This window comes from Perognathus longimembris, unplaced genomic scaffold (genome assembly GCF_023159225.1).
Source record: "Perognathus longimembris pacificus isolate PPM17 unplaced genomic scaffold, ASM2315922v1 HiC_scaffold_56, whole genome shotgun sequence".
In the NCBI taxonomy this organism is placed as follows: domain Eukaryota; kingdom Metazoa; phylum Chordata; class Mammalia; order Rodentia; family Heteromyidae; genus Perognathus; species Perognathus longimembris.
In genome coordinates this window covers 1,435-137,471 of record NW_025961044.1, presented here as the reverse complement: position 1 = coordinate 137,471, position 136,037 = coordinate 1,435, and the positions used below count along the sequence as shown (strand labels likewise).

Sequence of the window (136,037 nt, the reverse complement as noted above, 5' to 3'; positions counted from 1 at the left end):
GGATTGGAGCCCTAGTTGTGTCAAGGCCTAGTGTCTCAGTTGGTGCCCTAGTTGTGTCAGGGCCTAGTGTCTCAGTTGGAGCCCTAGTTGTGTCAGGGCCTAGTGTCTGGATTGGAGCCCTAGTTGTGTCAGGGCCTAGTGTCTGAATTGGAGCGCTAGGTGTGTCAGGGCCTAGTGTCTGGATTGGAGCCCTAGTTGTGTCAAGGCCTAGTGTCTCAGTTGGAGCCCTAGTTGTGTCAGGGCCTAGTGTCTCAGTTGGAGCCCTAGTTGTGTCAGGGCCTAGTGTCTGGATTGGAGCCCTAGTTGTGTCAGGGCCTTGTGTCTGGATTGGAGCCCTAGTTGTGTGAGGGCCTAGTGTCTGGATTGGAGCCCTAGTTGTGTCAAGGCCTAGTGTCTCAGTTGGAGCCCTAGTTGTGTCAGGGCCTAGTGTATCAGTTGGAGCCCTAGTTGTGTCAGGGCCTAGTGTGTCAGTTGGAGCCCTAGTTGTGTCAGGGCCTAGTGTCTCAGTTGGAGCCCTAGTTGTGTCAGGGCCTAGTGTCTCAGTTGGAGCCCTAGTTGTGTCAGGGCCTAGTGTCTCAGTTGGAGCCCTAGTTGTGTCAGGGCCTAGTGTCTGGATTGGAGCCCTAGTTGTGTCAGGGCCTAGTGTCTGGATTGGAGCCATAGTAGTGTCAGGGCCTAGTGTCTGGATTGGAGCCCTAGTTGTGTCAGGGCCTAGTGTCTCAGTTGGAGCCCTAGTTGTGTCAGGGCCTAGTGTCTCACTTGGAGCCCTAGTTGTGTCAGGGCCTAGTGTCTCAGTTGGAGCCCTAGTTGTGTCAGGGCCTAGTGTCTGGATTGGAGCCCTAGTTGTGTCAGGGCCTAGTGTCTGGGTTGGAGCCCTAGTTGTGTCAGGGCCTAGTGTCTGTATTGGAGCCCTAGTTGTGTAAGGGCCTAGTGTCTGAATTGGAGCCCTAGTTGTGTCAGGGCCTAGTGTCCAGCCTCGAGCCCTAGTTGTGTCAGGGCCTAGTGTCCGGATTGGAGCCCTAGTTGTGTCAGGGCCTAGTGTCTCAGTTGGAGCCCTAGTTGTGCCAGGGCCTAGTGTCTGGCTTGGAGCCCTAGTTGTGTCAGGGCCTAGTGTCTGGATTGGAGCCCTAGTTGTGTCAGGCCTAGTGTCTGGGTTGGAGCCTTAGTTGTGTCAGGGCCTAGTGTCTCAGTTGGAGCCCTAGTTTGTGCAGGGCCTAGTGTCTGGCTTGGAGCCCTAGTTGTGTCAGGGCCTAGTGTCTGGATTGGAGCCCTAGTTGTGTCAGGGCCTAGTGTCTCAGTTGGAGCCCTAGTTGTGTCAGGGCCCTAGTGTCTTGATTGGAGCCCTAGTTGTGTCAGGGCCTAGTGTCTGAATTGGAGCCCTAGTTGTGTCAGGGCCTAGTGTCTCAGTTGGAGCCCTAGTTGTGTCAGGGCCTAGTGTCCTCAGTTGGAGCCCTACTTGTGTCAGGGCCTAGTGTCTTGTTGGGGCCCTAGTTGTGTCAGGGCCTAGTGTCTGGATTGGAGCCCTAGTTGTGTCAGGGCCTAGTGTCTGGATTGGAGCCCTAGTTGTGTCAGGCCTAGTGTCTGGATTGGAGCCCTAGTTGTGTCAGGGCCTAGTGTCTGGCTTGGAGCCCTAGTTCTGTCAGGGCCTAGTGTGTGGATTGGAGCCCTAGTTGTGTCAGGGCCTAGTGTCTGGATTGGAGCCCTAGTTGTGTCAGGGCCTAGTGTCTCAGTTGGAGCCCTAGTTGTGTCAGGGCCTAGTGTCTGGATTGGAGCCCTAGGTGTGTCAGGGCCTAGTGTCTCAGTTGGAGCCCTAGTTGTGTCAGGGCCTAGAGTCTCAGTTGGAGCCCTAGTTGTGTCCGGGCCTCGTGTCTGGATTGGAGCCCTAGTTGTGCGAGGGCCTAGTGTCTCAGTTTGAGGCCTAGTTGTGTCAGGGCCTAGTGTCTGGAATAGAGGCCTAGTTGTGTCAGGGCCTAGTGTCCAGACTGGAGCCTTATTTGTGTCAGGGCCTAGTGTCTGGATTGGAGCCCTAGTTGTGTCAGGGCCTAGTGTCTGGATTGGAGCCCTAGTTGTGTCAGGGCCTAGTGTCTCAATTGGAGCAATAGTTGTGTCAGGGCCTAGTGTCTGGATTGAAGCCCTAGTTTTGTCAGGGCCTAGTGTCTCAGTTGGAGCCCTAGTTGTGTCAGGGCCTAGTGTCTCAGTTGGAGCCCTAGTTGTGTCAGGGCCTAGTGTCTCAGTTGGAGCACTAGTTGTGTCAGGGCCTAATGTCTGGATGGAGCCCTAGTTATGTCAGGGCCTAGTGTCTCAGTTGGAGCCCTAGTTGTGTCAGGGCCTAGTGTCTCAGTTGGAGCCCTAGTTGTGTCAGGGCCTAGTGTCTGGATTGGAACCCTAGTTGTGTCAGGGCCTAGTGTCTGGATTGGAGCCCTAGTTGTGTCAGGGCCTAGTGTCTGGCTTGGAGCCCTAGTTGTGTCAGGGCCTAGTGTCTGGCTTGGAGCCCTAGTTGTGTCAGGGCCTAGTGTCTGGCTTGGAGCCCTAGTTGTGTCAGGGCCTAGTGTCTCAGTTGGAGCCCTAGTTGTGTCAGGGCCTAGTGTCTGCATGGAGCCCTAGTTGTGTCAGGGCCTAGTGTCTCAGTTGGAGCCCTAGTTGTGTCAGGGCCTAGTGTCTGGATTGGAGCCCTAGTTGTGTCAGGGCCTAGTGTCTCATTTGGAGCCCTAGTTGTGTCAGGGCCTAGTGTCTCAGTTGGAGCCCTAGTTGTGTCAGGGCCTAGTGTCTGGATTGGAGCCCTAGGTGTGTCAGGGCCTAGTGTCTCAGTTGGAGCCCTAGTTGTGTCAGGGCCTAGAGTCTCAGTTGGAGCCCTAGTTGTGTCAGGGCCTAGTGTCTCAGTTGGAGCCCTAGTTGTGTCCGGGCCTCGTGTCTGGATTGGAGCCCTAGTTGTGCGAGGGCCTAGTGTCTCAGTTTGAGGCCTAGTTGTGTCAGGGCCTAGTGTCTGGAATAGAGGCCTAGTTGTGTCAGGGCCTAGTGTCCAGACTGGAGCCTTATTGTGTCAGGGCCTAGTGTCTGGATTGGAGCCCTAGTTGTGTCAGGGCCTAGTGTCTGGATTGGAGCCCTAGTTGTGTCAGGGCCTAGTGTCTCAATTGGAGCAATAGTTGTGTCAGGGCCTAGTGTCTGGATTGAAGCCCTAGTTTTGTCAGGGCCTAGTGTCTCAGTTGGAGCCCTAGTTGTGTCAGGGCCTAGTGTCTCAGTTGGAGCCCTAGTTGTGTCAGGGCCTAGTGTCTCAGTTGGAGCACTAGTTGTGTCAGGGCCTAATGTCTGGATGGAGCCCTAGTTATGTCAGGGCCTAGTGTCTCAGTTGGAGCCCTAGTTGTGTCAGGGCCTAGTGTCTCAGTTGGAGCCCTAGTTGTGTCAGGGCCTAGTGTCTGGATTGGAACCCTAGTTGTGTCAGGGCCTAGTGTCTGGATTGGAGCCCTAGTTGTGTCAGGGCCTAGTGTCTGGCTTGGAGCCCTAGTTGTGTCAGGGCCTAGTGTCTGGATTGGAGCCCTAGTTGTGTCAGGGCCTAGTGTCTCAGTTGGAGCCCTAGTTGTGTCAGGGCCTATTGTCTCAGTTGGAGCCCTAGTTGTGTCCGGGCCTAGTGTCTGGATTGGAGCCCTAGTTGTGTCAGGGCCTAGTGTCTGGTAGGAGCCCTAGTTGTGTCAGGGCCTAGTGTCTGGTAGGAGCCCTAGTTGTGTCAGGGCCTAGTGTCTGGATTGGAGCCCTAGTTGTGTCAGGGCCTAGTGTCTCAGTTGGAGCCCTAGTTGTGTCAGGGCCTATTGTCTCAGTTGGAGCCCTAGTTGTGTCCGGGCCTAGTGTCTGGATTGGAGCCCTAGTTGTGTCAGGGCCTAGTGTCTGGTAGGAGCCCTAGTTGTGTCAGGGCCTAGTGTCTGGTAGGAGCCCTAGTTGTGTCAGGGCCTAGTGTCTCAGTTGGAGCCCTAGTTGTGTCAGGGCCTAGTGTCTCAGTTGGAGCCCTAGTTGTGTCAGGGCCTAGTGCCCTGACTGGAGCCCTAGTTGTGTCAGGGCCTAGTGTCTGGATTGGAGCCCTAGTTGTGTCAGGGCCTAGTGTCCAGTCTGGAGCCCTAGTTGTGTCAGGGCCTAGTGTCTGGCTTGGAGCCTTAGTTGTGTCAGGGCCTAGTGTCTCATTGGAGCCCTAGTTGTGTCAGGGCCTAGTGTCTCAGTTGGAGCCCTAGTTGTTTCAGGGCCTAGTGTCTGGATTGGAGCCCTAGTTGTGTCAGGGCCTAGTGTCTGGATTGGAGCCCTAGTTGTGTCAGGGCCTAGTGTCTGGATTGGAGCCCTAGTTGTGTCAGGGCCTAGTGTCTGGATTGGAGCCCTAGTTGTGTCAGGGCCTAGTGTCTCAGTTGGAGCCCTAGTTGTGTCAGGGCCTAGTGTCTCACTTGGAGCCCTAGTTGTGTCAGGGCCTAGTGTCTCAGTTGGAGCCCTAGTTGTGTCAGGGCCTAGTGTCTGGATTGGAGCCCTAGTTGTGTCAGGGCCTAGTGTCTGGGTTGGAGCCCTAGTTGTGTCAGGGCCTAGTGTCTGTATTGGAGCCCTAGTTGTGTAAGGGCCTAGTGTCTGAATTGGAGCCCTAGTTGTGTCAGGGCCTAGTGTCCAGCCTCGAGCCCTAGTTGTGTCAGGGCCTAGTGTCCGGATTGGAGCCCTAGTTGTGTCAGGGCCTAGTGTCTCAGTTGGAGCCCTAGTTGTGCCAGGGCCTAGTGTCTGGCTTGGAGCCCTAGTTGTGTCAGGGCCTAGTGTCTGGATTGGAGCCCTAGTTGTGTCAGGGCCTAGTGTCTGGGTTGGAGCCTTAGTTGTGTCAGGGCCTAGTGTCTCAGTTGGAGCCCTAGTTGTGCCAGGGCCTAGTGTCTGGCTTGGAGCCCTAGTTGTGTCAGGGCCTAGTGTCTGGATTGGAGCCCTAGTTGTGTCAGGGCCTAGTGTCTCAGTTGGAGCCCTAGTTGTGTCAGGGCCTAGTGTCTTGATTGGAGCCCTAGTTGTGTCAGGGCCTAGTGTCTGAATTGGAGCCCTAGTTGTGTCAGGGCCTAGTGTCTCAGTTGGAGCCCTAGTTGTGTCAGGGCCTAGTGTCTCAGTTGGAGCCCTACTTGTGTCAGGGCCTAGTGTCTCAGTTGGAGCCCTAGTTGTGTCAGGGCCTAGTGTCTCAGTTGGAGCCCTAGTTGTGTCCGGGCCTCGTGTCTGGATTGGAGCCCTAGTTGTGTCAGGGCCTAGTGTCTGGATTGGAGCCCTAGTTGTGTCAGGGCCTAGTGTCTGGCTTGGAGCCCTAGTTCTGTCAGGGCCTAGTGTGTGGATTGGAGCCCTAGTTGTGTCAGGGCCTAGTGTCTGGATTGGAGCCCTAGTTGTGTCAGGGCCTAGTGTCTCAGTTGGAGCCCTAGTTGTGTCAGGGCCTAGTGTCTGGATTGGAGCCCTAGTTGTGTCAGGGCCTAGTGTCTGGATTGGAGCCCTAGTTGTGTCAGGGCCTAGTGTCTGGATTGGAGCCCTAGTTGTGTCAGGGCCTAGTGTCTGGCTTGGAGCCCTAGTTCTGTCAGGGCCTAGTGTGTGGATTGGAGCCCTAGTTGTGTCAGGGCCTAGTGTCTGGATTGGAGCCCTAGTTGTGTCAGGGCCTAGTGTCTCAGTTGGAGCCCTAGTTGTGTCAGGGCCTAGTGTCTGGATTGGAGCCCTAGGTGTGTCAGGGCCTAGTGTCTCAGTTGGAGCCCTAGTTGTGTCAGGGCCTAGAGTCTCAGTTGGAGCCCTAGTTGTGTCAGGGCCTAGTGTCTCAGTTGGAGCCCTAGTTGTGTCCGGGCCTCGTGTCTGGATTGGAGCCCTAGTTGTGCGAGGGCCTAGTGTCTCAGTTTGAGGCCTAGTTGTGTCAGGGCCTAGTGTCTGGAATAGAGGCCTAGTTGTGTCAGGGCCTAGTGTCCAGACTGGAGCCTTATTTGTGTCAGGGCCTAGTGTCTGGATTGGAGCCCTAGTTGTGTCAGGGCCTAGTGTCTGGATTGGAGCCCTAGTTGTGTCAGGGCCTAGTGTCTCAATTGGAGCAATAGTTGTGTCAGGGCCTAGTGTCTGGATTGAAGCCCTAGTTTTGTCAGGGCCTAGTGTCTCAGTTGGAGCCCTAGTTGTGTCAGGGCCTAGTGTCTCAGTTGGAGCCCTAGTTGTGTCAGGGCCTAGTGTCTCAGTTGGAGCCCTAGTTGTGTCAGGGCCTAGTGTCTGGATTGGAACCCTAGTTGTGTCAGGGCCTAGTGTCTGGATTGGAGCCCTAGTTGTGTCAGGGCCTAGTGTCTGGCTTGGAGCCCTAGTTGTGTCAGGGCCTAGTGTCTGGCTTGGAGCCCTAGTTGTGTCAGGGCCTAGTGTCTGGCTTGGAGCCCTAGTTGTGTCAGGGCCTAGTGTCTCAGTTGGAGCCCTAGTTGTGTCAGGGCCTAGTGTCTGGATGGAGCCCTAGTTATGTCAGGGCCTAGTGTCTCAGTTGGAGCCCTAGTTGTGTCAGGGCCTAGTGTCTCAGTTGGAGCCCTAGTTGTGTCAGGGCCTAGTGTCTGGATTGGAACCCTAGTTGTGTCAGGGCCTAGTGTCTGGATTGGAGCCCTAGTTGTGTCAGGGCCTAGTGTCTGGCTTGGAGCCCTAGTTGTGTCAGGGCCTAGTGTCTGGCTTGGAGCCCTAGTTGTGTCAGGGCCTAGTGTCTGGCTTGGAGCCCTAGTTGTGTCAGGGCCTAGTGTCTCAGTTGGAGCCCTAGTTGTGTCAGGGCCTAGTGTCTGCATGGAGCCCTAGTTGTGTCAGGGCCTAGTGTCTCAGTTGGAGCCCTAGTTGTGTCAGGGCCTAGTGTCTGGATTGGAGCCCTAGTTGTGTCAGGGCCTAGTGTCTCATTTGGAGCCCTAGTTGTGTCAGGGCCTAGTGTCTCAGTTGGAGCCCTAGTTGTGTCAGGGCCTAGTGTCTGGATTGGAGCCCTAGGTGTGTCAGGGCCTAGTGTCTCAGTTGGAGCCCTAGTTGTGTCAGGGCCTAGAGTCTCAGTTGGAGCCCTAGTTGTGTCAGGGCCTAGTGTCTCAGTTGGAGCCCTAGTTGTGTCCGGGCCTCGTGTCTGGATTGGAGCCCTAGTTGTGCGAGGGCCTAGTGTCTCAGTTTGAGGCCTAGTTGTGTCAGGGCCTAGTGTCTGGAATAGAGGCCTAGTTGTGTCAGGGCCTAGTGTCCAGACTGGAGCCTTATTTGTGTCAGGGCCTAGTGTCTCAATTGGAGCAATAGTTGTGTCAGGGCCTAGTGTCTGGATTGAAGCCCTAGTTTTGTCAGGGCCTAGTGTCTCAGTTGGAGCCCTAGTTGTGTCAGGGCCTAGTGTCTCAGTTGGAGCCCTAGTTGTGTCAGGGCCTAGTGTCTCAGTTGGAGCACTAGTTGTGTCAGGGCCTAATGTCTGGATGGAGCCCTAGTTATGTCAGGGCCTAGTGTCTCAGTTGGAGCCCTAGTTGTGTCAGGGCCTAGTGTCTCAGTTGGAGCCCTAGTTGTGTCAGGGCCTAGTGTCTGGATTGGAACCCTAGTTGTGTCAGGGCCTAGTGTCTGGATTGGAGCCCTAGTTGTGTCAGGGCCTAGTGTCTGGCTTGGAGCCCTAGTTGTGTCAGGGCCTAGTGTCTGGATTGGAGCCCTAGTTGTGTCAGGGCCTAGTGTCTCAGTTGGAGCCCTAGTTGTGTCAGGGCCTATTGTCTCAGTTGGAGCCCTAGTTGTGTCCGGGCCTAGTGTCTGGATTGGAGCCCTAGTTGTGTCAGGGCCTAGTGTCTGGTAGGAGCCCTAGTTGTGTCAGGGCCTAGTGTCTGGTAGGAGCCCTAGTTGTGTCAGGGCCTAGTGTCTGGATTGGAGCCCTAGTTGTGTCAGGGCCTAGTGTCTCAGTTGGAGCCCTAGTTGTGTCAGGGCCTATTGTCTCAGTTGGAGCCCTAGTTGTGTCCGGGCCTAGTGTCTGGATTGGAGCCCTAGTTGTGTCAGGGCCTAGTGTCTGGTAGGAGCCCTAGTTGTGTCAGGGCCTAGTGTCTGGTAGGAGCCCTAGTTGTGTCAGGGCCTAGTGTCTCAGTTGGAGCCCTAGTTGTGTCAGGGCCTAGTGTCTCAGTTGGAGCCCTAGTTGTGTCAGGGCCTAGTGCCCTGACTGGAGCCCTAGTTGTGTCAGGGCCTAGTGTCTGGATTGGAGCCCTAGTTGTGTCAGGGCCTAGTGTCCAGTCTGGAGCCCTAGTTGTGTCAGGGCCTAGTGTCTGGCTTGGAGCCTTAGTTGTGTCAGGGCCTAGTGTCTGGATTGGAGCCCTAGTTGTGTCAGGGCCTAGTGTCTGGATTGGAGCCCTAGTTGTGTCAGGGCCTAGTGTCTGGATTGGAGCCCTAGTTGTGTCAGGGCCTAGTGTCTCAGTTGGAGCCCTAGTTGTGTCAGGGCCTAGTGTCTCAGTTGGAGCCCTAGTTGTGTCAGGGCCTAGTGTCTCAGTTGGAGCCTTAGTTATGTCAGGGCCTAGTGTCCTGACTGAAGCCCTCGTTGCGTCTTCTCCACGGTCCGCCATCTTGGATCGGGGCCAACATGGCGCCAGTTGCCCCCCCGTGGGGCAAATCCGGCCCCATTGTTCCCGACACACCCCGGGGCCGGGACACAAAGCACAGAGCGGGGCAGCGCGCCCGGCCCGGGCGTCCGTCCAGCCATTGTGCGTCCGTCCTTCCGTCCCCCAAGGTCGTTCCCCGGCCCCGCCCACTTCCTCCTCCGCCCCTCTGGGCCTCTGGGGACACAATGGGGCCCGGTGTGCGCGCGTGCGTCACGCCCACGTCACCGGGGCCACGCCCACCCCGCGGGGGGGGGGAGGGCGCGGGGCGGAGGGGTCAAAAGGAGCCGGGCTCTCGCACAACCTCCGCCATTGCGGTGGTGACTCCGACCCGGCGTGGCGGCCATGGCGCTCGCGGCGTTGGTGTTGGTGGTGGCGACGGCCTTGCACGCCCACCGGGCACACGCGGGCGTCGACGTCCGGCCCTCCCAGGTGACCGGGAAGGGGACAGGAAGTGGACAGGGGTGGACAGGAAGTGAATAGGGGTGGACAGGAAGTGGATGGGAGGGGTCCCTGAGGTGGACAGGAAGTGGACATGAGGTGGACAGGAAGTGGATGGGAGGGGTATATGAGGCGGACAGGTGGGTGGACAGGAAGTGGACAGGGGAGGACAGGAAGTGGGCACGGGGGGCGCGCTGGGTGGACACCGGGGAGACAGGAAGTGGACAGGGGAGACAGGAAGTGGGCACAGGGCAGACACTGGGTGGATACTGGGGAGACAGGAAGTGGAGAGGGGAGGACAGGAAGTGGACACGAGGTGGACAGGAAGTGGATGTTGGGGGTATATGAGGTGGACAGGTGGGGTGGACAGGAAGTGGACAGGGAAGGACAGGAAGTGGGCACGGGGTGCACGCTGGGTGGACACCGGGGAGACAGGAAGTGGACAGGGGAGGACAGGAAGTGGGCACAGGGCACACACTGGGTGGATACTGGGGAGACAGGAAGTGGAGAGGGGAGGACAGGAAGTGGACACAAGGTGGACAGGAAGTGGATGGGAGGGGTCCCTGAGGTGGACACGTGGGGTGGACAGGAAGTGGACAGGGGAGGACAGGAAGTGGGCACGGGGTGCATGCTGGGTGGATTCTGGGGAGACAGGAAGTGGACAGGGGAGGGCCGGAAGTGGATGCAAGGTGGACAGGAAGTGGATGGGAGGGGTATATGAGGCGGATAGGTGGGGTGGACAGGAAGTGGACAGGGGAGGACAGGAAGTGGGCACAGGGTGCATGCTGGGTGGACACCGGGGAGACAGGAAGTGGACAGGGGAGGACAGGAAGTGGGCACAGGGCACACACTGGGTGGATACTGGGGAGACAGGAAGTGGAGAGGGGAGGACAGGAAGTGGACACGAGGTGGACAGGAAGTGGATGTTGGGGGTATATGAGGTGGACAGGTGGGGTGGACAGGAAGTGGACAGGGAAGGACAGGAAGTGGGCACGGGGTGCACGCTGGGTGGACACCTGGGAGACAGGAAGTGGACAGGGGTGGACAGGAAGTGGACATGTGGTGGACAGGAAGTGGGCGTGGGGGGTACGAGAGGTGGGCATGTGGGGGTGGACAGGAAGTGGAGACTGGGTGGACTGGTGGGGGGCAGGAAGTGGGCACGGGGGGCGCGCTGGGTGGACACCCGGGAGACAGGAAGTGGATGGAGGGAGGACAGGAAGTGAGTATGAGGTGGACAGGAAGTGGATGGGAGGGGTCCCTGAGGTGGACAGGTGGGGAGGACAGGAAGTGGACACTGGATGCACGCTGGGTGGATACCGGGGAGACAAGAAGTGGAGAGAGGACAGGAAGTGGACACAAGGTGGACAGGAAGTAGATGGGAGGGGTCCCTGAGGTGGACACGTGGGGTGGACAGGAAGTGGGCACGGGGGGCGCGCTGGGTGGACACCGGGGAGACAGGAAGTGGACAGGGGAGGACAGGAAGTGGATGTGAGGTGGACAGGAAGTGGGTGTCTCTCAGATAGGAAGTGGGCGTCCCTCACACAGGAAGTGGGCGTCTCTAAGACAGGAAGTGGCCGCATAACAGACAGGAAGTGGGCGTCTCTCAGACAGGAAGTGGCCTTGTGACGGACAGGAAGTGGGCATCCCTGAGACAGGAAGTGGACGTCTCTCAGACAGGAAGTGGCTGCATGACGGACAGGAAGTGGACGTCCCTCAGACAGGAAGTGGACGTCCCTCAGACAGGAAGTGGCCTTGTGACGGACAGGAAGTGGGCGTCTCAGACAGGAAGTGGCCGCGTGACAGGCAGGAAGTGACCCCCCCCACCACCACCACCCCCCCCCGCCCCGCAGGTGTCCGGGGCCTGGCGCACCGAGGTCATCATGGCGGACGACCCGGAGAAGATCCGGGAGGGCGGGGCCCTGCGCGGCCTCTTCCGCCGCGTGACGATGGCGCCCGACGGGGCCACCGTGGACCTCGAGTTCTTCATCAGGTGAGGACGGGAAACAACCGCGACGGCAATAACAATAATAATAATAATGGAAATAATAACAACAACAATGATAAATAACAATAACAGTAATAATAATAATAATAATAACAATAATAACAATAATAATAACAATAATAACAACAATAAATAATAATAATAATAACAACAATAATAATAATAATGGAAATCCCAGATGATGATAACAACAACAATAACAATAACAGTACCAACCCCGCTCTCCCCCCCCCCCCCCCGTCTCCAGGAACGACTCCGAGTGCGAGCGACACGAGGTCCTGGGCCGGAGGACGGAGGACGGGAAGTTCAGCACCGACTGTGAGCCCCCGCCCCGACCTCTGACCCCCCCGACCCCCCCCACCCCACCCCGGGAACCGCTTCCGGGGTCACCGGGGCCATGAGGATGATTATTATTATTATTTATTTTACTTGTGGAATTAAATCCGATTCTCAATGACAATCGACCCCCGACCCCGACCCCGACCCCTGACCCCTGACCCCCGACCCCTGACCCCTGACCCCGACCCCTGACCCCTGACCCCTGACCCCCGACCCCTGACCCCTGACCCCGACCCCTGACCCCTGACCCCCGACCCCGACCCCGACCCCGACCCCTGACCCCTGACCTTGACTCCCGATCCCGACCCCCGACCCCCCGACCCCTGACCCCGACCCCTGACCCCGACCCCGACCCCTGACCCTGAACCCAGACCCCTGACCCTGACTCCCGACCCTGACCCCCGACACCGACCCCTGACCCCCTGACCCCCGACCCCCGACCCTGACCCCCGACCCCGACCCCTGACCTTGACCCTGACCCCGACCCCTGACCCCTGACCCCCGACCCCGTGGAACGTTCTAGACTCCGGTAAGAACTTCTTCGAGATCGCGGCCGCGGACGGCGGGCGCCTGGTCTTCTACGACGAGAACGTGGACGGCCGGGGTCGCCGCACGCGCCTGGTCCTCGTGGCCGGTGAGCCCCCCGGGGGGGCGGGGGGGGGTGGGAGGGTGGGGTGACTCGGTTTCCCCCATTGGGTTGGGGTTGGGGTTGGGGTTGGGGGTTGGGTGGCCGTGACTCGGTTTCCCCCATTGGGTTCAGGGTTGGGGTTGGGGTTGGGGTTGGGGTTGGGGTTGGGGTCGGGGGTCGGGGGTCAAGCCGTGGCCGTGACTCGGTTTCCCCCCCCCGTCCCCCCCTCCCCACGCAGGGAAAGGCCAGGGGCTGACGGCGGAGGAGGAAGGAAAGTTCCGGGCGCTGGCGGAGGAGAAGGGGATCCCCTCCCCCCACGTGGAGAACGTGCTGGACTCAGGTGGGGGGGGACGAATGAATGAATGAGTGAATGAATGATGCGCATCCAGAACATTCCGGAACCGGGCGTGGTGAACGAATGAATGAATGGATGGACGAGTGAATGAATGAATGAATGGATGGACGAGTGAATGAATGAATGAATGGATGGACGAGTGAATGAATGAATGAATGGATGGATGGACGAATGAATGAATGAATGGATGGATGGACGAATGAATGAATGAATGGATGGACGAGTGAATGAATGAATGAATGGATGGATGGACGAGTGAATGAATGGATGGACGAGTGAATGAATGAATGAATGAATGGATGGACGAGTGAATGAATGAATGGATGGATGAATGAATGATATGTACGCAGAACATCCCGGAATCTGGCGTGGGGGACGAATGAATGAATGAATGAATGATATGCATCCGGAACGTTCCAGAATCGGGCGTGGGGGAATGAATGAATGACATATGCGGTGAAGGAATGAACGATATACACACACACAGAGCGTTCTGGAATCGGGTGGTGAATGAATGAATGAATGAATGAATGATATGTACAGAAGATTCTGGAATCGGGCGTGGTGAATGAATGAATGAGTGAATGAATGATGCGCATCCAGAACATTCTGGATTTGGGTGTGGGGAATGAATGAATGAATGGATGGAAGAACGAATGAATGAATGAATGATATATATACAGAACATTCTGGATTCAGGTGAGGAATGAATGAATGAATGGAAGAATGAATGAATGAATGATGTATACGCAGAACGTCCCGGAATCGGGCGTGGGGGATGAATGAATGAATGAATGAATGAATGATGCGCATCCAGAACATTCTGGATTCTGGTGTCGGGGAATGAATGAATGAATGGATGGACGAACGAATGAATGAATGAATGATGTATATACAGAACATTCTGGATTCAGGTGTGGGGGAATGAATGAATGAATGAATGGACGAGTGAATGAATGAATGAATGAATGAATGACGTATACGCAGAACGTCCCGGAATCGGGTGGGGAATGAATGAATGACGTATGTGGTGAGTGAATGAATGAATGATATACGCATCCAGAGCGTCCCGGAATCGGGCGTGGTGAATGAATGAATGAATGAATGAATGATATATATGGAGAACGTTCTGGAGTCGGGTGGTGAATGAATGAATGAATGATATATGTGGTGAATGAATGAACGAATGAATGAATGAATGAATGATGTATATACAGAACGTTCCGGAATCGGGTGGGGAATGAATGAATGACATATGTGGTGAATGAATGAATGAATGACGTATGTGGTGAATGAATGAATGAATGAATGACGTATGTGGTGAATGAATGAATGAATGAATGACGTATGTGGTGAATGAATGAATGAATGAATGATGTATATACAGAACGTTCCGGAATCAGGTGGGGAATGAATGAACGAATGAATGAACGAATGAATGAATGAACGAATGAATGAACGAATGACGGACTCTCTCGTTCACAGACGACTGCCCCGAGTGACGGACGCCCTCCCTGCCCCCCCTTCCGGGGTCACTTCCGGGTCACTTCCGGGTCACTTCCGGGAAGGAGCGCGGCCCCTCCGGAACCTTCCGCCCACTTCCCCCTCCCCCCCGGGAACGAACGAACGAATGAATGAATGAATGAAGGACTCAATAAACGATTCCCCAGCATCCACTTCCTGTCTCCGGGATTCTGCTTCCTGCTTCCCGCGGGGGGGGGAGGGGGGAGGGGGGCGGACAGGAAGTGGGGGAGGGGCCGGGAGGAAGCGGGCGGGAAGCGACCTCGGGGGCTGAGGAAGTGACCTCTGAGGGGGCGGGAGTGACCTCTGAGAAACAGGAAGTGACCTCGGAGAAACAGGAAGTGACCTCACAGGAACAGGAAGTGACCTCACAGGAACAGGAAGTGACCTCAGAGCCCGGGAGAAACCCTCGGGGACAGGAGACAGGGTGGGGCAGAGCAGGAAGTGACCTCTGAGACACAGGAAGTGACCTCACAGGAACAGGAAGTGACCTCTGAGAAACAGGAAGTGACCTCACAGGAACAGGAAGTGACCTCAGAGCCAGGGGAAACCCATCCGTGAGACACAGGCACGCTGGAACAGAGCAGGAAGTGACCCCGGAGGAAGAGGAAGTGACCCCGGAGGAAGAGGAAGTGACCCCGGAGGAAGAGGAAGTGACCTCTGAACCTGGGGGCGGGACACCCACCCTTCCATTAATTCCATTGGATTTCTTATCTTCATTAAACTCAGTGTCCATTCATTAATTCCTTTGGATTCCATCCCCATTCATTCATTCCGAGACATTAATTCCATCTCATTCATTCATTCCGTTGAATCAATTGAGTCTCATTCATTAATTCCGATAAATTAATTTGATCTCATTCATTAATTCCGTTAATCAATTGAGTCTCAATTCATTAATTCCCTTAAATCAATTCCATGTAAATTCATTAATTCCATTAAATCAATTGAATCTCAATTCATTAATTCCATTGAATTCCATCTCCATTCATTCATTCGGTTAAATCAATTCCATCTCAATTCATTCATTCCGTTAAATTCCATCTAAATTCATTCATTCCGTTAAATCAATTGAATCTCATTCATTAATTCCGTTAAATTCAATCTCCATTCATTAATTCTGTTAAACTCAATCTAATTCATTCATTCCGTTAAACCAATTCAATCTAAATTCATTAATTCCATTGAATCCCATCTCAATTCATTCATTCCGTTGAATCAATTGAGTCTCAATTCATTAATTCCACTGAATTCCATCTCAATTCATTAATTCCGTTGAATCAATTGAATCTCCATTCATTAATTCCATTGAATTCCACCTAACTTCATTAATTCCATTAAATCAATTGAATCTCCATTCATTAATTCCGTTAAATCCCATCTCAATTCATTCATTCCGTTGAATCAATTGAGTCTCAATTCATTCATTCCGCTGAATTCCATCTCAATTCATTAATTCCGTTAAATCAATTCCATCTCCATTCATTAATTCCATTGAATCCCATCTCAATTCATTCATTCCGTTGAATCAATTGAATCACAATTCATTCATTCCGCTGAATTCCATCTCCATTCATTAATTCCGTTAAACTCAATCTAATTCATTACTTCCGTTAAATCAATTCCATCTCCATTCATTCATTCCATTAAATCAATGGAATCTCATCCATTAATTCCGTTAAATTCCATCTCCATTCATTAATTCCATTGAATTCATCTCAATTCATTCATTCCGTTGAATCAATTGAGTCTCATTCATTCATTCCATTAAATCACTTGAACCTTAATTCATTAATTCCATTGAATTCCATCTAAATTCATTCATTCCATTAAATCAATTGAATCTCCATTCATTCATTCCCTTAAATCCCATCTCAATTCATTCATTCCGTTAAATCAATTTAACCTCAATTCATTAATTCCGTTGAATTAATTCCATCTCCATTCATTATTTCCAATAAATTTAATCTCAATTCATTAATTCCGCTGAATTCCATCTCCATTCATTAATTCCATTAAATTCCACCTCAATTCATTAATTCCGTTAAATCAATTCCATCTAAATTCATTAATTCCATTAAATTCCATCTCCATTCATTAATTCATTAAATCAATTGAGTCTCCATTCATTAATTCCATTAAGTTCCACCTAAATTCATTCATTCCGTTAAATCAATTCCATCTCAATTCATTCATTCCGCTGAATTCCATCTAACTTCATTAATTCCATTGAATCAATTGAATCTGAATTCATTCATTCCATTGAATTCCATCTAAATTCACTAATTCCATTAAATTAATTTGATCTCATTCATTAATTCCGTTGAATTAATTCAATCTCCATTCATTATTTCCGATAAATTTAATCTCCATTCATTCATTCCATTAAGTTTCATCTCCATTCATTAATTCCGTTAATCAATTGAGTCTCAATTCATTAATTCCATTCAATCCCATCTAAATTCATTCATTCCGTTAAATCAATTGAATCTGAATTCATTAATTCCGTTAAATCCCATCTCAATTCATTCATTCCGTTGAATCAATTGAGTCTCAATTCATTCATTCCGCTGAATTCCATCTCAATTCATTAATTCCGTTAAATCAATTCCATCTCCATTCATTAATTCCATTGAATCCCATCTCAATTCATTCATTCCGTTGAATCAATTGAATCACAATTCATTCATTCCGCTGAATTCCATCTCCATTCATTAATTCCGTTAAACTCAATCTAATTCATTACTTCCGTTAAATCAATTCCATCTCCATTCATTCATTCCATTAAATCAATGGAATCTCATCCATTAATTCCGTTAAATTCCATCTCCATTCATTAATTCCATTGAATTCATCTCAATTCATTCATTCCGTTGAATCAATTGAGTCTCATTCATTCATTCCATTAAATCACTTGAACCTTAATTCATTAATTCCATTGAATTCCATCTAAATTCATTCATTCCATTAAATCAATTGAATCTCCATTCATTCATTCCCTTAAATCCCATCTCAATTCATTCATTCCGTTAAATCAATTTAACCTCAATTCATTAATTCCGTTGAATTAATTCCATCTCCATTCATTATTTCCAATAAATTTAATCTCAATTCATTAATTCCGCTGAATTCCATCTCCATTCATTAATTCCATTAAATTCCACCTCAATTCATTAATTCCGTTAAATCAATTCCATCTAAATTCATTAATTCCATTGAATTCCATCTCCATTCATTCATTCCCTTAATTCAATTCAATATCAATTCATTAATTCCATTCAATCCCATCTCAATTCATTAATTCCATTGAATTCCACCTAAATTCATTCATTCCATTAAATCAATTGAATCTCCATTCATTCATTCATTCCGTCAAATCCCATCTCCTAATAAATAATAATAATATAAGAATAAATAATAAACAATAATAATGATGGACAATAATAATAATAATAATAAATTAAAATGGAAACGGACGTCCGGGAGGACGACGACGGGGGGGAAAATAAAAACCAGTGATGACAACAATAATAATAATAATAAATAATAAACAATAATAATAATAAATAATAAACAACAACAATAATAATAATAATAAATAATAAACAACAATAATAATAATAAATAATAAACAATAATAATAATAAATAATAAACAATAATAATAATAAATAATAATAAACAATAATAATAAATAATAATAAACAATAATAATAATAAATAATAAATAATAATAAACAACAATAATAATAAATAATAATAAACAATAATAATAATAAATAATAAATAATAATAATAAATAATAAACAATAATAATAATAAATAATAAACAATAATAATAAATAATAATAAATAATAAACAATAATAATAATAAATAATAATAAACAATAATAATAATAATAAATAATAATAAACAATAATAATAATATACAACATCAGCCAAAATTGAGGAGACGATTCACGCAAATGGGGGGGAAAATGGCGATGAGCGATGTCAATAATAATAATAAGCGATAAATAATATAAACGATAATAAATAGCAATCAACAATATAATAGTAATAAATAATATACATAATATAATAATAGTAATAAATAGCAATAAATAATATAAATAATAATAAATAGCAATAAATAATATAATAATAGTGATAAATAATATAAATAATATAAATAATAATAAATAATAAATAGCAATAAATAATGTAATAATAGTAATAAATGGCAATAAATAATATAAATGATAATAAATAGTAATAAATAATAAATAGCAATAAATAATATAATAATAGTAAATAATAAATAATAAATAGTAATAAATAATGGAATAATAGTAATAAAGGTAATGAATAATATAAATGATAATAAATAATAATAGTAATAAATAATATAAATAATAATAAATAGCAATAAATAATAAAAATAATAATAAGCAATAAATAATATAAATGATAATAAATAATAAATAGCAATATATAATATAATAATAGTAATAAATAATATAAATAATATAAATGATAATAAATAATAAATAGCAATAAATAATATAAATGATAATAAATAGTAATAAATAATAAATAGTAATAGTAATAAATGGTAATAAATAATATAAGTAATAATAAATAATATAATAGTAATAAATAATATAATAATAGTAATAAATAATATAAATAATGTAAATGATAATAAATAATAAATAGCAATATATAATATAATAATAGTAATAAATAATATAATAATAGTAATAAATGGTGATAAATAATATAAATAATAATAAATAATAAATAGCAATAAATAATATAATAATATAAATAATATAAATGATAATAAATAATAAACAGTAATAAATAATGTAATAATAGTAATAATAAGCAATAAATAATATAAATGATAATAAATAGTCATAAATAATAAATAGCAATAAATAATATAATAATAGTAATAAATAATATAAATAACAGAAATGGTAATAAATAATAAATAGTAATAAATAATATAATAATAATAGTAATAGATGGTAATGAATAATATAAATAATAATAAATAGTATAATAGCAATAAATAATATGATAGTAATAAATAATATAAATGATAATAAATAATAAATAGCAATAAATAATATAATAATATAAATAATATAAATAATAATAAATAATAAATAGTAATAAATAATGTAATAATAGTAATAAATAATATAAATAAATAATAATAAATAATAAATAATAAATAGCAATAAATAATATAATAATAGTAATAAATGGCAATAAATAATATTAATAATAATAAATAATAAATAGTAATAAATAATGTAATAATAGTAATAAATAATATAAATAATAATAAATAGCAATAAATAATATGATAATAGTAATAAATGGTAATAAATAATATAAATGATAATAAATAATAAATAGCAATCAATAATATGGTAATAATAGTAATAAATTGTAATAAATAATATAAATAATAAATAGCAATAAATAACATAATAATAATAGTAATAAATGGTAATAAATAATATAAATAATAATAAATAGTAATAAATAATATAATAATAATACGGACGATAATGGGGGAAGAATGATGATAAATAATAATGATAATAAACAATAATGATAATAAAATAATAAATGATAAACAAAAATAATAATAATAATGATAACAAATAATAATAAATTAAAATATAGAGACATCCGGGTGAGTAAGGAAAGGAGAATAATCACGAGAATGGGGGGAAAATAATGATAAATAATAATAATAATAATGAATAATAATAATAATGAAGATAATAAATAATAATAATGATAATAAATAATAATAAAAATAAATAATAATGATGATAATACATAATAATAAATAATAATAATGATAATAAATAATAATAATGATAATAAATAATAATGATGATAATACATAATAATAAATAATAATGATGATAATAAATAATAATAATGATAATAAATAATAATGATGATGATAAATAATAATAATGATAATAAATAATAATAATAATGATAAATAATAATAATGATAATAAATAATAATAATAATGATAAATAATAATAATGATGATAATAAATAATAATGATGATGATAAATAATAATAATGATAATAAATAATAATGATGATGATAAATAATAATAATGATAATAAATAATAGTGATAATAAATAATAATAATGATGATAAATAATAATAATGATAATAAATAATAATAATGATGATAAATAATAATAATGATAATAAATAATAATAATGATGATAAATAATAATAATGATAATAAATAACAATAATGATGATAAATAATAATAATGATAATAAATAATAATGATAATAAATAATAATAATGATGATAATAAATAATAATAATGATGATAAATAATAATAATGACGATAATAAATAATATAAATAAAAATAAATATGTATAAAGAGTTGATAAAAAGGAGAATATTCAAGATAATGGGGGAAAAATAATGATAAATAATAATGATGATGAATAATAATAATATAAACAATAAATAATAATAAACAATAATAATAATGAACAATAATAATAATAAATAATATTAATGACAACAAATAATAATAAATTAAAACATAGACATCCGGGTGACTAAGAAGAGGAGAATATTCACGATAATGGGGGAAAAAACAATGATAAATAATAATAATAATAATAATGATAATAAATAATAATAATGATGATAATAAATAATAATGATAATAAATAATAATAATATAAATAATGATAAATAATAATAATAATGATGATGATAAATAATAATAATGATGATAAATAATAATAATGATAACAAATAATAATGATAATAAATAATAATAATAATGATAAATAATAATAATGATGACAATAAATAATAATAATGATGATAAATAACAATAATGATGATAAATAACAATAATGATGATAAATAATAATAATAATGATAAATAATAATAATAATGATAAATAATAATAATAATGATGATAAATAATAATAATGATAAATAATAATAATGATAATAAATAATAATAATGATAAATAATAATAATGATGATAAATAATAATGATGATAAATAATAATAATAATGATAAATAATAATAATAATGATAATAAATAATAATAATGATAATAAATAATAATGACGATAAATAATAATAATGATGATGATAAATAATAATAATGATAATAAATAACAATAATGATAATAAATAATAATAATGATGATAAATAATAATGATGATGATAAATAATAATAATAAACAATAATAATAACAAACAATAATAATAACAAATAATAATAATAATAAATAATGAATAATCCTGTCCCACTGCACGGTCCACGGTGCGCCATCTTGGACCGGGGCCAACATGGCGCCCAGTCGCCCCCCCACTGGGGTATACAGGGACGCGGATTGGGGGACCCATGACCCCCGCGGACCCGGGGCCGAAGAGTTAACCGGATTCTAATTCCGACCTTGAGCCGAGGACGCGGAACAGGAAACGCGTGGAGAACGGGATTAGACACGGGGGGCGGGGGGGGGGGGGGGACGAGGGACAAAGGACAACGGGGTGGGGTGGGGTAGTTGGGGGGGGTGGGGCAATTCCGGGAACCCCAGGGAGGGGGAGCGGCGAGTTGTTCTTGGCCCCGGGGGGGGCGGGGGGGGTGAGAGAACGTTCCGGAACGCGGGCCGAAGGGCGGAGGTCACCGTCCGTGGGGTGGGGGGTGGGGGGAGAGGAGGGTGGGGGGGCAATTGAGGGATTGAGGGAGGGGGTAGGGAGGGCGTGGGGTACGGGGGTAGCCGGATGGGTGGGGGGGGGGGGGAATATGATGGGGTGGGTAGTGGGGCAGTTGGTGGGGCACTCAAGTGGGTAGTGGGGCAGTTGCTGGGGCAGTTGCTGGGGTAGTGGGGTAGGTGGTGGGGCAATTGGGTGGGTAGTGGGGCAGTTGGTGGGGTAGTTGGTAGGGTAATCAGGTGGGTAGTGGAGTAGTTGGGTGGGGTAGTTGGTGGGGCAGTTGCTGGGGCAGTCGGGTGGGTAGTCGGGTAGTTGGTGGGGCAATTGGTGGGGCAGTTGGTGGTTAGTGGGGCAGTTGGTGGGGTAGTCAGCTGGGTAGTGGGGTCATTGGTGGGGCAGTTGCTGGGGTAGTTGGTGGGTAGCAGGGTAGTTAGTGGGGTCATTGGTGGGGCAGTTGGTGGGGCAGTTGTGGTTAGTGGGGCAATTGCTGGGGTAGTTGGTGGGGTACTCGGATGGGTAGTGGGGTAGTTGGGTGGGGTGGTTGGGTGGTTAGTGGGGCAGTTGCTGGGGCAGTTGGTGGGGCAGTTGCTGGGGCAGTTGGTGGGGCAGTTGCTGGGGCAGTTGGTGGGGCAGTTGCTGGGGCAGTTGGTGGGGCAGTTGCTGGGGCAGCCGGGTGGGCCGTGCGGCCGTTGCCCCCGTCCCGTTCGCCCTCCACGGCCCCCCCCGTCCCCCGCCCCCTTCCTTTTGCCCCCCCCGCCCCCCCTTCCTGCCCCGCCCCACCCCTAAAGGTCACCCCGGGAAAGGTCAGGCCTAATCCCATTACCGCCCCGCACGCCGCACAATGGCCCCTTTGATCTGCCCCCTCCTCCCCGGGGGGGGGTATCTGGGGCGGCCCCGGGGTATAAAGGACTCTCGCGGTCGCCATCTTGCTGGCCTTGGCCTGCGCCGGGCCCCGGGTTCGAGCCTCGGAGGTGAGGGGTGGGGCGGGTGGGGCGGGGTAGGTGGGGCGGGTGGGGTGGGGTGGGTGGGGTATCTGGAGGAGAGGGGCATCTGTGAGCTGGACAGGTGCATTCTGGGACATAGCGTGAGGCCTAGTGTGGGGTCTGAAGCCTGAGGCCTAGCATGAACCCCAAACCCTGAGGCCTAGTGGGAACCCCAAAGCCTGAGGCCTAGTGTGGACCCCGAAGCCTGAGGCCTAGTGTGGGGTCTGAAGCCTGAGGCCTAGTGCGAACCCCAAAGCCTGAGGCCTAGTGTGATCCCCAAAGCCTGAGGCCTAGCGTGGACCCCAAAGCCTGAGGCCTAGTGTGGGGTCTGAAGCCTGAGGCCTAGCATGAACCCCAAAGCCTGAGGCCTAGTGTGGACCCCAAAGCCTGAGGCCTAGTGTGATCCCCAAAGCCTGAGGCCTAGTGTGAACCCCGAAGCCTGAGGCCTAGTGTGGACCCCGAAGCCTGAGGCCTAGTGTGGGGTCTGAAGCCTGAGGCCTAGTGCGAACCCCAAAGCCTGAGGCCTAGTGTGATCCCCAAAGCCTGAGGCCTAGCGTGGACCCCAAAGCCTGAGGCCTAGTGTGGGGTCTGAAGCCTGAGGCCTAGCATGAACCCCAAAGCCTGAGGCCTAGTGTGGACCCCAAAGCCTGAGGCCTAGTGTGATCCCCAAAGCCTGAGGCCTAGCGTGGACCCCAAAGCCCGAGGCCTAGTGTGGACCCCAAAGCCTGAGGCCTAGTGTGGGGTCTGAAGCCTGAGGCCTAGTGTAGATTCTGAATCCTGAGGCCTAGTGCGAACCCTGAAGCCTGAGGCCTAGTGTGATCCCCAAAGCCTGAGGCCTAGCGTGGACCCCAAAGCCTGAGGCCTAGTGTGGGGTCTGAAGCCTGAGGCCTAGCATGAACCCCAAAGCCTGAGGCCTAGTGTGGGGTCTGAAGCCTGAGGCCTACTGCGAACCCCAAAGCCTGAGGCCTAGTGTGAACCCCAAAGCCTGAGGCCTAGCGTGGACCCCAAAGCCTGAGGCCTAGTGTGGGGTCTGAAGCCTGAGGCCTAGCATGAACCCCAAAGCCTGAGGCCTAGTGTGGACCCCAAAGCCTGAGGCCTAGTGTGATCCCCAAAGCCTGAGGCCTAGTGTGAACCCCAAAGCCTGAGGCCTAGTGTGGACCCCAAAGCCTGAGGCCTAGTGTGGACCCCGAAGCCTGAGGCCTAGTGTGGGGTCTGAAGCCTGAGGCCTAGTGCGAACCCCAAAGCCTGAGGCCTAGTGTGATCCCCAAAGCCTGAGGCCTAGCGTGGACCCCAAAGCCTGAGGCCTAGTGTGGGGTCTGAAGCCTGAGGCCTAGCTTGAACCCCAAAGCCTGAGGCCTAGTGTGGACCCCAAAGCCTGAGGCCTAGTGTGATCCCCAAAGCCTGAGGCCTAGCGTGGACCCCAAAGCCCGAGGCCTAGTGTGGACCCCAAAGCCTGAGGCCTAGTGTGGGGTCTGAAGCCTGAGGCCTAGTGTAGATTCTGAATCCTGAGGCCTAGTGCGAACCCTGAAGCCTGAGGCCTAGTGTGATCCCCAAAGCCTGAGGCCTAGCGTGGACCCCAAAGCCTGAGGCCTAGTGTGGGGTCTGAAGCCTGAGGCCTAGCATGAACCCCAAAGCCTGAGGCCTAGTGTGGGGTCTGAAGCCTGAGGCCTACTGCGAACCCCAAAGCCTGAGGCCTAGTGTGAACCCCAAAGCCTGAGGCCTAGTGTGGACCCCAAAGCCTGAGGCCTAGTGCGAACCCCAAAGCCTGAGGCCTAGTGAGGACCGCAAAGCCTGAGGCCTAGCGTGGACCCCGAAGCCTGAGGCCTAGTGTGGGGTCTGAAGCCCGAGGCCTAGTGTGAACCCCAAAGCCTGAGGCCTAGCACATGGTCTGAAGCCTGAGGCCTAGCGCGAGCCCCGAAGCCTGAGGCCTAGTGTAGATTCTGAAGCCTGAGGCCTAGTGTAGATTCTGAAGCCTGAGGCCTAGTGCGAACCCCGAAGCCTGAGGCCTAGCGCGAGCCCCGAAGCCTGCGAGCGTGCGAGGCGCGTGCAAACCCCCCCCCCCCCCCGCAGATGGACGAGGCCCTGCGCACCCTGGGCATCGTGGCGGACGCCCCGGCCAAGATCGAGCCCGGGGGGCCCCTGCGCGGCTACTTCCGCCACGTGCGCGCGCCCGCCGACCGCCGGACCATGACCGTCGAGTTCTACAACAAGTGGGTGCCGCACGCGCGCGTGCACACGCGCACTCCCGTCCCCTCACCCGATCGCGTTGTTATTATTATTATTGCCGTCGTTGTTGTTTATTATTATTATTGCCGTCGTTGTTGTTTATTATTATTACTGCCGTCGTTGTTATTGATTATTATTATTGCCATCGTTGTTGTTTATTATTATTGCCGTCGTCGTTGTTTATTATTATTGCCGTCGTTGTTGTTTATTATTGCCGTCGTTGTTATTATTATTGCCATCGTTGTTGTTTATTATTATTGCCGTCGTTGTTGTTGATTGACGATCACCATCGACGATCCTGGCATTATTATTATTATTGCCATCGTTGTTTATTATTATTATTATTATTATTGCCGTCGTTGTTGTTTATTATTATTATTGCCATCGTTGTTATTGATTATTATTGCCATCGTTGTTATTGATTATTATTATTGCCATCGTTGTTGTTTATTATTATTGCCATCGTTATTGTTTATTATTATTATTGCCGTCGTTGTTGTTTATTATTATAGCCGTCGTTGTTGTTTATTATTATTATTGCCGTCGTCGTCGTTGATTGACGGTAATAATAACGATCCACCGTGTTATTGATGATAATAATATCGACGGCGGGGACGGCGTTATTGCCGATCTGTATCGATGATCCTGGGATTACTATTATTATTATTGCCGCCGTCGTTGTTGATTGACGATTACCATCGACGATCATGGCATTATTATTATTGCCGTCGCTGTTGTTTACTATTATTACTATTGCCGTCGTTGTTGTTTATTATTATTATTGCCGTCGTCGTTGTTGATTGGCGACGTTATTGATTATCGACCGCCCGCCCTCCCCCCCCCCCAGGCACAGCGGCGAGTGCAAGAAGTACACCGTGGTCGGCGAGCGGGAGGACGAAGGCGCCTACGTGGGGCGGTGTGAGTCTCCCCGCCCCCCCCCTCGGCTCGGCCCCCCCCCCGCCCCCCCCCCGCCCCGCGCGGGGTGTCGACGCGCGCGCCGGGGCGCGGTGGGAAGGGGGGAGGGGAGGGGGGAGAGGGCGGGTCCGGAACGTTCTACCCCTCTCGGTTCTATTCGATTCCAGAATGTTCCGGAACGTTCTACCCCACTCGGTTCCATTCGATTCTATTCGATTCTAGGATATTCTAGAACGTTCTACCCCACTCGGTTCCGTTCTGTTCTATTCGATTCAATTCTAGAATGTTCTAGAACGTTCTACTCCACTCGGTTTCGTTCGATTTGATTGATTCTAGAATGTTCTAGAACGTTCTTCCCCACTCGGTTCTATTCGATTCCAGAATATTCTAGAACGTTCTACTCCGCTCAGTTCTGTTCGATTTGATTCGATTCTATTCCATTCTAGAATATTCTGGAACGTTCTACCCCACTCGGTTCCATTCGATTCTGTTCTACTCTATTTGATTCGATTCTAGAATATTCTAGAACGTTCTACTCCACTTGGTTTTACTCCACTCGGTTCCGTTCTATTCTATTTGATTGTAGAATATTCTAGAATATTCTAGAACGTTCTACTCCACTCGGTTCCGTTCTACTCTATTCGATTCGATTCTGTTCTGATGCGATCCAATTCCATTCTATTCTGGAACGTTCTACTCCATTCTACTCCATTCTATTCTATTCGATTCTAGAACATTCTACTCCGTCCCCACCCGCTGCGCTTCGTTCCGTTCCACTCGGTTCGATGCGATTCTAGAATATTCTAGAACGTTCTACTCCTTTCCGTTCGATTCTATTCCATTCTATTCTATTCTATTTCATTCCATTCCGTTCTATTCTAGAACATTCTACTCCTTTCCGTTCTTTTCCACTCGATTCTATTCGACTCGATTCCATTCCATTCTAGAACGTTCTACTGCATTCCATTCCATTCTACTCCATTCTATTCCATTCCATTCCATTTGATTCGATTCTAGAATATTCTAGAATGTTCTACTCCATTCTATTCCATTCTATTCTACTCTACTCTATTCTATTCTATCCTGTTTGATTCTAGAACCTTCTACTCCGTCCTCGCCTACCGCGCTTTATTCCGTTCCATTCGATCCGAGGCGATCCCGCCCCGTTCCGGAACGTTCCGCTCCGTTCGATTCCGTTCGACTCGATTCTCCTCTCGTCTGTCCGACGCGATTCGGTTCTAGAACGTTCCACCCCGTTCTACCCCGCCCCACGCGGTTCCGTTCCGTGCGGTTCGGTGCGGTTCCGTTCTTTTCCGGAACGTTCCGCTCCGTTCGATTCCGTCCGATCCCGTTCCGTTCCGGAACGTTCCGCCGCATTCGATCCGATTCGATCCTACGCGACCCGATCCGGTTCTAGAACGTTCCACCCCGCCCGGCGCGACCCCACCCGACCCCGCCGCGTTCTGCCCCCTCCCGCACGGTTCCGGAACGTTCCGGAACGTTCCAGAATGTTCCGCTCCATCTGATTCTGTCGCGTTCCGCCCCCTTCCCCGCGCGGTTCCGCCCCGTCCCGGAACGTTCCGGAAGGTTCCGCTCCATCCCCTCCTCCCCGGTTCTCCCCCCCCCCCCCCCGCTCCATCGTCTTCCACAACCGGAACACGGACGAGGGCGGGGACGTCACCAGCATGATCCTGCTGGCCGGTGAGCGGGGGGGGGGGGGGGGGGGGCAAGATGGCGCCCAACTACCCCCCCATCCACCCATCTACCCCCCCGATGATGCAATAAATGGCTCCCCCACCCCCCCCCCGCCATGTTGGATTGTTCACCAATGGGGATTGGACTGGGGGTTGGTTGGTGGGTGGGGGGGGGGGGCAGTGGGGGCAAATGTGGGGGTGGGGGTGGGGTAGGGGGGGTAGAACACACTCTGGGCTTTGCCCCCAGACACGAGATGTCACCCCAATTGCGCCCCCCCCAATAGTTGCCCCGATGGTGAGGATGAATCGTCCGCCATATGCAATCCCGGGGTTGTTCTGGGGGAAATCGGGGCGAGTTGGGGGCGGAGGGTGGGGGTGTTGGGGTGTTGGGGTCCCCGAGGGTCCCCCCAATGGCCCCCCCAATGGCCGCCCCAATGGCTCCCCCAACAGCCCCCCAAAAGTTGCCCCAATATTTCCCAATGGTAACGATGACCTCGTCCGCCATATGCAATCCCGGGGTGTTCTGGGGGTCCCCAGGGGTCGGGGGTGACCCCGGAAGGTTCTAGAAGGTTCCCTGCTGTGCCCCCCACCCCCCCCGCAGCTGGACCATCACCGCCGCCCTCTACTTCCGGTAAGAACAACAACGATGGCAGTAATAATAATAATAACAACAGTAATAATAATAATAAAAACAACAACAATAATAGTAATAATAAAACAACAACAACAGTAATAATAATAGTAATAATAATAATAAAAACAATAATAATAGTAATAATAATAAACAACAACAACAGTAATAATAGTAATGATAATAAAATCAACAACAATAATAGTAATAATAATAAAAACAACAACTATAGTAATAATAATAATAATAAACAACAACAATAGTTAGGAGAATATTAGTAATAATAATAATAAAACAACAATAATAGTAATAACAACAACAATAATAATAATAATAAAACAACTATTGCGATAATAATAAAAACAATAGTAATAATAATAATACGAATGATAATAAAACAACAACAACAATAATAGTAATAATAATAAAAACAACAACAGTAATAATAATAATAAAACAACAGTAATAATAGTAATAACAATAACAACAACAACAACAGTAATAATAACAAAAATAATAGTAATAATAATAACAACAATAGTAGTAAGAATGATAATAAAATCAACAATAATAATAGTAATAATAATAAAACAACAACAATAGTAATAATAATAATAAACAACAACAACGGCAATAATAGTAACAATAATAAAAACAACAACTATATTAATAATAATAGTAATAATAACAACAACAACAACAGTAATAATAGTAATAGCAACAACAAAAATAATAATAACAGCAACAATAATAGTAATAATGATAATAATAAAAACAACAACGATAATAATAATAGTAATGATCATGAAAGCAACAAGCATAGTGATAATAATAACAAAAACAACAACAATGGTTACAGTAATAATAATAATAAAACGACAACCATAATAGTAATAATAAAACAACAACAAGGAATAGCAATAATAGTAAAAACAATAGCAATAATAGTAATCGATAACCAACAACAGCGATAATAGTAACTGCAATCCTGATAAAAAAACAATATCGATAACAGTAATAATAACGCTACGAACAATAACAATAACAGTAATAATAATAATTAAAACAATAGCAATGATCGTGATCGCAATCGTGATAAACAATAGCGACGGTAGTAATAATAACGGCGGTAATGACAGCAGTGATAAATAATAGCAATGACAATAGCGGTAATGGTAACTGCGACCGTAACGGCAACAATAGCGACGACGGCGATAATAATAATAATCAATAATAGCAGTAATAGTAACTGCGATGAGAAAAGTAATAATAATAACGACCGCGATCAACAACAATAGCGATGGTAATGATAATAGTAATAATAATAACGACCGCAATCAACAACAATAGCGATGGTAATGATAATAGTAATAATAATAATAACCGTAATAAACAATAGCGATGCCAAAAATAAGAGTAATAATAACCGTAATCAACAATAGCGATGATAATAACAATAGTAATAATAATAATAACCGTAATCAACAACAATAGCGATGGTAATGATAATAGTAATAATAATAACGACCGCAATCAACAACAATAGCGATGATAATAATAATAGTAATAATAATAATAACCGTAATAAACAATAGCAATGCCAAAAGTAAGAGTAATAATAACCGTAATCAATAACAATAGCGATGATGATGATAATAGTAATAATAATAACGACGGTAATCAATAACGAGAGCGATGATGATGACAATGAACAATAGCAACAGCCGTCACCGCAATAATAATAATAATAAATAATAGCAGTCGTGATCGTTAACGATATCAGTAATAGTAACTGGAATAAATAATAGGACTGGAAGAGGAATAAATAATAATAATAACAACAACAGCAATAATAATAATAACAACAACAACAATAATAACAATAATAATAATACAGAGGCTCAGGAATGGCGCCCAGGCCCTGAATCCCAAATAATAATAACAACAACAATAATAATAATAATAACAATAACAATAATAATAATAGCGAGGCTCAGGGACAGCGCCCAGGCCCTGAATCCCAAATAATAACAATAACAATAACAACAACAACAATAATAATAATAATAGAGGCTCAGGGATGGCGCCCAGGCCCCGAATCCCAGATACAATAACAATAACAATAACAATAACAATAACAATAATAATAATAATAATAATAGAAGAAGCTCAGGAACGGCGCCCAGGCCCTGAATCCCAGATAATAATAACAACAACAACAACAACAACAACAACAGTAATAATACTAGAGACTCAGGGCCGAGGCCCTCGGTTCCACAATTGATGAATAAATACAATAATTATTATTACGTATTGTGTTACGTTTTGCGTGTTATTGATTATTATTATTGTTACTGTATTATTATTAATTTTTATTACTCTATTATTATTAATTATTATTATTACTGTATTATTAATTATTATTACTGTATTATTATTTATTACTATTACTGCGTTATTATTGATTACTATTACTGCGTTGTTATTATTTATCACTATCATCCCTGTATTATTACGACGTATCGATTATTATTATTATTATTATTATTCCCGCATGAGGACGAATCATCGATCGCTATTATTGATTAACGGATCACATATTATTATTATTATTATTATTATTATTATTATTCCCCCCCCCGCCCCAGGGAGGACGGGGGCCGCGTCGGCTCCACCCCGACCCCCCGGGGGGCGCTGGACCCCCGGCCCGGGGCCTGCGGGGCCGACGGTGACCCCGCGTCCTACGACTCATTTGTGCTCGTGACACCGTTACGTTGTTGTTTATATTTATCGTATTAATAATAATAATAATCCCCCCGCCCCCCCCGCCCCACACACACACCCCGTGGAAGATTCCGGCATCAACTGCTTCCGTGACCTTCGACCCCGGTGACCTCCGACACCTGGTGACCTTCGAACTGGGGTGACCTTGGACACCGGTGACCTTCGACCCCTGGTGACCTTCGACCCATTGTGACCTCCGACCCCTGGTGACCTTCGAACTGGGGTGACCTTCGACCCATGGTGAACTTTGACACTGGTGACCTTCGACCCCGGTTGACCTTCAACCCCCCCCAGGTGACCTTCCATCCCAGGTGTTCTAGGGGTCCAGGTGACCTTCAACCCCAGGTGACCTTCAACCCTGGGCGACCTAGGAGCCCAGGTGAGGTGGGAGCCCAGGTGTGACCTTGAATCCCGGGTGGACCTTGAACAGGAAGTGGGCGGGGAGGAGGCGGGAGACAGGAAGTGAGGGGCAGGAAGTGGGCGGGGAAGGAAGTGGAGGCGGGAGACAGGAAGCGAGGGGCAGGAAGTGGGCGGGGAAGGAAGTGGAGGCGGGAGACAGGAAGCGAGGGGCAGCGAGTGGGCGGGGAGGAGGGGGAGGCGGGAGACAGGAAGCGAGGGGCAGCGAGTGGGCGGGGAGGAGGGGGAGGCGGGAGACAGGAAGCGAGGGGCAGGAAGTGGGCGGGGAGGAGGCGGGAGGCGGGAAGCGAGGGGCAGGAAGTGGGCGGGGAGGAGGCGGGAGACAGGAAGTGAGGGGCAGGAAGTGGGCGGGGAGGAGGGGGAGGCGGAGACAGGAAGCGAGGGACAGGAAGTGGGCGGGGAAGGAGGGAAATAAGAGGAAGTGAGGGGCAGGAAGTGGGCGGGAAGGAGGGAAATAAGAGGAAGTGGAGGACAGGAAGTGGGCGGGAAAGGGTGGAAATAAGAGGAAGTGGAGGACAGGAAGTGGGCGGGAAAGGGTGGAAATAAGAGGAAGTGGCGGACAGGAAGTGAACTGCGAGGAAACGAATGACAGGAAGTGGAGGAAACGAAGGAAACGGAACGAGGAAACGGATGAAATGACAGGAAACGGAGGAAGTTAATGAAACGAACGAGATCGCGGAACAGGAAGTGAGGGGAATACAGGAAGTGAAGGAGAGGAAGTGAGGGAAATGGGAGGAAACGAAGGAAATAAACGGAATCCAATGACGGGAAATGAGGGGAACGAATGGAATCCAGGGAGGAAATGGGGGAAATGGAGGAAATGAACGAAATTAAATAACAGGAAATGAGGGAAACGGATGGAATCCAAACAGGAAATGAAGGAAATAAGGGGAAATAAATGAAATTAAATAACAGGAAACGAGTGGAATGAATGAAATTAAAGAAGAGGAAACGAATGAAATAAATGAAATTAAATGAGAGGAAATAAGGGAAATAAAGGAAAGTAAATGCGATAGATAAATAAAATCGAATGAAATAAATGAAATTAAATGAAATAAATGAAATTGAATGAAATAAATGAAATAAATACAATAGGAAAATTAAATGAGAAGAAATAAATGAAATTAAAGGAGAGGAAATGAGTGGAATAAATGAAATTAAATGCGATACGTGAATAACATTAAATGAAATAAATAAAATTAAATAAAGGAAATAATAAATGAAATTAAATGAGAGGAAATAAATTAAATAAGATGAAACGAATGAAATAAATGAAATTAAAGGAGAGGAAATGAGTGAAATAAATGAAATTAAATACGATCCATGGATAGAATTCAATGAAATGAACGAAATAAATGAAATTAAATGGGAGGAAATAAAGGAAATAAAGGAAATTAAATGAGAGATAAATAAAATCGAATGAAATAAATGAAATTAAATGAAATAAAGGAAATTAAAGGAGAGGAAATGAACGAAACAAATGAAATTAAATGCGATAAGTGAATAGAATTAAATGAAATTAAATAAAGGAAATAAATGAAATTAAATGAGAGGAAATAAATTAAAAGATGAAACGAATAAAATAAATAAAATTAAATAAAGGAAATGAAATTAAATGAGAGGAAATAAAGGAAATAAATTAAATGAGAGGAAACGAATGAAATAAATGAAGTTAAAGGAGAGGAAATAAGGGGAATAAAGGAAATTAAATGAGATAGATAAATAAAATCGAATGAAATAAATGAAATAAATGAAATTAAATGAAATTAAAGGAGAGGAAATGAACGAAATAAATGAAATTAAATGAAATTAAATGAAATAAATGAAATTAATGGGGAGGAAATAAGGGGAACGAATGGAATCCAATGAGGAAATGAAGGAAATGAAATAAATGAGGTGAAATAAATGAAATTAAATAACAGGAAATGAGTGGAATAAATGAAATTAAATGAGAGGAAATAAAGGAAATAAATTAAATCAGATGAAACGAATAAAATAAATGAAATTGAATGAAATAAATGAAATTAAATGAAATAAATGAAATTAAAGGAGAGGAAATAAGGGAAATAAAGGAAATTAAATGAGATACGTGAACGGAATTCAATGAAATAAATGAAATGAATAAAATAAAATAATTAAGGGAGGGGAAATAAGTAAAATGAATTAAACAAGAGGAAATAAAGGAAATTAAACGAGAGGAAATAAAGTCAATTGAATTAAATGAGATGAAACCAGTGAAGTAAATAAAATAAATTAAATTAAATAGCAGGAAATAAAGGAAACGAATGGAATCCGATGAGAGGAAGTGAAGGAAATAAAGGGAAATAAAGGAAGGAAATCAAATGAGAGGAAATAAAATAAATTGAATGAAATAAGGCAAAATAAAGGGAATTAAATGAGAGGAAATAAGGGAAATAAAGGAAATTAAATGAGATAGATAAATAAAATTGAATGAAATAAATGAAATTAAATGAAATTAAAGGAAATAAATGAAATTAAATGAGAGGAAATAAAGGAAATGAATTAAATCAGATGAAACGAATAAAATAAATGGAATTAAATGAGAGGAAACGGATGAAATTGAACGGGATTAAAATAAATGAAATAAGGGAAACGAATGAGACCCAAGAAGGCGAAATAAATAAAATAAATGACATTGAATCAGACGAAACGCACGAAATTAAATGAAATTAAAGGAGGGGAAACGAAGGAAATAAACGAAATTAAAGAAGATAAAGTGAAATACATGAGGCGCAACGACCACTAACCCGCTGACCGGCCTTGTTCGGGGCTGTATACTATTCCACCGGTCGCCCCCGGACGGTCGCAGCGGGATCGTCGTCGCCGGGAGGGCGGGGGGGGGGGGGGGGACGGAAGGTTCTGGGCTTCCCTCTTCCTCCCCCTCCTCCCCCTCCTCCTCCCCTCCTCCCCCTCCTCCTCCTCCCCCCCCACATCCATCCATTGGAGGCGGGACTTCCCTTCTTCCGTGGCCCCTGAGGCCCTGGGAGGCCCAGACGCCCCTTGGCCACGCCCCCTTGACCTCCGTGGGCCACGCCCCCATCAGGCTATGTCCCGCCCACCCCCAGGATGGCCACTTCCTGTGTATCCAGGACGCAGGCTATGTCCCGCCCACCCCCAGGATGGCCACTTCCTGTGTATCCAGGACGCAGGCTATGTCCCGCCCACCCCCAGGATGGCCACTTCCTGTGTATCCAGCTAGCGAATGAGGGGGCGGGTGTTTCCGGCTTGGGACACGCCCACTTCCTGTGTTGGGGGGGCGGGAGACACCCGGATGCCCCTCCGGCGGAAGTCCCGCCCCCTTCCTGCCTTCAAAGCCCGAGGCCTAGTGCAGACCCCGAAGCCTGAGGCCTAGTGTGGGGTCTGAAGCCTGAGGCCTAGCCTGAACCCCAAAGCCTGAGGCCTAGCACAAAGTCTGAAGCCTGAGGCATAGTGTGAACCCCAAAGCCTGAGGCCTAGTGCGAACCCCGAAGCCTGAGGCCTGGAGTGAACCCCAAAGCCTGAGGCCTAGTGCGAACCCAGAAGCCTGAGGCCTAGTGTGGGTTCTGAAGCCTGAGGCCTAGCGCAAAACCCAAAGCCTGAGGCCTAGCATGAACCCCAAAGCCTGAGGCCTAGTGTGGGGTCTGAAGCCTGAGGCCTAGCGTGAACCCCGAAGCCTGAGGCTGCCTGGGGAGAGGGCCGGTGGTCACGGGGTCACGGGGGTCAAGAGGGGGGTCAAGAGTGGGGTCAAGGGTCAGCCCCGGGCCTCCACCACCCCCCCCCCGCCCAGGCCTCCATTTCCCGGCCTCCCCACCCCCCACCCACCGACCGCCTGAGCCTCCAGAGCTGCTGCTTCCGGCGCCTTCTCCACCTGGGAGACAGGACGGGGCGGGGGGCGGGGGGGGATCAGGCTCGGCCTCCACTTCCTGGGCCTCCACCCCCCCCCGGGCCTCCACTTCCTGGGCCCCTGTTGCTAGGGACCCTGGTTGCTAGGGACCCTGGTTGCTAGGGATGCTTGTTGCTAGGGACCCTGGTTGCTAGGGACCCTGGTTGCTAGGGACCCCGGTTGCTAGGGATGCTTGTTGCTAGGGACCCTGGTTGCTAGGGATGCTTGTTGCTAGGGACGCAAATTGCTAGGGTGCCATTGGCTAGGGACCCCGGTTGCTAAGAACGCTGGTTGCTAGGGACCCAGGTTGCTAGGGATGCCGGTTGCTAGGAGGCCTGGTTGCTAGGGGCCTTCCGGGGGGGGGGGGGGGGTTGGGGTCGAGGGGAGGGGCTTCCCGGGGTCGTGGGGGGCGTCGGCGAGGTCAGAGTCTCCCGGTGCTGACACCGAAGCCTGAGGCCTAGTGCGGGGTCTGAAGCCTAAGGCCTAGTGTGAACCCCAAAGCCAGAGGCCTAGTGTGAACCCCAAAGCCTGAGGCCTAGTGTGAACCCCAAAGCCAGAGGCCTAGTGTGAACGCCAAAGCCTGAGGCCTAGTGTGAACCCCAAAGCCTGAGGCCTAGTGTGAACCCCAAAGCCTGAGGCCTAGTGTGAACCCCAAAGCCAGAAGCCTAGTGTGAACGCCAAAGCCTGAGGCCTAGTGTGAACCCCAAAGCCTGAGGCCTGGCAAGAACCCAAAAGCCTGAGGCCTAGTGCGGGGTTTGAAGCCAGGGGCCTAGCGTGAACCCCAAAGCCTGAGGCCCAGTGTGGGGTCTGAAGCCTGAGGCCTAGCATGAACCCCAAAGCCTGAAGCCTAGTGTGAACCCCAAAGCCTGAGGCCTAGCACAGGGTCTGAAGCCTGAGGCCTAGGGTGAACCCCGAAGCCTGAGGCCTAGTGTGCACCCCAAAGCCTGAGGCCTGGTGTGAACCCCAAAGCCTGAGGCCTAGTGTGAACGACAAAGCCTGAGGCCTGGTGTGAACCCCAAAGCCTGAGGCCTGGTGTGAACCCCAAAGCCTGAGGCCTAGTGCAGACTCCAAAGCCTGAGGCCTAGCGCGCAGCCTGAAGCCTGAGGCCTAGTGAGGACCCAGAAGCCTGAGGCCTAGTGTGCACCCCAAAGCCTGAGGCCTAGTGGGAACCCCAAAGCCTGAGGCCTAGTGTGGTGTCTGAAGCCTAAGGCCTAGTGTGAACCCCAAAGCCAGAGGCCTAGTGTGAACCCCAAAGCCTGAGGCCTAGTGTGAACCCCAAAGCCAGAGGCCTAGTGTGAACGCCAAAGCCTGAGGCCTAGTGTGAACCCCAAAGCCTGAGGCCTGGCAAGAACCCAAAAGCCTGAGGCCTAGTGCGGGGTTTGAAGCCAGGGGCCTAGCGTGAACCCCAAAGCCTGAGGCCCAGTGTGGGGTCTGAAGCCTGAGGCCTAGCATGAACCCCAAAGCCTGAAGCCTAGTGTGAACCCCAAAGCCTGAGGCCTAGCACAGGGTCTGAAGCCTGAGGCCTAGGGTGAACCCCGAAGCCTGAGGCCTAGTGTGCACCCCAAAGCCTGAGGCCTGGTGTGAACCCCAAAGCCTGAGGCCTAGTGTGAACGACAAAGCCTGAGGCCTGGTGTGAACCCCAAAGCCTGAGGCCTGGTGTGAACCCCAAAGCCTGAGGCCTAGTGCAGACTCCAAAGCCTGAGGCCTAGCGCGCAGCCTGAAGCCTGAGGCCTAGTGAGGACCCAGAAGCCTGAGGCCTAGTGTGCACCCCAAAGCCTGAGGCCTAGTGGGAACCCCAAAGCCTGAGGCCTAGTGTGGTGTCTGAAGCCTAAGGCCTAGTGTGAACCCCAAAGCCAGAGGCCTAGTGTGAACCCCAAAGCCTGAGGCCTAGTGTGAACCCCAAAGCCAGAGGCCTAGTGTGAACGCCAAAGCCTGAGGCCTAGTGTGAACCCCAAAGCCTGAGGCCTGGCAAGAACCCAAAAGCCTGAGGCCTAGTGCGGGGTTTGAAGCCAGGGGCCTAGCGTGAACCCCAAAGCCTGAGGCCTAGTGTGGGGTCTGAAGCCTGAGGCCTAGCATGAACCCCAAAGCCAGAAGCCTAGTGTGAACCCCGAAGCCTGAGGCCTAGCACAGGGTCTGAAGCCTGAGGCCTAGCGTGAACCCCAAAGCCTGAGGCCTAGCACAGGGTCTGAAGCCTGAGGCCTAGCGTGAACCCCGAAGCCTGAGGCCTAGCACAGGGTCTGAAGCCTGAGGCCTAGCGTGAACCCCGAAGCCTGAGGCCTAGCACAGGGTCTGAAGCCTGAGGCCTAGCGTGAACCCCAAAGCCAGAGGCCTAGGGTGAACCCCAAAGCCAGAGGCCTAGTGTGAACCCCAAAGCCTGAGGCCTAGTGTGAACCCCAAAGCCAGAGGCCTAGTGTGAACCCCAAAGCCTGAGGCCTGGCAAGAACCCAAAAGCCTGAGGCCTAGTGCGGGGTTTGAAGCCAGGGGCCTAGCGTGAACCCCAAAGCCTGAGGCCTAGTGTGGGGTCTGAAGCCTGAGGCCTAGCATGAACCCCAAAGCCTGAAGCCTAGTGTGAACCCCAAAGCCTGAGGCCTAGCACAGGGTCTGAAGCCTGAGGCCTAGGGTGAACCCCGAAGCCTGAGGCCTAGCATGAACCCCGAAGCCTCAGGCCTAGCGCACACCCTAAAGCCTGAGGCCTAGAGTGAACCCCAAACCTGAGGCTGCCTGGGGAGGGGGGTGGGGGTCACGGGGGTCAAGAGCGGGGTCAAGAGTGGGGTCAAGGGTCAGCCCCGGGCCTCCACCACCCCCCCCCCGCCCAGGCCTCCATTTCCCGGCCTCCCCACCCCCCACCCACCGACCGCCTGAGCCTCCAGAGCTGCTGCTTCCGGCGCCTTCTCCACCTGGGGGACAGGACGGGGCGGGGGGCGGGGGGGGGGAATCAGGCTCGGCCTCCACTTCCTGGGCCTCCACCCCCCCCCTGGGCCTCCACTTCCTGGGCCCCGGTTGCTGGGGGGCCTCCGTTGCTAGGGAACCTGGTTGCTAGGGACCCTGCTGCTAGGGACCCTGGTTGCTAGGGACGCTGGTTGCTAGGGAGGACCCCGGTTGCTAGGGACCCTGGTTGCTAGGGACCCCTGTTGCTAGGGACCACGGTTGCTAGGGACCCTGGTTGCTAGGGATGCTTGTTGCTAGGGACGCAAATTGCTAGGGTGCCATTGGCTAGGGACCCCGGTTGCTAAGAACGCTGGTTGCTAGGGACCTCGATAGCTAGGGATGCCGGTTGCTAGGAGGCCTGGTTGCTAGGGGCCTTCCGGAGGGGTGGGGTCGAGGGGAGGGGCTTCCCGGGGTCGTGGGGGGCGTCGGCGAGGTCAGAGTCTCCCAGTGCTGACACCGAAGCCTGAGGCCTAGCGTGAACCCCAGAGCCTGAGGCCTAGTGTGGACCCCAAAGCCTGAGGCCTAGTGAGGACCCAGAAGCCTGAGGCCTAGCGTGGACTCCGAAGCCTGAGGCCTAGCGTGAACCCCAAAGCCTGAGGCCTAGTGTGAACCCCAAAGCCTGAGGCCTAGTGTGAACCCCAAAGCCTGAGGCCTAACGCGGACTCCAAAGCCTGAGGCCTAGCGTGAACCCCAAAGAGAGAGGCCTAGTGTAAATCCCAAAGCCTGACGCCTAGTGTGGATTCTGAAGCCTGAGGCCTAGCATGAACCCCAAAGCCTGAGGCCTAGTGCGGAGTCAAAAGCCTGAGGCCTAGTGTGAACCCCAAAGCCTGAGGCCTAGTGCGGATCCCCAAAGCCTGAGGCCTAGTGTGAACCCCAAAGCCTGAGGCCTAGTGTGAACCCCAAAGCCTGAGACCTAGTGTAACCCCAAAGCCTGAGGCCTAACACGTAGCCTGAGGCCTGAGGCCTAATGTGAACCCCAAACCTGACGCTTAGTGTGGGCCCCAAAGCCTGAGGCCTAGCATGAACCCCGAAGCCTGTGGCCTAGTGCAAGCCCTAAAGCCTGAGGCCTAGTTTGGACCCCAAAGCCTGAGGCCTAGTGTGAACCCCAAAGCCTGAGGCCTAGTACGGGGTCTGAAGCCTGAGGCCTAGTGTGAACCCCATAGCCTGAGGCCTAGTGTGAACCCCAAAGCCTGAGGCCTACTGCGGGGTCTGAAGCCCGAGGCCTAGTGTGGGGTCTGAGGCCTGAGACCTACTGCGAACCCCAAAGCCTGAGGCCTAGCATCCGGCCTGAAGCCTGAGGCCTAGCGCAAACCCCGAAACCTGACGTCTAGCGTGAACCCCAAAGCCTGAGGCCTAGTGCGGGGTCTGAAGCCTGAGGCCTAGTGTGAACCCCAAAGCCTGAGGCCTAGTGTGAACCCCGAAGCCTGAGGCCCAGCGCAGGGTCTGAAGCCTGAGGCCTAGTGTGAACCCCGAAGCCTGAGGCCCAGCGCAGGGTCTGAAGCCTGAGGCCTAGCGCGGAGCCCGGAGCCTCCGTTGTGGCCTGCGACCTTCATCCCGCCTCCCACTTCCGGTTCCATTCTGGGTTCCAGGCATCGTCCAACCCCGGTGGGGGCCACTTCCTGTTTGCCTGTTACCGGGTTCCTGGGGTTCTCCCGCCCCCCACACTGCCACTTCCGGTTTGCTTCGGGGTCACCGGACTCGTCCAGCCCCCAAGATAGCCACTTCCTGTTTGTTTCTGGAATGCAGGACTCGTCCCGCCCCCAAGATGGCCACTTCCTGTTTGTTTCTGGAATGCAGGACTCGTCCCGCCCCCAAGATGTCCACTTCCTGTTTGTTTGGGAGTTGCCCGAGTAGTCCCGCCCTCAGGATGGCCACTTCCTGTTTATTTCAGGGTCGCCGGACTCGTCCCGCCTCCCAAAATGTCCACTTCCTGTTTGTTTCAGGGTCGCCGGACTCGTCCCGCCTCCCAACATGTCCACTTCCTGTTTGTTTCGGGGTCGCCGGACTGCTCCCGCCCCCAAGATGACCACTTCCGGTTTGCTTCTGGATTCCTAGGGTTCTCCCGCCCCCCACACTGCCACTTCCTGTTTGTTTCTGGGTTGCCGGACTCGTCCCGCCTCCCAACATGTCCACTTCCTGTTTGTTTCTGGGTCGCCGGTGTCGTCTCGCCTCCCAAGATGGCCGCTTCCGGGCCCCGCCCCCCAAGCACGGCCACTTCCGGTGGGGGGGAACCCGCCTTTATTTGGGCGCGAGGCTCTGGGGGGGAAGTCAGAGGTCGGCAAGGGGCACGGCGGGGTCGGAGGGGCGGGGCTCCGCGGGGTCGTCGTCGCCGCGGCCCCGCCCCCGCAGGCAGCGCCCGCCCCGCCCCCCCGACCGGAAGTAGCTGACGCCGGCGCCCAGCAGCGCCACGACGACCACGGAGACGATGGGGGAGACGATGCGCGCCACCGCGCTGCCTGCTGGGAAACGGGGGGGGGGCGGGGGGGAAGGTCAGGGGGGCGGGACTTCCTGCCTGGGAGTCCCCTACTTCCGGGTGTCATGGCCGACATCAGGGTATCATGGCCGACTTCTGGGTATCATGGCCGACACCCTGGGTACTGGGGGGGAGGAAGCTAGGGGGCGGGACTTCCTGGTATCATGGATGACATCCTGGGTACTGGGGGAGGAAGCTAGGGGCGGGACTTCCGGGTATCATGGCCGACACCCTGGGCCCTGGGGGAGGAAGCTAGGTGGTGGGACTTCCTGGTATCATGGCCGACATCCTGCGTCTTGGGGGAGGAAGCTAGGGGGCGGGACTTCCGGGTATCATGGATGACATCCTGGGTCCTGGGGGAGGAAGCTAGGGGGCGGGACTTCCCGGCATCTTGGATGACATCCTGGATACTGGGGGAGGAAGCTAGGGGGCGGGACTTCCGGGTATCATGGCCGACACCCTGGGTCCAGGGGGAGGAAGCTAGGGGGCGGGACTTCCTGGTCTCTAGGGGTTCAAAGTATCAAGGTCCCTAGGGCACAGGAAGTTAGGGGTCGGGACATCCGGGCCCCTGGAGGTCAGGAAGCTAGGGATGCCGGACTTCCTGTTCCTCAAGGGGAGGGACTTCCTGTTCCTTAGGAGGTGGGACTTCCTGTTCCCTAGCAGGCTGGACAACCGGGTCCCTAGGGGGCAGGAAGCTAGGGGCCAGGACTTCCTGTACTGTAGGGGGAGGGACTTCCTGTGCCCTAGAGGGCGGGACTTCCGGGTCACCGAGGGGCGTCGGGTGCGGGACGTCCGGGTCCCCGGCTCACCTTGGGGGTCCCCGGCGGTCACGTGCTCGTCGCCGCCGGCGCCTGTCCCAGGGGATGGGAAGGGGTAAACCGAGTCACGCCCGGGCGTCCACTTCCGGTTTCCCACTTCCGGTTTCCCACTTCCTGTCCCGCCCCCCCCCCCCGAGCTGTCACTCACCCCAGGCCCCGTCATGGCCGCCGTCCGTCTGGGGCGGTGGAGGCCGAGGCCGGGGCCGGGGCCGGGGCTGGGGCGGCGGAGGCTGCGGCCTGGGCGGGGGGTAAATGTCTGGAGGGGAGGGGCGGGTGGGGCAAGAGTGCGGGGAGAGGTCAGGGGTCAGGGGAAGGCCTGGCGGAGGCCCGCAGGCCCGGCTCCGCCCCCTGACCCCACCCGGCCTCCGCGTGGCCGTCTCCCCACCCGTGCCTCAGTTTACCCGCAGGCCCCGCCCCCCTCCGGGGCCCCGCCCCCCCCTTACGGCCTCCGCCGGGGTCCTCGGGGGCCTCAGGCCGGGGCGGGTCGGGCAGCCGGGGGTAGAGGCCTAAGGGGCGGGGCGTGAAGGCCGTGACTCAGTTTACCCGCACTGCACCCCCCAACTTCCCGTGACCCCACGACCCCCCTCGCGCCCCGCGCACGCACAGTGCATCACGCCGTCACGTCCCCAAGCATGCACCGGGGCCCGTTCCTGACTCCGCCCACCTCCCCATTGCTCATGCGCGAGGGGGCGGGGCCTGGAAACCGGAAGTCGCCCTTCCCCAGGCCCAGGAGGCTCCCACGCAGGGCGCACGTGCTCAGTGCGTCATGCCGTCACGTCCCCCAGCATGCACCGGGCCCGGCTCCTGGCTCCGCCCACCTCCCCAATGCGCATGCGCGAGGGGGCGGGGCCGGGAAACCGGAAGTCGCCCTCTCCCAGGCCCAGGAGCCTCCCACGCAGGGCGCACGTGCTCAGTGCGTCATGCCGTCACGTCCCCCAGCATGCACCGGGCCCAGGTACAGGCTCCGCCCACCTTCCCAGCGCGCATGCGCGAGGGGGCGGGGCCAGGAAACCAGAAGTGGCCCTTCCCCAGGCCCAGGAGCCTCCCAAGCCTGGCGTACGTGCTCAGTGCGTCATGCCGTCACGTCCCCCAGCATGCACTGGGCCCGGCTCCTGGCTCCGCCCACCTCCCCATTGCGCATGCGCGAAGGGGCGGGGCCTGGAAACCGGAAGTCGCCCTCTCCCAGGCCCAGGAGCCTCCCACGCAGGGCGCACGTGCTCAGTGCGTCATGCCGTCACGTCCCCCAGCATGCACCGGGCCCAGGTACAGGCTCCGCCCACCTTCCCAGCGCGCATGCGCGAGGTGGCGGGGCCAGGAAACCGGTAGTGGCCCTTCCCCAGGCCCAGCTGCCTCCCATGCCTGGCGCACGTGCTCAGTGCGTCATGCCGTCACGTCCCCCAGCATGCACCAGGCCCGGCTCCTGGCTCCGCCCACACCTGCAATGCGCATGCGCAAGGGGGCGGGGCCCGGAAACCGGAAGTCGCCCTTCCCAGGCCCAGGAAGGACCCCACGCACCGGGCGCACGCACAATGCGTCATGCCGTCACGTCCCCCAGCATGCACCGGGCCCGGCTCCTGGCTCCGCCCACCTTGCCAGCGCGCATGCGCGAGGGGCGGGGCCTGGAAACCGGAAGTCGCCCTCTCCCAGGCCCAGGAGCCTCCCACGCAGGGCGCACGTGCTCAGTGCGTCATGCCGTCACGTCCCCCAGCATGCACCGGGCCCGGCTCCTGACTCCGCCCACCCCTGCAATGCGCATGCGCGAGGGGGCGGGGCCCGGAAACCGGAAGTCGCCCTTCCCAGGCCCCGGAAGGACCCCACGCACCGGGCGCATGCACAATGCGTCATGCCGTCAAGTCCCCCAGCATGCACCGGGCCCGGCTCCTGGCTCCGCCCACATTCCCAACGCGCATGCGCGAGAGGGCGGGGCCAGGAAACCGGAAGTCACCCTTCCCAGGCCCCCCGTGATCACTCACCGGAGCCGGGCTTCCTGGTGGGCTCTGCGGACGGAGGGGCGTGACTCAGTTTACCCGCCCGTCCCTCTCCCCCCTCCCCGTCCCTCCCCCTCACCACCCATCCCGGGGCATTGTGGGTGGGGTTTGGGGTGGGGTGGGGTGGGGTCGGTCGGGGCGGGGCGAGGCCTTGGGAGGTGGGAGGTCAAGGGTCACCCGGGGTCATACCGGGGTCGTCGAGGGCGTCGGCCAGGTCGAAGTCTCCTTGGCCTGCCGGGGGTGGGAGGAAGCGGAACAGGAAGTGGAGGCGGAACAGGAAGTCCCGCCCTCCCCCCACCCAACTGTCACCCCAGGATCACCGAGCCCCCAGCACCCAGTGGAACAGGAAGTCCCGCCCTCCGCTCTCCCAGCCGTCACTCACCCCGGGATCACCGAGCCCCCAGCACCCACGGGCACAGGAAGTCCCGCCCTCCCCTCCCCCAGCTGTCACTCACCCCGGGATCACCAAGCCCCCAGCTCCCACCAGAACAGGAAGTCCCGCCCTCCGCTCCCCCAGCCGTCACTAACCCCGGGATCACCGAGCCCCCAGCACCCACGGGCACAGGAAGTCCCGCCCTCCCCTCCCCCTGCTGTCACCCAGGGATCACAGAGCCCCCAGCACCCATGGGAACAGGAAGTCCCGCCCTCCCCCCCAGCAGTCACTCACCCCGGGATCACCAAGCCCCCAGCACCCACAGGCACAGGAAGTCCCGCCCTCCCCTCCCCCTGCTGTCACCCAGGGATCACAGAGCCCCCAGCACCCATGGGAACAGGAAGTCCCGCCCTCCCCCCACCAGCCGTCACTCACCCCGGGACCACCAAGCCCCAGCATCAACCGGCACAGGAAGTCCCGCCCTCCCCTCCCCCAGCCTTCACTCAACCCGGGATCACCAAGCCCCCAGCACCCATGGGCACAGGAAATCCCGCCCTCCCCTCCCCCAGCTGTCACCCAGAGATCACAGAGCCCCCAGCACCCATGGGAACAGGAAGTCCCGCCCTCCCCTCCTCCAGCCGTCACTCACCCCGGGATCACCAAGCCCGCAGCACCCACGGGCACAGGAAGTCCCGCCCTCCCCTCCCCCTGTTGTCACCCAGGGATCACAGAGCCCCCAGCACCCATGGGAACAGGAAGTCCCGCCCTCCCCCCACCAGCCGTCACTCACCCCGGGACCACCAAGCCCCAGCATCAACCGGCACAGGAAGTCCCGCCCTCCCCTCCCCCAGCCTTCACTCAACCCGGGATCACCAAGCCCCCGTCCCCCAGTGGAACAGGAAGTCCCGCCCTCCCCTCCCCCAGCCGTCACTCACCCCAGGGTCCCCGAGCCCCCGGCCCCCACCTGCACAGGAAGTCCCGCCCTCCCTTCCCCCAGCCTTCACTCAACCCGGGATCACCAAGCCCCCGTCCCCCAGTGGAACAGGAAGTCCCGCCCTCCCCTCCCCCAGCCGTCACTCACCCCAGGGTCCCCGAGCCCCCGGCCCCCACCTGCACAGGAAGTCCCGCCCTCCCTTCCCCCAGCCTTCACTCAACCCGGGATCACCAAGCCCCCGTCCCCCAGTGGAACAGGAAGTCCCGCCCTCCCCTCCCCCACCAGCCGTCACTCACCCCGGGGTCCCCGAGCCCCCAGCACCCACGGGCACAGGAAGTCCCGCCCTCCCCTCCCCCAGCCGTCACCCAGGGATCACCGAGCCCCCAGCACCCACGGGCGCAGGAAGTCCCGCCCTTTCTCCCCCCCACCCCAGCCGTCACTCACCCCGGCAGGGCATCCGCGACCCCAGGAGGGCGGCGCCCAGGGCGAGCAGCAGGCCGCGGGGCCCCATGGCCGCCGCCCGTGCCTCGGTTTCCCCCCCCCGCGCTGCACCGGCCGGGGAGACAAGATGGCGCCCGCCCCCCGGCCCCGGGGCATCATGGGGAGGCCCGGCCGGCCCGACCGGTTCCAGGCCCGGGGACGGGGAGAGGCGGGCGGGCCGGGGCAGGCCCGGGGTGCGGCCCGGCGGGTGCTGGGTGCCGAGTCCTCCCGGCCTCCCAGAGTGCATTGCGACACGGGGCCTCGTACAGACGTCTTTATTGATCGTCAAGGCACTGGGGGGTAAACTGAGGCACTGGGGGGTAAACTGAGGCACTGGGGGGTAAACTGAGGCACTGGGGGGTAAACTGAGGCGCTGGGGGGTAAACTGAGGCACGGGGCGTCTTTGGCATCGTGGGAGCTCGGCGGAGGTCGGAGGTCGGAGGGCGGAGGGCGGGACTCGAACCCGGCGCCCCCGGCGCGTCACGTCCTCACTTGGCCAGCAGGGTTTGCTGCGCTGTTTTTTGGGGGGACGGAGGGTGGGGGGCGGGACAGGAAGTCAGTGACTGGGGGTGGGGGCAGACAGGAAGTGGGGGGCCCAGAGGGGGAAGTGGGGGGCCCAGACAGGAAGTGGGGGGCCAGACAGGAAGTGGAGACCCCAGACAGGAGGTGGAGACCCCAGACAGGAAGTGGAGGGCCACAGGAAGTGCAGACCCCAGACAGGAGATGGAGACCCCAGACAGGAAGTGGAGGCGCCAGACAGGAAGTACAGACCCCAGACAGGAAGTGGAGACCCCAGACCAGAAGTGGAGGGCCCTGACCGGAAGTGAAGTCACCAGACAGGAAGTAGAGACCCCAGACAGGAAGTGGAGGGCCCTGACAGGAAGTAAAGGCCCCAGACAGGAAGTAGAGACCCCAGACAGGAAGTGAAGGCCCTACAGGAAGTAGAGACCCCAGACAGGAAGTGGAGGGCCCTGACAGGAAGTGGGGGACCCAGATTAGAACTGAGGGCCCAAGACTGGAAGTGGAGACCCAGACAGGAAGTGGAAGCCCAGACAGGAAGTGGAGACCCATACCGGAAGTGGATGCACCAGACAGGAAGTGGAGGGCCAAGACCAGAAGGGGAGACAGAGACAGGAAGTGGGGCCCCAGACAGGAAGTGGGGGCCCCAGACAGGAAGTGGAAGCCCAGACAGGAAGTGGGGGCCCCAGACCGGAAGCGGAGGCCCCCAGAAGCGGGCGGGGCGAGGGCGGGAGCGCTCACCGGGCCCCGGGTCCCGCGCGCCGATCTCCATCGCCCCCTCTCCTCCTCCGTCCTGGCCTGGAAACCGAGGCACAAGGGGCGGGGGTGGTGGGGTCAGGGGGCGGGGCCTCGCGCAGCCCGCGCGGCACGCGGCCCCGCCCACCGCCCCCGCCGGCGCGCGCTGACCTCCGACCCGGAAGCAGAGCTTCTTCCTCTGGTAGGCGACGAAGCCGGAGACGGCGCCGGCCAGGGCGACCAGCACCGCGCTCACCACGCCGGGGATCACGCCCTGCTGCGCGCCTGCGTGCGTGCGTGCGTGGGGGTCACGCGGGGTCACGCGGGGTCACGGGGGTCAGCCCCCCCGGAAGTCGCCCGTTCCCGGGGCCCGGGAGCCCCCAATGCACCCCGCGCGCCCACAGTGCGTCATGCCGTCACGTCCCCCAGCATGCACCAGGCCTGTGTCCTGACTCCGCCCACATTCTCAGCGCGCATGCGCGAGGGGGCGGGGCCTGGAGACCGGAAGTTGCGCTTCCCTTGACCCCCTGACCCCTCACACATGGCAGGAACGCGTAGTGCGTCATGCCGTCACGTCCCCCAGCATGCACCGGGGCCGGATCCTGACTCCGCCCACCTTCCTAAAGCGCATGCGCGAGGGGGCGGGGCCTGGAAACCGGAAGTTGCGCTTCCCTTGACCCCCTGACCCCTCACACATGGCAGGAACGCGCAGTGCGTCATGCCGTCATGTCCCCCAGCATGCACCAAGCCTAGATCCTGACTCCGCCCACTTTCCCAACACGCATGCGCGAGGGGGCGGGGCCAGGAAACCGGAAGTAGCGCTTCCCCAGGCCCAGGAGCCTCCCATGCACCCAGCACACGCACAGTGCGCCATGCCGTCACGTTCCCCAGCATGCACCAGGCTTGTTTCCTGATTCCGCCCACCCCCCCATCGCGCATGCGCGAGGGGGCGGGGCCTGGAAACCGGAAGTCGCCCTTGCCCAGGCCCCAGAGCCCCCTATGCGGGGCACACGCGCACAGTGCGTCATGCCGTCCTGTCCCCCATCATGCACCGGGCCCGGTTCCTGGCTCCGCCCACCCCCGCAATGCGCATGCGCGAGGGGGCGGCGCCCCGCACCGTCACTCACCGTCCTCTTCCTGGTTCCCAGCCCCTCCTCCTCCTCCACTTCCGGTCCCATCGCCACCTACGGGGGAGGGGAGCGGGGGGCGTCGACATCCGGGACTCTCAGGCCCCGCCCCCTCCCATCCGGGTCCCCCCCAGGGGTAAACTGAGGCACGGCGCACGCACCTGCTCGCCCCGGCACCCCGTCCGCCAGGTCCTGGTCGGAGAAGCCGCCTGGGTGGGGGGGTTGGGGGGGAAAGGGCGGAGGTCACGGCGCGGGTGCTGGGGTGCTCGGTACTCCCCCCTCCCCTCCCCCCTCCACCTCACCTGCGCGGCCGGGTTTGGCGGGGCGGGGCGGGGTCGGGCGCCGCGGGGCGGGGTCGTCTGTGGGGAGGTGGGGGGTGCTGTGCTGAGTACTCCCAACCCACGAGGAGGACTGAGCACCCAGCACCCACCCCGGCCCGGGGGGGACTCAGCACCCAGCACCCAACCAAGGAGGACTCAGCACCCAACCGAGGAGGACTCAGCACCCAGCACCCATCCGAGGAGGACTCAGCACCCAGCACCCAACCAAGGAGGACTCAGCACCCAGCACCCAACCAAGGAGGAGGACTCAGCACCCAGCACCCCGGCCCGGGGGGAGGGGGGGACTCACCGCCGCCTCCGCCCAGCGCGTCCTCCAGGTTGAAGCCGTCCCCGCCCCCACCGCCGCCCCCGCCCCCGCCCCCACCGCCGCCCCCGCCGCCGTCGCCGCCTCCGTCCAGGGCGTCCGAGAGGTCAAAGTCGTCTCCTGCGGAGCGGGGGGGGGGGGGCCACGGGGAGGGGGGGACGGGGGAGAGACGAGGGGGTCACCGAGACGTCACCATGTCGGGGTGACCCCCCCCACCCCCCACGTCCCCCCCTCCGTTCCACGCACTCACCGGCGCCGGGCCTCTTGGGGGCGGCCGTGGGCTTCCGGAACCTTCCCTCTGGGGACGGCAGGGGAGGGAGGAGAGGAGAGGAGTTGGGACCCGGGGTTGCTAAGGGCCTTGGTCGCTAGGGATGCTGGTTGCTAGGGGGAGTCGTTGCTAGGGGCCTTGGTCGCTAGGGATGCTGGTTGCTAGGGGGACTCGTTGCTAGGGCCCTGGTCGCTAGGGATGCTGGTTGCTAGGGGGACTCGTTGCTAGGGGCCTTGGTCGCTAGGGATGCTGGTTGCTAGGGGCCCGGTTGCTAGGGTTCCAGTTGCTAGGGGCCTTGGTTGCTAGGGCCCTGTTTGCTAGGGATGCTGGTTGCTAGGGGGACTCGTTGCTAGGGGCCTTGGTCGCTAGGGATGCTGGTTGCTAGGGGCCCGGTTGCTAGGGTTCCAGTTGCTAGGGGCCTTGGTTGCTAGGGCCCTGTTCGCTAGGGATGCTGGTTGCTAGGGGGACTCGTTGCTCGGGCCCTGGTCGCTAAGGATGCCGGTTGCTAGGGGCCTTGTTTGCTAGGGGCCATGGTTGCTAGGGGCGCCGGTCGCTAGGGATCCTGGTTGCTAGAGACCCTGGCTGCTAGGGGCCATGGTTGCTAGGGACAGTGGTTGCTAGGGGCCTTGGTTACTAGAAGCCGTTGTTGCTAGGGACCTTTGTTGCCTAGGACCCTGGTTGCTAGGGGCTTCGGTTGCTAGGGTCCTTGGTTGCTAGGGCCCTAGTTGCTAGGGATCCTGTTTGCTATGGACCCTGGGTGCCAGGGGCCTTGGATGCTGATAGTGGTTTTAGGGTCCGTGGTTGCTAACGTCCCTCATTGCTAGGGATGACGATTGCTAGAGGTCTTGGTTGTTAGGAGCCCCAGTTGCTAGGGACCCTGGTTGCTAGGGACTCTGGTTGCTAGGGACTCTGGATGCTAGGGGACTCAGTTGCTAGGGGCCCCGGGTTCTAGGGGCCTTGGTTGCTATGGACCTTGGTTGCTAGGGGCCTCGGGTGCTAGGGGCCTTGGTTGCTAGGGGCCTCGGGTGCTAGGGGCCTGGTTTCTAGGGAACTGGTTGCTAGGGGCCCTGTTTGCTATGGGCCCTGGTTGCTAGGGGCCTTTGTTGCTAGGTTCTTTGGTTGCTAGGGGCCTCAGTTGCTAGGGGCCTTGGTTGCTAGGGAGGATGCTGTTTGCTAGGCCCCCTGGTTGCTAGGGACTCTGGTTGCTAGGGTCATTGGTTGCTAGGGGCGCTGGTTGCTAGAGGCCTCGGTTGCTAGGGATGCCTACTGCTAAGGGCCCCGGTTGCTAGGGGCCCAGGATTCCAGGGTCCCCAGTTGCTAGGGGCCTCAGTTATTAGGAGCCCCGGTTGCTAGGGGCCCTGGTTGCTAGGGACTCTGGTTGCTAGGGACTCAGGTTGCTAGAGGCCTCAGGAGCTAGGGGCCTTGGTTGCTAACGTCCCTGCTTGCTAGGGTTGCCGGTTGCTAAGGATGCCCTTCGCTAGGGACCCTGGTTGCTAGGGTCCCCAGTTGCTAGGGGCCTCAGTTATTAGGAGCCCCGGTTGCTAGGGGCCCTGGTTGCTAGGGACTCTGGTTGCTAGGGACTCTGGTTGGTAGAGGCCTCGGGTGCTAGGGGCCTTGGTTGCTAACGTCCCTGCTTGCTAGGGTTGCCGGTTGCTAGGGGCGCTGGTTGCTAGGGAAGATGCCGGTTGCTAAGGATGCCCTTTGCTAGGGACCCTGGTTGCTAGGGGCCCTGTTTGCTAGGGTCCCCAGTTGCTAGGGGCCTCAGTTATTAGGATCCCTGGTTGCTAGGGATGCCGGTTGCTAGGTGTCCCTGTTGCTAGGGATGCTGGTTGCTAGGGGGCCCCGGTTGCTAGGGATGCTGGTTGCTACGTGTCCCTGTTGCTAGGGATGCTGGTTGCTAGGGGCCCTGGTTGCTAGAGGCCTCAGTTGCTAGGTAGGCCCGTTGCTAGGGAGGATGCCGGTTGCTAGGGGACCCGGTTGCTAGGGACTGAGGTTGCTAGCGGGCCCTGGTTGCTAGGGGCCCTGGTTGTTAGGGGCCCCGGTTGCTAGGGGACCCGGTTGCTAGGGACTGAGGTTGCTAGGGGCCTTGTTTGCTAGGGAGGCCCGTTGCTAGGGAGGATGCCAGTTGCTAGGGGCCCCGGTTGCTAGGGAGGATGCCGGTTGCTAGGGGCCCCGGTTGCTAGGGAGGATGCCGGTTGCTAGGGAGGATGCCGGTTGCTAGGGGCCCCGGTTGCTAGGAACTGAGGTTGCTAGGGGCCCTGGTTGCTAGGGACTGAGGTTGCTAGGGGCCTTGTTTGCTAGGGAGGCCCGTTGCTAGGGAGGATGCCGGTTGCTAGGGAGGATGCCGGTTGCTAGGGGCCCCGGTTGCTAGGGGGGAAAACAACAAACCCACCCCGGCCGGCCCCGCCCCTCCCGGGTGATTGACAGCCGCCCCCTCCCCCCTGCGCGGCCTGAGGCCCTGAGGCCCCGCGGGCCCGGCCCCGCCCCTCGCGGGGTTGATTGACAGCGCGGGGCGCGCGGGGGATTCCCGGATGTCAGGGCGGGATCGGAATGCGGGGTCCGGGTGGGGTCTCGGGGGGGGTCACGGGGGGATGGGGGGGGTCGGGGGGGTCGGGGGGTGTCGGGGGGGGTCAGAGGGCGTCTCCCAGCGTGCCCCGCGCTCACCCTGCGCGCCCGCCGCGCCCAGCAGGCCGCCCGCCGTCGCCAGCAGCAGCAGCAGCGGCAGCCGCGACTCCATCATCCGGGGAACTGGAGGGGGCCGGGGGGGGCGGAGCCGGGCCTGGGCGGCGCCCGCGGGGGGGCCTAAGCCACGCCCACCGTCCGCCGGGCCACGCCCACCGCGTCGGGAACGGGCGCCGCGGGGCCTGCGAGGCCCTGGCCACGCCCACCGTCCGCCGGGCCACGCCCCCCGCGTCAATCAAGGCCTAGGAGGCGCCTGCTAGGCCCAGGCCACTCCCCCAAGCGACGCACGCCACGCACGCGGCGTCATTCAAGGCCTAGGAGGCGCCTGCTAGGCCTTGGCCACGCCCCCAAGCGACGCACGCCACGCACGCGGCGTCATTCAAGGCCTAGGAGGCGCCTGCTAGGCCCAGGCCACGCCCCCAAGCGACGCACGCCACGCACGCGGCGTCATTCAAGGCCTAGGAGGCGCCCGCTAGGCCTTGGCCACGCCCCCCGCGTCAATCAAGGCCTAGTAGGCGTCCGGAGGCCCTGGCCACGCCCCCAAGCGACGCACGCCACGCACGCGGCGTCATTCAAGGCTTCGTCGGCGCCCGCTAGGCCCTGGCCACGCCCACCGTGTCATTCAAGGCCTAGGAGGGGCCCGCTAGGCCCTGGCCACGCCCCCCGCGTCAATCAAGGGCTCCGAGGCGCCCTCTAGGCCCTGGCCACGCCCACCACGTCAATCAAGTCCTAGGAGGCGTCCTGAGTCCCTGGCCACGCCCCTCGGTGACGCACGCCACGCACGCGGCGTCATTCAAGGCCTAGGAGGCGCTCGCTAGGCCCTGGCCACGCCCCCCGCGTCAATCAAGGCTTCGTCGGCGCCTGCTAGGCCCAGGCCACGCCCCCCAGGTGACGCACGCCACGCACGCAGCGTCATTCAAGGCCTAGGAGGCGCCCGCTAGGCCCTGGCCACGCCCCCCGCGTCAATCAAGGCCTGGCAGGCCCTGGCCACGCCCCCCACGTCAATCAAACCCCCCATCCCCAATGCAACCCAATGCGCGCGGCATTGCCCCGGCCTTGCACGCTAACTGCCCCGGCCCTGCACCCCCGAACCCCACCCGATGCACCCCGGGGACCCTCCCCTTGCCCCCCAGACGCCCCCGGACCCCGTCGCAGTTGCCCCCGGGTTGCAATCTAATTGCCCCACGTTGCACCTAATTGCCCCGGTTGCATGCTAATTGTCCCGGCATTGCAAGCCAATTGCACCGGGGTTGCACGCCCCTTGCACCCGGCTTCCCGGGTGCACCCCGCTCCCTCCCCCCCCCCCGGCTCCCAGCATCCCCCGCGCCCCCCCCGGCCCCCCCTCCCAGATGTTGCGGCAGCCGTGCGGGTTTCCCGGTGCATTCTGGGGGACCCCGGGGCGAGGTGGCGGCGTCCGGGGCTTCGCGGGGACCCCCGGGGCGGTCCCCGTGTCGCCCCTCCTGCCCCCCGCCCCCCCCCACCCCACCCCGGCCATGCAGGCCCTGATCTCGCCCGTGAGCAAGGCCCTGCTGGTCGCCCTCTTCATCTTCGCCATCCTCCTCATCCTCTACGTCATCCTCTGGTACATCTGCCGCGACGTGGACTGCGACCACGGCCTCTGACGCGGGGCGGGGGGAAACTGAGGCACGCGGGGGGGGGGTGAGTACCGCGACCCCCGACCCCGAAAACCCCGAAAAACCCGGGAAAATGGGAGAAAATGCGGCTTGGGTGCTGTGCACGGTGCTCCCGGGTGCTGTGCACGGTCCTCCTGGGGGTAAACTGAGGCAGGGCAGAGGGTGCAATGACCCCCGACCCCCACGACCCCGGAAACCCCGGAAAAATGGGAGAAAATGCGGCTTGGGTGCTGTGCACGGTGCTCCCGGGGTGCTGTGCATGGTCCTCCTGGGGGTAAACTGAGGCAGGGCGGTGAGTACCGCGACCCCCGACCCCAAAAACCCCGAAAACCCCGGGAAAATGGGAGAAAATGGGGCTTGGGTGCTGTGCACGGTGCTCCCGGGGTGCTGTGCACGGTCCTCCTGGGGGTAAACTGAGGCAGGGCGGTGGGTGCAATGACCCCTGACCCCCCTGACCCTGGAAACCCCGGGAAAATGCGAGAATACGGGGCTTGGGTGCTGTGCACGGTGCTCCCGGGGTGCTGTGCACGGTCCTCCTGGGGGTAAACTGAGGCAGGGCGGTGGGGACCGCGACCCCCGACCCCCCAGACTGACCTGAACCCCACCAGAGTGACCCCTGACCCCATCAGGGTGACCCTTGACCCCACCAGGGTGACTCCTGACCCCACCAGTGACCCCTGACCCCACCAGGCTGACCCCTGACCCCACCAGGCTGACCCCTGACCCCACCCGGGCGACCCCCGACCCCGACCCCTAGTCCCGCCCCCCCCCCATGACACGACTTCCTGTCCCGCAGGGTCACTGGGAGCCACGGATGACCCCAGGATGACCCCCCGGATGACCTCCGACCTCTGACCCCGGCGACCGGAAAGAGGAGCCCCAGAGCCCGGACGCCCGGGTGCGCGCGTCCCGCGGGGGTCATGGGTCGACCCCGCCCGACCCCCCCCTGACCCCTGACCCCCGTCCGTCCGTCCGTCCGTCCGCAGAGATGAATAAATGAAGCCTATTTTTTTGACTCCGTGGTTGTGCGGCTCGAACTCGGGGCCCGGGGCGTCGGGGGCGGGACTCGAACCCGGGGCCTCGGACTCAGGCCTCGAACTCAGGGCCTCGAACTCAGGGCCTGGGCCTCGAACTCAGGCCTCGAACTCAGGGCCTGGGCCTCGAACTCAGGCCTCGAACTCAGGCCTCGAACTCAGGGCCTCGAACTCAGGCCTCGAACTCAGGGCCTGGGACTCAGGGCCTGGGACTCAGGACCTCGAACTCAGGGACTCGAACTCAGGGCCTGGGCCTCGGACTCAGGCCTCGAACTCAGGGCCTCGGACTCAGGCCTCGAACTCAGGCCTCGAACTCAGGGCCTGGGCCTCGAACTCAGAGCCTGGGCCTCGAACTCAGAGCCTGGGCCTCGAACTCAGGCCTCGAACTCAGGCCTCGAACTCAGGCCTCAAACTCAGGGCCTCGGACTCAGGGCCTCGGACTCAGGGCCTCGAACTCAGGCCTCGAACTCAGGCCTCGAACTCAGGGCCTCGAACTCAGGGCCTGGGCCTCGAACTCAGGGCCTGGGCCTCGAACTCAGGCCTCGAACTCAGGCCTCAAACTCAGGGCCTGGGCCTCGAACTCAGGCCTCAAACTCAGGGCCTGGGCCTCGAACTCAGGCCTCGGACTCAGGGCCTCGAACTCAGGCCTCGAACTCAGGGCCTCGAACTCAGGCCTCGAACTCAGGGCCTGGGCCTCGAACTCAGAGCCTGGGCCTCGAACTCAGAGCCTGGGCCTCGAACTCAGGCCTCGAACTCAGGCCTCGAACTCAGGCCTCAAACTCAGGGCCTCGGACTCAGGGCCTCGGACTCAGGGCCTCGAACTCAGGCCTCGAACTCAGGGCCTCGAACTCAGGGCCTCGGACTCAGGGCCTGGGCCTCGAACTCAGGCCTCGAACTCAGGCCTCAAACTCAGGCCTCAAACTCAGGGCCTGGGCCTCGAACTCAGGCCTCAAACTCAGGGCCTGGGCCTCGAACTCAGGCCTCGGACTCAGGGCCTCGAACTCAGGCCTCGAACTCAGGCCTCGAACTCAGGGCCTCGAACTCAGATCCTGGGCCTCGGACTCAGGGCCTCGAACTCAGGGCCTGGGCCTCGGACTCAGGGCCTGGGACTCAGGGCCTCGAACTCAGGGCCTCGAACTCAGGCCTCGAACTCAGGGCCTCGAACTCAGGCGTTGAACTCAGGCCTCGAACTCAGGGCCTCGGACTCAGGGTCTGGGCCTGAGCCTCACATCCGGGGCCTGGGCCTCAGCCTAGGGGGCGTGGCCAGAGCCTGGGGAGGCGTGGCCACGCTAGGGGCGTGGCTACGGGGACGAACGTCCTGGTGGCGGGCTGGGGGGCGTGGCCAAGCGTCCGAGAGCCAATGCGGAGGCCTGGGGGGCGAGGCCAAGCCGCGGAGCGCCGCACGAGAGGCCTAGGGAGTCCGGGGGGCGTGGCTAAGCAGCGGGGCGCCATGGCAACCGCCTGGTGGGCGTGGCTACGGGGAGAAGCGACGTGACGGCGGCCTGGGGGGCGTGGCCAGGCGGCGAGGAGCCAATGCGGAGCCCTCAGGGGCGTGGCCGGGCTGCTGAGCGACGTGTCAACGGCCTAGGGGCGTGGCTACGCGGCAGGGCGCCCTGGCAACGGGCTGGGGGCGTGGCCAGGCGGCGAGGAGCCAATGCGGAGGCCCGGGGAAGGCGCTCTCCGCCTCAAGAAGGCGGCTGGGGGCGTGGCTACGAGGCAGAGCGCCATGGCAACGAGCTGGGGGCGTGGCCAGGCGGCGAGGAGCGAATGCGGAGGCCCAGGGGCGGTGCCACGCGCCAAGATGGCGGCCGGGGGCGTGGCCAGGCGGCGAGGAGCCAATGCGGGGGCCCGGGGAGCCGTGCTCCGCGCCAAGATGGCGGCCGGGGGCGTGGCCAGGCGGCAGAGCGCCATGGCAACGGCCTGGGGGCGTGGCCAGGCGGCGAGGAGCCAATGCGGAGGCCCGGGGGGCCGTGCTCCGCGCCAAGATGGCGGCCGGGGGCGTGGCCAGGCGGCAGAGCGCCATGGCAACGGCCTGGGGGCGTGGCCAGGCGGCGAGGAGCCAATGCGGAGGCCCGGGGGGCCGTGCTCCGCGCCAAGATGGCGGCCGGGGGCGTGGCCAGGCGGCGAGGAGCCATGGCAACGGCCTGGGGGCGTGGCCAGGCGGCGAGGAGCCAATGCGGAGGCCCGGGGGGCCGTGCTCCGCGCCAAGATGGCGGCCGGGGGCGTGGCCAGGCGGCGAGGAGCCAATGCGGAGGCCCGGGAGACCGTGCTCAGCGCCAAGATGGCGGCCGGGGGCGTGGCCAGGCGGCAGAGCGCCATGGCAACGGCATGGGGGCGTGGCCAGGCGGCGAGGAGCCAATGCGGAGGCCCGGGGGGCCGTGCTCCGCGCCAAGATGGCGGCGGGGGGCGTGGCCCGGCCGCGGAGGCCGCCGGGAGCGGGGGGCGTGGCCCGGCGCGGCGATGGCGGCCGCGTGGCTGCGCGGCTGGGCGGCGGCGCTGCGCGTCTACCTCCTCGGGCTCGCGGTGATGGCGTCACAGCTGCTGCGCCGCTGCCGCGGCGGCTTCCGGGAGCCAGGTCGGGGGTCGGCGTGGGGTCGGCGCGGGGTCGGCGGGACGGGGGGCAGCGCGGCGGGGTCGCGACCTTGGCGCGCGGCGGGGCACGGGGACGGGCGGCGGAGGCGGGACTTCCGGTTCCCCGCGTTGCCATGGGCGCCGCGGGGGGCGGGCGGCCCGGCGCCGGCTGGGACTTCCGGTTTCCCCCTCGCGTTGCCGTGGGAGCCGCGGAGAGGGCGGGACCAGCGTCGGAGCGCTGACGGGGACTTCCGGTTTCCGTGTTTTGTTGCCATGGGAGCCGGGCGGGCTCTGGGGCCTCGGTCCGCGCGCCCGCGGGCACTTCCGGTTTTCCTTTTCCGTGGCTACGGGAGCCACGCAGGGCGCGGGGCCCCGGTCTCCGCGTTCCCTGACACTTCCGGTTTTCCCCTCCCTGTTGCCATGGGAACTGGTAGGTGGGCGGGTCCTGGGCCAGGTACTCAGTGGCACTTCCGGGTTTTCCCTCGCTGTTGCCATGGGAACCGGGCGGCGGGCGGGGCCTGCATCCCGCCTTTGCAGTCACTTCCGGTTTCCCCCTCCCTCGTTGCCACGGGACCCCGGGGGTGGGCGGGGCTTAGGCCAGTTGCTCAGTGGGACTTCCGGTTTCCAGCTATTGTTGCCATGGGACCCGGGAGGTGGGCGGGGCCTGCCTCATCTTGTTCCCAGGTTATTCCGGTTTCCCCTTCTCTGTTGCCATGGGACCCGGGAAGTGGGCGGGCCTAGAACTGATTGCTCAGTGGGACTTCCGGTTTCCCCCTCCCTGTTGCCATGGGACCCGGGAGGTGGGCGGGGCCTAGAACTGGTTGCCCAGTGGGACTTCCGGTTTCCTCCTCCCTGTTGCCATGGGTCCCGGGCAGAGGGCGGGACAGCATCACCGCGTTCCCAGGCACTTCCGGTTTCCCCCTCCTCCGTTGCCATGGGAGTCCGGCGGTGGGCGGGGCCTCGCTCACCGCCCTCTCGGTGACTTCCGGTTTCCTTTCCTTCCCCCTTCCGGCCGGGATTCGAACTCGCGTCCCCGACTCGTTCGTGAGAGTGTCACTCACCGTGACTGTCTTTCCGTTTCCGGTTCCTGTCCCGCCCCCCCCCCCCCCCGCAGCGCTGCCCCCCCAGCCCGGCCGCGTCGCCCTGGTCACCGGCGGCACCGAGGGCATCGGCCTGGCCACCGCCCGCCAGCTCGCGCGCCTGCGCATGCGCGTCCTGCTCGGTGAGTCCCGGGGCCCCGCCCCCTCGCGCATGCGCGTTGGGAATGTGGGCGGAGTCAAGAGCCGGGCCGGGGCATGCTGGGGGAGGTGACGGCATGACGCACTGTGGGTGCCCTGGGTGTGTGGGGGGCTCCCGGGCCTGGGGAAGGGCGACTTCCGGTTTCCTGGCCCCGCCCCCTCGCGCATGCTCCCTGGGGGGGTGGGCGGAGTCAGGAGCCGGGCCCGAGGCATGCTGGGGGACGTGACGGCATGACGCACTGCAGGTGCCCTGGATGCGTGGGGGGCTCCCGGGCCTGGGGAAGGGTGACTTCCGGTCTGCTGGCCACGCCCCTCGCGCATGCGCGTTGGGCAGTTGTGCGGAGTCAGGAGGTGGCCCTGGTGCATGCTGGGGGAGGTGATGGCGTGACGCACTGTGGGTGCCCTGGGTGCGTGGGGGGCTCCCGGGCCTGGGGAAGGGCGACTTCCGGTTTCCTGGCTCCCCCGACTCCCCGCGCATGCGCGTTGGGCAGGTGGGCGGAGTCAGGAGCCGGGCCCGGGGCATGCTGGGGAGGTGACGGCATGACGCACTGAGCGTGTCCTGGGTGCTTATGGGTCATCCCGCGCCTGGGAAAGGGGACTTCCGGTGTGCTGACCCTGTCCCCACCGCGCATGCGCGAGGCCCTGGTGTCGACTGAGCAGGCGCGGGTCTCCCCGGTGTCTACTGAGCATGTGCGAGGCCGTCCTGTCTTCTGAGCATGCTCGGATCTCCCCGGTGTCTACTGAGCATGCTCCAATCTCCCAGGCGTCTACTGAGCTTGTGCGAGGCCGTCCTATCTACTGAGCATGCTCGGATCTCCCCGGTGTCTACTGAGCATGCTCCAATCTCCCAGGCGTCTACTGAGCTTGTGCGAGGCCGTCCTATCTACTGAGCATGCTCGGATCTCCCCGGTGTCTACTGAGCACGCTCCAATCTCCCAGGCGTCTACTGAGCTTGTGCGAGGCCGTCCTATCTACTGAGCATGCTCGGATCTCCCCGGCGTCTACTGAGCATGCTCGGTTCTCCCCGGTGTCTACTGAGCATGCTCGGTTCTCCCCGGTGTCTACTGAGCATGCTCGGTTCTCCCCGTGTCTACTGAGCATGCTCGGTTCTCCCCGGCGTCTACTGAGCATGCTCGGATCTCCCCGGCGTCTACTGAGCACGCTCGGTTCTCCCCGGTGTGTACTGAGCATGCTCGGATCTCCCCGGTGTCTACTGAGCATGCTCGGATCTCCCCGGCGTCTACTGAGCATGCTCGGTTCTCCCCGGTGTCTACTGAGCATGCTCGGTTCTCCCCGGCGTCTACTGAGCATGCTCGGTTCTCCCCGGCGTCTACTGAGCATGTGCAAGGCCGTCCTGTCTACTGAGCATGCTCGGATCTCCCCGGTGTGTACTGAGCATGCTCGGTTCTCCCCGGCGTCTACTGAGCATGCTCGGATCTCCCCGGTGTCTACTGAGCATGCTCGGTTCCCCCCGGCGTCTACTGAGCATGTGCAAGGCCGTCCTGTCTACTGAGCATGCTCGGATCTCCCCGGTGTCTACTGAGCATGCTCGGATCTCCCCGGTGTCTACTGAGCATGCTCGGTTCTCCCCGGTGTGTACTGAGCATGCTCGGTTCTCCCCGGTGTCTACTGAGCATGCGCGAGGCGACGTGTCTACTGAGCATGTGCGTGGCTGTCCTGTCTTCTGAGCATGCTCGGTTCTCCCCGGCGTCTACTGAGCATGCTCGGTTCTCCCCGGTGTCTACTGAGCATGCTCGGTTCTCCCCGGTGTCTACTGAGCATGCTCGGTTCTCCCCGTGTCTACTGAGCATGCTCGGTTCTCCCCGTGTCTACTGAGCATGCTCGGTTCTCCCCGGTGTCTACTGAGCATGCTCGGATCTCCCCGGTGTCTACTGAGCATGCTCGGTTCTCCCCGGCGTCTACTGAGCATGCTCGGATCTCCCCGGCGTCTACTGAGCATGCTCGGTTCTCCCCGGTGTCTACTGAGCATGCTCGGTTCTCCCCGGCGTCTACTGAGCATGCTCGGTTCTCCCCGGTGTCTACTGAGCATGCTCGGTTCTCCCCGGTGTCTACTGAGCATGCTCGGTTCCCCCCGGTGTCTACTGAGCATGCTCGGTTCTCCCCGGCGTCTACTGAGCATGCTCGGTTCTCCCCGGTGTCTACTGAGCATGCTCGGTTCTCCCCGGCGTCTACTGAGCATGCTCGGTTCTCCCCGGTGTCTACTGAGCATGCTCGGTTCTCCCCGGCGTCTACTGAGCATGTGTGTGGCCGTCCTGTCTACTGAGCATGCTCGGTTCTCCCCGGTGTCTACTGAGCATGCTCGGTTCCCCCCGGTGTCTACTGAGCATGCTCGGTTCTCCCCGGCGTCTACTGAGCATGCTCGGTTCTCCCCGGTGTCTACTGAGCATGCTCGGTTCTCCCCGGTGTCTACTGAGCATGCTCGGATCTCCCCGGTGTCTACTGAGCATGCTCGGTTCTCCCCGGTGTCTACTGAGCATGCTCGGTTCTCCCCGGTGTCTACTGAGCATGCTCGGTTCTCCCCGGTGTCTACTGAGCATGCTCGGTTCTCCCCGGCGTCTACTGAGCATGCTCGGGTCTCCCCGGTGTGTACTGAGCATGCTCGGATCTCCCCGGTGTCTACTGAGCATGCTCGGTTCTCCCCGGTGTCTACTGAGCATGCTCGGTTCTCCCCGTGTCTACTGAGCATGCTCGGTTCCCCCCGGTGTCTACTGAGCATGCTCGGTTCTCCCCGGCGTCTACTGAGCATGCTCGGTTCTCCCCGGTGTCTACTGAGCATGCTCGGTTCTCCCCGGTGTCTACTGAGCATGCTCGGTTCTCCCCGGTGTCTACTGAGCATGCTCGGTTCTCCCCGGTGTCTACTGAGCATGCTCGGTTCTCCCCGGTGTCTACTGAGCATGCTCGGTTCTCCCCGGCGTCTACTGAGCATGCTCGGTTCTCCCCGTGTCTACTGAGCATGCTCGGTTCTCCCCGGCGTCTACTGAGCATGCTCGGTTCTCCCCGTGTCTACTGAGCATGCTCGGTTCTCCCCGGTGTCTACTGAGCATGCTCGGTTCTCCCCGGTGTGTACTGAGCATGCTCGGTTCTCCCCGGTGTCTACTGAGCATGCTCGGGTCTCCCCGGCGTCTACTGAGCATGTGTGTGGCCGTCCTGTCTTCTGAGCATGCTCGGTTCTCCCCGGTGTCTACTGAGCATGCTCGGTTCTCCCCGGTGTCTACTGAGCATGCTCGGTTCTCCCCGGCGTCTACTGAGCATGCTCGGTTCTCCCCGTGTCTACTGAGCATGCTCGGTTCTCCGCGGTGTCTACTGAGCATGCTCGGTTCTCCCCGGCGTCTACTGAGCATGCTCGGATCTCCCCGGTGTCTACTGAGCATGCTCGGTTCTCCCCGGCGTCTACTGAGCATGCCCGGTTCTCCCCGGTGTCTACTGAGCATGCTCGGTTCTCCCCGGCGTCTACTGAGCATGCTCGGTTCTCCCCGTGTCTACAGAGCATGCTGGGTTCCCCCCGGCGTCTACTGAGCATGCTCGGTTCTCCCCGGCGTCTACTGAGCATGCCCGGTTCTCCCCGGTGTCTACTGAGCATGCTCGGTTCTCCCCGGCGTCTACTGAGCATGCTCGGTTCTCCCCGTGTCTACAGAGCATGCTCGGTTCTCCCCGGTGTCTACTGAGCATGCTCGGTTCTCCCCGTGTCTACTGAGCATGCTCGGTTCTCCGCGGTGTCTACTGAGCATGCTCGGTTCTCCCCGGTGTCTACTGAGCATGCTCGGTTCTCCCCGTGTCTACTGAGCATGCTCGGTTCTCCCCGGTGTCTACTGAGCATGCTCGGTTCTCCCCGGCGTCTACTGAGCATGCCCGGTTCTCCCCGGTGTCTACTGAGCATGCTCGGTTCTCCCCGGCGTCTACTGAGCATGCTCGGTTCTCCCCGTGTCTACAGAGCATGCTGGGTTCCCCCCGGCGTCTACTGAGCATGCTCGGTTCTCCCCGGTGTCTACTGAGCATGCTCGGTTCTCCCCGGCGTCTACTGAGCATGCTCGGTTCTCCCCGTGTCTACTGAGCATGCTCGGGTCTCCCCGGCGTCTACTGAGCATGCTCGGTTCTCTCCGGTGTGTACTGAGCATGCTCGGTTCTCCCCGGTGTCTACTGAGCATGCTCGGTTCTCCCCGGTGTCTACTGAGCATGCCCGGTGGGAGGGGGCGGGGCCTGTCCGTCTCCCTTTCCTTCCCTTGCCTGTCATTCACGTCCACTTCCTTTATATTTACGTTTATTTTATTTACGTTCGTTTGTATTTATTCCATTTATATTTATTCTCTTATTTTATTTCCATTTATCTTATTTAATTCACGTTTATCTTATTGTATTGATGGTTATTTCATCTTATTTCCATTTATTTTATTTAGATTTATTCTATTTTATTTGTATTTATTTTATTTTATTTACGTTTACTCTATTTATATTCATTTTATTTCTATTTTATTTTATTTCTATTTTATTTATACTTATTTTATTTTATTTACGTTTACTCTATTTTATTTTATTTATATTTATTTTATGTTCATTTTATTTATTCTATTTTATTTATTTTTATTTTATTTACGTTTACTCTATTTTATTTATATTTATTATTTTATCTATTTACTCTATCTTATTTATATCCATTTTATTTCTATTTTATTTTATTTACGTTTATCTTAGGTTTATTTACATTTATTTCACTTATGTTTACATTTCTCTTATTGAGTTCACGTTTATCTTATTGTATTGATGGTTATTTCATTTCATTTCCATTTATCTCATTTTATTTATATTCACTTTATTTATATTTATTTTATTTTACTTATATTTATTCTATTTTATTTACACTCATTTTATTTATTTTATTTATATTTTACTTACATTTATCTTATTTATGTTCATTTATATTTATTTTATTTATATTTCTCTTATTTTATTTCCATTTATCTCATTTTATTTATATTTATTTTATTTTGCTTATATTATTCTATTTTATTTACACTCATTTTATTTATATTTATTTTATTTATATTTCTCTTATTTTATTTCCATTTATCTCATTTTATTTCCGTTTATTTTATTTCCATTTATCTCATTTCCTTTCTATTTATTTTATGTATATTTATCTTATTTCATTTATATTTATTTTATATCCGTTTTATTTATATTTACTTTATTCTATTTCATTTGTATTTACGTTTATCTTATTTATGTTCATTTATATTTATTTCATTTATATTTACATTTCCCTTATTTTATTCACGTTTATCTTATTTTATTTATGTGAATCTTATTTTATTTAGTTATTTCATTTTTTTACATTTATCTCATTTTATTTCCATTTATTTTATTTATATTTATCTCATTTTCTTTCTATTTATTATATTTATATTTATCTTATTTTATTTATTTTACATTCATTTTATTTATATTTATTTTATTTCATTTATGTTTACGTTTATCTTATTTATTTTCATTTACATTTATTTCATTTATATTTACATTTCTCTTATTTTATTCACGTTTATCTTATTTTACTTATGTGAATCTTATTTTATTCATAGTTATTTTCATTTTATTTCCATTTATCTCATTTTATTTGTATTTATTTTATTTATGTTCATTTTATTTTACTTACATTTGCTCTATTTTATTTATATTCATTATATTTATATTTTATTTTATTTCTATCTTATTTACAGTTATTTCATTTTATTTCCATTTATCTCATTTTATTTCTGTTTATTTTGTTTCCATTTATCTCATTTTATTTATATCTATTTTATTTATATTTATGTTATGTTATTTATATTTATTTTATTTATATTTATGTTATGTTATTTCACTTTACTTCCGTTTATTTTATTTACGTTCATTTACATTTATTTCATTTATATTTACATTTGGCTTATCTTATTAATCTCTATTCCATTTAAGTTCACATTTATTTACATTCACCTTATTCCATTTATGCTTATTTTATTCCACGTATATTCATATTTACCTATATTTATTTCACCTACGCTTATTTTACTTGACTCCTGTTTTGTTTTATTCCTCTTTGTTTCACTTTGCTGGCGTTTGTTATGTCTTATTTCACCGATTTGTCTCATTTTATTCCTGTGTATTTCGCCTACATGTCATTTTATTTACATTTATTTTTCATTTTACTTGTATTCATGTTGTCGATTCTCATTTTATTCATATTTTATTTTTATTTATACTTATTTCCATATCTTATTCTGCTCATATTTATCTTTATTTATGCTTATTTTATTTCATTTATGTTTTAATTTATTTGTTTATTTTATTTATGTTTATTTCATTTATGTTTATTTCATTTATGTATTTTATTTATATTTCATTCTGCTCATATTTATCTTTATTTATGCTTATTTTATTTCATTTATGTTTTATTTTATTTGTTTATTTTATTTATGTTTATTTTATTTACGTTCATTTCATTTCTTATTTTATTTATATTTTATTCTGCTCATATTTATCTTTATTTATGCTTATTTTATTTCATTTATTTTTTATTTTATTTATTTTATTTATGTTTATTTCATTTCTTATTTTATTTATATTTTATTCTGCTCATATTTATCTTTATTTATACTTATTTTATTTCATTTATGTTTTATTTTATTTATGTTTCTTTATTTATGTTTATTTTATTTGTTTACTTTATTTATGTTTATTTCATTTATGTTTATTTTATGTTTATTTCATTTATGTATTTTATTTATATTTTATTCTGCTCATATTTATCTTTATTTATGCTTATTTTATTTCGTTTATGTTTTATTTTATGTTTATTTTATTTATGTTTATTTTATTTGTGTTTATTTCATTTATATATTTTATTTATATTTCATTCTGCTCATATTTATCTTTATTTATACTTATTTTATTTCATTTATGTTTTATTTTATTTGTTTATTTTATTTATGTTTTCTTTTTGTTTATTTCACTTTATGTTTACTTTATTTATGTTTATTTCATTTATGTTCCTCTTATTTACATCTCATTCATTTTTATTCCATTTTGTTTCTATTTATTGTATTTATATTCACCTCATTTTCCCTAACTTTGTTTTATTTACATTTTATTCTCTTTATGCTCCTCTTATTCTACCCGTATTTCTTATTTCATTTGCATTTATCTCATTTTATCCCTATTTGTTTTATTCCTATTTATTTTATCTCATTTTATTTATATTCATTTTATTTATATTTATCTCATTTTATTTATATTCATCTCATTTTATCCCTATTTATTTTATTTCCATTTATCTCATTTTATTTATATTTATCTCATCTTATCCCTATTTATTTTACTTCTACTTATTTTATTTATGTTCATCTTACTTATATTTATTTCATTTTATTTATATTTATTTTTTTATATTTATCTCATTTGTATTTATTTTATTTCCATTCATTTTATTTCTACTCATTTTATTTATATTTATCTCATTTTATCTCTATTTGTTTTATTCCTATTTGTTTTATCTCATTTTATTTATATTCATTTTATTTATATTTATCTCATTTTATTTATATTCATATTATTTTATTCCTATTTATTTTATTTCCATTTATCTCATTTTTTCCCTATTTGTTTTATTCCTATTTATTTTAATCTCATTTTATTTATCTCATTTTATTTATATTTATCTCATTTTATTTATATTCATCTCATTTTATTCCTATTTATTTTATTTCCATTTATCTCATTTTATCCCTATTTGTTTTATTCCTATTTGTTTTGTCTCATTTTATTTATATTCATTTTATTTATATTTATCTCATTTTATTCATATTTACTTTTTTATGTTTATCCCATTTATATTTATTTTATTTCTGTTCATTTTATTTCTACTCATTTTATTTCCATTTATCTCATTTTATTTATATTTATCTCATTTTATCCCTATTTGTTTTATTCCTATTTGTTTTATCTCATTTTATTTGTATTTATCTCATTTTATTTATATTTATCTCATTTTATCCCTATTTGTTTTATCCCTGTTTATCTTATTTCTTTTTATTTATACTTATTTTGCGTGTGTTTATTTATATTTATTTCATTTATGTCTGTCTTATTCTTTCGTGTCTTCTATTTCGTTTATATTCATTTGCGTTTATCTTATTTACGTTTATTTACGTTTATTTCGCTTTATTTATTTTTATTTCTTTATTTTTTGTTTTATCCTTTATTTTATTTTATTCTCTAGTTTTTATTTCTTTGATTCTTTATGTTCATCTTGTTTTATTCCTATTTATTTTATTCCTATTGATCTCATTTCGTTTCTATTTACTTTATTTCCGTTTATCTCGTTTTATTTCTGTTTATTTTATTTCCATTTATCTCATTTTATTTATATTTATTTAATTTCATTTTATTTATATTCATTTTATTTACATTCATTTTATTTATATTTACCTCATTTATATTTATATTTCTCTTATTTTATTCCTACTTGTTGTATTTCTATTTGTCTTGTTTTATTTCTATTTATTTCATTTCCATTTATCTCGTTTTATTTATATTTATTTTATCTCATTTTATTTATATTTATTTTATTTCCATTCGTTTTATTTATATTTATTTTGTTTCTATTGATCTCATTTATTTATATTTATTTTATTTCCATTTATCTCATTTTATTCATATTTATTTTATTTATGTTTGTTATTTTTTTGTTATCTTTATTCTATGTGTTTTATTCTACTTCATTCCCCTCCACTTCCTGTCCCGCCTTCCTGGGTCTCATTCCACCTCCACTTCCTGTCCCGCCTTCCTGTCTTTCTACTCCCTTCAACTTCCTGTCCCGCCTCCCTGGGTCTCACTTCCTGTCATTCAATCCCCCTCCACTTCCTGTCCCGCCTCCCTGGGTTTCATTCCCCTCCACTTCCTGTCCCGCCTTTCTGTCATTCTATTCCCTTCTACTTCCTGTCCCGCCTCCCCGGGTCTCGTTCCCCTCCACTTCCTGTCCCGCCTTCCTGTCATTCTATTCCCTTCCACTTCCTGTCCCGCCTCCCCAGGTCTCATTCCCCTCCACTTCCTGTCCCGCCTCCCTGGGTCTCACTTCCTGTCATTCAATCCCCCTCCACTTCCTGTCCCGCCTCCCTGGGTGTCATTCCCTTCAACTTCCTGTCCCGCCTCCCTGGGTCTCACTTCCTGTCATTCAATCCCCCTCCACTTCCTGTCCCGCCTCCCTGGGTTTCATTCCCCTCCACTTCCTGTCCCGCCTTTCTGTCATTCTATTCCCTTCTACTTCCTGTCCCGCCTCCCCGGGTCTCGTTCCCCTCCACTTCCTGTCCCGCCTTCCTGTCATTCTATTCCCTTCCACTTCCTGTCCCGCCTCCCCAGGTCTCATTCCCCTCCACTTCCTGTCCCGCCTCCCTGGGTCTCACTTCCTGTCATTCAATCCCCCTCCACTTCCTGTCCCGCCTCCCTGGGTGTCATTCCCTTCAACTTCCTGTCCCGCCTCCCTGGGTCTCACTTCCTGTCATTCAATCCCCCTCCACTTCCTGTCCCGCCTCCCTGGGTTTCATTCCCCTCCACTTCCTGTCCCGCCTTTCTGTCATTCTACTCCCTTCCACTTCCTGTCCCGCCTCCCCGGGTCTCATTCCCCTCCACTTCCTGTCCCGCCTTCCTGTCATTCTATTCCCTTCCACTTCCTGTCCCGCCTCCCCGGTCTCGTTCCCCTCCACTTCCTGTCCCGCCTCCCCCGGGTCTCATTCCCCTCCACTTCCTGTCCCGCCTTCCTGTCATTCTATTCCCTTCCACTTCCTGTCCCGCCTCCCCAGGTCTCATTCCCCTCCACTTCCTGTCCCACCCCCCTGGGTCTCACTTCCTGTCATTCAATCCCGCTCCACTTCCTGTCCCGCCTTCCTGGGTCTCATTCCCCTCCACAACCTGTCCCACCTCCCTGGGTCTCACTTCCTGTCATTCAATCCCCCTCCACTTCCTGTCCTGCCTCCCTGGGTCTCACTTCCTGTCATTCAATCCCCCTCCACTTCCTGTCCCACCTCCCTGGGTTTCATTCCCCTCCACTTCCTGTTCATCCTTTCTGTCATTCTATTCCCTTCCACTTCCTGTCCCGCCTCCCCGGGTCTCGTTCCCCTCCACTTCCTGACCCGCCTCCCCCGGGTCTCATTCCCCTCCACTTCCTGTCCCGCCTTCCTGTCATTCTATTCCCTTCCACTTCCTGTCCCGCCTCCCCGGGTCTCGTTCCCCTCCACTTCCTGTCCCGCCTTCCTGTCATTCTATTCCCTTCCACTTCCTGTCCCGCCTCCCCAGGTCTCATTCCCCTCCACTTCCTGTCCCACCCCCCTGGGTCTCACTTCCTGTCATTCAATCCCCCTCCACTTCCTGTCCCGCCTTCCTGGGTCTCATTCCCCTCCACTTCCTGTCCCACCTCCCTGGGTCTCACTTCCTGTCATTCAATCCCCCTCCACTTCCTGTCCCGCCTCCCCGGGTCTCATTCCCCTCCACTTCCTGTCCCACCTCCCTAGGTCTCACTTCCTGTCATTCTGTTCTCTTCCACTTCCTGTCCCGCCTTCCTGTACTAAATTCCCTTCAACTTCCTGTCCCACCTTCCTGTATTTCACTTCCTGTCATTTCATTCCGATCCACTTCCTGCCCCACCCTCCTGTCATTGTCTTCCCTACCACTTCCTGTCTCGCCGGGCTGTGTGTCGCTTCCTGTCATTCAATTCCCTTCCACTTCCTGTCCCGCCTCCCTGTATTTCATTTCCTGTCTTTTATTTCTCTCCACTTCCTGTCCCGCCTCCCTGAGTCTCACTTCCTGTTATTCTGTCCTCTTCCACTTCCTGTCCCGCCTCCCTGGGTCTCACTTCCTGTCATTCTGTTCTCTTCCACTTCCTGTCCCACCTTCCTGTCATTCTATTCCCCTCCACTTCCTGTACCGCCTCCCTGTGTTTCATTTCCATCCACTTCCTGTCCCGCCTTCCTGTCATATGCCCTTCCCCTTCCTGTCCCGCCTCCCTGGGTCTCACTTCCTGTCATTCTGTTCCCTTCCCCTTCCTGTCCCGCCTCCCTGGGTCTCACTTCCTGTCATTCTGTTCCCTTCCCCTTCCTGTCCCGCCTCCCTGGGTTGCATTCCCTCCCACTTCCTGTTTCGCCTCTCTCTGTGTCACTTCCTGTCATTCTGTTCCCCTCCACGTCCTGTCCCGCCTCCCTGGGCCTCACTTCCTGTCACTCTGTCCCCCTCCCCTTCCTGTCCCGCCCCCTCCCCGCACGTCCCTCCCCGTTGTGTCCCGCCCACCCGCTTCCCGCGTTTCACTTCCTGTCGTCTCTCTCTTCCCCTCCCGCTTCCTGTCCCGCCCCCCACCCGCCCTCCCCGCCCCCCCACAGCCGGAAACGACGCGGCCCGGGGGGAGGCGGCCGCCCAGGCCCTCCGGGAGCAGACGCTGAACGACCAGGGTGAGCCGCCCGCGACTCGGTTTCCCCCCCGTGACTCGGTTTCCCCCCCGCGACTCGGTTTCCCCCCCGTGACTCGGTTTCCCCCCTGCGACTCGGTTTCCCCCCCGCGACTCGGTTTCCCCCCCGCGACTCGGTTTCCCCCCCGCGACTCGGTTTCCCCCCCGTGACTCGGTTTCCCCCCGTTCCTCAGTTTCTCCCCCCCCGAGACCCCCGGGGTGCTGGGTGCTGAGTCCTTCCGGGTGCTGGGTGCTCAGTACCCCCGCGTGACCCCCGACCTCGACCCCGCCCCCCCCCCCAGTGGAGTTCCTGTACCTGGACCTCGCCTCCCAGCATTCCGTGCGGCGGTTCGCGCGCGACTTCCGGGCCCGGGGGACGCGGCTGGACGTCCTGGTCAACAACGGTCAGTTCCGGAACCTTCTCCCGACCCCTGACCCCGCCCGGGGGGACCCGGCACCCAGCACCCGGGAGTACTAAGCACCCAGCACCCGGGAGTACTAAGCACCCAGCACCCGGGAGGACTCACCATCCCGGGAGTACTAAGCACCCAGCACCCAGGGGACTCAGCACCCGGGGGACTCAGCACCCAGCACCCCCGGGAGGACTCAGTCCAGCACCCCCGGCCCCCCCCCCGCAGCCGGGGTGATGATGGTGCCCCGCAGGACGACCCCCGACGGGCTGGAGGAGCACTTCGGCCTCAACTACCTGGGCCACTTCCTGCTGACGCGGCTGCTGCTGGGGCCCCTGCGGGCGTCGGGGAGGCCGGGCCGGGCGGCGCGCGTGGTCACCGTGGCCTCCGCCACCCACCGCCTGGGCTACGTGCGCCTGGACGACCTGCAGGGCCGGTGAGTGCCGCGACGCGGACGCTTCCGGTCCAAATCCCGCCCCCTGGAGGGCCTCGGGACCAACTTCCGGTCCAAATCCCGCCCCCTGGGGGGCCTCGGGACCCACTTCCGGTCCAAATCCCGCCCCCTGGGGGGCCTCCGGACCCACTTCCGGTCCAAATCCCGCCCCTGGGGGGCCTCCGGACCCACTTCTGGTCCAAATCCCGCCCCCTGGGGGGCCTCCGGACCCACTTCCGGTCCAAATCCCGCCCCTGGGGGGCCTCCGGACCCACTTCCGGTGCGGATCCGGCCACTTCCCGTTTAAGTCCCCCGCCCCCCTAGGAGGCCTAGGGGCCCACTTACTGTGCGGATCCGGCCACTTCCGGTTTAAGCCCCGCCCCCGGGAGACTTGGCAACCCACTTCCGGTGCGGTTTGAGGCACTTCCGGTTTAGGCCCCGCCCCTTGAGGGCACACGACCACTTTTGGTGCGGATCCATCCACTTCCGGTTTAGGTCCCGCCCCTTGGAGGTCCTGGCAACCCACTTCCTGTCTGTCCTTTGATGAGACCCAGGTCCCACCCACTTCCTGTCTGTCCCCTGATGAGGCCCAGGCCCCTCCCACTTCCTGTCTGGCCCCTGATGAGGCCCAGGCCCCACCCACTTCCTATCTGTCCCCAGATGAGGCCCAGGCCCCACCCACTTCCTGTCTCCTGGTGAGGCACAGGCCCCACCCACCTCCTGTCTGTCCCCTGATGAGGCCCTGGCCCCACCCACTTCCTTTCTGTCTCCAGATGAGGCCCAGGCCCATCCACTTCCTGTCTGTGACTTGATGACGCCCAGGCCCCACCCACTTCCTTTCTGTCTCCAGATGAGGCCCAGGCCCATCCACTTCCTGTCTGTGACTTGATGACGCCCAGGCCCCACCCACTTCCTGTCTGTCCCCTGATGAGGCCTAGGCCCCACCCACTTCCTGTCTGTCTCCTGATGAGGCCCAGGCCCCACCCACTTCCTGTCTGTCCCCTGATGAGGCCCAGGCCCCACCCACTTCCTGTCTGTCCCCTGATGAGGCCCAGGCCCCTCCCACTTCCTGTCTGTCCCCTGATGAGGCCCAGGACCCACCCACTTTCTGTCTCCAGATGAGACCCAGGTCCCACCCACTTCCTGTCTCCTGGTAAGGCCCAGGCCCCACCCACTTCCTGTCTGTCTCCTGGTGAGGCACAGGCCCCACCCACTTCCTGTCTGTCCTCCAAGGAGGCCTAGGCCCCACCCATTTCCTGTCTGTCCCCTGATGAGGCCCAGGCCCCTCCCACTTCCTGTCTGTCCTCTGATGAGACCCAGGCCCCACCCACTTCCTGTCTGTCTCCTGATGAGGCCCAGGCCCCACCCACTTCCTGTCTGTCCTCTGATGAGCCCCAGGCCCCACCCACTTCCTGTCTGTGACTTGATGAGACCGAGGCCCCACCCACTTCCTGTCTGTCCCCTGATGAGGCCCAGGCCCCTCCCACTTCCTGTCTGTCCTCTGATGAGACCCAGGCCCCACCCACTTCCTGTCTCCTGGTAAGGCCCAGGCCCCACCCACTTCCTGTCTGTCTCCTGGTGAGGCACAGGCCCCACCCACTTCCTGTCTGTCCTCCAAGGAGGCCTAGGCCCCACCCATTTCCTGTCTGTCCCCTGATGAGGCCCAGGCCCCTCCCACTTCCTGTCTGTCCTCTGATGAGGCCCAGGCCCCACCCACTTCCTGTCTGTCCTCTGATGAGCCCCAGGCCCCACCCACTTCCTGTCTGTGACTTGATGAGACCGAGGCCCCACCCACTTCCTGTCTGTCCCCAGATGAGGCCCAGTCCCCACCCACTTCCTGTCTGTCCTCTGATGAGACCCAGGCCCCACACACTTCCTGTCTGTGACTTGATGAGACCGAGGCCCCTCCCACTTCCTGTCTGTCCTCTGATGAGACCCAGGCCCCACTCACTTCCTGTCTGTCTCCTGGTGAGACCCAGGCCCCACCCACTTCCTGTCTGTCCCCAGATGAGACCCAGGTCCAACCCACTTCCTGTCTGTCCTCTGATGAGGGCCAGGCCCCACCCACTTCCTGTCTGTCCCCTGAGGAGGCCCAGGCCCCACCCACTTCCTGTCTGTCCCCAGATGAGGCCCAGGCCCCACCCACTTCCTGTCTGTCCAGGTGAGGTCCAGGCCCCACCCACTTCCTGTCTGTCTCCTGGTGACGCCCAGGCCCCACCCACTTCCTGTCTGTCCTCTGATAAGGGCCAGGCCCCACCCACTTCCTGTCTGTCTCTTGATGAGGCCCAGGCCCCACCCACTTCCTGTCTGTGACTTGATGAGACCCAGGCCCCACCCACTTCCTGTCTTTCTCCTGATAAGGCCCAGGCCCCACCCACTTCCTGTCTGTCTACTGGTGAGGCCTAGGCCCCCCCCACTTCCTGTCCCTTGGTGAGGCCCAGGCCCCACCCACTTCCTGTCTGTCTCCAGATGAGACCCAGGCCCCACCCACTTCCTGTCTCCTGGTGAGGCCCATGCCCCACCCACTTCCTGTCTGTCTCCTGGTGAGACCCAGGCCCCACCCACTTCCTGTCTGTCTCCAGATGAGACCCAGGCCCCACCCACTTCCTGTCTCCTGGTGAGGCCCATGCCCCACCCACTTCCTGTCTGTCTCCTGGTGAGACCCAGGCCCCACCCACTTCCTGTCTGTCTCCAGATGAGACCCAGGCCCCACCCACTTCCTGTCTCCTGGTGAGGCCCATGCCCCACCCACTTCCTGTCTGTCTCCTGGTGAGACCCAGGCCCCACCCACTTCCTGTCTGTCCCCTGAAGAGGCCCTGGTCCCACCCACTTCCTTCCTGTGCCCAGATGAGACCCAGGCCACACCCACTTCCTGTTTGTCTCCTGGTGAGATCCAAGCCCCACCCACTTCCTGTCTGTCCCCTGAGGAGGCCCAGGCCCCACCCACTTCCTGTCTGTCCCCTGAGGAGGCCCAGGCCCCACCCACTTCCTGTCTGTCCTCTGATGAGGCCTAGGCCCCACCCACTTCCTGTCTGTCCCCTGAGGAGGCCCAGGCCCCACCCACTTCCTGTCTGTCCCCTGAGGAGGCCCAGGCCCCACCCACTTCCTGTCTGTCCTCTGATGAGGCCTAGGCCCCACCCACTTCCTGTCTGTCCCCTGAGGAGGCCCAGGCCCCACCCACTTCCTGTCTGTCCCCTGAGGAGGCCCACGCCCCACCCACTTCCTATCTGTCCCCAGATGAGGCCCAGGCCCCACCCACTTCCTGTCTGTCCCCAGATGAGGCCTAGGCCCCACCCACTTCCTGTCTGTCCCCAGGTGAGGCCTAGGCCCCACCCACTTCCTGTCTGTCCCCACATGAGGCCCAGGCCCAACCCACTTCCTGTCTGTCCCCTGAGGAGGCCCAGGCCCCACCCACTTCCTGTCTGTCCCCTGAGGAGGCCCAGGCCCCACCCACTTCCTGTCTTTCTCCTGAAGGCCCAGGCCCCACCCACTTCCTGTCTGTCTACTGGTGAGGCCTAGGCCCCCCCACTTCCTGTCCCTTGGTGAGGCCCAGGCCCCACCCACTTCCTGTCCCCTGAAGAGGCCCAGGCCCCACCCACGTCCCATCTGTCCCCTCCGACAGTCCCGGGTTACCCACTTCCTGTCCATCCCCTTATGAGGTCCCACTGGACACCACTTCCGGTCCGTCCCCCAATGGCTCCCGGGTGCACCCATGCCCGGTCCGTCCCCTAATCACTTCCATCTGGAGGGAGGGGTGGGACTTCCTGTCTGAAGAAACTCAGGCATGCCCATCATCTTGGGGGGCGGGACTTCCTGCCTGTAGGATTCCAGACACCACCACCACCTGGGATGGGGGGGGCGGGACTTCCTGTCTGTAGTTGCACAGGCATGCCCATCCCCTAGGGGGCGGAACTTCCTATCAGTAGGGACCCGGGAGTGGGACTTCCTGTTTGTACGAATTTGGGCACATCCCTCCCCCTGGGGGCGGGACTTACTGGCAGTTGGCATCCAGGTCCGTTCCCTGATCGCTTCCCCTGCGCACCCGCTTCCTGTCTGCTCCGCAATGTGTTCCGTGTGCACCTACTTCCTGTCCGTCTCATAATCTCTTCCCCAGCGCACTCCTTGTCCATCCCGTAATGGCTTCCCCGGTGCACCCACTTCCTCTGGGTCTCCTAGTCTGTTCTCTGGTACCCCCCACTTCCTGTCCATCCTGTAATGGGTTCCCCAGTGCACTCACTTCCTGTCTGTCCTACAAAGGGTTTCCCAGTGCACACACTTCCTGTACATCCCATAACCACTTCCCTGGCGCACCCACTTCCTGTCCATCCTGTAATGGGTTCCCCAGCGCACCCACTTCCTGTCCGTCCTGTAATGCGTCCCCAGGCACCCCCCACTTCCTCTCCATCCCGAACTGGGTTCCTCGGCACCTCCCGCTTCCTATCCATCCCATAACCTCTTCCCTGGCACACCCACTTCCTGTCCACCCTACAAAGGGTTCCCTGGCACCCCCACTTTCTGTCCGTCCAGTAATGGGTTCCCCAGCGCACCCACTTCCTGTCCATCCAGTAATGCGTCCCCCGGCACGCCCCACTTCCTGTCCATCCCATAACCTCTTCCACACAACCACTTCCTGTCCGTCCCATAACCTCTTCCCTGGCACCCCCCACTTCCTGCCCATCCCGTAATATGTTCCCCAGCGCAACCACTTCCTGTCCGTCCCGTAATGGGTTCCCCAGCGCACACACTTCCTGTCCATCCCATAAACTCTTCCCCCGCACACCCACTTCCTGTCCGTCCCATAACCTCTTCCATTGGCACCCCCCACTTCCTGTCCATCCCGTAATATGTTCCCCAGCGCAACCACTTCCTGTCCGTCCCGCAATGGGTTCCCCAGCGCAACCACTTCCTGCCCGTCCTATAAAGGGTTCCCCAGCGCACCCACTTCCTGTCCACCCAGTAATGTGTCCCCTGTCACACCCACTTCCTGTCCGTCCCATAAACTCTTCCCCCGCACACCCACTTCCTGTCCGTCCCATAACCTCCTCCCCGGCACCCCCACTTCCTGTCCGTCCCGTAATGGGTTCCCCAGCGCACCCACTTCCTGTCCGTCCCATGACGTGTCCCCCGGCACCGCCCCCCCCCCCCCCCCCCGCAGGCTGGGGTACTCGGCGCACGCGGCCTACGCGCAGAGCAAGCTGGCCCTGGTGCTGTTCACCTACCGGCTGCAGCGGCTGCTGGAGGCCGAGGGCGGCGCCGTCACCGCCAACGCCGTGGACCCCGGGGTGGTGGACACCGCGCTCTTCCGCCACGTCTGGTGGGGGCCGCGCCTGGCCCAGAGGCTGCTGGGACGCTGGGCCTTCAAGGTGGGGCTCGCGGGGCTGGGGGGGGTGGGACTTCCTGTGTGGAGGTGTTACGGGCATGCCAATCTCCTGGGGGCGGGACTTCCTGTGGGGGGGTTGGGGCCTGCCCATCACCTGGTGGGGGGAGGAGGGACTTCCTGTCTGGAGTTTTTAAGGGCATGCCCATTTCCTGGAGGCGGGACTTCCTGTAGGAATCCACTCATGCCCATCTCCTGGGGGCGGGACTTCCTGTGGGGGGGTTGGGGCCTGCCCATCACCTGGAGGCGGGAGGCGGGGCTTCCTGGGTGGACGGTTCACAGGTGAGCCCGTCACCTGGGGGCGGGACTTCCTGTAGGAATCCGGTCATGCCCATCTGTGGGGCGGGACTTCCTGTAGGAATCCAGTCTATGCCCATCTGTGGGGCGGGACTTCCTGGGGCGGGACTTCCTGTACGAATCCAGTCTATGCCTACCTGTGGGGCGGGACTTCCTGACTGTAGGATTTTTCGGCATGCCCATCACCGGGTGGGTGGGACTTCCTGTCTGGAGGTTTTACGGGCATGCCCATCTCCTGGGGGCGGGACTTCCTGTAGGAATCCATTTATGCCCAACTCTGAGGCAGGACTTCCTGTCTGCCGGGTTTCCGGCACGCCCGTCATCTCCAGGAGGCGGGACTTCCTGTCTGGTGGGTTTTCCGGCCGGAGGGGGGGCGGGACTTCCCGTGTGAGGCCCCCTGACCCCGCCCCCCCCCCCCGCAGACCCCGGACGAGGGCGCGTGGACGTCGGTGGTGGCGGCGGCGTCGCCGGCCCTGGAGGGCGTGGGCGGGCGTTACCTGCGGGACGAGGCGGAGGCCGCGTCCCACCCGCTGACCTACGACCCCGCGCTGCAGCGACGCCTCTGGGACGCCAGCTGCCGCCTGGCCGGGCTGCCCGAGGCCCTGGCGCCGTGACCCGCGGGGGGGGGGGGGGCGGGACTTCCGGGCCGCACTTCCTGTCCGGGGTCCGGTGATTAAAGTCATTGTTTCCTCCCGTCCGTCCGTCCGTCCGTCCGTCTTGTCGGTCCGGCCTCCGGGGTCACGCGAGGTCGCGCCCGTCACCCGTGGGGCGGGGGGGCGGGACTTCCTCTCTGTCGGGATTCCGGCATGCCCATCAGTTGGCGGAGGCGGGACTTCCTGTCTGTAGGAATCCAGGCATGCCCATCACCTGCAGTGGGGGCGGGACTTCCTGTCTCTAGGGATTTATTCACGTCCATCACGTGGTGGGCGGGACTTCCTGTCTGTAGGGATTTATTCACGCCCATCACGTGGTGGGCGGGACTTCCTGTCTGTAGGGACTCAGGCATGCCCATCCCCTCAGGAGGCGGGACTTCCTGTCTGTAGGGATTTACCCACGTTCAGCAGGTAGGGGCGGGACTTCCTGCCTGTAGGAGCTCGGGCAAACCCACCCCGCGGGAGGCGGGACTTCCTGGCCGCCATGGGTGTGTGGGGGCGGGGGGAGGTCACGGGGAGGGGTTGGGGGGCGGGGTGCGCGGTGACGTCACGGCCCGGGAGCGATGTCACGCCGGGACGCGAGAGACAGTGAAGCGGCGGCTTTACTGGGGCTCGGTGGGGGTCATAGGGAGTCATGGGGGTCATAGGGGTCATTGGGGTCATGTGGAGGTCATTGGGGTCATCAGGGGTCATGGGAGGTCATTGGGGTCATCAGGGGTCATGGGAGGTCATTGGGGTCATCAGGGGTCATGGGAGGTCATTGGGGTCATCAGGGGGTCACTGGGGTCACGCGGGGGTCACGGGGTCAGGGGTCAATGGGGGTCGCGGGCGGTCCCGGGGGTCACTTGAGGGCGAGCACGGCCCCGTAGGCCCCGCCCCCCGGCGCGTCGCGGGCGCGGCGGAAGCCGGCGCGGGCGCAGAGGGCGCGGAGGTCGGAGGCCGGGCGCTCGCGGCCCTCGGTCTGCAGCAGCATCGTCAGCGAGGCCAGCAGCGCGGGGAGGGGGCCGCGCCCGCCCTCGTCCAGCCGCGCCTCCACCACCAGCGCCCCGCCGCCTGCGGGGGGGCAGGGAGTGAGGGCGGGGAGACAGGAAGTGAGGGCAGGGAGACAGGAAGTGAGGGCGGGGTCGGGGAGGGAGGGCGGGGGGCGGGAGGGATGGCGGGGGGACAGGAAGTGAGGGAGGGGGGACAGGAAATGAGGGAGGGGGGACAGGAAGTGAGGGAGGGGGGACAGGAAGTGAGGGCAGGGAGACAGGAAGTGAGGGCGGGGGGCGGGGAGTGAGGGCGGGGGGACGGGAAGTGAGGGCGAGGGGCGGGGAGGTAGGGCGGGGGGACAGGAAGTGAGGGAGGGGGGACAGGAAGTGAGCACGGGGGGACAGGAAGTGGGGCAGGGCCGGGTCCTGCGACCGGAAGTGTGGATGGGGGCGAGTCGTGGGACAGGAAGTGGGTTCCTGGGACCGGAACTGGGGTCAGGGGCAGGTCCTGGGACAGGAAGTGGAGTCGTGGGCGGGTCCTGGGACCAGAAGTCATGTCTAGTGTGTGTCTGGGGACAGGAAGTGGGGGGTCCTGGGACAGGAAGTGGTGTCGTAGGCAGGTGTTGGGACAGGAAGTGGAGTGGTGGGCGGGTCCTGGGACAGGAAGTGGGGTCCTGGGACCGGCAACGGGCTCGGGGGCGGGTCCTGGGACAGGAAGTGGTGTTGTGGGCAGGTCCTGGCACAGGAAGTGGGGTCGTGGGCAGGTCCTGGGACAGGAAGTGGGGTCGTGGGCGGGTCCTGGGACAGGAAGTGGGGTCGTGGGCGGGTCCTGGGACCAGAAGTCATGTCCAGTGTGTGTCTTGGGACAGGAAGTGGGGGTCCTGGGACAGGAAGTGGGGTCCTGGGACCGGCAACGTGCTCGGGGGCGGGTCCTGGGACAGGAAGTGGTGTTGTGGGCAGGTCCTGGGACAGGAAGTGGGGTCGTGGGCAGGTCCTGGGACAGGAAGTGGGGTCGTGGGCAGGTCCTGGGACAGGAAGTGGAGTCGTGGGCAGGTCCTGGGACAGGAAGTGGGGTCGTGGGTGGGTCCTGGGACCGGAAGTCATGTCCAGTGTGGGTCCTGGGTCAGGAAGTGGGGTCCACGGACAGGAAGTGGGGTCCTGGGACAGGAAGTGGTGTCGTGGGCAGGTTCTGGGACACGAAGTGCAGTGGTGGGCGGGTCCTGGGACAGGAAGTGGGGTCCTGGGACCGGCAACGGGCTCGGGGGGCGGGTCCTGGGACAGGAAGTGGGGTCGTGGGCGGGTCCTGGGACCAGAAGTCATGTCCAGTGTGTGTCTGGGGACAGGAAGTGGGGGTCCTGGGACAGGAAGTGGTGTCGTAGGCAGGTGTTGGGACAGGAAGTGGAGTGGTGGGCGGGTCCTGGGACAGGAAGTGGGGTCCTGGGACCGGCAACGGGCTCGGGGGCGGGTCCTGGGACAGGAAGTGGTGTTGTGGGCAGGTCCTGGCACAGGAAGTGGGGTCGTGGGCAGGTCCTGGGACAGGAAGTGGGGTCGTGGGCGGGTCCTGGGACAGGAAGTGGGGTCGTGGGCGGGTCCTGGGACCAAAAGTCATGTCCAGTGTGTGTCTTGGGACAGGAAGTGGGGGTCCTGGGACAGGAAGTGGGGTCCTGGGACCGGCAACGTGCTCGGGGGCGGGTCCTGGGACAGGAAGTGGTGTTGTGGGCAGGTCCTGGGACAGGAAGTGGGGTCGTGGGCAGGTCCTGGGACAGGAAGTGGGGTCGTGGGCAGGTCCTGGGACAGGAAGTGGAGTCGTGGGCAGGTCCTGGGACAGGAAGTGGGGTCGTGGGTGGGTCCTGGGACCGGAAGTCATGTCCAGTGTGGGTCCTGGGACAGGAAGTGGGGTCCACGGACAGGAAGTGGGGTCCTGGGACAGGAAGTGGTGTCGTGGGCAGGTTCTGGGACAGGAAGTGCAGTGGTGGGCGGGTCCTGGGACAGGAAGTGGGGTCCTGGGACCGGCAACGGGCTCGGGGGGGCGGGTCCTGGGACAGGAAGTGGGGTCGTGGGCAGGTCCTGGGACCGGAAGCGGGATCAGGGGCGGGTTCTGTGACAGGAAGTGGGGTCCTAAGACCAGAAGTCATGTCCAGTGTGGGTCCTGGGACAGGAAGTGGGTTCCACGGACAGGAAGTGGGGTCCAGGGACAGGAAGTGTGGTCCTGGGACAGGAAGTGGGGTCGTGGGTGGGTCCTGGGACAGGAAGTGGGGTCCTGGGACCGGCAGCGGGGTCGGGGGCGGGTCCGGGGTCCCCCGCCGCGGCCCCGCCTCGCCCCCTCACCCGGCCGGCACGCCCGCCGCACGCGCGTGAGCAGCCGCAGGCACCGCGCGTCGTCCCAGTCGTGCAGCACGCGCGCCAGGACGTAGAGGTCGGCCTCGGGCAGGGGGTCGCGGAAGAAGTCGCCTGGGGGTGGGCGGGGTCGGGGGTCACGCCGGGGGGTCGGGGGTCACGCCCGGGTCGGGGGTCACGCCGGGGTCGGGGGTCACACCGGGGGGTCAGGGGTCACGCCGGGGTCGGGGGTCACGCCGGGAGGTCGGGGGTCACGCCGGGGTCGGGGGTCACGCGCTCACCCTCCCGGAAGGCCACGCGGCGCTCGACGTCCTCGGCCTCGGCCTCCTCGGCCCGCAGCGCCCGGGCCGCGCGCACCACGCCGGGGGCCTCGAACACGGTGACCGTGCAGCCGGGGTAAACCGAGGCGCAGGCCCGCGCCAGCGCGCCCGACCCGCCTGGGGGGGAGGGGGAGGGGGAGGGGAGGAGCTGCGGCCCCGCCCACCAGGCCCGACCCCGCCCACCAGGCCCGACCCCGCCCACCAGGCCTGACTCCTCCCACCAGGCCGGACTCCGCGCACCAGGCCTGACTCCGCCCACCAGGCCTGACTCCGCCCACCAGGCCTGACTCCGCCCACCAGGCCTGACTCCGCCCACCAGGCCGGACTCCGCGCACCAGGCCTGACTCCGCCCACCAGGCCTGACTCCTCCCACCAGGCCTGACTCCACCCACCAGGCCTGACTCCTCCCACCAGGCCTGACTCCACCCACCAGGCCCGACCCCGCCCACCAGGCCCGACCCCGCCCACCAGGCCTGACTCCGCCCACCAGGCCGGACTCCGCCCACCAGGCCCGACTCCGCCCACCAGGCCTGACCACGCTCTCTAGGTCTGGCTCCGCCCACCAGGCCTGACTCCTCCCACCAGGCCCGACTCCTCCCAGCAGGCCTGACTCCTCCCACCAGGCCTGACTCCGTCCACCAGGCCTGACTCCGCCTACCAGGCCTAACCACATCCATAAGGCCTGACTCCACCCACCAGGCCTGGCCCCGCCCACCAGGCCTGATGCCTCCCACCAGGCCTGACTCCTCCCACCAGGCCTGACTCCTCCCTCCAGGCCTGACCCCTCCCACCAGGCCTGACTCCGCCCACCAGGCCTGACTCCACCCACCAGGCCTGACTCCGCCCATCAGGCCCTGCCCCGCCCACCAGGCCTGACTCCACCCACCAGGCCTGACTCCACCCACCAGGCCTGACCCCACCCACCAGCCCATCATGGCTACAAGCCCTGCCCACCAGGCCTGACTCCTCCCTCCAGGCCTGACTCCACCCGCCAGTCCTGACTCCGCCCATCAGGCCCTGCCCCGCCCACCAGGCCTGACTCCTCCCTCCAGGCCTGACTCCACCCGCCAGTCCTGACTCCGACCATCATGGCTGCAAGCCCCGCCCACCACGACCTCCCACCCGGGCCCCGCCCCCCCCCCCCCCCCCCCCCCCCCCCCGCTCACCGCCCAGGTCGCAGACGACGCGGAAGGGCGAGAGGTCGAAGGCCGTGAGCACCGCGCGCCCCTCCAGCCGCCACGTGGCCCGCAGGGCGCGCAGGAAGGACAGGCGCTCGTCCTCCGCCCTGCGGGGGGGGAAGGGGCGGGGCCGCACACAGGAAGTCACCCTGGGGGGCGGGGCCGCACACAGGAAGTCGCCCTGACCGCGACCCCCCTGACCCCCCACGCGCATGGGATACGCGCAGTGCGTCACGCCGTCATCCCTCCCAGCATGCACCGGGCCCGGCTCCTGACTCCGCCCAACTGCCCATCGCGCATGCGCGAGGGGGCGGGGCCTGAAAACCGGAAGTCGACCTTCCCCAGGCCCTGGAGCCTCCCAGACACCCAGCACGCCCACATTGCGTCATGCTGTCACGTCCCCCAGCATGCACCGGGCCCCGTTCCTGACTCCGCCCACCCCGCCCATTGCGCATGCGCGAGGGGGCGGGGTCAGCACACCGGAAGTCGCCCTTCCCCAGGCCCTGGAGCCTCCCAGGCACCAGGCACACGCACAGTGCGTCATGCCGTCACCTCCCCCAGCATGCACCGGGCCCCGTTCCTGACTCCGCCCACCCCGCCCATCGCGCATGCGCGAGGGGGCGGGGTCAGCACACCGGAAGTCGCCCTTCCCCAGGCCCAGGAGCCTTCCAGGCACCCAGCGCACGCACAGTGCGTCACGCCGTCACCTCCCCCAGCATGCACCGGGCCCGGCTGCTGACTCCGCCCACCGCCCCAATGCGCATGCGCGAGGGGGCGGGGCCTGGAAACCGGAAGTGGCCCTTCCCCAGGCCCAGGAGCCTCCCAAGCCCCCAGCACACGCATAGTGCGTCACGCCGTCATGTCCCCCAGCATGCACTGGGCTTCGTTCCTGACTCCGCCCACCCTCCCAATGCGCATGCGCGAGGGGCGGGGCCAGAAAACCGGAAGTCGCCCTTCCCCAGGCCCTGGAGCCTCCCAGGCACCCAGGGCACCCACAGTGCGTCATGCCGTCACCTCCCCCAGCATGCACTGGGCTTCGTTCCTGACTCCGCCCACCCTCCCAATGCGCATGCGCGAGGGGGCGGGGCCATCAAACCGGAAGTCGCCCTCCCCGCCCCCTCACCCACCGGTAGATGGCGGCGAAGAGGTCGTGGGCCGGCGTCCCGAAGGCCCGCAGGTGCTGGTTGCGGCCTTCCCTGGGCGGGGTTCGCGGGGGGTCGGAGGTCAGGCCCGGGGCCACGGGTTCGAATCCACCCTCCGACTGTCTGACCCAGGGCTTGGGTAGGAGGTTTGGGCTTGGGGCGGGAGAGGAGGCCCTGGGGCAGGAGAGGAGGCCCTGGGGCAGGAGAGGAGGCCCTGGGGCAGCTCTGGGGCAGGAGAGGAGGCCCTGAGGCGGGAGAGGAGGCCCTGGGGCAGGTCTGGGGCAGGAGAGGAGGCCCTGGGGCAGGAGAGGAGGCCCTGGGGCAGGTGTGGGGCAGGAGAGGAGGCCCTGGGGCAGGTCTGGGGCAGGAGAGGAGGCCCTGGGGCAGGAGAGGAGGCCCTGGGGCAGGTCTGGGGCAGGAGGTGAGGCCCTGGGGCAGGTCTGGGGCAGGAGAGGAGGCCCTGGGGCAGGTCTGGGGCAGGAGAGGAGGCCCTGGGGCAGGAGAGGAGGCCCTGGGGCAGGAGAGGAGGCCCTGGGGCAGGTCTGGGGCAGGAGAGGAGGCCCTGGGGCAGGAGAGGAGGCCCTGGGGCAGGAGAGGAGGCCCTGGGGCAGGTGTGGGGCAGGAGAGGAGGCCCTGGGGCAGGAGAGGAGGCCCTGGGGCAGGTCTGGGGCAGGAGAGGAGGCCCTGGGGCAGGTGTGGGGCAGGAGAGGAGGCCCTGGGGCAGGTCTGGGGCAGGAGAGGAGGCCCTGGGGCAGGTGTGGGGCAGGAGAGGAGGCCCTGGGGCAGGTCTGGGGCAGGAGAGGAGGCCCTGGGGCAGGTCTGGGGCAGTTCTCTTTCATCTTGGGGTTGGATGTTGGGCGCAGGCCGGGCCCCCCCGTTGCCCCCGTCCCCCCCCCCGTTGCCCCGGGGGTGGGGGGGGGCGTCTGACCTGACGGCGTGGGGCAGCTGGGCCCAGAGGGCGTAGGGGCTGCGGCTCAGGTAGAGCAGCATCGGGCGCTGGGAGCGGGGCGACCCCGACGTCAGGTACGCGGCCGACAGCGGGGTGCACGCGAACGCGCCTGGGGGCGGGGGGCGGGGGTCGGGAGGTCGGGGGGTCAGGGAGGGGGGATGGGGGTCATTGGGTTCATCGGGGGTCAGTGGGGTTCGCGGGTTCATGGGGTCACGGGTCGGCGGGGTCGTGAGGTTGTCGGGTCAGGGGGAAGTGGGCTAGTGAGGTCGCGAGGTCACAGGGTTGGGGGGTCGGCGGCTCGTGGGGTTGCAGAGTTGCGGGGTTGGGGGGCTCACAGGGTGGCAGGGTCATGGGTTGCGGGGTCATGGGTTCATGGGCTCACGGGGTCAGGGGTCACAGGGTCCGGGGTCACGAGGTCAGGTGTCGCGGGGTCATGGGTCACAGGGTGGCAGGGTCAGGGGTCGCGGGGTCACTTCATGGAGTCGCGGGGTCAGGGGTCAGGGGTGGCAGGGTCACGGGTTCATGGGGTCGCCTGGTCAGGGGTTACAGGGTCCGGGGTCACAAGGTCAGGTGTCGCGGGGTCATGGGTCACAGGGTGGCAGGGTCAGGGGTCGCGGGGTCACTTCATGGGGTCGCATGGTCAGGGGTCACAGGTCGCGGGGTCATGGGTTCATGGTGTCGCGGGGTCAGGGGTTACAGTATCCAGGGTCACGAGGTTAGGTGTCACGGGGTCAGGGGTCACGGGGTCCTGGGTCACAGGGTCACGAGGTCAGAGGTCACAGTGTCACGGGGTCAGGGGTCACGGGTTGACGGGGTCAGGGGTCACAGGTCGGGGGCCTCACCGGCGTCCGGGTCCCAGTCCAGGAGCCCCAGGGCCGCGCAGGCCGCCAGCAGCCGCCCGGTGCCCGACGCGCTGCAGCCCAGCCGGGCGGCCAGGGCCTCGGCCGACAGGGGCCCCGGGGCGGCGGCCAGCGCGTCGAACACGCCCAGCTCGCACGCCGCGAACAGCACCTGCTGGGCGGGGGGCGGGGTCGCCGCGGGGTCACCGGGGGGTCGGGGGTCGCCGCGGGGTCACCGGGGGGTCGGGACGCAGGGTCGGGCGGCGCGCTGGGGGGCGGCTGGAGTCGAACCCGAGATCCCCCTCCCACCCGGGCCGGGCGGATCCCTGACCTCCATGGTGACCCCTGACCTGTCTGGGTGACCCCTGACGTCCCCGGGTGACCCCTGACCTCCCCGCGTGATCCCTGACCTCCCCGGGTGACCCTTGACCTTTGACCCTCCCCATCTGACTTCTGATTCCCCCTGATGACCCGTGGGTGACCCCCTGAACCCTTCTGGATGAACCCTGATGACCCCTGACCCCCTTGATCTCCAAGGCCAACCTTGAACCAACCCCCCCTTTCTGGGCCTTGGAGACCCCTGGCTGATCCCTGACCCCCCCCCCCCAGGTTGACCCCTGAACCGCCTGGCTGACCCTTGAACCCCACCGGCAGACCTCTAACTCCTCCGATGACCCGTGTGTGAACCTTGACCCCTCCTTGGATGACCCCAGAGCTCTCCCGGATGAACCCTCGAGGACCCCGACCCCCCCCCAGCTGGTCCTTGGTGACCCCTGACCCCCCAGGTTGACCCCTGACCCCTCCGGCTGACCTCTGACTCCCCCTGGATGACCCCTGACCCCCCCAGTTGACCCCTGAACCGCTTGGCCGACCCTTGACACCTCTGATGTCCAACCCTGACCCCTGGTGCTTCCTGAATTACCCTTGATCCTCCTCTGGCTCATCTCTGCCTCCCCCTGGATGACCTGTGACCTCCCTGGATGACCCCTGACCTCCCTGAATGACCTGTGACCTCCCTGGATGACCCCTGACCTCTGAGGGTGACCCGTGACCTCCCCCCCGAGCACATGAGAATCTCCCTGCATGGACCCGGGACCCCAAGGTCGACCCTGGACGCCCCTTTCCTGACCCCTGACCCCCCTGGCTGACCCTTGAACCCCACCGGCAGACCTCTAACCCCTCCGATGGCCCGTGGGTGAACCCTGACCCCTCCTTGGATGACCCCAGAGCTCTCCCGGATGAACCCTCGAGGACCCCGACACCCCCCAGCTGGTCCTTGTGACCCCCTGACCCCTCCGGCTGACCTCTGACTCCCTCTGGATGAGCCCTGACCCCCCCAGTTGACCCCCGAACGCCTGTGGCTGACCACTGACCCCCCTGATGTCCAAACCTGACCCCTGATGCCCCCCGGCCAACCCCTCACCGTCTCCTCGCCGACCCCTGACCCCGGCTGACCCCTGACCCCCCGCCTGCCCCCCCCCCCGCGGACCTGGGAGACCATGAAGCCCCGGGCGTAGCCGTCGATGACGCGCGCGGCCTCCGCGTCCTGCGGGTCCATGGCGGCGGCCGGGACGGACGGGCGGACGGATGGAGACGGACGGGCGGGCGACTGAGCCCGGCCGACTGAGCCCCGCGGCCGGGGATAATCCGCCCCACGCGCGGCCCTGAGCCGGGATCAGCCCCGGCACGCGGCCCCGGCGGGAGGGAGGGGGGGAGGGGGGCGGCTTCCGGTGCCCGGGCCCAGCCGGGGCCTGACTTCCTGTCCCGGGATCTCCCAGGCCTCCACTTCCTGTCACAGGATAACACACCCGGGCTCCACTTCCTGTCCCAGGCCTCCACTTCCTGTCTCAGGCCTCCACTTCCTGTCCCGGGGCCTCCCAGGCCTCCACATCCTGTCCGAGGATAACACGTGCGCTCCACTTCCTGTCCCGGGGCCTCCCATGACTCCACTTCCTGTCCTGGGATGACCCACCAGGCCTCTACTTCCTGTTCCAGGGCCTCCCAGGCCTCCACTTCCTGTCCCAGGGTCTCCCAGGCCTCCACTTCCTGTCCCGGGATCTCCCAGGCCTCCACTTCCTGCCCCAGGATAACACACCTAGGCTCCACTTCCTGTCCCGGGCCCACCAGCCTCCACTTCCTGTCCCGGGGTCTCCCAGGCATCCAGGATCTCCCAGGCCTCCACTTCCTGTCCCGGGGTCTCCACTTCCTGTCCCAGGGTCTCCCAGTGCTCCATTTCCTGTCCCAGGCCCCAGCTTCCTGTCCCGGGCCCTCCCAGGCCTCCACTTCCTGTCCCAGGATAACCCACCAGGTCTGCACTTCCTGTCCCGGGGTCTCCCGGGCCTCCACTTCCTGTCCCAGGGCCTCCCAGGCCTCCCCTTCCTGTCCCAGGATCTGCCAAGGCTCCACTTCCTGTCCCGGGATAACCTACCAGGCCTCCACTTCCTGTCCCAGGCCTCCACTTCCTGTCCCGGGGTCTCCCATGACTACACTTCCTGTCTCGGGACCTCCCGGGCCTCCACTTCTTGTCCCAGGGTCTACCAGGGCTCCATTTCCTGTCCCTGGCCCCAGCTTCCTGTCCCGGGCCCTCCTGTGCCTCCAGTTCCTGTCCCGGGATATCCCAGGCCTCCATTTCCTGTCCCAGGATAACACACCAGGGCTCCACTTCCTGTCCTGGGCCCACCAGCCTCCACTTCCTGTCCCGGGATCTCCCAGGCCTCCACTTTCTGTCCCAGGATAACACGAGGGCTGCACTTCCTGTCCTGGGCCCACCAGGCCTCCACTTCCTGTCCCGGGATAACCTGCCAGGCCTCCACTTCCTGCCCTAGGGTCTCTTGAGCCTCCACTTCCTGCCCCAGGATAACCTGGCAGGCCTCCACTTCCTGTCCCAGGCCCCAGCTTCCTGTCTCGGGATTTCCCGGGCCTCCACTTCCTGTCCCAGGCCCCAGCTTCCTGTCTCGGGATCTCCCGGGCCTCCACTTCCTGTCCCAGGCCTTCCAGGTCTCCACTTCCTGTCCTGGGCCCTCCCAGGCCTCCACTTCCTGTCCCAGGGCCCACCAGGCCTCCATTTCCTGTCCTGGGATAACCCACCAGGCCTCCACTTCCTGTCCCGGGGTCTCCCAGGCCTCCACTTCCTGTCCTGGGCCCTCCCAGGCCTCCACTTCCTGTCCCAGGGCCCACCAGGCCTCCACTTCCTGTCCTGGGCCCACCAGGCCTCCACTTCCTGTCCTGGGATCTCCCAGGCCTCCACTTCCTGTCCCGGGGTCTCCCGGGCCTCCACTTCCTGTCCCAGGCCCTCCCAGGTCTCCACTTCCTGTCCCAGGCCCCAGCTTCCTGTCCCGGGGTCTCCCGGGCCTCCACTTCCTGTCCCATGGTCTCCCAGGCCTCCACTTCCTGTCCCAGGCCCTCCCAGGTCTCCACTTCCTGTCCCAGGCCCCAGCTTCCTGTCCCGGGGTCTCCCGGGCCTCCACTTCCTGTCCCAGGCCCTCCCACGACCCCGCGTCCGGCCCCGCCCCCGCACTTCCGGAACAGACGCGCACGCGGCACAGCGGACCCGCCCCCCTCGCCTCGTGGGGGGGGACGAACGCGTGTTTTATTGGTGGGGAGGGAGGAGGAGGAGGACACACGGCCGGGGGGGCGGGGCCTGGCGTGACTTCCGGTCGGGCCGGAAGTGGGCGTGTCCCGGGCGGGGCGGGGTCACCGGGCGCCGCGGCGGTGGCGGGCGGGCGAGCGGGGAGCGGGAGCGCGAGCGGGAGCGGCGGTGGCGGCCGCCCCGCCCCCCGGGGTCGCGCTGGCGGCGGTGGTGGCGGCGGCGTCGCCGGTCGTCGTCGTCCTCGTCGCCGTGGCGCCGGCCTCTGGGCGGGGACGGCGGCCTGGGCGCCTCCGCTTCCTGCCGGGCGGGGGGGCGGGACTTCCGGTTCCAAGATGGCCGCCTCAACGGGGGGCGGAGTCGTCGTGGTGGGCGGATCCGGGTCGCCAGGGGGCGGGGTCGGCGCGCGGGGGGCGGGGTCGGCGTCGGTGACGTCATCGCGCAGCGCGGCGCGGTGGACGCGGGCGGCCTGGACGGAGCGGAGGAGGCGGAGCACGGGCCGCAGCAGCAGGGCTTCGGGGTCGGGGGTCGCGGGGGCGGGGTCGCCGTCTCCGTCGTCGCCGTGGCCGCGGGGGGCGTGGCCGGGCGCGGGGGGCGGGGCCGGGGGCGGGGCCAGCAGCAGGCCCAGCAGGCGCTGGCGGAGGGCGCGCTCCCGGCGCTGCAGGCCCAGCGCGCGCCGCTTCTCCTCCTCCACCCGGCGCAGCGCCGCCTCCTGCTCCCGCCGCCGCGCCGCCTGCTCCCGGCGCCGCCGCCGCTCCTCCGCGCGCTCGCGCTGCGCCAGCCGGGCCGCCTGCGGGGGACAGGAAGTGAGGCCGCGCGGGACAGGAAGTGGGGGGCGGGACGGGATGCGAGGGGCGGGGAGGGGGGAACCACCGCAGTGCACCATGCCGTGCGTGGGGGGTCACGATGGGTCCCGTGTTAGGACATAATGGGGGACAGGAAGTAAGGGGGCGGGACCGGAAGTGAGGGGCGGGACGGGATGCGAGGGCCGGGAAGGGGGAAAACCGGGACAGTGCACCATGCCGTGCGTGGGGGGTCACTATGGGGTGCGTGTTAGGACATAATGGGGGACAGGAAGTGAGGGGGCGGGACAGGAAGTGAGGGCCGGGGAGGGGGGAAATCGGCACAGTGCACCATGCCGTGCGTGCGGGATTACTAAGGGGCACATGGTCGCCAAGGAATGGGGACAGGAAGTGAGAGGGCGGGACCGGAAGTGGGGTGGGAACCGGAAGTGGGGCCGGGACAGGAATCGAGAGGCACTGTGAGGGTGTAGATCAGCACAGTGCACCATGCCGTGCGTGGGGGGTCACTATGGGGCACATGGTAGCCCAGAATGGGGGGCCGGAAGTGAGGGGGCGGGACTGGAAGTGAAAGGCGGGGAGGGTGGGAATCAGCACAGTGCACCATGCCGTGCATGGGGGGTTACTATGGAGCAGATGCTATCACAGAATGGGGGACAGGAAGTGAGGGGGCGGGACAGGAAGTGAGGGTCTGGGAGAGTGGGAACCAGCACAGTGCACCATGCCGTGCGTGGGGGGTTACTATGGGGCACATGGTGGCCAAGAAAGGGGGACAGGAAGTGAGGGGGCGGGACAGGAAGTGAGGGCCCAGGATGGTGGAAACTAGCACAGTGCACCATGCCGTGCGTGGGGGGTTACTATGGGGTACTACGTAACCAAGAATGGGGGACAGGAAGTGAGGGGGCGGGACGGGAAGTGAAAGGCGGGGAGGGTGGGAACCAGCACAGTGCACCATGCCGTGCATGGGGGGTTACTATGGGGCACATTGTAACCCAGAATGGGGGACCGGAAGTGAGGGGGCGGGACAGGAAGTGAAAGGCGGGGAGGGTGGGAACCAGCACAGTGCACCTTGACGTGCATGGGGGGTTACTATGGAGCAGATGCTATCACAGAATGGGGGACCGGAAGTGAGAGGGCGGAACAGGAAGTGAGGGTCTGGGAGAGTGGGAACCAGCACAGTGCACCATGCCGTGCGTGGGGGGTTACTATGGGGCACATTGTAACCCAGAATGGGGGACCGGAAGTGAGGGGGCGGGACAGGAAGTGAAAGGCGGGGAGGGTGGGAACCAGCACAGTGCACCTTGACGTGCATGGGGGGCTACTGTGGGGCAGATGCTATCACAGAATGGGGGACAGGAAGTGAGGGGGCGGGACAGGAAGTGAGGGCTAGGGAGAGTGGGAACCAGCACAGTGCACCATGCTGTGCGTGGGGGGTTACTATGGAGCAGATGCTATCACAGAATGGGGGACAGGAAGTGAGGGGGCGGGACAGGAAGTGAGGGCTAGGGAGAGTGGGAACCAGCACAGTGCACCATGCTGTGCGTGGGGGGTTACTATGGAGCAGATGCTATCACAGAATGGGGGACAGGAAGTGAGGGGGCGGGACAGGAAGTGAGGGTCTGGGAGAGTGGGAACCAGCACAGTGCACCATGCCGTGCGTGGGGGGTTACTATGGGGCACATGGTGGCCAAGAAAGGGGGACAGGAAGTGAGGGGGCGGGACAGGAAGTGAGGGCCCAGGATGGTGGAAACTAGCACAGTGCACCATGCCGTGCGTGGGGGGTTACTATGGGGTACTACGTAACCAAGAATGGGGGACAGGAAGTGAGGGGGCGGGACGGGAAGTGAAAGGCGGGGAGGGTGGGAACCAGCACAGTGCACCATGCCGTGCATGGGGGGTTACTATGGGGCACATTGTAACCCAGAATGGGGGACCGGAAGTGAGGGGGCGGGACAGGAAGTGAAAGGCGGGGAGGGTGGGAACCAGCACAGTGCACCTTGACGTGCATGGGGGGTTACTATGGAGCAGATGCTATCACAGAATGGGGGACCGGAAGTGAGAGGGCGGAACAGGAAGTGAGGGTCTGGGAGAGTGGGAACCAGCACAGTGCACCATGCCGTGCGTGGGGGGTTACTATGGGGCACATTGTAACCCAGAATGGGGGACCGGAAGTGAGGGGGCGGGACAGGAAGTGAAAGGCGGGGAGGGTGGGAACCAGCACAGTGCACCTTGACGTGCATGGGGGGCTACTGTGGGGCAGATGCTATCACAGAATGGGGGACAGGAAGTGAGGGGGCGGGACAGGAAGTGAGGGCCAGGGAGACTGGAAACTAGCACAGTGCACCATGCTGTGCGTGGGGGGTTACTATGGGGCACATGGTGGCCAAGAAAGGGGGACAGGAAGTGAGGGGCGGGACAGGAAGCGAGGGTCTGGGAGAGTGGAAACTAGCACAGTGCACCATGCCGTGCATGGGGGTATACTATGGGGCACACGCTAGCTCCGAATGGGGGGACCGGAAGTGAGGGGGCGGGACAGGAAGTGAGGGTCTGGGAGGGTGGAGACCAGCACAGTGCACCATGCCGTGCGTGGGGGGTTACTATGGGGCACAAGGACGCCAAGAATGGGGAAACCGGAAGTGAGGGGGCGGGACCGGAAGTGGGGTGAGAACCGGAAGTGGGGCCGGGACAGGAAGACAGAGGCACCCTGAGGGTGTAGATTAGCACGGTGCACCATGCCGTGCGTGGGGGGTTAGTATGGGGCGCACGATAACCCGGAATGGGGGACCGGAAGTGAGGGGGCGGGACCGGAAGCGGGGGCCCCCCCTCACCTGGGCGCGCGCCAGCAGCGCGGCGACGAGGCGCACGGAGTGCAGGTCGCGCTGGGCCAGCAGCAGCCGCCGCTCCTCGGCGCGCACCTCGTCCCGCAGCCGCCGCTGCTCCTCCGCCTGCAGCCGCTGCTCCTCCCGCCGCCGCCGCCGCCGCTGCCGCCGCGCCCGCTGACGCTGCTCCCGCCGCCGCCGCCGCTCCTCCCGTCGCCGCGCCCGCGCCGCCGCCGCCGCCTCCTGCTGCCGCCTGCGGGGGGGGGGGGGGGGTGAGGGGCGGGGCTTAGGGCGCGCCGTGACGTCACCGCGCACGCCCACGCACCCCCACGCACCGCCACGCACACCATCCCATTGAATACACCCATCAATCGCGCGTCATGACGTCATCACGCACGCAATGACGTCATGACGTCAGCACGCACCGCTCCTCGGCGCGGCGCTGCTCCTCGGCCTCGCGCTCGCGCCGCTTCTGCTCCTCGCGCTGGCGCTCGAGCTCCTGCAGCTTCTGCCGCTCCTGCTGCCGCCTGCGGATCGACGCCTCGCTCAGGTGCTGCGTCAGGTCGAAGGTCACCTGCAGGCGGGGGGGCGGGGCGGGGCGGGGCGGGGGGCGGAGGGGGAGAGAGAGAGGGGCGGGGGGCGTCAGGGCCGTGAGGGACAGGGAGGGTGGGGGAGGGATCATGGGAGAAGGGGAGGGATCATGGGAAGGATCATGGGAGGGAACATGGGAAGGGAGGGATCATGGGAGGGATCATGGGAGGGATCATGGGAAGGATCATGGGAGGGAAGGGAGGGATCATGGGAGGGATCATGGGAGGGAACATGGGAAGGATCACGGGAGGGAAGGGAGGGATCATGGGAGGGATCAAGGGAGGCATGGGAGGGAAGAGAAGGATCATGGGAAGTATGATGGGAGGGATCATGGGAGGGGACATGGGAGGGAGAAGAGAGGGATCAAGGGAGGGATCATGGGAGGGATCATGGGAGGAGGGGAGGGATCATGGGAAGGATCATGGGAGGGAACATGGGAAGGATCATGGGAGGGAAGGGAGGGATCATGGGAGGGATCATGGGAGGGAACATGGGAAGGATCACGGGAGGGAAGGGAGGGATCATGGGAGGGATCAAGGGAGGCATGGGAGGGAAGAGAAGGATCATGGGAAGTATGATGGGAGGGATCATGGGAGGGGACATGGGAGGGAGAAGAGAGGGATCAAGGGAGGGATCATGGGAGGGAAGGGAGGGATCATGGGAAGGATGATGGGAGGGATCATGGGAGGGAGAAGGGAGGGATCATGGGAAGGATGATGGGAGGGATCAAGGGAGGGATCATGGGAGGGATTGTGGAAGGGAAGGGAGCGATCATGGGAAGGATCATGGGAGGGATCAGGGAGGGAAGGGAGTGGGAGGGATCATGAAAAGGATGATGGGAGGGATCATGGGAGGGAGAAGGGAGGGATCATGGGAGGGATCATGGGAGGGATCAAGGGAGGCATGGGAGGGAAGAGAGGGATCATGGGAGGGATCAAGGGAGGGAGAAGGGAGGGATCATGGGAAGTATGATGGGAGGGATCATGGGAAGGATCATGGGAAGGATCATGGGAGGGATCAAGGGAGGCATGGGAGGGAAGAGAGGGATCATGGGAGGGATCAAGGGAGGGAGAAAGGAGGGATCATGGCAGGGAAGGGAGAGATCATGGGAAGGATGATGGGAGGGATTATGGGAGGGATCATGGGAGGGAAGTGAGGGATCATGGGAAGTACGATGGGAGGGAGAAGGGAGGGATCATGGGAAGGATCATGGGAAGGATCAAGGGAGGGATCAAAGGAGGCATCATGGGAAGGATGATGGGAGGGATGATGGGAGGGAAAGGAGGGATCAAGGGAGGGATCATGGGAGGGAAGGGAGTGGGAGGGATCAAGGGAGGGATCATGGGACGGAAGGGAGTGGGAGGGATCAAGGGAGGGATCAAGGGAGGGATCACGGGAGGGATGGACAGGCGGGCGGAGCCCCGTCCCCCGCCCCGCCCCCGGCCCCGCCCCCGGCCCCGCCCACCTTGACGTTGCAGGCCACGGCCTTGCCGTCCTCGCCCTTGTACATGAGCTTCACGCCCCGCATGGCGGCCACGGCCCTGCGCGACGCCGCGCGCTCCCGGTACCGCACGAAGGCCTCGAAGCTGGCGTCCACCCCGGGGGCCGGGAACGCCCCGGAGGCCGCGCCCACCACCCCCACCCCCACCCCCACCCCCCCGACCCCCACCCCCACCCCCGCCGTCACCCCCGAGTCCCCCCGGTACGGGTCCAGCATGGGGATGTCCACGTGGCGGATGGCGCCGAACTTCCGGAAGACGGCGGCCAGCACGGCCTCGGAGGGGCGGTCGGAGGGGGGGCCCCCCGCGCCCCCCGGGCCCCCCCCGACCCCGGGGTCCGAGAACCACTTGCACGGCAGGCCCTGCAGGTGGACGGTGTCGGGTTGATCCGCGTCCGGTAAGTCCGCCGCCTCCGTCGGATCCGGTTGATCTTTGTCCGGTGAGTCCGCCGCCTCCGTCGATGACGGTCGATCTGCGTCCGGTGAGTCCGCCGCCATCCAGGACACCGAGGCCTCCGGGGGGAACTCGACGGCGCGGACCCGCAGGGCGTCGCGCAGGCCCGGCAGGCGCAGCGCGTGGCCGTCCAGCCGGGCCAGGCAGGCGCGCACCCAGGCGCGGTTCTCCACCTCCGCCTCGAACCGCACGAAGTCCAGCGCGCTCTTGGCGATGCGCAGCGCCCCCAGGGGGTGCGCGGGGGCCGCCAGGGCCCGCAGCCGCTCCATCACCTCCCAGTTGGACACGGCGCGGGGCGCCCGCCGCGGGGGGGGGTCGGCGGCGGCGCCCTCCGGGGTCGCGGGGTCGGAGGTCGCGGGGGCGGAGGGCGGGGGCAGCGCCACCACGATGGCCACCTTGGCGATGGGCTTCAGGTAGAGGCCGCGGGCCGCGCACAGCTCCACCGCCCCCGACGGGTCGTGCACGATGGTGGCCGACATGGCCGCGGGGTCGCGGGGTCACCGGAGGTCACGGGGTCACCGGAGGTCACGGGGTCACCGGAGGTCGCGGGGTCACCGGAGAGGTCGCGGCGATGTCGTCCGGACGAGGATGGAGGTCACCTGGGGGGGGGGTCGGGGGGTCAGGGGTCAGCAAGAAGAACGGGGTTACTAAAGGTCAGCAGGGAGGACGGGGTTACTACAGGTCAGCAGGGAGGACGGGGTTACTAGAGGTCAGCAGGAAGGACGGGGTTACTAAAGGTCAGCAGGGAGGACAGGGTTACTACAGGTCAGCAGGATACGGAATGGGGTTACTTGAGGTCAGCAGGGAGGACAGGGTTACTACAGGTCAGCAGGGAGAATGGGGTTACTACAGGTCAGCAGGGAGGACGGGGTTACTAGAGGTCAGCAGGGAGGACGGGGTTACTACAGGTCAGCAGGGAGGACGGGGTTACTACAGGTCAGCAGGGAGAATGGGGTTACTACAGGTCAGCAGGGAGGACGGGGTTACTACAGGTCAGCAGGGAGAATGGGGTTACTACAGGTCAGCAGGGAGGACGGGGTTACTAGAGGTCAGCAGGGAGGACGGGGTTACTACAGGTCAGCAGGGAGGACGGGGTTACTAGAGGTCAGCAGGGAGGACGGGGTTACTACAGGTCAGCAGGGAGGACGGGGTTACTAGAGGTCAGCAGGGAGAATAGGGTTACTAGAGGTCAGCAGGGAGGACAGGGTTACTACAGGTCAGCAGGGAGAATGGGGTTACTACAGGTCAGCAGGGAGGACGGGGTTACTACAGGTCAGCAGGGAGAATGGGGTTACTACAGGTCAGCAGGGAGGACGGGGTTACTAGAGGTCAGCAGGGAGGACGGGGTTACTAGAGGTCAGCAGGGAGGACGGGGTTACTAGAGGTCAGCAGGATACGGAATGGGGTTACTTGAGGTCAGCAGGGAGGCGGACGGGGTTACTAAAGGTCAGAGAGCAAGATGGGGTTACTTGAGGTCAGCAGGGAGGACGGGGTTACTAGAGGTCAGCAGGATGCGGAATGGGGTTACTTGAGGTCAGCAGGGAGGCGGACGGGGTTACTAAAGGTCAGAGAGCAAGATGGGGTTACTTGAGGTCAGCAGGGAGGACGGGGTTACTAGAGGTCAGCAGGATGCGGAATGGGGTTACTTGAGGTCAGCAGGGAGGCGGACGGGGTTACTAAAGGTCAGCAGGAAGGACGGCACCCCAATGCGTCACGGGACACCCCCTAACCTCCCCCAAGACCCCCTGGGCCCCAGGGTGACCCCGCCTGACCCCACCGGGACCCCCCAAGACCGCCTGAACCCCAATATCACTCCCACAGGAAGCAACCAGGACACCCCAAGGCCTCCTGAACCCCTAACTAGCCCTGCAGGAACGCGCCAGGGCCCCCCAAAATCCCATGTACCCCAACATCAGCCCCCAGAAAACAACCAGGGCACCCCAAGACCCCATGAACCCCAATATAACACCAAAGGACCCCCACAAGTCACACCAAGACCCCATGAACCCCATTATGACAACACAGATCCCCACCAGGATACCCCAAGACACTCTGAACCCCAATCTCACCCCACTGGGACCCCACCAGGGCACCCCAACACCTCCTGAACCCCAATCTCACCTCAAAGGAAGCAACCAGGACCCCCCCAAGATACCCTGGACACCAACCTAACCCTGCAAGAACCCAACTGGGCTCCCCAAGATCCCCTGTACCCCAATCGCAACCCCTCCGGAATCCACCAGAGGCCCCCGAGACACCCATGAACCCCAAGATGACCCCGCGTGACCCCCCAAAGACCCCTCATATGACACCACAGACCCCAGCTTGGCCACCCAAGTACCCCAGACCCCAATATCACCCCACAGGGATCCACCTGGACACCCCAAGACCCTCTGAACCCCAATATCACCACAAAGGGTAGCAACCAAGACACCTAATATGACACCACAGAACCCCAACAGGCCTCCCCAGGACTCCTGAACCCCAATATCACCCCACCAGGACCCAACAGAGCACTCCAAGACCCTCTGAACCCCAAAATAACAAGACAGGGAACCCACCAGGACACGCCAAGACCCTGGGAACCCCGGTATCACCCAATAGGAAGCTACCAGGAACCCCCAAGGCCTACTGAACCCCAATACAACCCCACCGAAAGCAACCGGGTCTCCCCGAGAACCACTGAACCCCCATATAACACCACAGGACCCCCCAAGACACCCCCAGGAACCCCGGAACCCCAGTATCAACCCACAGGGACCCCACCAGGGCACCCCTACACCTCCTGAACCCCAGTCTCGCCCCACAGGAAGCATCCAGGACACCCCAAATCCCCCTGAACCCCAATCTATCCATGCAAGAACCCAACAGGGAACCCCAAGACCCCATGTACCCCAATATAACACCACTGGAAGCTCCCAGGACACCCTGGACCCCAACATCACCCCACAGGAAGCTAACAGGACCCCCCCAAAACCGCATGAACCCCAATCTCACCCCACAGAAAGAAACCAGGGCACCCCAAGACCCGCTGAACCCCAATCTCACACCACAGGTCCCCACCAGGACACCCCAACACCTCCTGAACCCCAATCTCACTCCTCAGGAAGCAACCAGGACCCCCCAGGACACCTTGGACCCCAACCTTACCCTGCAAGACCCCAACAGGACTCCCCAAGTTCCCTTGTACCCCAATCTCAACCCCTCCGGAATCCACCAGGGCACCCCGAGACCCCCATGAACCCAACGATGACCACGCTTGACCCCCAAAGACCCCTCATATGACACCACAGACCCCAGCTGGGCCACCCAAGTACCCCTGAACCCCAATATCACCCACAGGGACCCACCTGCACACCCCAAGACCCTCTGAACACCAATATCACCCCACAGCGATCTACATGGACACCCCAAGACCCTCTGAACCCCAATATCACCCCATAGGGTAGCAACCAAGACACCTAATATGACACCACCGAACCCAACCAGGCCTCCCCAGGACTCCTGAACCCCAATATCACCCCACCAGGACCCAACAGAGCACCCCAAGTCCCTCTGAACCCCAATATAACATGACAGGGAATCCATCAGGACACCCCAAGACCCTGGGACCCCAGTATCACCCCACAGGAATCTACAAGGAACCCCCAAGGACTACTGAACCCCAATATAACACCACAGGACCCCTCAAGACTCCCCAAGAACCCCGGAACCCCAGTATCAACCCACAGGGACCCCACCAGGGCACCCCAACACCTCCTGAACCCCAATCTCACCCGACAGGAAGCAACCAGGACACCACAAATCCCCCTGAACCCCAATATATCCCTGAAAGAATCCAAAAGGGCACCCCAAGACCCCCTGTACCCCAATATAACACCACAGGGAACCCTCCAGGGCTCCCCAACACTTCCTGAACCCCAATCTCGCCCCATAAGAAGCTCCCAAGACCCCCTGAACCCCAAAATGACAATGCAGAGCCCCAACAGGACACCCCAAGAACTCCCTAACCCCAATTTCACCACATAGGAAGCAGCCAGGGCACCCCAAGACCATCTGAACCCCAATCTCACAACACAGGTCCCCACCTGGACACCCCAAGACCCCCTGAACCCCAATATCATCCTGCCTGACCCCACCAGGACTCCCCAAGACCCTCTGAGCACCAATATCACCGCACAAGAAGCTGCCAGGACACCCCAAGACCCCCCTGAACCCCAATATGACAACACAGAGCCCCACCAGGACACCCCAAGACTCCCTGAACCCAAATATGACAACACAGAGCCCCACCAGGACACCCCAAGACCCCCAGAACCCCAATATGACAACACAGAGCCCCACCAGGACCCCCCAAGACTCCCTGAACCCCAATATGACAACACAGAGCCCCACCAGGACACCCAAGACCCCCTGAACCCCAATATGACAACACAGAGCCCCACCAGGACACCCCAAGACTCCCTGAACCCCAATATGACAACACAGAGCCCCACCAGGACACCCCAAGACCCCCTGAACCCCAATATAACTCAGAGCACCACCAGGACCCCCCAAGACCCCCTGAAACCCAATATGACAACACAGAGCCCCACCAGGACCCCCCAAGACTCCCTGAACCCCAATATGACAACACAGAGCCCCACCAGGACACCCCAAGACCCCCTGAACCCCAATATGACAATACAGAGCCCCACCAGGACACCCCAAGAACCCCCGAGCCCCAATTTCACCCCACAGGAAGCAACCAGGGTACCCCAAGACACCCTGGACCATAACCAACCCTGCAAGAACCCAACAGGGCACCCCAAAACCCCATTTACCGCAAAATCAGCCCGCCTGACCCCACCAAGTCCCCCCAAGACCCACTGAACCCCAATATAACGGCACAGGACCGAACAGGACACCCTAAGACCCCCTGAACCTCAAGCTCAACCCCTCCGGAGTCCCCCAGGGCCCCCAGACCCCCATGAACCCGAAGATGACCCCGCTTGACCCCCCAAAGACCCCTCATATGACACCACAGACCCCCAGCAGGGCCCCCCAGGACCCCAGAACCCCAATATCATCCCACAGGGAACCACCAGGTCACCCCAAGACCTCCTGAACCCCAATATCACCCCACAGGAAGCCCACAGGACCCCCCAGGACACCCTGGACCCCAACCTAACCCTGCAAGAACCCAACAGGGCTCCCCAAGACCCCCTGAACCCCAATCTCAACCAATCTGGAACCCCCAGGGCCCCCCGAGACCCCATGAACCCCAAGATGACCCCGCCTGACCCCCAAAGACACCTCATATGACACCACAGACCCCAGCTGGGCCATCCAAGTACCCCTGAACCCCAATATCAACCCACAGGGACCAACCTGGACACCCCAAGACCTCTGAACCCCAATATCACCCCACTGGGATCTACCTGGACACCCCAAGACCCTCTGAACCCCAATATCACCCCATAGGAAGCAACCAAGACACCTAATATGACACCACAGAACCCCACCAGGCCTCCCCAGGACTCCTGAACCCCAATATCACCCCACCAGGACCCAACAGAGCACCCCAAGTCCCTCTGAACCCCAATATAACATGACAGGGAATCCATCAGGACACCCAAAGACCCTGGGAACCCCAGGGTCACCCCACAGGAATCTACCAGGAACCCCCAAGAACTACTGAACCCCAATATGACACCACAGAAAGCAACAATGGCTCCCTGAGAACCACTGAACCCCAATATTATACCACAGGACCCCCCAAGACACCCCCAAGAACATATAAACCCCAATATCATCCCACAGGAACCCCACCAGGGCACCCCAACACCTCCTGAACCCCAATCTCGCCCCACAGAAAGCAACCAGGGCACCCCAAGACCCTCTGAACCCCAATCTCACACCACAGGTCCCCACCAGGACACACCAAGACCCCCTGAACCCCAATATCATCCCGCCTGACCCCACCAGGACTCCCCAAGACCCTCTGAGCACCAATATCACCGCACAAGAAGCTGCCAGGACAGCCCAAGACCCCCCTGAACCCCAATATGACAACACAGAGCCCACCAGGACATCCCAAGACGCCTGAACCCCAATATGACAACACAGAGCCACACCAGGACATCCCAAGACGCCTGAACCCCAATATGACAACACAGAGCCCCACCAGGACACCCCAAGAACCCCCGAGCCCCAATTTCACCCCACAGGAAGCAACCAGGGTACCCCAAGACACCCTGGACCATAACCAACCCTGCAAGAACCCAACAGGGCACCCCAAAACCCCATTTACCGCAAAATCAGCCCGCCTGACCCCACCAAGACCCCCCAAGACCCACTGAACCCCAATATAACGGCACAGGACCGAACAGGACACCCCAAGACCCCCTGAACCTCAAGCTCAACCCCTCCGGAGTCCCCCAGGGCCCCCCAGACCCCCATGAACCCCAAGATGACCCCGCGTGACCCCCAGAGACCCCTCAAATGACACCACAGACCTGGAACAGGGCCCCCCAGGACTCCTAAACCCCAATATCACCACACAGGGAACCACCAGGTCACCCCAAGACCTCCTGAACCCCAATATCACCTCACATGAAGCCGCCAGGAACCCCCAAGACCCCATGTACCCCAAAATCAGCCCGCCTGTCCCCACAAGGACACCCCAAGACCCACTGAACCCCAATATAACAGCACAGGGAACCCACCAGAACACCGTAAGAACCCCCGAACCCCAATTTCACCCCACAGGAAGCAGCCAGGGCACCGCAACACCTCCTGAACCCCAATATCAACCCATAGGAAGCAACCAGGACCCCCCCCCAGACACTCTGAACCCCAACCTATGCCTGCAAGAACTCAACAGGGCTTCCCAAGACCCCCTGAACCCCAATCTCGCCCCACAAAAAGCAACCAGGGCACCCCAAGACCCTCTGAACCCCAATCTCACACCACAGGTCCCCACCAGGACACACCAAGACCCCCTGAACCCCAATATCATCCCGCCTGACCCCACCAGGACTCCCCAAGACCCTCTGAGCACCAGTATCACCGCACAAGAAGCTGCCAGGACACCCCAAGACCCCCCTGAACCCCAATATGACAACACAGAGCCCCACCAGGACACCCAAAGACCCACTGAACCCCAATATGATAACACAGAGCCCCACCAAGACACCCCAAGACCCCCTGTACCCCAATACAACACCACAGGGAACCCACCAGGGCTCCCCAACACCGCCTGAAGCCCAATCTCGCCCCACAGGAAACTCCCAGGACACCCTAGACCCCAATATCCCCCCACAAGAAGCTATCAGGACCCTCCCAAGACCCCATGAACCCCTATATCACCCCACAGAGAGCAACCAGGGCACCCCAAGACACTCTGAACTCCAATATAACACCACAAGTCCCCACCAGACTCCTCAAGAACCCCTGAACCCCAATATGACTGCACAGAGCTCCACCAGGACTCCTCGAGACCCCCTGAACCCCAATATGACAACACAGAGCCCCACCAGGACACCCCAAGAACCCCTGAACCCCAGTTTCACACCACAGGAAGCAGCCAGGGCACCGCAACCCCTCCTGAACCCCAATATCAACCCACAGGAAGCAACCAGGACCCCCTCAAGACACCCTGAACCCCAACCTAACCCTGCAAGAACTCAACAGGGCTCACCAAGACCCCCTGAACCCCAATCTCAGCCCACAGGAAGCAACCAGGGCCCCCCGAGACCGCCAAGAACCCCAAGATGACCCCGTGTGACCCCCAAAGACCCCTCATATGACACCACAGACCCCCAGCAGGGCCCCCCAGGACTCCTGAACCCCAATATCACCCTCAGGGACCCACCAGGACACCCCCAGACCTCCTGAACCCCAATATCACCACACAGGGACCCACCAGGACACCCCCAGACCTCCTGAACCCCAATATCACCACACAGGGACCCACCAGGACACCCCCAGACCTCCTGAACCCCAATATCACCACACAGGGAACCCCGAGGACCCGCCCAGGACCCAGGAGCCCCCATATCCACCCCCAGGGCGCCCCAGGCCCCCTCCAGGCCTCCGCCATCCGGGTCCCCGTGAGCCTCTCCCCCCCCCCCCCCGACCCGCCAACGCCCCGGATGAGGCGCCGCCCCCCCCGCCCCCCCCAAGGCTTTAGGCCTCGCTCACCTCCGCTCCGCCCCCGGGTTCGAATCCCCGCGGGGCCCGGGCGCCGCCTCAGCCGCCGCCGCCGCCTCCGCCGCCCGCCAGCCACCGACTGACGCCCGCGGCCGCCGCCAAGGACGCCCGCCCACCGCCCGCTACGCACTTCCGGTTCCGGCTCGGCGGCGGAGAGGCGGGACTTCCTGCCGGGCACCGGAAGCCAGGCCCCGGAGGCCCCGGTGGCCTCGGGACGGGACGCGGCGGCCGCTGCGGGTTCCCCGGGACCCGCCGCGGTGGGGCGGGACTTCCTGCCGCGTTCCCGGGAAGCGGGACTTCCTGCCCGGCGCCGGAAAGACGGACCGGGAGGCCCCGAGAAGGGGTGAGGAGGCCGCTGCGCGATACCCGGGCCCCGCCGCGGTAGGCGGGACTTCCTGCTCGGTGGCCGGGAGGCGGGACTTCCTGCCCGGCAACGGAAGCCAGGCCCCGGAGGCCCCGGAGGCCTCGGGACGGGACGCGGCGGCCTCTCCGGGTTCCCCGGGACCCGCCGCGGTGGGGCGGGACTTCCTGCCGCGTTCCCGGGAGGCGGGACTTCCTGCCCGGCGCCGGAAAGATGGCCCGGGAGGCCCGGAGAAGGGGCGAGGAGGCCGCTGCGCGATACCCGGGCCCCGCCGCGATAGGCGGGACTTCCTGCTCGGTGGCCGGGAGGCGGGACTTCCTGCCCGGCAACGGAACCCAGGCCCCGGAAGCCCGGGAGGCCTCGGGACGGGACGCGGCGGGCGCTGCGCGTTCCCCGGCCCCGCCGCGGTTAGGCGGGACTTCTTGCTCGGGGGCCGGGAGGCGGGACTTCCTGCCCGGCACCGGAAACGCGGCCCGGGAGGGCCGGATAGGGGACGAGGAGCCCGCTGCGCGTTCCCCGGGCCCCGCCGCGGTGGGGCGGGACTTCCTGCCGCCTTCCCGGGAGGCGGGACTTCCTGCCCGGCACCGGAAGCCAGGCCTCGGAGGCCCGGAGAGGGGACGCGGCGGACGCTGCGGGTTGCCCGGGCCCCGCCGCGGTAAGGCGGGACTTCCTGTCCCGGTCTCTGTGGGCGGGACTTCCTTCCCGGCACCGGAAACGCGGCCCGGGAGGCCCGGAGAGGGGACGAGGAGGCCGCTGCGCGTTCCCCGGACCAGCCGAGGGGAGGCGGGACTTCCTGCCGCGTCCCCTGTAGGCGGGACTTCCTGCCCGGCACCGGAAGTCAGGCCCCGGAGCCGCCGAGAGGGGACGCGGCGGCCGCTGCGCTTACCTGAGGCTCCGTTCCTGCTGCGCGGGGAGGCGGGACTTCCTGCCTTGCTCGCCGGGGGGGCGGGACTTCCTGCCCGGTACCGGAAGTGCCCGCGAACGGCGACGCTGCGCGGCCTGGGCCCCGCCCTCCGTGAGGCGGGACTTCCTGCTTGTTGGCCGGCGAGGGCGGGACTTCCGTCCGGGCACCGGAAGTGCGCGTGGGGGCCGCACCCCGCGGGTCGCGGCGGTTTCTAGGGGCTCCCGGCTGCAGGGCTGCGGGGCGGGGGCCGCGAGGCGGGACTTCCGGTCGGCGATGGCGGAGCTTCCGGCGGCGGCGCGGCTGCTGCGCGGGCGGCGCGTGGTGCTGGCGAGCGGCTCCCCGCGGCGCCGGGAGATCCTGGGCCGCGCGGTAAACTGAGGCACGCGGGGGGGAGGAGGGGAAGCGGAGTCACGTGGCCCTGGGCTCGGGTGGGGGTTAACTGAGTCACGGGGGCGGGGAAACTGAGTCACGGGGTGGGGGGCCCGTTGGGTAAACTGAGGCACGTCGTCTCCACCCCCGAACCGGGCTCCTTCCGGTGACGCGGACCCACTTCCGGTCTCCCTCCGCCACTCCCGGGCACCCCGCCGGCCCCACCTTCCGTTTCGGGGGCACCACATCCGGTTTGGGGGCACCACTTCCGGTTTGGGGGTCCACTTCCGGTTTTGGGGGCCACTTCCGGTGGTTTGGGGTGGTCCGGGTCCGTTTTGGGGAGCTATTTCCGGTTGTTTCACGGCCACTTCCGGTTGTTTCGGGGCCACTTCCGGTTGGGGGCGGGTCCCGCCAGTGGTTTTGGGGCCTACTTCCGGTTTTGGGGCTACTTCCGGTGGTGCGGGAGGGGCCCGCTTCCGGTTTGGGGGCCCCACTTCCGGCCTCCCTGCCGCCCCGGGGCCTGGGTGCGAGGCCCTGGGGCTTGGGCTGAGGGTAAACCGAGGCACGGCGGGGTAAACTGAGGCACGGAGGGGTAAACTGAGGCCCGGCGGGGTAAACTGAGGCCCGGCGGGGTAAACTGAGGCCCGGCCCCCCACCCCCCCCGCAGGGCCTGGGGTTCGAGGTCGTCCCGTCGCGGTTCCCCGAGGCCTCGCTGGACCCCGGCGCCTTCCCGGGCCGCCCGGCCGCCTTCGCCGAGGAGACCGCGGCCCGCAAGGCCCTGGAGGTGGCGGCGCGGCTGCGCGGGGTGAGCGCGACCCCCCGCGTGACCCCTCACCTCCCCCACCCCTAACGTGACCCCTCACGTGACCCCTGACCCCTCCCTCCCTCCCTCCCTCCCTCCACAGGATGTCCCGCCTCCCGACCTGGTCATCGGCGCAGACACCGTGGTGGTGAGCGACACGAACCGCCCCGCCCCCCCGTCCCCCGGCCCCGCCCACCTGCCCGTGACCTCCGACCCGCCCGTGACCCCCGACCCCCATCCCCCCCACCCCCCCCCCCCCCCCCGCAGGCGGTGGACGACGTCATCCTGGGGAAGCCGGCGGACGAGGACGACGCCCGCCGCATGCTCTCCAGGCGAGGCCCGCGACCCCATGACCCCGTGACCCCCGACCTCGTGACCCCGTGACCCCCGACCTCGTGACCCCCGACCCTGGGGTCTGGAGAAGGCTGGGTGGGATTCGGGAGGCCCGTGACCCCCCCACACCCTTGACCCCGGGGTGGGTGGGGGGGCCCGGGGTCAGGGGTCACAGGGTCGGGGGTCACGGCGCCCGCAGGCTGAGCGGCCGGACGCACAGCGTGTTCACGGGCGTGGCACTGGTGTGGCGCTCGGACTCAGGTGGGTTCCGCCCCCCTCCTCCCCCGGGTCGAAGGTCGGGGGGTCACGGGGGGTCACGGGAGGTCAGGGGTCACGCCCCCCCCCCCGACCCCGCAGAGGAGGCGACGCGGTTCCACGAGGAGACGCGGGTGACGTTCTCGGCGCTGCCGGAGGAGCTGGTGGCCCAGTACGTCGAGAGCGGGGAGCCCATGTAAGGGGGCGCGGGGGGTCGGGGGGCGCGGGGTCGGGGGTCACGGGGGTCACGGGGGGCCTAGGGGGAAGCCTGGGGCCCGGAGGAGGTCAGGAGCCTGGGCGTTGGGGCGCGGGTGTGGGACTGGGTGCTGCGCTGAGTCCTCCCGGGTGCTGCGCTGAGTCCTCCCGGGTGCTGCGCTTAGGCCTTGGGCCTGGATGAGATCAGGAGCCTGGGTGCTGGGCTGAGTCCTCCTGGGTGCTGGGCTGAGTCCTTGGGCCTGGGTTTCCTCAGGAGCCTGGGTGCTGGACTGAGTCCTCCTGGGTGCTGCGCTGAGTGTTGGGCCTGGATGAGATCAGGAGCCTGGGTGCTGGACTGAGTCCTCCTGGGTGCTGTGCTGAGTCCTCCCGGGTACTGCGCTGAGTCCTTGGGCCTGGACTCCATCAGGAGCCTGAGTGCTGGGCTTAGTCCTGGGCCTGGGTGTTGGGCTGAGTCCTCCTAGGTGCTGGGCTTAGTCTTGGGCCTGGATGAGATCAGGAGCCTGGGTGCTGGGCTGAGTCCTCCTGGGTGCTGCGCTGAGTCCTCCTGGGTGCTGCGCTCAGTCCTCGTCCCGGGTGCTGCGCTCAGTCCTCGTCCCGGGTGCTGCGCTCAGTCCTCCCGGGTGCTGCGCTCAGTACCCCTCCTCCCCCCGCCCCGCAGGGACAAGGCCGGGGGGTACGGCCTGCAGGCGCAGGGCGCGGCGCTGGTGGAGTCCGTGCAGGGCGACGTGCTCAGCGCCGTGGGCTTCCCGCTGCGCCGCTTCTGCCGGGTGCTGGCCGCCCGCGCGCTCAGTCCTCCTCCTCCTCCTCCTCCGACATCGGCCGCCACCTCGAACCCGGGACCCGGGGCCGCCACGGCCACGACGACCTCGGCCTCCGCCCTGCTCCACGGCGTCAAGGCCTCCGAGGTGGGGGGGGGGGTCAGGGGTCACCCGGGGCGGGGCGGGGGGTCAGGGGGGCCGGGCCCCGCCCCGTAGGGCGTCAGGGATCGGACGAGGCCTCCCCATTGGCCACGCTCCGTGTCAATCCCGCTCGGCCCCGCCCCCTAGGGCTTCAGGGCTGTCACTAGGCCTCCTGAATGGCCACGCCCCTTGTCAATCCCACTAGGCCACGCCCCCTAAGGCTTCAGGGCTCTCACTAGGCCTCCCCATTGGCCACGCTCCCTGTCAGTCCCGCTAGGCCCCGCTCCCTAGGGCTTCAGGCCTCCCGCTAGGCCGCAGTGCACCCAGGCCCCGCCCCCTAAGGCTTCAAGGCCTACACTAGGCCGTCCTGGGCCGAGGCCCCACCCACTAGGGCTTCAGGGATCACACTAGGCCTCCCCATTGTCCACGCTCCGTGTCAATCCCGCTAGGCCCCGCCCCCTAGGGCTTCAGGGATCACACTAGGCCACAGTGGGCTCAGGCCACGCCCCTAGGGCTTCATGGGTTCCAAGGCCTCTAATGTGGCTACGCCCCCTGTCAATCCCGCTCGGCCCCGCCCCCTAGGGCTTCATAGGTTTCACTGGGCCTCCAGTGTGGCCACGCCCCCTGTCAATCCCACCCGGCCCCGCTCCCTAAGGCTTCAGGGCTGTTGCTAGGCCACACTGTGACCAGGCCCCGCCCCCTAAGGCTTTAGGGCTGTAGCTAGGCCACACTGTGACCAGGCCCCGCCCCCTAGGGCTTCAGGGCTCTCACTAGGCCTCCCCATTGGCCACGCTCCCTGTCAGTCCCGCTAGGCCCCGCTCCCTAGGGCTTCAGGCCTCCCGCTAGGCCGCAGTGCACCCAGGCCCCGCCCCCTAAGGCTTCAAGGCCTACACTAGGCCGTACTGGGCCGAAGCCCCACCCCCTAGGGCTTCAGGGACCAAACTAGGCCTCCCCATTGTCCACGCTCCGTGTCAATCCCGCTAGGCCACGCCAACTAAGGCTTCAGGGCTGTCACTAGGCCTCCCGAATGGCCACGCCCCTTGTCAATCCCACTAGGCCACGCCCCCTAAGGCTTCAGGGCTCTCACTAGGCCTCCCCATTGTCCACGCTCCGTGTCAATCCCGCTAGGCCCCGCCCCCTAGGGCTTCAGGGATCACACTAGGCCTCCCCATTGTCCACGCTCCGTGTCAATCCCGCTAGGCCCCGCCCCCTAGGGCTTCAGGGATCACACTAGGCCACAGTGGGCTCAGGCCACGCCCCTAGGGCTTCATGGGTTCCAAGGCCTCTAATGTGGCTACGCCCCCTGTCAATCCCGCTCGGCCCCGCCCCCTAGGGCTTCATAGGTTTCACTGGGCCTCCAGTGTGGCCACGCCCCCTGTCAATCCCACCCGGCCCCGCCCCCTAAGGCTTCAGGGCTGTTGCTAGGCCACACTGTGACCAGGCCCCGCCCCCTAAGGCTTTAGGGCTGTAGCTAGGCCACACTGTGACCAGGCCCCGCCCCCTAGGGCTTCAGGGCTCTCACTAGGCCTCCCCATTGGCCACGCTCCCTGTCAGTCCCGCTAGGCCCCGCTCCCTAGGGCTTCAGGCCTCCCGCTAGGCCGCAGTGCACCCAGGCCCCGCCCCTTAAGGCTTCAAGGCCTACACTAGGCCGTCCTGGGCCGAGGCCCCACCCACTAGGGCTTCAGGGACCAAACTAGGCCTCCCCATTGGCCACGCTCCGTGTCAATCCCGCTAGGCCACGCCCCCTAGGGCTTCAGGGATCACACTAGGCCACAGTGGGCTCAGGCCACGCCCCTAGGGCTTCAGGAGTCTGACTAGGCCTACCATGTAGCCACACCTCCTAAGGCTTCAGGGCCGTCACTAGGCCGCACTGGGCCCAGGCCCCGCCCCCTAGGGCTTCATCACTTCCACTAGGCCTCTGTGGCCACGCCCCCTGTCAATCCCACTAGGCCCCGCCCCCTAGGGCTTCAGGGCTCTGACTAGGCCTCATTGACCGCAACCCCTGTCAGTCCCACTAGGCCCAACCTCCTAGGGCTTCAGACCTCCCACTAGGCCATACTGGGCCCAGGGCTTCATGGGTTCCACTAGGCCTCTAATGTGGCCACGCCCCTTGCCAATCCCGCTCAGCCACGCCCCCTAGGGCTTCATGGGTTTCACTGGGCCTCTAGTGTGGCCACGCCCGCTGTCAATCCCACCCGGCCCCGCCCCCTAAGGCTTCTGGGCTTTCACTAGGCCACACTGGGCCCAGGCCCTGCACCCTAGGGCTTCAGGGCTGTCACTAGGCCGCATTGGACCAGGCCCTGCACCCTAGGGCTTCAAGGCCTACACTAGGCCATACTGGGCCTAGGCCCCACGACCTAGGGCTTCTTGTGTTCCACTAGGCCTCTAATGTGGCCACAACCCCCTGTCAATCCCGCTAGGCCACACCCCCTAGGGCTTCAGGGATCACACTAGGCCGCCCCATTGGCCACACCACCTGTCAATCCCGCTAGGCCCCACCCCCTAGGGCTTCAGATCACACTAGGCCACACTGGGCCCAGGCCCCGCCCCCTAAGGCTTCAGGGCCGTCACTAGGCCCCACTGGGACCAGGCCCCACCCCCTAGGGTTTCATGGATCGAACTGGGCCACCCCATTGGCCACGCTCCATGTTAATCCCGCTAGGCCCCGCGTCCTAGGGCTTCAGGGATCGGACTAGGCCTCCCCATTGGCCATACCACCTGTCAATCCCCCTAGTCCCCGCCCCCTAGGGCTTCGGGGCTGTCACTAGGCCTCAGTGGACCCAGGCCACGCCCCCTAGGGCTTGAAGGCTGTCACTAGGCCGCACTGGGCCCAGGCCCCACCCACTAAGGCTTCAAGGCCTACACTAGGCCATACTGGGCCTAGGCCCCACCACCTAGGGCCTCATGGGTTCCACTAGGCTTCTAATGTGGCCACACCACCTGTCAATCCCGCTAGGCCCCACCCCCTAGGGCTTCAGATCACACTAGGCCACAGTGGGCCCAGGCCCCACCCCCTAAGGCTTCAGGGCCGTCACTAGGCCTCTCCAATGGCCACGCCCCCTGTCAATCCCACTAGGACCCACCCTGTAGGGCTTCGGAGATCCCACTAGGCCCCACTGGGCCCAGGCCACGCCCCCTAGGGCTTCAGGGCTGTCACTAGGCCACACTGCAAGTAGGCCATGTCCACTAAGGCTTCAAGGCTGTCACTAGGCCACAGTGGGCCCAGGCCCCGCCCCCTAGGGCTTCAGGGCTGTCACTAGGCCTCCCGAATGGCCACGCCCCCTGTCAATCCCACTAGGCCCCGCCCCCTAGGGCTTCAGGGATCCCACTAGGCCTCCCTATTAGCCACGCTCCTTGTCAATCCTGCTAGGCCCCACCCCCCAGGGCTTCAGGGCTGTCGCTAGGCCACCTGGATTTGCACTCGCTCCCCCCCCCCCCCCCCCGTGTTCCTAACCCACTTCCGGTCACCGGGAGCCCCACTTCCGGCGGTACGGAAGCCGGACCCTCCATCTTCGCAGGGCCACGCCCCCCCCAGCCCGCCGCCTTGGCGTGGCCCCGCCCCTCACCTCGTGCCTCCCCCCCCCTCCCCGTCTCCAGTCCCCGTGTGACCCGGAAGAGGACTCCCAGGATGCCCTGCGGTGGCTGACGGCGGCCGGCCTGGCCTCCGCCTTCGACCTGACCCGCTTCCGCCGCGCCTGCGCCCTGGGAGGTGAGGCCACGCCCCCGCCGTGACGTCACAGCCATGACCACGCCCCCGCGACCTGCCCAGCGCCGGTGGCCACGCCCCCGGGGCGTCATGGCAGCCAGGCCACGCCCCCACGTGTCCTTAGACCCTCTGGCCACGCCCCCAGAGCATCATGGCGGCCAAGCCACGCCCCCAAATGTACTTAGAGCCTCTGGCCACGCCCCCAGGGTGTCATGGCGGCCAGGCCACGCCCCCCACCTTTTCCCCCAGCCCCGGCTTCCCCACCCACAGGAAGCCCCGCCCCCTGCGGCGACCTCACTTCCTCCCTCCCCCTCTTCAGGCGGCGCCATCGCCGTGGCGGCCGAGCTGCAGCTGCGGTTCCCGCGCCTGGGGGTGACGGCGCTCGAGGCCCCGCCCCCGGGACGCCCGCTTCCGGGAGCCGACCTCTACGTCCTGCCCGGCTTCCCCCCGCGGCCGCCCCGACGCCCCGACGGGGGACCCGGGGCCTGGGCGCGGCTGCTCGACGGGGCGGCGGACGCCTGCGGGCCCGGTGAGCGCGCGGGGCGGCCGCTTCCGGTCCCTGGGACTCCCCTAGTCTCCGGGATGGGCTACTTCCGGTTGTCTCGGGGCCACTTCCGGTCATTTCGTGCCACTTCCGGTCGTCTTGGGCCAACTTCCTGTCATTCCAAGACACTTCCGGTCGTTTGGGGCCCACTTCCGGTCATTCCAAGCCACTTCCGGTTGTTTTGGGGCCCACTTCCGGTCATTACAAACCACTTCCGGTCGTTTTGGGCCCACTTCCGGCCATTCCAAGCCACTTCCGGTTGCTTTGCGGTGCGCTTCCGGTTTGGGGGGCCACTTCCGGTTGGAAGCCCGAGGCCTCGGTCGAGGCTTCGGGCCCGAGGCCCCGGGTCCGAGTTCGAGTCCTGACCCCCGCGCCTCCCCCCACCCCCTTCCAGGAGCCGCCGTGTTGGTGACGCAGCGCGCGCTGGACCTGCTGGACGAGGAGGAGGAGGAGGAAGATGGCGGCCATGGCGACGGCGACCCCAGCCCGGCCCTGCGGCGGCTGCTACAGCGACGGGGCTTCCGGGACATCCAGGTGGTGGCGGCGCCGTCGGCCGGCGGAGCGACGCACGCCGCGTTGGGCGTCCGGGGTGGGGGGGAGCGGTGAGGGTGGGGGCGGGCCCGGCCTGAGGCCTCCGGGACCCGCGGGGGGGCCCCGATCCCCGACATTAAAGCCGCTTCCTCTGTCCTTGAGCCGCTTCCTGCCTCCTTCAGTCCCCCCGGGTCCAGTCGCGAGGCCATTTCAGGTTACTTGGGGCCACTTCCGGTGTCCTGGACCGACTTCCGGTCCCCGGGAGCCTCGCTTCCGGTTTCCTGGACCCGTTTCCGGCCTCCTGGACTCCCCCGTGCCCAAACACGGGGTCACTTCCGGTTAGTTTGGGCCACTTCCGGTTGTTTGGAGCCACTTCCGGTTGTTTGGGGCCACTTCCGGTGTTCTGGCGCCCCACTTCCGGTGGTTCCGACCCACTTCCGCTCATTTCTGGGGTCACTTCCGGTGTGCCTGACCCGCTCGTTTCGGTGGTCACTTCCGGTGTGTCCGACCCACTTCCTGTCATTTACAGGCAACTTCCGGTGGTTGTGACCCACTTCTGGTCGTTTCTGGGGTCACTTCCGGTGGGACCGACCCACTTCCGGTCGTTTCTGGGGTCACTTCCGGTGGGTCCGACCCACTTCCGGTCGCTTCGGGGGCCACTTCCTGTGTCTGTGACCCCACCCCCACCCCTAGAACCGCCCCACCAGGGCAACTTCCTGCGTTTCCCAGCAGCTTCCTGTCCCCCTGACCCCCCCCTCCCGGGGTCGACCCGCCCCTTCCTGCTGCTCCCCACCACAGAGTTCCGGACACTTCCGGGGCGGAAGCCGATGGTTTTATTTGCGGATGCAGCGTCATGGGGTCGGCCGTGCTGTTGCTATGGTGATGGGGGTCAGGGGGCGGGGCCGCGTCGTCGGCCGGGGAGGACTTAACACTCAGCACCCAAAGGATGCTGGGGCCTCGGAGAGCACGTGCAGCGGCGTCACGGGACAGTCGTCCTCCCGGGGCGCCTGGGGTGGAGTGGGGGGGGGGTGAGGAGGAACAGGAAGTGGGTGGGCGGGGCCCCTCAGCACCGGGATGTGGGGCGTGGCGGGTAAACCGAGGCACGCACCAGGTCCGGGTCCGGCAGCGCGGCGCCTCCCGTGGGGTCCTTGAGGCCCGGGATGCGCGGGCAGAGCCTGCGTCGGGGGGGGGGGGGGGGGGGGGAACCGTTTACGGGGAGCACCACCGGAAGTGGGCGCCCCAAGCGCCGCCCACACACGATCCCCTTCCCAAAACAGGAAGTCCCGCCCATCCCGGAACAGGAAGGCCTACCTGGGGCCCAGAACCTGCAAAGTGGTGGTGGGGGGGTGGGAAGAACCCTTTGGAGGGAGCGCCCCCAACAGGAAGTCCCGCCCCCAACAGGAAGTCCCGCCCCAAACAGGAAGTTCCGCCCCCAACAGGAAGTCCCGCCCCCAATGGGAAGTCCCGCCCCCCAACAGGAAGTCCTACCTGGAGGTCAGCAGTAGCAGTGCAGCCAGCCCGGCGCCCAGGGCCCCCAGCGCCGCCAGCGCCACCGCGGGGCCCGGCGGGGGTCGCGGGGTCACGACCCCGCCGCACTCTGCGCGACCCGGAAGTCAGGGGGCGGGGCCTATCCGCATGCCCGCCCCCCCCCCCCGCAACTTCCTGTCCCCGTCTCACCGAAGCGCCGGGCGCCGCCCCACGGGCTCCACAGCCCCCCCGGCGGGCGGCGGGCGGCGAGCTGGGCCCAGAAGGTTCCGGGGTTGGGGATGCGGTGGGAGGCGGCGTCCAGGTCCTCCTGGGGCGCGAGGCGGGGGGGTAAACCGAGTCGCGGGTGCCGGGTGCGGGTCTCGCACGCCCCCCCCCGGCCCCCCCCACCCCCCGCCGGGCGCGCTCACCTCCACGGTCTCCTGGAAGAGAAGACGGGGCACAGGAAGTGGCGGGGGAGGGGGACAGGAAGTGGAGGCGGGACAGGAAGTGGGGCGGGGGCGGGGCCGGCGCTACCTGCGCAGGCGACGACGGCGTCGCTTCCTGCCGGCGGGGGGGAAACCGAGGCGTCAGAGGCGGGCGGCCGCGGGGGGGGGGGCGGGGCCCGCACGCAGGAAGTGCAGGCTGAGGGGCAGACAGGAAGTGGAGGCGGCGACCGGACGTGGAGACCTGGACAGGAAGTGGAGGCCCGGGAGGGGCCTAGACAGGAAGTGGAGGCCCGGGAGGGGAGCCGGACAGGAAGTGGAGGCCCGGGAGGGGAGCCGGACAGGAAGTGGAGGCCCGGGACGGGAGCCGGACAGGAAGTGGAGGCCAAGGAGGGGCCTAGACAGGAAGTGGAGGTGCAGCAAGGGCACAGACAGGAAGTGGAGGCCCGGGTGGGATCCAGACAGACAGGAAGTGGAGGCCCAGGAGGGGCCCAGACAGGAAGTGGAGGCCCGGGTGGGATCCAGACAGACAGGAAGTGGAGGCCCAGGAAGGGACCCAGACAGGAAATGGAGGCCAAGGAGGGGCCTAGACAGGAAGTGGAGGCCCAAAGGGACCCAGACAGGAAGTGGAGGTGCAGCAAGGACCCAGACAGGAAGTGGAGGCCCGGGAGGGATCCACACAGACAGGAAGTGGAGGCCCAGGAGGGGCCTAGACAGGAAGTGGAGGCCCGGGAGGGGCCTAGACAGAAGTGGAGGTGCAGCAAGGACCCAGACAGACAGGAAGTGGAGGCCCAGATGGAACCCAGACAGGAAGTGGAGGCCCAAAGGGACCCAGACAGGAAGTGGAGGTGCAGCAAGGACCCAGACAGGAAGTGGAGGCCCAGGAGGGATCCACACAGACAGGAAGTGGAGGCCCGGGAGGGGCCTAGACAGGAAGTGGAGGTGCAGCAAGGACCCAGACAGGAAGTGGAGGCCCAGGAGGGATCCACACAGACAGGAAGTGGAGGCCCGGGAGGGGCCTAGACAGAAGTGGAGGTGCAGCAAGGACACAGACAGACAGGAAGTGGAGGCCCGGGAGGGGCCTAGACAGGAAGTGGAGGCCCGGGAGGGGCCTAGACAGGAAGTGGAGATGCAGCAAGGGCACAGACAGACAGGAAGTGGAGGCCCGGGTGGGATCCAGACAGACAGGACGTGGAGGCCCAGGTGGATCACAGACAGGAAGTGGAGGCCCAGGAAGCGACTCAGACAGGAAGTGGAGGCCCGGGAGGGGCCTAGACAGGAAGTGGAGGCCTGTGAGGATCCCAGAGAGGAAGTGGAGCCCCAGGAAGGGACCCAGACAGGAAGTGGAGACCCGGGAGGGGCCTAGACAGGAAGTGGAGGTGCAGCAAGGACCCAGACAGAGAGGAAGTGGAGGCCCGGGAGGGATCCAAACAGACAGGAAGTGGAGGGCCAGGAGGATCCCAGACAGGAAGTGGAGGCCCAAAGGGACCCAGACAGGAAGTGGAGGTGCACCAAGGACACAGACAGGAAGTGGAGGCCCGGGAGGGATCCACACAGACAGGAAGTGGAGGCCAAGGAGGGGCCTAGACAGGAAGTGGAGGTCCGGGAGGGGCATAGACAGGAAGTGGAGGTGCAGCAAGGACACAGACAGACAGGAAGTGGAGGTCCGGGAGGGGCATAGACAGGAAGTGGAGATGCAGCAAGGGCACAGACAGACAGGAAGTGGAGGCCCGGGAGGGATCCAAACAGACAGGAAGTGGAGGGCCAGGAGGATCCCAGACAGGAAGTGGAGGCCCGGGAGGGGCCTAGACAGGAAGTGGAGGCCCAGGAGGGACCCAGACAGGAAGTGGAGGCCTGGGAGGGCCCTAAACCGGAAGTGGAGGCCCAAACCGGAACTGGAGGCCCAAACCGGAAGTGGAGGCCCAAACCGGAAGTGGAGGCCCAAATTGGAAGTGGAGGCCCGGGAGGGCCCCAGACAGGAAGTGGAGGCCGGCCACCGGCCCCCCCCCCGCCCGTCCCACCCGCCCGTCACCTTGCGCAGGCGCAGCCGGTACTTGAGGGCGGGGCTGAAGCGGGTGGGCGGGGCCCAGGCCAGGGCGGCCACGCTGGCGTTGCAGGCGCCGGTGACGTTGGGGGGGCTCAGCCGCTCTGAGGGTGGGGAAACCGAGGCACGGGGGTGAGCGCGCGTCCCCGCGGCCGATTCCCCCCGGCCGGGTAGGGGGCGGGACTTCCCGCCGGGCTGACCTACGACCTCGGGGATGACGGCGAGGTCGGCGCAGGGCGCGGGGCCCGGGGCGTCGCCGTCCGCCGTCACCGTGGCGCGGAAGGGGCTGGGCAGCGCGGAGACGTCGGGGAAGAGGCAGCCCGTGCGGCGGCCATGACGGTCCCGCGCGTACTCGGGGCAGGGGCGGAGCCGCCCGGACCTGCGGGGTCGGGGGGAACAGGAAGTGGAGGCTCAGGTGAGGCCCAGACAGGAAGTGGAGCCTCAGGTGAGGCTCAGACAGGAAGTGGAGCCTCAGGTGAGGCCCAGACAGGAAGTGGAGCCTCAGGTGAGGCCCAGACAGGACGTGGAGCCTCCGATAAGGCCCAGACAGGAAGTGGAGCCCCAGGTGAGGCCTAGGCAGGAAGTGGAGCCTCAGGTGAGGCCCAGACAGGAAGTGGAGCCCCCGGTGAGGCCCAGGCAGGAAGTGGAGCCCCAGGTGAGGCCCAGACAGGAAGTGGAGGCCGCACGAGGGTGCAGACAGGAAGTGGAGCCCCAGGTGAGGTCCAGGCAGGAAGTGGAGCCTCAGGTGAGGCCCAGACAGGAAGTGGAGCCTCAGGTGAGGCCCAGACAGGAAGTTGAGCCTCAGGTGAGGCCCAGACAGGAAGTGGAGCCTCCGATAAGGCCCAGACAGGAAGTGGAGCCCCAGGTGAGGCCTAGGCAGGAAGTGGAGCCCCAGGTGAGGCCTAGACAGGAAGTGGAGCCTCAGACCAGGCCCAGACAGGAAGTGGGGCCTTAGTTGAGGCCCAGACAGGAAGTGGAGCCTTAGGTGAGGAGGCCCAGACAGGAAGTGGAGCCTCAGGTGAGGCCCAGACAGTAAGTGGAGCCTCAGGTGAGGCCCAGACAGGAAGTGGAGCCTCCGATAAGGCCCAGACAGGAAGTGGAGCCCCAGGTGAGGCCTAGGCAGGAAGTGGAGCCTCAGACCAGGCCCAGACAGGAAGTGGAGCCTCAGGTGAGGCCCAGGCAGGAAGTGGGGCCTCAGTTGAGGTGCAGACCGGAAGTGGGCACCCAAACCGGAAGTGGCGGTCCCCGGAGGCCCCAGACAGGAAGTGGATGATGCGGGGGGGGGGGGTGGCCGCGACCCCGGGGGGGGCGGGTCCGGGACAGGAAGTGGGGGGGCGGGCGCCGTACCCGTCCGTCCAGTGCAGCGCGTACCGCAGGCCGGCGGGGGCGGCGGGGCCCGGGGCCCAGGCGCAGCTCAGCCGCCCCACGTCGTGCACCCAGCAGCTCAGGTTCCGCGGCGCCGCCCCGGGGTTCAAGGCTGTGGCGGGGGGGACAGGAAGTGGGGGCGGGGCGGGACTCAGACAGGAAGTGGGGGCGGGGCGGGACTCAGACAGGAAGTGGGGGCCAGGGCGGGACTCGGACAGGAAGTGGGGGACGGGGAAGGATCCGACAGGAAGTGGGGGCCGGGGCGGGACTCAGACAGGAAGTTGGGGTGGGGCAGGATCGGGCAGGAAGTAGAGACTGGGGTGGGACTCAGACAGGAAGTGGGGGCAGGGCGGGACTCAGACAGGAAGTGGGGGATGGGGCAGGAATCAGACAGGAAGTGGGGTCGGGGCGGGACTCAGACAGGAAATGGGGCCTAGGGAGGGACTCAGACAGGAAGTGGGGGCAGGGCGGGACTCAGACAGGAAGTGGGGGCCAGGGCGGGACTCGGACAGGAAGTAGAGGCCCGGGTGGGACTCAGACAGGAAATGTGGCCTAGGGAGGGGCTCAGACAGGAAGTGGGGCCTAGCGTGGGGCTCAGGAAGTGGAGACTGGGGTGGGACTCAGACAGGAAGTGGGGGCGGGGTGGGACTCAGACAGGAAGTGGAGACTGGGGTGGGACTCAGACAGGAAGTGGGGCCCTGTGGACGTTCCCAGACCACAAGCGGAGACCGGAACTGGTGACGAGGGGTGGGGGCGGGACACAGACCGGCAGTGAGGCCTGTGATTGGTGTGCAGACAGGAAGTGGGGGTCCCGGGCGGGTCTATAGAGCGGACATGGGGTCCAGAGTCAGTTCTGGGACCGGAAGTGGGGGCCTGGGAGGGGCAGGGGACAGGAAGTGGGGTCCAGAGTGGGTCAGGGAACAGGAAGTGGGGTCATGGGAAGGGCAGGGGACAGGAAGTGGGGTCCAGAGTGGGTCAGGGAACAGGAAGTGGGGTCCAGAGTGGGTCAGGGAACAGGAAGTGGGGTCCAGAGTGGGTCAGGGAACAGGAAGTGGGGTCATGGGAAGGGCAGGGGACAGGAAGTGGGGTCATGGGAGGCGCAGGGGACAGGAAGTGGGGTCCAGAGTGGGTCAGGGAACAGGAAGTGGGGTCGTGGGTGGGTCCAGGGAGAGGAAGTGGGGTCGTAAGCCATTTCTGGGACCGGAAGTGGGGTGCTGAGCTGGTCGGGGGACCAGAAGTGTGGTCGGGGGCGGGTCAATAGACCGGAAGTGGGGTCCTGGGCGGGTCCTGGGGCCTGAAGTGGGGTCGGGTGCGGGCCTGAGGACCGGAAGTGGGGTCGTGGGAGGGTCCGGAGGCCGGAAGTTGGGTCCTTGGTGCGTTCTGGGGACCGGAAGTGGGGTCGGGGGCGGGTCCAGGGACCGGAAGTGGGGTCCTAAGCCGGTCCTGGGTCCTGAAGTGGGGTCGGGGGCGGGTCCTGGGACCGGAAGTTGGGTCCGGGGACGGATCTGGGGACCGGAAGTAGGGTCCTAGATGGGTCTAGGGACCGGAAGTGGGGTCCTGGGCCGGTCCTGGGTCCTGAAGTGGGGTCGTGGGCCGTCCAGGGACCGGAAGTGGGGTCGTGGGCGGGTCCAGGGGCCGGAAGTGGGGTCGTGGGCGGGTCCAGGGGCCGGAAATGGGGTCGTGGGCGGGTCCAGGGGCCGGAAGTTGGGTCCGGGGACGGATCTGGGGACCGGAAGTAGGGTCCTAGATGGGTCTAGGGACCGGAAGTGTGGTGGTGGGCGGGTCCAGGGACCGGAAGCGGGGGCGGGGGGCGGGTCCCGGGCGCTCACGCGGCGGCGGGTAGAGCAGCGAGGCGGCGGCCGGCGGGTCCTCGACCGTCACGGTGTAGTTGCTGACGGCGCAGCGCGACATCGTGAAGAACTCGCACAGCCGCTGCTCGTGCGCCTGCGTCGCGGGGTCACGGGGGGTCACGGGGGAGTCACGGGGGGTCATGGGGGTCACGGGAGGGGTCACGCGGGGGCGGGGGGGACTCACCAGCCTGGCCGAACCCCCATCCCGCGCGCACCGCACGCCCGACGCCGGAACACGCAGCTCCCACAGCAGCCGCCGCCGCTCGGGGTCCACGCGGAGGTTGCGGATCACGGGGCCTGCGCGGCACAGGAAGTGGAGCCCCAGGTGAGGCCCAGACAGGAAGTGGAGCCCCAGGTGAGGCCCAGGCAGGAAGTGGAGCCCCAGGTGAGGCCCAGGCAGGAAGTGGAGCCCCCTGTGAGGCCCAGACAGGAAGTGGAGCCCCAGGTGAGGCCCAGACAGGAAGTGGAGCCCCAGGTGAGGCCCAGACAGGAAGTGGAGCCTCAGGTGAGGCCCACACAGGAAGTGGAGCCCCAGGTGAGGCCCAGACAGGAAGTGGAGCCCCAGGTGAGGCCCAGGCAGGAAGTGGAGCCACAGGTGAGGCCCAGGCAGGAAGTGGAGCCTCAGGTGAGGCCCAGACAGGAAGTGGAGCCCCAGGTGAGGCCCAGACAGGAAGTGGAGCCCGAGGTGAGGCCCAGACAGGAAGTGGAGGCTCAGGTGAGGCCCAGACAGGAAGTGGAGCCTCAGGTGAGGCCCAGACAGGAAGTGGAGCCCCAGGTGAGGCCCAGACAGGAAGTGGAGCCTCAGGTGAGGAGGCCCAGACAGGAAGTGGAGCCTCAGGTGAGGCCCAGACAGGAAGTGGAGCCTCAGGTGAGGCCCAGACAGGAAGTGGAGCCCCAGGTGAGGCCCAGACAGGAAGTGGAGGCTCAGGTGAGGCCCAGACAGGAAGTGGAGCGTCAGGTGAGGCCCAGACAGGAAGTGGAGCCCCAGGTGAGGCCCAGACAGGAAGTGGAGCCCCAGGTGAGGCCCAGACAGGAAGTGGAGCCTCAGGTGAGGCCCACACAGGAAGTGGAGCCCCAGGTGAGGCCCAGACAGGAAGTGGGGCCTCAGCACCCAGCACCCAGCACCCGGGAGGACTCAGCACCCAGCACTCACCCTGGTCGGGGCAGGAAGCCCGGATCAGCAGCAGCAGGAGGAGGAGGAGGCCGAGGCCGGGCATGGCGGCCCCCGCCTGCCTCAGTTTCCCCCCCGGGGCCCCGCGCGGCAGCTCAGCCCGGCCCCAGAGGCCTCTCCCGGCTCCCGGGCCCCCGGCCAGGGGCGACTTCCGGTGCCACTTCCGGTGCCGCCCTGCGGCTGCCCGGCCTGGGGCAACGGGGCTCTATATACCCGCCCCGGGCCACGCCCACCCTGTGGGGTGACGTCACGACGTCCGGGTCGGGCCACGCCCCCCCAAGGCTTCCCGGTTCCCGCCAGGCCCAGGCCACGCCCCCTAGGGCTTCCTGGCCTGGCCTGGGCCCTGGCCACGCCCCCTAGGGCTTCCTGGCCTGGCCTGGGCCCTGGCCACGCCCCCTAGGGCTTCCTGGCCTGCAGTAGGCCCTGGCCACGCCCCCTAGGGCTTCCTGGCTGTCACTAGGCCGCGCTGAGCCCAGGCCACGCCCCCCCTAGGGCTTCCTGGCCTGCACTGGGCCCAGGCCACGCCCCCTAGGGCTTCCTGGCCTGCACTTGGCCCTGGCCACGCCCCTTAGGGCTTCCTGGCCTGCACTGGGCCCAGGCCACGCCCCCTAGGGCTTCCTGGCCTGCACTAGGCCCAGGCCACGCCCCCTAGGGCTTCCTGGCCTGCACTGGGCCCAGGCCACGCCCCCTAGGGCTTCCTGGCTGTCACTAGGCCGCATTGAGCCCAGGCCACGCCCCCTAGGGCTTCCTGGCCTGCACTGGGCCCGGGCCACGCCCCCTAGGGCTTCCTGGCTGTCACTAGGCCGCACTGAACCCAGGCCACGCCCCCTAAGGGCCTCACCGCTTCCACTAGGCCGCAGTGGGGGTAGACCACGCCCCCTAAGGCTTCATGGCCTGTCCTGGGCCCAGGCCACGCCCCCTTAGGCTTCCTGGGCCTACACCACGCCCCTGAAGGCTTCCTGGGCCCAGGCCACGCCCCCCTAAGGCTTCAAGGCTCCCATTAGGCCCCAGTGGGACCAGGCCACGCCCACTTGAAGGCTTTAGGGCCTGCCCTGGGCCCAGGCCACGCCCCCCGAAGGCTTCCCGGGCCTAGGCCACGCCCCCAAAGGCTTCCCGGGCCTAGGCCACGCCCCCGAAGGCTTCCCCGCGGCCCCTAGGCCTCTCCCTTCCCCCAGGCCTCGCACACAGTGGGGGGGGGGGGGGCGGGGGGCCGGGCGGGTCGGGGGTGCTGGGTGCTGAGTACTCCTTATCGGGCCAGGGCTTCCGGGCCTGGGGGTGGGGGTGGGGACTCGAACTCAGGGCCTGGGCCTCGAACTCAGGGCCTCGAACCCAGGCCTCGAACTCAGGGCCTCGAACTCAGGCCCCGAACTCAGGGCCTCGAACTCAGGCCTCGAACTCAGGGCCCAGGCCCGGCTTCCACCCCCCCCCCCCGGGGTGGACTCGGGGTGACTTCTCTTTCGAAACCGCCGCCCCCCGGGGGGAAACCGTCGCTCTCCTCCTCGGCCGCCCGCCCCGCCCCGGCGGTTTCCTGTTGTTTGTCCTCGGGGCCGGGGGGGGGGTGGGGGGGCAGGAAGGGGGACGGACGGACCGGGGGGGGGGGGGACGGGTGGGGCGCAGGCAGTGGAGACGACACGGGGCGAATTGAGGTACACGGGCGTGTAATCGGGAAGCCGGGGTGCTGGGTGCTGGGTAGTTGGGTAGCTGGGTGCTGCTGGGTGCTCGGTGCTGGGTGCTGAGTAGCTTGGTCCTGGGTAGCTGGGTGCTGGGTGCTGATTGGCTGGGGTGGTTGGGTACTGGATGCTGGGTACTCGGTGGCTGGATGCTGGGTGCTGAGTGGTTGGATGTCTCAGTGCTGGGTGCTGATTGGCTGAGTAGCTGGGTGGCTGGGTGCTGGGTGCTTGGTGCTGAGTAGCTGGGTGCTGAGTACTGGATGGTGATTGGCTGGGGTGGTTGGGTACTGGATGCTGGGTACTCGGTGGCTGGGTGCTGGGTGCTGATTGGCTGGTTGGCTGGGTACTTGGTGCTGGGTGCTCGGTGCTGAGTAGTTGGACGCTGAGTACCTGGGTGCTGGGTACTGGATGCTGATTGGCTGGGTGCTGGGTGCTGAGTACCTGGTTGGCTGAGTGCTGGGTGCTGGGTACTGGGTGCTGAGTAGTTGGGTGCTGGGTGGTTGGGTACTGGATGCTGGGTGCTGAGGGCTTGGTGGCTGGGTGCTGAGTACTGGATGGTGATTGGCTGGGTGCTGGGTGCTGGGTGCTGAGTACCTGCCTGTCCTCCCCCCGTCCGTCCGTCCGTCCCTCCCTTGCTCTCCCCCGGAGAGCGACTGAGCACCCAGCACCCGGGAGGACTCAGCGCCCAGCACCCGGGAGGACTCAGCGCCCAGCACCCGGGAGGACTCAGCGCCCAGCACCCGCGCGGGAGGACCGAGCACCCAGCACCCCGTGTGGACACACGGGAAGGAGGACTCGGCCCCCAGCACCCGGGGTTCGTGGCTCAGGGCCCGGGCCGCGCGCTCAGCTCCTCCACGGGCGACGCCGCCTCCTCCTCCGCCTCCTCCCGGGCCTCCGCCGCCGCCGCCGAGGCGAAGTCCTCCCAGCGGACCTGCGGGGAGGGGGGGGGGACTTGAAACCGCCCTCCCGCCCCCGGACGCCTCCTCCTCCCCTACCCGGGGACGCTTGAAACCGCCCTGGGGACCCTGGAAACCGCCCTGGGGACACAAAACCGCCCTGGGGATACTTGAAACTGCCCTGGGGACCCTTGAAACCGCCCTGGGGACGCTTGAAACCGCCCCCCATCCACCCACACGCACAGGGTTGTCCTGGGGACCCTGGAAACCGCCCTGGGGACACGAAACCACCCTGGGGACACTTGAAACTGCCCTGGGGACCCTGGAAACCGCCCTGGGGACACAAAACCGCCCTGGGGATACTTGAAACTGCCCTGGGGACCCTTGAAACCGCCCTGGGGACACTTGAAACCGCCCTGGGGACCCTTGAAACTGCCCCGCACTCACAGCCCCTCCCCCTGGGGACGCTTGACACCGCCCTGGGGACAAGAAACCGCCCTGGGGACACTTGAAACCACCATGGGGACGCTTGAAACCGCCCTGCACTCACAGCCCCTCCCCCTGGGGATGCTTGACACTGCCCAGGAGATGCTTGAAACCGCCCTGGGGACGCTTGAAACTGCACTGGGGACACAAAACCGCCCTGGGGACTCTTGACACTAGCCTGGGGACACGAAACCGCCCTGGGGACCCTGGAAACCACCATGGGGACGCTTGACACCGCCCTGGCGACGCTTGACACCGCCCCCCACTCACAGCCCCTCCCCCTGGGGACGCTTGACACCGCCCAGGGAATGCTTGAAACCGCCCTGGGGACACAAAACCGCCCTGGGGACACTTGACACCGCCCTGGGGACACTTGAAACCACCATGGGGACGCTTGAAACTGCCCCGCACTCACAGCCCCTCCCCCTGGGGACGCTTGACACTGCCCTGGGGATGCTTGAAACTGCCCTGGGGATGCTTGAAACCGCCCTGGGGACGCTTGACACCACCCTGGGGACAAGAAACCGCCCTGGGGACACTTGAAACCACCATGGGGACGCTTGACACGGCCCTGGCGACGCTTGAAACCGCCCCCCATCTACCCACACGCACAGGGTGGTCCTGGGGACGCTTGACACCGCCCCCCACTCACAGCCCCTCCCCCTGGGGACCCTGGAAACCGCCCTGGGGACACAAAACCGCCCTGGGGACACTTGAAACCACCCTGGGGAACGCTTGAAACCGCCCAGGGGACACTTGAAACTGCACTGGGGACACAAAACCGCCCTGGGGACGCTTGAAACCACCCCGCACTCACAGCCCCTCCCCTTGGGGACGCTTGACACCGCCCTGGGGACGCTTGAAACCGCCCTGGGGACTCTTGACACTAGCCTGGGGACAAGAAACTGCCCTGGGGACCCTAGAAACCACCATGGGGACGCTTGACACCGCCCCCCACTCACAGCCCCTCCCCCTGGGGACCCTGGAAACCGCCCTGGGGACACTTGAAACCACCACGGGGATGCTTGACACCGCCCATGGGACGCTTGAAACCGCTCTCCACTCTCAGCCCCTCCCCCTGGGGACCCTTGAAACCGCCCTGGGGACCCTGGAAACCGCCCGAGGGACACAAAACCGCCCTGGGGACAAGAATCCGCCCTGGGGACCCTAGAAACCACCATGGGGACGCTTGACACCGCCCTGGTGACGCTTGAAACCGCTCTCCACTCTCAGCCCCTCCCCCTGGGGCCCCTTGACACCGCCCCGCCCGTCCTCACCTGGTCGGGGCCGCCGGTGACCTTGTCGCGGACGCGGGGGACGCGGGCGCCCAGGAGCCTGCGGGGCGGGGCGGGGGGGGGGGGACGCGGGTTCGAATCCCGGCCTCCCGCGCGGCCCACAATGCCTTGCGCCGCCCCCCCGCCCCCCCCCGGCCCCGGGTTCGAGTCCCCGCTCACCTCCGGCAGCCCCAGCCCAGGCCCAGCGACGCCAGCAGCGACCCCAGCGCCGCCGCCGCCAGCAGCGGGGGCAGCGCGGCCCGGCCCGCGGGGACCCTCGAAACCGCCGACCCTGCGGGAGGGAGGGGGGGGCTGGAGACCGCCCCCCACGGACGGCCCCCGCCCCTGGGGACGCTTGACACCGCCCTGGGGACACTTGAAACCGCCCTCCATCCACCCACAGGCCCACGGTTGCCTTGGGGACCCTTGAAACCGCCACCCACAGTCTCCCTCCCCCCCAGGGGACACTTGAAACCGCCCTGGGGACGCTTGAAACCGCCCTGGGGACACTGGAAACCGCCCTCCATCCACCCACAGACCCACGGTTGCCTTGGGGACCCTTGAAACCGCCACCCACAGTCTCCCTCCCCCCCAGGGGACACTTGAAACCGCCCTGGGGACACTGGAAACCGCCCCCCATCCACTCACAGGCGCAAAGGGGTCCTGGGGACGCTTGAAACCGCCCCCCATGGAACCCCCCACCACCCGGGGACACTTGAAACCGCCCACACACACACAGCCCTTCCCGATGGGGGCACTTGAAACCGCCCTCCATCCACCCACAGGCCCACGGTTGCCTTGGGGACGCTTGAAACCGCCCCCCGCAGAACCCCCGCTACCCGGGGACACTTGAAACCGCCCCTGGGGAGACCGGAAACCGCCCTCCCTCGCCCCACAGGCCCAGGGTGGTCCTGGGGTCACTCGAAACCGCCACCCACCCCCCCCAGGCTCACCGAACTCCACGGCGCGGCTCCAGGCGCCCCAGGCCAGGGTGCGGGCGTCGCCGGCCCGGATGCGCAGGGCGCGGCGGGGCCCGGGTTCGAGGCCCGGCAGCGCGTAGGAGTTGCCCGAGCCTCCCGGGACCTCGATCTGGGGCGGGGGGGGGGGAAACTGAGGCCCGGGGCGGATGCGGGGGCCGGGGGGCGGGGGTCGCGGGGTCGCGGGGTCAGGGGTCACACTCACCGGGGGGTCCCGGGACGCCGGCTGGGCGCCGAGCTGGGGGGGGGACAGAGCGCGGGTCAGCACCGCGGGGCGGGGTGCTGGGTGCTGAGTCCCCCGGGTGCTGGGTGCTGGGTGCTGAGTCCTCCCGGGTGCTGGGTGCTGAGTCCCCCCGGGTGCTGGGTGCTGAGTCCCCCCCGGGTCCTGGGTGCTGAGTCCCCCTGGGTGCTGGGTGCTGGGTCCCCCTGGGTGCTGGGTGCTCGGTACCCCCGGGTGCTGGGTGCTGGGTCCCCCTGGGTGCTGGGTGCTCGGTACCCCCGGGTGCTGGGCGCTGAGTCCCCCTGGGTGCTGGGCGCTGAGTCCCCCGGGTGCTGGGTGCTGGGTCCCCCGGGTGCTGAGTCCCCCGGGTGCTGGGTGCTGAGTCCCCCGGGTGCTGGGTGCTGAGTCCCCCGGGTGCTGGGTGCTGAGTCCCCCCGGGTGCTGGGTGCTGAGTCCTCCCGGGTGCTGGGTGCTGAGTCCTCCCGGGTGCTGGGTGCTCGGTACCCCCCGGGTGCTGGGTGCTCGGTACTCCCCCCCCCCCGCGACCCACCCGCACGCTCAGGTCCAGCTGGTACTGGAAGTCGCGGTCGCTCAGCCGCCTCCAGGTCCGGGGCGGCGCCCACGACGCCCGGCAGCCCGGGGGCCGCAGGCCACGCTCACGTTGCGCGGGGGGTCGAAGCGCTCTGGAAACCGCCAGAAGGAGGGGCGCGGGGTGGAGTGGGGTGGGGGTGCGGGAGGGCGGGGGGGGCTCGAAACCGCCGTGGGTGGGTCCTGGGGATACTCGAAACCGCCCTGGTGGGTCGTGGGGACACTCGAAACCGCCCTCCATCCACCAAGGTGCTTATGGGGACACTCGAAACCGCCCTGGTGTGTCCTGGGGACACTTGAAACTGCCCAGGTGGGTCGTGGGGACAATGGAAACCGCCCTGGGTGGTCCTCGGGGCCCTCCATCCACCAAGGGGTTCGTGGGGACACTTGAAACTGCCCTCGGTGGTCCCCAGGGACACTCGAAACCGCCCTGGTGGGTCCTGGGGACACTCGAAACTGCCCTGGTGGGTCATGGGGACACTCGAAACTGCCCTGGTGGGTCATGGGGACACTCGAAACTGCCCTGGTGGGTCATGGGGACACTCGAAACTGCCCTGGTGGGTCATGGAAATACTTGAAACTGCCCTGGGTGGGCCTGGGGACACTCGAAACTGCCCTGGTGGGTCCTGGGGTACTTGAAACCGCCCTGGTGGGTCGTGGGGACAATGGAAACCGCCCTGGTGGGTCGTGGGGGCACTCGAAACCGTCCTGGGTGGTCCTGGGGACACTTGAAACCACCCTGGTGGGTCCTGGGGACACTCGAAACTGCCCTGGTGGGTCGTGCGGGCACTTGAAACCGCCTTGGGTGGGCCTGGGGACACTTGAAACTGCCCTGGTGGGTCCTGGGGACACTCGAAACCGCCCTGGGTGGTCCTGGGGACACTCGAAACCGCCCACAGTGGTCCTGGGGGACACCTCGAAAACCGCCCTGGTGGGTCCTGGGGACACTCGAAACCGCCCACAGTGGTCCTGGGGACACTCGAAAAACCGCCCTCCATCCACCAAGGTGCTCGTGGGGGACCCTCGAAACCGGCCGGGTGGTCCCCGGCGGGGGGGGGGGGGGCGGGGCTACTCGAAACCGCCCTCACCGATGTCGCGGGCGTAGAGCCAGGCGTCCAGGAAGCGGATGGGGCCCGCGGGGCTCGAGCCGGTGACCAGGGCGTAGGTCCGGGCGCGGAGGCCGGCGAGGGTCGGGCAGGGCGCAGCCCAGCCGGGGGCCGGGGGGGCCGGCGGCGGCGGCGGCGTCGGCCCGGCACTCGCGGTACAGGCCGGTCTGGGGGGCGTTAGAAACCGACAAGGTGGAGATGGGGGCACTAGAAACCGACAAAGGTGCAGATGGGGGAGCTAGGAAACCGACAATGGTGGAGATGGGGGAGCTAGAAACCGACAATGGTGGGGAGGGGGGCGCTAGAAACCGCCGGCGCGGCCCCACCTGGCGTCCCGGATCCCCAGCTGTACCGAGTCCCCGGCGGCGCCCGAGGCCCCGGGGCCCACGAGCAGTTCAGGGTCCGGGCCTCGAACACGTGACACGCGAGGCCCACGGCCGCCGAGCCTTCGGGGCCTGGGGGGGGGACGACATGGAGGATGGGGGGGGGGTGAGGGGGGGTGGGGGGGAGATGTGACCCCTGACCCTTGAACCCCACGACCCCTGACCCTTCAACCCCAGGACCCGACCTTTCGCCCCATGACCTCTGAACCTTCAACCCCCTCGACCCCTGACCCCTCAAACCACAAATGCTGACCTTCAACCCCAGGAACCCCTGACCCCTTCAACCCACGACCCTTGACCCATCAACCCCAAGACCCCTGACCCTCAAACCCCACGACTTCTGACCTTTCAACCTAAGGACCCCGGAAGCCTTCAACCCCACGACCCATCAACCCCACGACCCCTGACCCTTCAACCCACGACCCCTGACCCTTCAACCCCACCACCCATGACCCTTCAAACTCCAGGACCAAACCCAAACACCTTTGAACCCAAAGACTCCTGACCCTTCAACCCAATGACCCCTGACCCTTCAACCAAAGGAGCCCAGGACCCTGCAACCCACGACTTCTGACCCTTCAACCCCACGACACCGCACCCTTGAGCCCCAGGACCCCTTGACCCTTGAACCCCAGGACCCCTGACCCCTGAACCCCACGACCCCAGGACCCCTGACCCCTGAACCCCACGACCCCAGGACCCCTGACCCTTCCACCCCACGACCCCTGACCCCTGACCCTTCCACCCCATGATCCCTGACCCCTGACCCTCGAACCCTGACCCTTGAACCCCACGACCCGTGACCCCTTGAACCCCCCGCCCCCCCCCCGCAGGGCCTCACCCGGGTTGCCGAACACCAGGCCCCGGCTGAGGTTCCCCCCCGGGCAGGGCGAGCGTGACCTCGAACTCGGCTCCCCGGTGCCACTCGAGGCCCTGAAGTCGCAGCTGCAGCGGCGGGCGGGGGCCTCGGAGAGCTGGGGGGGGGGGGGGGTGGGGTGGGGAGAGGCCGTGCCTCGATTTACCCCCCCCCACCCACCACCCGCCCCACCCGTGCCTCGGTTTCCCCCCCAGCCCCGCCGTGCCTCAGTTTCCCCTCCCAGCCCCACCGTGCCTCAGTTTCCCCCCCGACTGACCGGCAGCCTGACCCGACCCCCGCCGGGGGTCACGACCCCGCACCCGACCCCGACGGCGCCGCCCCCCCCCCCCCCGCCGGGCAGCGCCAGCTCAGCCGGTGGCTCCTGGGGTCGAAGGTCAGGCCCAGGTCGGGGGGTCGCGGCGGGGTCGGGGGTCGCCGGGCGGCCGCGGGAGCTTCCGGAAGGCGCCCGCGGGGGCCTCTGGGAGGGGACGGGGGGGGGTGGGGGGGGAGGGAGGGGGGAGGTCAGAGGTCGCCGGCGCCCGGGTGGCGAGTTCGAATCCTGCCCCCGGGCGGGGGAGATGGCGGGGGGGGGGGGGGGGAGGGGGGGAGGGCGTTACCTGGACGAGCCACGGGGGGGAGGAGGAGGAGGAGGAAGATGGCGGCCCGTGGAGCGGGGGGCCCCTGGGGAGAGAGCGACGGGGGGTGGGGGGTGGGTGGGGGGTAGTTGGGTGAGTAGTGGGGTGGATGGGTGGGTGGGGTAGTCAGGTGGGGCAGTTGGATGGGTGGTGGGGCAGTTGGGTGGGGTAGGTGGGTGGGTGGATGGGTGGGGTGGTGGGTGGGGCAGTTGGGTGAGTAGTGGGGTAATTGGGTAGTGGGGTAGTCGGGTGGGGGTAGTTGGTGGGTGCTGGGGCAGTTGGTGGGGTAGTTGGTGGGGTGGTTGGTGGGGTGGTTGGTGGGGTAGTGGGGTAATTGGGTAGTGGGGTAGTCGGGTGGGGCAGTTGGTGGGTGGTGGGGCAGTTGGGTGGGGTCATTGGTGGGGCAGTTGGATGGGTAGTGGGGTAATTGGGTAGTGGGGTAGTCAGGTGGGGTAGTTCAGTGGGGTATTTGGGTGGGTAGTGGGGCAATTAGTGGGGTAATTGGGTGGGGTAGTTGTTGGGGGCAGTTGGTGGGGTAGTTGGGTGGGGTAGCTGGGTGGGTGGTGGGGCAATTAGTGGGGTCATTGGTGCAGCCGTTGGTGGGGTAGTTGGGGTGGGGTAGCTGGGTGGGTGGTGGGGTGGATGGGTGGGGTAGTTGGGTGGTGGGGCAGTTGGTGGGGCGGTTGGTGGGGTAGTCGGGGTTCCCTCCTGCCCCCCCGCCCCCCTCCCTCCCCCCGTTGCCCCCGTGCCTCCCCCACTCACACCCAGGCCATGGCCCCGTCTGTCCGGTCGGCTCGGTTCCGTCAGGTCGGGTGGGGGTCGGGGGTCAGGGGTCAGGTAGGGTCAGGGGTCGGGGGTCGGGGGTCGGGGGGTCGGGGGTCGGAGGCCCAGCGTCGGCCGCCTCGCCTTCCTCGCCGCCCGCTCCCGCCCGGGGGTTTCCAGGCTCCCCGCGGGGGGCCCCGTCGGTTCCTCCTTCCAAGGGGGGAGGGGTCAGGGATCAGGGGTCAGGGGTCACCCCTCCCCCTCAGCCTCCACCCCACCCACCCCCACCCCACCACCCCGGGCGGCTTCGACTTCCGCTTTCCTGTGCGGTTTCCAGGCCCCCCCCCCTCAGGACGGGGCAGACGCGGGCGGTTTCCAGGCTCCCCCCCTGGGGTGCGGAGGTGTCGGTTTCCAGGCTCCCCCCGGGGGGTGCGGAGGTGTCGGTTTCCAGGCTCCCCCCGGGTTGGCAAAGGACCCCCCAGAACCCCCCCCCCCATGACCCCCTGTGGCCCCCGTGACCCCCCCGCCCGTCCGCCCCGTCTCTGTTATTATAATTAAATTGTTATTATTATTGTTATTGTTATTGTGTGGTTGTTGTTATTGTCATCATCACCACCAGCAGGGGGCGCCGTGACATCATCGCCGACGGTCACCATCCTGGAAGGGGCAGGCGGGGACGGGCGGGGCGGGGGCACCGAGCACCCCAGCACCCCAGCACCCCGGGGTGATAAACAACACCGACGGCAGTAATAATAACAAACGATAAACAACACCGACGGCAATGATAATAATAAACAATACAGACGGCAATAATAATAACAACAGTGATAAACAATATCGATGCCAATAATAATAACGACAACAATGCCAATGATAAACAACACCGACGGCAGTAATAATAAACAATACAGACGGCAATATAATGATAATAACAAGAACAATAATAAATAACATCGATGCCAATAATAATAACGACAACAACGCCAATGATAAACAACACCGACGGCGATAATAATGACACCGACGATGACAATGAGAACAACAAAACAATAACAGTAATAATAATACCGACGGCGATAATAATAACCAGATAATAAAAATAAATAATAACGACGTCAATAATAATAATAAATAATACAGACGGCAATAGCGACCACAATAATAATAATGATTCCAATAACAACACCAATAACAATAACGGCGCGGCGATAATGATAACAGTAACGATAATCAACAACGACGGCTATAACAATAATAGTAACAATAACAACAGCAATAATAATAACAGCGTTAACAGTGCGGGGTGCGGGGTTGGGGGATTCTGGGTAATCGGAGTGACGTCTGGCTTCCGGGTAAACTGAGTCACAGAGGCTGGGGGGGGGGCCTGGGATGCGCGCTGTGCATTCTGGGTACACTGAGGCCTAAGGACTGGGTGGAAGCCTGAGGCCTGAGGCCTAGATTGAGGCCTAGGGCTTGAGGCCTGGGTTGAAGCCTGAGGCCTGGGCCAGGGTTGAGGCCTAAGGCTTGAGGCCTGGGCCTGGGTGGAGGCCTGAGGCTTGAGGCCTAGATTCAGGCCTAGGGCTTGAGGCCTAGGTTGAAGCCTGAGGCCTGGGCCTGGACTGAGGCCTTAGGCTTGAGGCCTGGCGTGAGGCTTGAGGCCTGGGCCTGGTGGAGGCCTAAGGCTTGAGGCCTGGCCTGGGTGGAGGCCTTAGGCTTGAGGCCTGGGGTTAGGCCTGGGTGGGAGGCCTAAGGCTTGAGGCCTAGATTGAGGCCTAGGGCTTGAGGCCTAGGTTGAACCCTGAGGCCTGGGCCAAGGTTGAGACCTTAGGCTTGAGGCCTGGGCCTGGGTGGAGGCCTGAGGCTTGAGGCCTAGATTCAGGCCTAGGGCTTGAGGCCTAGGTTGAAGCCTGAGGCCTGGGCCTGGACTGAGGCCTTAGGCTTGAGGCCTGGCGTGAGGCTTGAGGCCTGGGCCTGGGTGGAGGCCCTAAGGCTTGAGGCCTGGGCCTGGGTGGAGGCCTTAGGCTTGAGGCCTGGGGTTAGGCCTGGGTGGAGGCCTAAGGCTTGAGGCCTAGATTGAGGCCTAGGGCTTGAGGCCTAGGTTGAACCCTGAGGCCTGGGCCAAGGTTGAGACCTTAGGCTTGAGGCCTGGGTCGAGGCCTAAGGCTTCAGGCCTGGGTGGAGGCCTAGATTGAGGCCTAAGCCTTGAGGCCTAGGTTGAAGCCTGAGGTCTGGGGTCTGGGGTCTGGGGTGCGGGGTCTGGGGTCTGGGGTCTGGGGTCTGGGGTCTGGGGGTCTGGGGTCTGGGGTCTGGGGTCTGGGGGTCTGGGGTGCGGGGTCTGGGGTCTGGGGTGCGGGGTCTGGGGTCTGGGGTCTGGGGTCTGGGGTCTGGGGTCCGGGGGTCTGGGGTCTGGGGTCTGGGGTCTGGGGTGCGGGGTCTGGGGTCTGGGGGTCTGGGGTCTGGGGTCTGGGGTCTGGGGTCTGGGGTCTGGGTGCGGGTCTGGGGTCTGGGGTCTGGGGTCTGGGGTCTGGGGTGCGGGGTCTGGGGTGCGGGGTCTGGGGTCTGGGGGTCTGGGGGTCTGGGGTCTGGGGTCTGGGGTCTGGGGGTCCGGGGTCTGGGGTCTGGGGTCTGGGGTCTGGGGTGCGGGGTCTGGGGTCTGGGGTCTGGGGGTCTGGGGTCTGGGGTGCGGGGTCTGGGGTGCGGGGTCTGGGGTCTGGGGTCTGGGGTCTGGGGTCTGGGGTCTGGGGTCTGGGGTCTGGGGTGCGGGGTCTGGGGTGCGGGGTCCGGGGTCTGGGGTCTGGGGTGCGGGGTCTGGGGTCCGGGGTCCGGGGTCCGGGGGTCTGGGGTCTGGGGTCTGGGGTCTGGGGTCTGGGGTGCGGGGGTCTGGGGTCTGGGGTCTGGGGTCTGGGGTCTGGGGTGCGGGGTCTGGGTCTGGGGTCTGGGGTGCGGGGTCTGGGGTCTGGGGTCTGGGGTCTGGGGTCTGGGGTGCGGGGGTCTGGGGTCTGGGGTCCGGGGTCTGGGGTCTGGGGTGCGGGGTCCGGGGTCTGGGGTCTGGGGTGCGGGGTCTGGGGTCCGGGGTCCGGGGTCCGGGGTCTGGGGGTCTGGGGTCTGGGGTCTGGGGTCTGGGGTGCGGGGTCTGGGGTCTGGGTCTGGGGTCTGGGGTCTGGGGTCTGGGGTCTGGGGTCTGGGGTCTGGGGTCTGGGGTGCGGGGTCTGGGGTCTGGGGTGCGGGGGTGCGGGGTCTGGGGTCTGGGGTCTGGGGTCTGGGGTCTGGGGTGCGGGGTCTGGGGTCTGGGGTCTGGGGTGCGGGGTCTGGGGTCTGGGGTCCGGGGTCTGGGGTCTGGGGTGCGGGGTCCGGGGTCTGGGGTCTGGGGTGCGGGGTCTGGGGTCCGGGGTCCGGGGTCCGGGGTCTGGGGTCTGGGGTCTGGGGTCCGGGGTCTGGGGTGCGGGGTCTGGGGTCTGGGGTCTGGGGTCTGGGGTCTGGGGTCCTGGGGTCTGGGGTCTGGGGTCTGGGGTCTGGGGTGCGGGGTCTGGGGTCTGGGGTGCGGGGGTGCGGGGTCTGGGGTCTGGGTCTGGGGTCTGGGGTCTGGGGTGCGGGGTCTGGGGTCTGGGGTCTGGGGTGCGGGGTCTGGGGTCCGGGGTCCGGGGTCTGGGGTCTGGGGTCTGGGGTCTGGGGTGCGGGGTGCGGGGTCTGGGGTCTGGGGTCTGGGGTCTGGGGTCTGGGGTGCGGGGTCTGGGGTCCTGGGGTCTGGGGTGCGGGGTCTGGGGTCTGGGGTGCGGGGTCTGGGGTCTGGGGTCTGGGGTCTGGGGTCTGGGGTGCGGGGTGCGGGGTCTGGGGTGCGGGGTCTGGGGTCTGGGGTCTGGGGTCTGGGGTCTGGGGTGCGGGGTCTGGGGTCTGGGGGTCTGGGGTCTGGGGTCTGGGGTCTGGGGTCTGGGGTCTGGGGTCTGGGGTCGGGGTCCGGGGTCCGGGGTGCGGGGTCTGGGGTGCGGGGTCTGGGGTCTGGGGTCTGGGGTCTGGGGTCTGGGGTCTGGGGTCTGGGGGTCCCGGGGTGCGGGTCTGGGGTGCGGGGTCTGGGGTCTGGGGGTCTGGGGTCTGGGGTCTGGGGTCTGGGGTCTGGGGTGCGGGGTCTGGGGTCTGGGGTCTGGGGTCTGGGGTCTGGGGTCTGGGGTGCGGGGTCTGGGGTCTGGGGTCTGGGGTCTGGGGTCTGGGGTCTGGGGTCTGGGGTGCGGGGTCTGGGGTGCGGGGTCTGGGGTCTGGAGTCTGGGGTCTGGGGTGCGGGGTCTGGGGTCTGGGGTCTGGGGTCTGGGGTCTGGGGTGCGGGGTCTGGGGTCTGGGGTCTGGGGTCTGGGGTCTGGGGTCTGGGGTCTGGGGTCTGGGGTGCGGGGTCTGGGGTCTGGGGTCCGGGGTGCGGGGTCTGGGGTCTGGGGTCTGGGGTCCGGGGTGCGGGGGTGCGGGGTCTGGGGTCTGGGGTGCGGGGGTCTGGGGTCTGGGGTGCGGGGTCTGGGGTCTGGGGTCTGGGGTCTGGGGTCCGGGGTGCGGGGTCTGGGGGTGTGGGGTCTGGGGTCTGGGGTCTGGGGTGCGGGGTCTGGGGTCTGGGGTCTGGGGTCTGGGGTCCGGGGTCTGGGGTCCGGGGTCTGGGGTCTGGGGTGCGGGGTCTGGGGTGCGGGGTCTGGGGTCTGGGGTCTGGGGTCTGGGGTCTGGGGTCTGGGGTCTGGGGTCTGGGGTCTGGGGGTCTGGGGTCTGGGGTCTGGGGTCTGGGGTCTGGGGTCTGGGGTCTGGGGTCCGGGGTCTGGGGTCGGGGTCTGGGGTCTGGGGTCCGGGGTCTGGGGTCTGGGGTCTGGGTGCGGGGTGCGGGGTCTGGGGTCTGGGGTCTGGGGTGCGGGGGTCTGGGGTGCGGGGTCTGGGGTCCGGGGTCTGGGGTCCGGGGTCCGGGGTCTGGGGTCCGGGGTGCGGGGTCTGGGGTCTGGGGTGCGGGGTCTGGGGTGCGGGGTCTGGGGTCTGGGGTCTGGGGTCTGGGGTCTGGGGTCTGGGGTGCGGGGTCTGGGGTCTGGGGTCTGGGGTCTGGGGTCTGGGGTCTGGGGGTCTGGGGTGCGGGGTCTGGGGTGTGGGGGTGCGGGGTCTGGGGTGCGGGGTCTGGGGTGTGGGGGTCTGGGGTCTGGGGTCTGGGGTCTGGGGTCTGGGGTCCGGGGTCTGGGGTCCGGGGGTGCGGGGTCTGGGGTGCGGGGTGCGGGGGTCTGGGGTCTGGGGTCTGGGGTCTGGGGTCTGGGGTGCGGGGGTCTGGGGTGCGGGGTGCGGGGTCTGGGGTCTGGGGTCTGGGGTCTGGGGTCTGGGGTGCGGGGTCTGGGGTCTGGGGTGTGGGGTCTGGGGTCTGGGGTCTGGGGTCTGGGGTCTGGGGTCTGGGGTCTGGGGTCTGGGGTCTGGGGTCTGGGGTGCGGGGTCCGGGTCTGGGGTCTGGGGTGCGGGGTCTGGGGTCTGGGGTCTGGGGTCCGGGGTGCGGGGTCTGGGGTGCGGGGTCCGGGGTCCGGGGTGCAGGGTCCGGGGTGCAGGGTCTGGTGTGGTGAGGGATTCTGGGTAAACTGAGTCACAGAGGCTCTGGGGCCTAGGATCCGCGCTGTGCATTCTGGGTACACTGAGGCCTATGGACTGGATTGAAGCCTAAGGCTTGAGGCCTAGACTGAGGCCTAGGGCTTGAGGCCTGGGTTGAAGCCTGAGTCTTGGGGTGCGGGGTCTGGGGTGTGAGGGAATCTGGGTAAACTGAGTCACAGAGGCTCTGGGGCCTGGGATCCGCGCTCTGCATTCTGGGTACACTGAGGCCTAAGGACTGGATTGAAGCCTGCGGCCTGAGGCCTGGGTGGAGGCCTAAGGCTTGAGGCCTAGATTGAGGCCTAAGGCTTGAGGCCTGGATTGAAGCCTGAGGCCTGGGCCAGGGTTGAGGCCTAAGGCTTGAGGCCCGGGGTGAGGCTGGGTGGAGGCCTAAGGCTTGAGGCCTAGATTGAAGCCTAAGGCTTGAGGCCTGGGTGGAGGCCTAAGGCTTGAGGCCTGGGTGGAGGCCTAAGGCTTGAGGCCTAGATTGAGGCCTAAGGCTTGAGGCCTGGGTGGAGGCCTAAGGCTTGAGGCCTAGATTGAGGCCTAAGGCTTGAGGCCTAGATTGAGGCCTAAGGCTTGAGGCCTAGATTGAAGCCTAAGGCTTGAGGCCTAGGGCCTGAGGCCTGGATTGAAGCCTGAGGCCTGGGGTGCGGGGTGCGGGGTTGGGGATTCTGGGGAAACTGAGGTCTGCCATCCAGGTAAACTGAGTCACAGAGGCTCTGGGGCCTGGGATCCGCGCTGTGCATTCTGGGTACACTGAGGCCTATGGACTGGATTGAGGCCTAAGGCTTGAGGCCTAGATTGAGGCCTAGGGCCTGAGGGCCCTGGATTAAAGCCTGAGGCCTGAGGTCTGGGGTCTCGGGTGTGAGGGATTCTGGGTAAACTGAGTCACAGAGGCTCGGGGGGGGGCCTGGGATGTGCGCTGTGCATTCTGGGTACACTGAGGCCCTACAGCCGGGATTGAAGCCTGAGGCCTGAGACCTGGGGTGAGGCCTGGGGTGAGGCCTAAGGCTTGAGGCTGGGTTGAAGCCTGAGGCCTGTTGTGGGGGGTGCGGGGTTGGGGATTCTGGGTAAATTGTGTTCTACCATCCAGGTAAACTGAGTCACAGAGGGTCTGGGGCCTGGGATGCGCGCTGTGCATTCTGGGTACACTGAGGCCTACAGCCGGGATTGAAGCCTGAGGCCTGAGGCCTGGGTCGAGGCCTAAGGTTTGAGGCCTAGATTGAGGCCTAGGGCCTGAGGCCTGGGTTGAAGCCTGAGTCTTGGGGGTGCGGGGTCTGGGGTGTGAGGGATTCTGGGTAAACTGAGTCACAGAGGCTCTGGGGCCTGGGATCTGCGCTGTGCATTCTGGGTACACTGAGGCCTATGGACTGGATTGAAGCCTGAGGCCTGAGGCCTAGATTGAGCCTAGGGCCTGAGGCCTGGGTTGAAGCCTGAGGCCTGGGGTGCGGGG

General features: G+C 60.2%; 8 protein-coding genes and 1 long non-coding RNA gene across 9 annotated transcripts; 4 read left to right on the top strand and 5 right to left on the bottom strand.

The window, feature by feature from the left end:
* Positions 1 to 8,897: 8,897 nt before the first annotated feature.
* Positions 8,898 to 12,331, top strand: LOC125345395 (odorant-binding protein-like). The gene is made up of 5 exons (XM_048337575.1): positions 8,898 to 8,984; positions 10,844 to 10,983; positions 11,246 to 11,316; positions 11,861 to 11,971; positions 12,204 to 12,331. Exons 1-5 carry the CDS (start codon positions 8,898 to 8,900, stop codon positions 12,329 to 12,331), a joined length of 537 nt encoding a protein of 178 aa, XP_048193532.1.
* Positions 12,332 to 47,511: 35,180 nt separating this feature from the next.
* Positions 47,512 to 47,823, bottom strand: LOC125345390. The gene is made up of 3 exons (XR_007209726.1): positions 47,790 to 47,823; positions 47,649 to 47,696; positions 47,512 to 47,544 (listed from the first exon to the last, which is right to left on the bottom strand). It is a non-coding gene; the product is annotated as an uncharacterized LOC125345390 (long non-coding RNA).
* Positions 47,824 to 56,230: 8,407 nt separating this feature from the next.
* Positions 56,231 to 76,211, top strand: Dhrsx (dehydrogenase/reductase X-linked). The gene is made up of 7 exons (XM_048337576.1): positions 56,231 to 56,325; positions 57,436 to 57,543; positions 68,977 to 69,045; positions 69,344 to 69,445; positions 69,680 to 69,887; positions 75,040 to 75,247; positions 75,981 to 76,211. The coding sequence occupies exons 1-7, from the start codon at positions 56,277 to 56,279 to the stop codon at positions 76,170 to 76,172; spliced, it is 936 nt and encodes a 311-aa protein (XP_048193533.1). The 5' UTR covers positions 56,231 to 56,276; the 3' UTR covers positions 76,173 to 76,211.
* Positions 66,298 to 67,953, top strand: LOC125345388 (proline-rich protein 36-like). The gene is made up of 2 exons (XM_048337569.1): positions 66,298 to 67,220; positions 67,408 to 67,953. The coding sequence occupies exons 1-2, from the start codon at positions 66,311 to 66,313 to the stop codon at positions 67,734 to 67,736; spliced, it is 1,239 nt and encodes a 412-aa protein (XP_048193526.1). The 5' UTR covers positions 66,298 to 66,310; the 3' UTR covers positions 67,737 to 67,953.
* An 841-nt stretch (positions 76,212 to 77,052) lies between the features above and the next one.
* On the bottom strand, positions 77,053 to 85,505 carry Asmt (acetylserotonin O-methyltransferase). The gene is made up of 8 exons (XM_048337574.1): positions 85,437 to 85,505; positions 83,951 to 84,119; positions 83,088 to 83,217; positions 82,145 to 82,213; positions 81,006 to 81,124; positions 79,801 to 79,956; positions 79,511 to 79,633; positions 77,053 to 77,264 (listed from the first exon to the last, which is right to left on the bottom strand). The coding sequence occupies exons 1-8, from the start codon at positions 85,503 to 85,505 to the stop codon at positions 77,053 to 77,055; spliced, it is 1,047 nt and encodes a 348-aa protein (XP_048193531.1).
* A 976-nt stretch (positions 85,506 to 86,481) lies between these two features.
* On the bottom strand, positions 86,482 to 103,156 carry LOC125345393 (A-kinase anchor protein 17A-like). The gene is made up of 6 exons (XM_048337573.1): positions 103,136 to 103,156; positions 93,209 to 94,294; positions 91,578 to 91,726; positions 91,162 to 91,405; positions 87,645 to 88,323; positions 86,482 to 86,579 (listed from the first exon to the last, which is right to left on the bottom strand). Exons 2-6 carry the CDS (start codon positions 94,172 to 94,174, stop codon positions 86,482 to 86,484), a joined length of 2,136 nt encoding a protein of 711 aa, XP_048193530.1. The 5' UTR covers positions 94,175 to 94,294; positions 103,136 to 103,156.
* A 139-nt stretch (positions 103,157 to 103,295) lies between these two features.
* On the top strand, positions 103,296 to 110,967 carry LOC125345391 (probable bifunctional dTTP/UTP pyrophosphatase/methyltransferase protein). The gene is made up of 10 exons (XM_048337570.1): positions 103,296 to 103,522; positions 104,190 to 104,327; positions 104,428 to 104,472; positions 104,592 to 104,656; positions 104,857 to 104,918; positions 105,015 to 105,108; positions 105,787 to 106,033; positions 109,625 to 109,736; positions 110,053 to 110,262; positions 110,672 to 110,967. The coding sequence occupies exons 1-10, from the start codon at positions 103,427 to 103,429 to the stop codon at positions 110,881 to 110,883; spliced, it is 1,281 nt and encodes a 426-aa protein (XP_048193527.1). The 5' UTR covers positions 103,296 to 103,426; the 3' UTR covers positions 110,884 to 110,967.
* Positions 110,968 to 111,023: 56 nt separating this feature from the next.
* LOC125345392 (interleukin-3 receptor subunit alpha-like) lies at positions 111,024 to 119,194 on the bottom strand. The gene is made up of 13 exons (XM_048337571.1): positions 119,131 to 119,194; positions 118,162 to 118,274; positions 117,957 to 118,071; positions 116,110 to 116,239; positions 114,963 to 115,141; positions 114,751 to 114,866; positions 112,810 to 112,836; positions 112,704 to 112,715; positions 112,494 to 112,603; positions 112,297 to 112,435; positions 111,917 to 111,983; positions 111,650 to 111,815; positions 111,024 to 111,114 (listed from the first exon to the last, which is right to left on the bottom strand). Exons 1-13 carry the CDS (start codon positions 119,192 to 119,194, stop codon positions 111,024 to 111,026), a joined length of 1,329 nt encoding a protein of 442 aa, XP_048193528.1.
* A 3,964-nt stretch (positions 119,195 to 123,158) lies between these two features.
* Positions 123,159 to 129,012, bottom strand: LOC125345387 (granulocyte-macrophage colony-stimulating factor receptor subunit alpha-like). The gene is made up of 10 exons (XM_048337568.1): positions 129,004 to 129,012; positions 127,590 to 127,722; positions 126,692 to 126,820; positions 126,332 to 126,572; positions 125,222 to 125,354; positions 124,657 to 124,689; positions 124,428 to 124,563; positions 123,655 to 123,766; positions 123,478 to 123,535; positions 123,159 to 123,308 (listed from the first exon to the last, which is right to left on the bottom strand). Exons 1-10 carry the CDS (start codon positions 129,010 to 129,012, stop codon positions 123,159 to 123,161), a joined length of 1,134 nt encoding a protein of 377 aa, XP_048193525.1.
* Between the last annotated feature and the right edge of the window lie 7,025 nt (positions 129,013 to 136,037).

What these genes read in the sequence shown, in the direction of transcription:
- LOC125345392 (XM_048337571.1), bottom strand. Translation starts at nt 119,194, where the DNA reads ATGCCCGGCCTCGGCCTCCTCCTCCTCCTGCTGCTGCTGATCCGGGCT. An exon ending in GCGCTGCACTGGACGGACGG is followed by an intron (nt 115,142 to 116,109) that starts GTACGGCGCCCG and finishes CCGACCCCGCAG; the next exon opens with GTCCGGGCGGCTCCGCCCCT. An exon ending in CGTCATCCCCGAGGTCGTAG is followed by an intron (nt 114,867 to 114,962) that starts GTCAGCCCGGCG and finishes CCCCACCCTCAG; the next exon opens with AGCGGCTGAGCCCCCCCAAC.
- LOC125345387 (XM_048337568.1), bottom strand. An exon ending in CCTGGTGTTCGGCAACCCGG is followed by an intron (nt 126,821 to 127,589) that starts GTGAGGCCCTGC and finishes TCCCCCCCCCAG; the next exon opens with GCCCCGAAGGCTCGGCGGCC. An exon ending in CTGGGCTGGGGCTGCCGGAG is followed by an intron (nt 123,536 to 123,654) that starts GTGAGCGGGGAC and finishes CCCGCCCCGCAG; the next exon opens with GCTCCTGGGCGCCCGCGTCC.
- LOC125345395 (XM_048337575.1), top strand. Translation starts at nt 8,898, where the DNA reads ATGGCGCTCGCGGCGTTGGTGTTGGTGGTGGCGACGGCCTTGCACGCC. An exon ending in GACCTCGAGTTCTTCATCAG is followed by an intron (nt 10,984 to 11,245) that starts GTGAGGACGGGA and finishes CCCCGTCTCCAG; the next exon opens with GAACGACTCCGAGTGCGAGC. An exon ending in GCGCCTGGTCCTCGTGGCCG is followed by an intron (nt 11,972 to 12,203) that starts GTGAGCCCCCCG and finishes CTCCCCACGCAG; the next exon opens with GGAAAGGCCAGGGGCTGACG.
- LOC125345388 (XM_048337569.1), top strand. Translation starts at nt 66,311, where the DNA reads ATGTGTTTTATTCTACTTCATTCCCCTCCACTTCCTGTCCCGCCTTCC. An exon ending in TTCCTGTCCCGCCTCCCCGG is followed by an intron (nt 67,221 to 67,407) that starts GTCTCATTCCCC and finishes CCGCCTCCCCAG; the next exon opens with GTCTCATTCCCCTCCACTTC.
- Asmt (XM_048337574.1), bottom strand. Translation starts at nt 85,505, where the DNA reads ATGGACCCGCAGGACGCGGAGGCCGCGCGCGTCATCGACGGCTACGCC. An exon ending in GGGGCTTCATGGTCTCCCAG is followed by an intron (nt 84,120 to 85,436) that starts GTCCGCGGGGGG and finishes CCCGCCCAGCAG; the next exon opens with GTGCTGTTCGCGGCGTGCGA. An exon ending in GGACTGGGACCCGGACGCCG is followed by an intron (nt 83,218 to 83,950) that starts GTGAGGCCCCCG and finishes CCCCGCCCCCAG; the next exon opens with GCGCGTTCGCGTGCACCCCG.
- Dhrsx (XM_048337576.1), top strand. Translation starts at nt 56,277, where the DNA reads ATGGCGTCACAGCTGCTGCGCCGCTGCCGCGGCGGCTTCCGGGAGCCA. An exon ending in CGGCGGCTTCCGGGAGCCAG is followed by an intron (nt 56,326 to 57,435) that starts GTCGGGGGTCGG and finishes CCCCCCCCGCAG; the next exon opens with CGCTGCCCCCCCAGCCCGGC. An exon ending in GCGCATGCGCGTCCTGCTCG is followed by an intron (nt 57,544 to 68,976) that starts GTGAGTCCCGGG and finishes GCCCCCCCACAG; the next exon opens with CCGGAAACGACGCGGCCCGG.
- LOC125345393 (XM_048337573.1), bottom strand. Translation starts at nt 94,174, where the DNA reads ATGTCGGCCACCATCGTGCACGACCCGTCGGGGGCGGTGGAGCTGTGC. An exon ending in CCGTGGCCTGCAACGTCAAG is followed by an intron (nt 91,727 to 93,208) that starts GTGGGCGGGGCC and finishes CCCCGCCTGCAG; the next exon opens with GTGACCTTCGACCTGACGCA. An exon ending in CGCTGCTGGCGCGCGCCCAG is followed by an intron (nt 88,324 to 91,161) that starts GTGAGGGGGGGC and finishes TGTCCCCCGCAG; the next exon opens with GCGGCCCGGCTGGCGCAGCG.
- LOC125345391 (XM_048337570.1), top strand. Translation starts at nt 103,427, where the DNA reads ATGGCGGAGCTTCCGGCGGCGGCGCGGCTGCTGCGCGGGCGGCGCGTG. An exon ending in GGTGTGGCGCTCGGACTCAG is followed by an intron (nt 104,919 to 105,014) that starts GTGGGTTCCGCC and finishes CCGACCCCGCAG; the next exon opens with AGGAGGCGACGCGGTTCCAC. An exon ending in GTCGAGAGCGGGGAGCCCAT is followed by an intron (nt 105,109 to 105,786) that starts GTAAGGGGGCGC and finishes CCCGCCCCGCAG; the next exon opens with GGACAAGGCCGGGGGGTACG.